The sequence below is a fragment of the Panthera uncia genome (assembly GCF_023721935.1).
Source record: "Panthera uncia isolate 11264 chromosome B3 unlocalized genomic scaffold, Puncia_PCG_1.0 HiC_scaffold_1, whole genome shotgun sequence".
Classification (NCBI taxonomy): domain Eukaryota; kingdom Metazoa; phylum Chordata; class Mammalia; order Carnivora; family Felidae; genus Panthera; species Panthera uncia.
In genome coordinates this window covers 71,290,493-71,420,181 of record NW_026057582.1, presented here as the reverse complement: position 1 = coordinate 71,420,181, position 129,689 = coordinate 71,290,493, and the positions used below count along the sequence as shown (strand labels likewise).

General features: G+C 51.0%; 12 protein-coding genes and 1 long non-coding RNA gene across 25 annotated transcripts in view; 9 read left to right on the top strand and 4 right to left on the bottom strand.

Annotated features, from left to right (window-relative positions):
* Window positions 1-17,595: 17,595 nt before the first annotated feature.
* LOC125909676 (uncharacterized) lies at window positions 17,596-20,527 on the bottom strand. The gene is made up of 3 exons (XR_007453756.1): window positions 20,444-20,527; window positions 20,014-20,136; window positions 17,596-19,573 (listed from the first exon to the last, which is right to left on the bottom strand). It is a non-coding gene; the product is annotated as an uncharacterized LOC125909676 (long non-coding RNA).
* Window positions 20,484-31,220, top strand: LOC125909672 (dehydrogenase/reductase SDR family member 4). The gene is made up of 8 exons (XM_049613069.1): window positions 20,484-20,614; window positions 21,723-21,900; window positions 25,642-25,743; window positions 27,776-27,846; window positions 27,944-27,995; window positions 28,299-28,433; window positions 28,847-28,902; window positions 30,681-31,220. The coding sequence occupies exons 1-8, from the start codon at window positions 20,484-20,486 to the stop codon at window positions 30,793-30,795; spliced, it is 840 nt and encodes a 279-aa protein (XP_049469026.1). The 3' UTR covers window positions 30,796-31,220.
* A 104-nt stretch (window positions 31,221-31,324) lies between these two features.
* On the top strand, window positions 31,325-48,901 carry CARMIL3 (capping protein regulator and myosin 1 linker 3). The gene is made up of 39 exons (XM_049614103.1): window positions 31,325-31,544; window positions 31,901-32,314; window positions 33,572-33,666; window positions 34,006-34,056; window positions 34,159-34,218; window positions 34,295-34,410; window positions 34,626-34,723; window positions 34,964-35,034; window positions 35,133-35,206; window positions 35,428-35,503; window positions 35,587-35,675; window positions 36,149-36,243; window positions 36,472-36,558; window positions 36,772-36,881; window positions 37,018-37,095; window positions 37,640-37,902; window positions 37,997-38,066; window positions 38,543-38,624; window positions 38,742-38,838; window positions 39,001-39,055; window positions 39,136-39,308; window positions 39,557-39,625; window positions 39,839-39,932; window positions 40,019-40,117; window positions 40,537-40,665; window positions 40,840-40,953; window positions 41,387-41,562; window positions 42,338-42,701; window positions 42,991-43,054; window positions 43,196-43,404; window positions 43,790-43,890; window positions 44,543-44,858; window positions 45,223-45,351; window positions 46,011-46,077; window positions 46,181-46,270; window positions 47,776-47,894; window positions 47,978-48,158; window positions 48,317-48,427; window positions 48,544-48,901. Exons 1-39 carry the CDS (start codon window positions 31,325-31,327, stop codon window positions 48,567-48,569), a joined length of 4,932 nt encoding a protein of 1,643 aa, XP_049470060.1. The 3' UTR covers window positions 48,570-48,901.
* Window positions 48,902-52,094: 3,193 nt separating this feature from the next.
* On the top strand, window positions 52,095-57,287 carry CPNE6 (copine 6). Its single transcript, XM_049613062.1, has 16 exons — window positions 52,095-52,288; window positions 52,691-52,870; window positions 53,225-53,299; window positions 53,463-53,537; window positions 53,685-53,768; window positions 53,860-53,949; window positions 54,308-54,412; window positions 54,639-54,725; window positions 54,946-55,005; window positions 55,270-55,403; window positions 55,492-55,546; window positions 55,640-55,691; window positions 56,020-56,153; window positions 56,298-56,534; window positions 56,742-56,916; window positions 57,033-57,287. The coding sequence occupies exons 1-15, from the start codon at window positions 52,121-52,123 to the stop codon at window positions 56,877-56,879; spliced, it is 1,674 nt and encodes a 557-aa protein (XP_049469019.1). The 5' UTR covers window positions 52,095-52,120; the 3' UTR covers window positions 56,880-56,916; window positions 57,033-57,287.
* A 1,262-nt stretch (window positions 57,288-58,549) lies between these two features.
* NRL (neural retina leucine zipper) lies at window positions 58,550-88,736 on the bottom strand. Its single transcript, XM_049613060.1, has 3 exons — window positions 88,655-88,736; window positions 61,267-61,674; window positions 58,550-60,360 (listed from the first exon to the last, which is right to left on the bottom strand). Exons 2-3 carry the CDS (start codon window positions 61,645-61,647, stop codon window positions 60,028-60,030), a joined length of 714 nt encoding a protein of 237 aa, XP_049469017.1. The 5' UTR covers window positions 61,648-61,674; window positions 88,655-88,736; the 3' UTR covers window positions 58,550-60,027.
* On the top strand, window positions 71,183-79,892 carry PCK2 (phosphoenolpyruvate carboxykinase 2, mitochondrial). The gene is made up of 10 exons (XM_049613058.1): window positions 71,183-71,378; window positions 73,405-73,650; window positions 74,106-74,290; window positions 74,378-74,581; window positions 74,961-75,148; window positions 75,456-75,618; window positions 75,866-76,084; window positions 78,500-78,637; window positions 78,918-79,013; window positions 79,253-79,892. The coding sequence occupies exons 1-10, from the start codon at window positions 71,350-71,352 to the stop codon at window positions 79,705-79,707; spliced, it is 1,923 nt and encodes a 640-aa protein (XP_049469015.1). The 5' UTR covers window positions 71,183-71,349; the 3' UTR covers window positions 79,708-79,892.
* On the top strand, window positions 87,654-97,106 carry DCAF11 (DDB1 and CUL4 associated factor 11). 9 transcript variants are annotated; one of them, XM_049613052.1, is made up of 15 exons: window positions 87,654-88,462; window positions 89,349-89,716; window positions 90,602-90,729; window positions 90,993-91,120; window positions 91,396-91,460; window positions 91,765-91,865; window positions 92,095-92,241; window positions 92,455-92,509; window positions 92,876-92,944; window positions 93,275-93,332; window positions 93,431-93,616; window positions 94,053-94,206; window positions 94,610-94,762; window positions 96,044-96,150; window positions 96,246-97,106. In XM_049613052.1, the coding sequence occupies exons 2-15, from the start codon at window positions 89,562-89,564 to the stop codon at window positions 96,378-96,380; spliced, it is 1,641 nt and encodes a 546-aa protein (XP_049469009.1). In that variant the 5' UTR covers window positions 87,654-88,462; window positions 89,349-89,561; the 3' UTR covers window positions 96,381-97,106. The 9 variants fall into 9 exon arrangements, with proteins under 9 accessions (XP_049469009.1, XP_049469011.1, XP_049469005.1 ...); XM_049613054.1 differs by lacking the exon at window positions 87,654-88,462 and adding an exon at window positions 88,752-88,840; XM_049613048.1 differs by lacking the exon at window positions 87,654-88,462 and adding an exon at window positions 88,761-88,866 and having other exon boundaries at window positions 89,510-89,693.
* A 4,595-nt stretch (window positions 97,107-101,701) lies between these two features.
* FITM1 (fat storage inducing transmembrane protein 1) lies at window positions 101,702-102,990 on the top strand. The gene is made up of 2 exons (XM_049613061.1): window positions 101,702-101,982; window positions 102,362-102,990. The coding sequence occupies exons 1-2, from the start codon at window positions 101,717-101,719 to the stop codon at window positions 102,972-102,974; spliced, it is 879 nt and encodes a 292-aa protein (XP_049469018.1). The 5' UTR covers window positions 101,702-101,716; the 3' UTR covers window positions 102,975-102,990.
* A 2,717-nt stretch (window positions 102,991-105,707) lies between these two features.
* On the top strand, window positions 105,708-108,500 carry PSME1 (proteasome activator subunit 1). Its single transcript, XM_049613043.1, has 11 exons — window positions 105,708-105,870; window positions 106,497-106,529; window positions 106,674-106,736; window positions 106,852-106,962; window positions 107,051-107,096; window positions 107,213-107,310; window positions 107,555-107,623; window positions 107,709-107,776; window positions 107,883-107,937; window positions 108,015-108,101; window positions 108,275-108,500. The coding sequence occupies exons 1-11, from the start codon at window positions 105,832-105,834 to the stop codon at window positions 108,353-108,355; spliced, it is 750 nt and encodes a 249-aa protein (XP_049469000.1). The 5' UTR covers window positions 105,708-105,831; the 3' UTR covers window positions 108,356-108,500.
* Window positions 108,501-108,553: 53 nt separating this feature from the next.
* Window positions 108,554-110,755, bottom strand: EMC9 (ER membrane protein complex subunit 9). The gene is made up of 5 exons (XM_049613045.1): window positions 110,276-110,755; window positions 110,057-110,133; window positions 109,074-109,143; window positions 108,890-108,984; window positions 108,554-108,736 (listed from the first exon to the last, which is right to left on the bottom strand). The coding sequence occupies exons 1-5, from the start codon at window positions 110,471-110,473 to the stop codon at window positions 108,556-108,558; spliced, it is 621 nt and encodes a 206-aa protein (XP_049469002.1). The 5' UTR covers window positions 110,474-110,755; the 3' UTR covers window positions 108,554-108,555.
* A 1,048-nt stretch (window positions 110,756-111,803) lies between these two features.
* PSME2 (proteasome activator subunit 2) lies at window positions 111,804-115,593 on the bottom strand. Its single transcript, XM_049613044.1, has 11 exons — window positions 115,422-115,593; window positions 115,079-115,111; window positions 114,601-114,663; window positions 114,278-114,364; window positions 114,143-114,173; window positions 113,963-114,060; window positions 112,838-112,906; window positions 112,614-112,681; window positions 112,397-112,451; window positions 112,013-112,099; window positions 111,804-111,921 (listed from the first exon to the last, which is right to left on the bottom strand). The coding sequence occupies exons 1-11, from the start codon at window positions 115,467-115,469 to the stop codon at window positions 111,841-111,843; spliced, it is 720 nt and encodes a 239-aa protein (XP_049469001.1). The 5' UTR covers window positions 115,470-115,593; the 3' UTR covers window positions 111,804-111,840.
* Window positions 115,593-128,183, top strand: RNF31 (ring finger protein 31). Of its 4 annotated transcripts, XM_049613016.1 has the most exons (22): window positions 115,593-115,652; window positions 116,362-116,775; window positions 116,863-117,009; window positions 117,161-117,316; window positions 117,551-117,619; window positions 117,720-117,795; window positions 118,242-118,419; window positions 119,077-119,479; window positions 119,685-119,975; window positions 120,232-120,480; window positions 120,587-120,772; window positions 120,884-121,090; window positions 123,982-124,155; window positions 124,239-124,337; window positions 124,434-124,523; window positions 125,688-125,802; window positions 125,915-126,033; window positions 126,306-126,419; window positions 126,569-126,626; window positions 127,346-127,442; window positions 127,763-127,931; window positions 128,019-128,183. In XM_049613016.1, exons 2-22 carry the CDS (start codon window positions 116,584-116,586, stop codon window positions 128,160-128,162), a joined length of 3,333 nt encoding a protein of 1,110 aa, XP_049468973.1. In that variant the 5' UTR covers window positions 115,593-115,652; window positions 116,362-116,583; the 3' UTR covers window positions 128,163-128,183. The 4 variants fall into 4 exon arrangements, with proteins under 4 accessions (XP_049468973.1, XP_049468974.1, XP_049468975.1 ...); XM_049613017.1 differs by lacking the exon at window positions 115,593-115,652 and having other exon boundaries at window positions 115,902-116,775; window positions 119,688-119,975; XM_049613018.1 differs by lacking the exon at window positions 115,593-115,652 and having other exon boundaries at window positions 115,902-116,775; window positions 120,283-120,480.
* Window positions 128,184-128,868: 685 nt separating this feature from the next.
* IRF9 (interferon regulatory factor 9) overlaps window positions 128,869-129,689 on the top strand; it is a 4,756-nt gene continuing 3,935 nt past the window's right edge. Inside the window, exons 1-2 of one of the 2 annotated variants that reach the window (XR_007453753.1) lie at window positions 128,869-129,335; window positions 129,615-129,689. The exon at window positions 129,615-129,689 is cut by the window's right edge and continues 106 nt beyond it. Coding sequence is in view for 1 of the 2 variants with exons in the window: in XM_049613029.1 (XP_049468986.1) it covers window positions 129,223-129,335; window positions 129,615-129,689 (188 nt within the window). In the remaining variant the exon portion in view is untranslated. The remainder of the gene's footprint in view (window positions 129,336-129,614) is intronic. The other variant, XM_049613029.1, reaches the window with a different exon arrangement.

Genomic DNA, 129,689 nt, shown 5'->3' with positions numbered 1-129,689 from the left:
TACAATAATTGTACTTTATCAACAAAAAAATGCTTTCTCATACTGTTCTCATTTACATATTTTTGTAATAGATAATGTAAAAGATAAATAGATAATTCAGGTCAGTTCCACCTATTTAGGTTTCTGTGTTTAATGCAGACTTCTGTTAGAAGCAGTCCTCAGAACTAATTGGAAAAAGATGACTGGTTGGGTTTCTAGGACCTTGAAGAGGTCTTTGTGGCATCCCCCATGGAGGGCAGTTTGGCAAGGGTATGAATGAATGGACACATTCTCTCTCACTCTGTCTCTCTCTCTCTCTCCACCCACCCCCATCCTTGGTGATATCTTTCCATATTCACCACGCTATTTTTATGTTACTAGAAAGGGCAATAGTCTTTCCAATTTGCATTCTTTTAAAAGTGATCTTTTCCAGGGGTGCCTGGGTGGCTCAGTCAGTTGAGCATCTGACTTCAGCTCAGGTCATGATCTCACAGTTCGAGAGTTCAACACCCACACCGGCCCCTGCGTTGACAGCTCTGAGCCTGGAGCCTGCGGCCTGCTTCAGAGTCTGTGTTTGCCTCTCTCTCTCTGCCCCTCCCCTGCTCATGCTCTGTCTCTCTCTCTCTCTCAAAAATAACTAAACATTTTTAAAAACATTTTTAAGTGATCTTTTCTTTTTGCATGTTATTGTAGGTGTTTTTTCCTTAGTATGCAAAATGTACATAAGATCCTCCCACTTTGGAGAGAAAACTTGGACTCTTCACTCACTAGTTATATCCCTTGGACAAACCACTCAGCCTCTCAGAGGCTAATTTCTGTCAGCAAAATGAGGGAATAATATTATCTGTCTACCTCATATAGTTGTTGTGAAGGGCAAATGAGAACACGCACGAGTGTGAGAGCTATCTCGTAAATCACAAGTCGCTCTTGAAATGTTGTAAGGACTCTATGAGACCATAGGTTCTTCTCATTTCAAATCTACCTCTTATTGGTTCTGGGGAATATATTACTGCATCTTTAATTATTGATTTAGTCCCTTTTATTTTGTCTACTTATCCGGGAAATCTAACTATGAAGAAATTGCAATGCTGAGCTCTATTCCCCAGAATGGCCCTCCTGAACTGTTTAATTTCTTAGTTTAGTTTCTTGAAATTCTGGATATATCCCTGAAAGTTTTTTAAGTGTTTTTTAAACTGATTTAAGTGCAATTTCTTCTTTGTACAGCTTAAACAACAACCTCAGTTTGTCTTTTGCAATGATCATTACCTTCATTCTTTTTAATTCTGACCTTCTCTCACTTGAGAGGATATCGTTATCCATTTCTTTGAAAAGGGGCTCCAACTGTTTTCTGAATTCTTTGTGTGGTTCCCTGTGGTTGCTCTTTTTCAGGATTAATTAAAACAAAGTTTTTTGTATCTCCTTTCTTCTTTTTTGAGTGATGACACTTTTTCAGGGAGGCCACATTAATTTTTCCAGTTTAATGCATTCTCCCTTAAGTTACCTTAGTGACTGATCTCTGTGGTACTGCTGAAATTTCTTTAGTAAAATTTGTGATTGATTTTAATACAATTTGTGATGAGGAGTTTGGCTGGGTTTCTACTCACTCCACCATCTTCCTGGATAATTTTCCTACAATGTCGGGTCTTTCTGTCCTCTGGTTCGATCTTTCTTTCCAGAAAGAACACAAAGACCAAAGATGGAATTAGAACCAGAAAGCCAAACATTTTCAACAGAAAACTGGAAAATGTCTTTTTGTGCTTTGTTGCTTCTGTCTTAACAGTTCAGGTAGAACCTAAGAAAAGGGGAGCAAGCATGGAATACTGAAAATCTTACCACAAACCCCTTAATAACTCGACGTATTAACTACATTCCTAAAATTTCTGAACCTTCCAGGCATCTTGCAAGCAGCAAAGTCTCTGTTGGTTTCTCCAGCTATAAATGAGGGAGGTGCTAAATTATTTCCAAGGTCTTTTTCCAGCTCTGAATTTCTTCAACATTAAATAATATTTAAGCTGTAGGTTTAGGCATTGATTGATGTGACCAGAATTATCCCCACTTCCTGCTACCTCACCTTCAAAATAGCCACATGTGGGGGCTCGGTCCATTGGGCAACTGACTTCTGCTCAGGTCATGATCTCACGGTTGGTGGGTTCGAGCCCCGTGTCCGACTCTGCGCCGACAGCCTGGAGCCTGCTTCGGATTCTCTGTCTCCCTCTCTCTCTGCTCCTCCTCCACTGGCACTCTGTCTCTGTCTCTTGAAAATAAATAAATGATTAAAAAAAATTCAAAATAGCCACATGTATTTATGAACATGCACAGGAGTGTATACACACACACACACACACACACACACACACTTCCTACTTTGATTTCTTCATTTGTAAATGTTTTAAATCAACTGTTATTAAATGTAAAATGAACCAGCAAAAGGGCCAGTGAGGAAACTGAATAGGAAATTCCTGTCTCTGAATCATGGCAGCTCTGCTACTCCAGATCAGCTCCAACACATGAGGTGCCTAAGTCTAGACCCCACATAGCAGCGCCCCATGGAATATGGGTGAGGTACCAAGTCTCCACCCAGTCTGGACTCTGAGGGGAGGCCCTGTGGCCCTCTAGTGGACACACTGTAGAATTGCAGCCTTCCATGTCTCCAAAAGGGTACAGGAGCCCAACTGAGAAGAAAGCCTCTCAGCCCCATTGACCTGAAACCCTAACCACGCACCTACCTGTGAGGGACAGGCTAGGTCTTTGCCTCAGAAATGGTGACCTGTGTCATTTTGAGGCACGCTATCCCTGTAGCTGCTAGATTTGAGGCTCAAGAAAACTAGGCTGGATTTCAAACTGGGTAATGTTAAACAGCCTACATCTTTACTAGTATTTTGGGTAATCCCTGCAGAAGAACATTTTTTTTAATTCAGGCAATTCAGAATGAACTAGAGCTCTTGTCTATCCTTTGAACTTCAGTTACACTTAGCTTACACTGTCCAAACTTGCGGCTCAAGAAGGCATCTGTAGCAGCTAGTGGCAGAAAAGTGAGGGGTGGGATAGTTTTGACAGGTTGTGAATGGGAGGGTGTGGCTCCCTTAAATATTGATCAGCCAATACTTAATGCATGTCTCTTTGCCTATTCATTCATTTTTTCTATTAAAAATTTTTTTATTTGTTTTTGAGACAGAGAGAGACAGAGCACAAGCAGGGGAGGGGCAGAGAGAGAGGAACACACAGAACCTGAAGCAGGCTCCAGGCCCTGAGCTGTCAGCACAGAGCCTGATACGGGACTCCAACTCACAAACCACAAGATCATGACCTGAACCGAAGTCAGACGCTCAACCAACTGAGCCACCCAGGCACCCATGCCTATTCATTCATGTAAGCAACGAGTATTTGTTACTTCATATTGTGCCAGTCATTGCCTATTTGCTCTCACATCTCTTCCCTGCCCTTCTCCTGCAAATCCTGTTCCCTCTTTACCCTCTCCAATTGCCTTCCAGTTAGAATGGCCCATGGAAGGCAACAGTAACAGGTTGGACATTGGGAAGCAAGAGAAGCCAGGTTATTTTTCCCATCCCTCTGTACCTTGAGTATCATTTTCCTGCAATGGACCCAGCTCCTCACCACACAGCTCCTCCCATCAGGGTCCTTGGCAGTCCTCGCCATGGCACAGCCTCAGTTTCTGATTCTAGTGACACCATCCCTCTCCTGTGCCCTTCGAGTCTTCATGGTAGCAGCAGCTTTCTGCTGGCACTAATACCTGATTATTTCTCCAGCCCATTCAGCTTCTCACCTCTGTCCATTACATGTAATCAACTCCCTGGTTTGTTTTGTTTTGTTTTTTTTTAATGTTTATTTATTTATTTTGAGAGAAAGCAGGGGAGAGGCAGAAAGAGGGGGACAGAGAACCCCAAGCAGGCCCCATGTGGTCAGCACAGAGCCCAACACAGGGCTCAAACTCATGAACTGTGAAATCATGAGCTGAGCCAAAGTGGACTGAGCCACCCAGGCACCCCTCAATTCCATTTTAAGTCCCCTCTTTGAAGTGTCCAGGAGGAATCTGTTGTACTTGGTAATAGGGATACAGCAGGGAACAAGATAGGCTCAGTTCCTGATCTCATGCTGCTCATAGTCTACAGCAGAAAACCAGTTTAAATAAACAATCTTAGTGTAAGTATTTCAAAAGGGAAGTACATAAGAACATACAGCAAAGAGACCTGATCTAAAATAAGGATACATGGGGCGCCTGGGTGGCTCGGTCGGTTAAGCGTCCGACTTCGGCTCAGGTCATGATCTCGCGGTCCGTGAGTTCAAGCCCCGCGTCGGGCTCTCTGCTGACAGCTCAGAGCCTGGAGCCTGTTTCAGATTCTGTGTCTCCCTCTCTCTGACCCTCCCCCATTCATGCTCGCTCTCTCTCTGTCTCAAAAATAAATAAACATTAAAAAAAAAATTTTTTTTTAAATAATAAAATAAAATAAGGATACATTTTGTAGCTCCACACTAGAAACTCTAAGTGAATCTTTCAACGTTTTGTTTTTTTTTTCTTTTATTTATTTTTGGGACAGAGAGAGACAGAGCATGAACGGGGGAGGGGCAGAGAGAGAGGGAGACACAGAATCGGAAACAGGCTCCAGGCTCCGAGCCATCAGCCCAGAGCCTGACGCGGGGCTCGAACTCACGGACCGCGAGATCGTGACCTGGCTGAAGTCGGACGCTTAACCGACTGCGCCACCCAGGCGCCCCTCTAAGTGAATCTTTACACAGAGATGCAGTCCTACAAGCTATGGTTGCAGCATGGCAAGTTTGAATGCTACTTCTCAGCCTCCCCGGATCCAGCCAGGAAGAAAGGGTCTCTAGCCAAAGAGGGGAGCTGGGGGTTTCAAGCAGGAATGCAGTTATTCTCACAGCCTGCAGGGGCCCAAGAAAACTAGGCTCTGCCTGGTCCATTAAGGGTAGAAACCAGAATCTCCAAGGAAAGTATCGTCCCCTGGCAACCTCCAAAACATGGGAGTCAGACGATGTACAGGCCAAGCCTGCATCAGAGAAAATGCTTTCCCAAACATTTAAACTCCAGCATGATAGTATTTCCTAGGCATCCTCCCAACCCAGCCCTGCATGGTGAGAGTGAGGACAGGAGAGCCAGTGGCTCCTGTGCTCTTCTGTACCGACAGGTCCCTATGCTTATCTTGTTGAGCTCAACGCACCCTTACCTTCTCTGTCTACCCCATCAATTCTGACACATTCCAGACTCACTCAATACCTTGACTTCCCTTGCCAAATCAGAAGAGCTCTTGTATATCAGATGGGGCAGACATACTTCCTTCACCTTTGTTATTTAAATCACTGTTTATAAGATCTAAAGTGTGCTTTTTCTTGAAATGGAGGTTTTCTAATTCCACACTACAGAGAAGAGTCATTACTCAAATGTACGGCCATTCCAAGCCACCCTGCCTTGCAGAGCTCCCTGATACAGAAGGAGGGAGAGAGCATGTTTGAGAGTCTTCTCTTTCCAAGCTCACCGCCTAATCTAGGTTCATATTAGACCTTAGTACAGCTAATAACATTATAACTCAACATAATACTACCCACAGGGCTCTGGTCTCACCTTTGAACTCCAATTACTTATGGTCTACATCGTCAAAACTCATGACTCAAGAAGTCATTATGGGTCACTTATGGTAATGGAGTCAGGCCAAGAAAAGGAAGCTCAGGTGTTGCTTGAGACCCTGGTCTCCATGAGAAACCTAAATCCTAATGCCCTAGGGCAACAATTGTATGTAATAAATTAACTTGTATCTCTTTTGCTTCTAGACTGGTACTAGCTATATACCATCCTTGAGAGAACTGAGAAAATAATCCTTCAAATACTATGCTACAGGCCTCGATTCTCTTCTGGAGCCCCTGTTGAGAAAGGCCAGCACAATAGCAGAAGCTGGTTCCAGTAATACTTCTGTCACTCTCTTGAACCTGCCTTGTTCAAAGGACCACACCCAAATGATGACACTCACAGCATTAGCACTAGTCTGGGAGGAATGTTTATTTTAAGAATATGGGTATAAAGACAGAGTGTCAGAACCTGGAAAAGCAACCAAAGAAGCCCCCAAGACGTCCACACCCTGATCTCCTGATGGCCTTTTATTTTCTTTCGGCATGTGTGAGACTTCACAGATGCTCATCAATTTAATAAGGTACGCCTGACCCGTCCAACGAACCAAACTCATTCAATTTTAACAGAAAACAGTAAAAAACATGAGACCTATTTTTGTCCGACCCATTCACCTTCGCAGGGTCCATTTTCTGGAGATCTCTCCATACGAACCCCTACTCCCAGCCACCCCCACAGAGCCTTATGGGAAGGGAGGGGACAAAGACAGGTGGACTGAGGAGCGGGTGGGGCACAGGAGGAAGGCTTGTGTTATGTGCCTAGAGCCTCCAGAGTCCCGCCCCCTGGGGCAGGGGAGAGCTTCCCTGTGGGGAGACTCAATGGAAGGGTAGGAAGAGGTGCAGATAAATAACACTTAGTTTAGCTCTTTTTTTCGGCGGTTGTTTTCTGGATGTTTCATTGACCTGTCCTAGCTCCTCAGTTAGATTGTAAATTCCTTGAGTGCAAGGACTAAGTTCATGCTGTAAATCTTTAATATCCTACAGCATTTAGCACAATGCTTCTCCTGCAGATGCTTAATCAGCATACTGTTGATTAATTAGAATCTGCTTTGGGGAAAAAATTGTGTATCTTTGCAACAATTAGAGTATGAGGTTTATGTGAAAGTACTGTATGAATATTATAAAGCTTAAAATATTTAATACTTGTGCACTATGAGCCAAGGAGCCCCCCACATCCCGCCCCACCATGCATCATAGGAGCCACCCCACCCCACCCTGAATGTCAGACAGAGATAGAACCCCTGAGCTAGGGAGCCTGTCGTCACTACTGGAATTGAGCACAGCTTCCCCTGGAGACAGAGCCCAAAAGCTTCTTTCTCACTTAATTTTCCAGAAACAGTGGTCAAGACAGAAACTGAAGACAAAACTGACCCTCGCCCAACACACCTCCAATTCCACCCCTGCTCAGCTCCCTCGAGCCAAATCTCTCTCTCACCCCACCTGCCATGTGAATGTCCTCTTATGGCTGAATTCTAGAGTCTTACCAACAGTCAGGAACCAGCTTGTACTGCCTGCCCCCAGGTTTTCAGGTCAGCTGGGCAGGGGTCTGATGCTCTTCTATGGTCTGGGAACCTATGAGATCTGACTGCACATTTCAGGCTGGGCCTCTCAGGGTCCTGACCCCTGGTGTGGCTCTCAGACCAATCAGCCAGGAACTTGGATAGTCAACATCTTAGTTCTTTTCTAAAACTTGTGGGGGAATATGATACTGACTCTCACAACTCAAACTCACATGAAATTGATTTAGTCTCAAAAGCCAATGGACTAGGTTTCGGTGGGGAACATTACCTCCCAGTAATGAGAAAAGGTATCATCTATGATCCACACCTCCTACCTGGAATAAGAATTGGAAAGCAATGGAATGAATATGTAATCAGCTGGAAGGGAGTTGGCTGGTACTGAAGGATCCTTCAACCAGACCTTGATGGTGCTAATAAGCACCCACCTCCCACACTGCAGCACACCTTTGCGGTGACCAGAATGGCCACATCTACCAGAAAGCATGGCTCTTCCCTGGGACAATAACCAGAGACCCTATAAATTCTTAACTCATGGCCATCTTCATCCAAAACTTGATAAGCTGAGCTCTCTTTCCTTTTTTCTTAATCATTCCATTGAATTTTCAACACATGTTAGTTCTTTTCTAAATATGGAACCAATCTTATATCATGTACTAACAAATAAAGGTCTTCAATTGACACCATCATGGCAGGGCTCCTGAGGCTTTTCTGGGAAGGTGGGTCTCTTGCCCTTTCTTTGCACTGCCTTCCAGATTTCATGTCTGCTATACTTTGGGAGTTGGTGCTTCCTTCTCTCCACTCATGGCCTCCCTCCACTGGATTCTGGAAGCCACGTCTACCCTGGGATCGCTACTGATAGGACCAGCAGAAACTTGCCTGATCTCTTTGCTAGGTCTCATTGGCTGTTAGTGAGTATTGTGATATGTTATCTTCCCTTCCTTTAACTGCACTGTCTTGGGGGGTAAATGCAGAGCAATTTTGTACACCCCACCTCTCTCCACCAAAGCCAGACTTAGGGCCAGAGCTCTGGGCTGACTATCCCACTGTATGGTCAGGTATACTGTCTGGCTCTGTTACAAGGCAAACTTGGTCTTCCTATTCCTGCTAGCAGAAAATTAACAATCAAACATCATGACCTTTATACCACATTTATCAACCTTAGCAAAGGGAAACCTGGACTTTGAAAGCTGTTCGGCAGGCTTGATGGCCCAAAGAAGTTCAAAGAACAACCTAGTCAATTGTGTCAAAGTTGATGGTGTTCTCTAGACCCATGACTAATACATTTTTATTCAATGTATTTTAAGTCACTGTACTCAAATAGGCAGTAAGACCTGGAAAATTATCTGCAGTTGTGATTGGAGCACCCAGGAAACTTTCCAGTTCAGTGAATTCTACACAAATAGAGACAGTTTAATGTGGTATAGGACAGTGGCTTTCAAGCTTTTTGCCTCCCTCCCCAGTAAGAAATGCAAGTTAAATGGCAACCCAATACACAGACACACAGACACACACACACACACACACACACACACAGACACACACACACACACCTCTATATCACTAAAAGTTTTCTTGGAACAATACTGCCTTGGAGAAAGATACATGTGAAAAAGATTTATTAAGAAATACTTCCAGGGAGGGGTGCCTGGGTGGCTCAGTCGGTTAAGTATCCGACTCTTGATTTCATCTCAGGTCATGATCTCCAGGTCATGATCTCATGTTTATCAGGCTCTGTACTGACAGCGTGGAGCCTGCTTGGGACTCTCTGTCTCCCCCCTCTCTCTGCCCCTCTCCTTCTCATCCTCTCTCCATTTCAAAAACAAATAAATGAACATCAAAAAAAAGAAGAAGAAAAAAAATATTTTCAGGAAAAAGTTAGAGTAAATGAGGAAGTTGGGCTACATAAGGTGCAATATCAAGCCAAGTCACACAGAGGGTAATTTACACTCATTCCCACAGAGGGCTTGGGGGGCACTGTGGGTCACACCTCAAAAGCATCCCAGAGAGAGGACAAGATCTAGAGTATGTGTATCTCATCCCCATCAGTCATTGGTTAAGGGCTGTGGAGGGAGGGAAGGGACACAAATTCTTAGGCCCCTCTGGCTCTCCTGTACCTTCCAATAATATGCTGGCTTTGGGGAATGAGCTCACACTGGAATTCACCTGCTGTGCACAGAAGCAAAGGGATCCCAGGTGATGTGGGCAGAGCTATATTTTCTATTCTAGTTTCTCGTAGGTGTGACTGGTTTTTTATTTGCTGGCTATGGATTTGAATCTCAGTGCAGCCATTTATGATCTGTTATTTAACCTGAGTGAGGCTTTTCCTCATTGCTAAAAGAGAATAATAATAACAATCTTGCTTATCGTGGTGAGAATCAGAATTGACACAGATATTCCTAGCAAATAGTAGGTGCTCAACTTGTAGCTATTATGGTTAATAAACATATCCTCAAAATGATTCAAATAAGTAGTACAAAAATTTATTTATGCTCTTGACTGTATTCAAGACATGCATGCATAAACTCCCAAGTGGTGGAGTATGGGCTCCTTTGCAGAGATACAATAGGCATCGGCACAAATATTCACCACCTCCTCCCTCCAAGTCTTTGTTTTTTTTATTTCCTTTGACTAAAGAAGCTCATTTAAGCTCCGTCTTAAATGTCTTTCATAAAGCTTTTCCAGACCACCCAAACTAAAAATACCTTCTCCCTCCTCTGAACTGCCATGCCATTCTACTTGAAATTATTTGATGGTACTTTTTCCACTTTCTTTTCTCCTCTCTGCAATAGCTATTAAAATCCCGACTTGAGAGCAGATAGACAAATCAATGGAATGAAACAGAATCCAGAAATAGGCTCAAATACATATGGGAATAATAAAGAAATCAAGGCATGGGGGAATATCTCCAACAATGCTGAGATAACTGGCTAACCATTGGGGAAAACTTTTTTCCACAAAGTTAACCTGGACGTCCATCTCACTTCTCATACAAGAGCAAATATCATATGGCCCAAAGATTTAAATTTTTTTACTGATGTTTATTTATTTTTGAGAGAGAGACAGAGACAGAGACAGAGACAGAGTGCGGGCAGGGAAGGGGCAGAGAGTAAGGGAGACACAGAATTTGAAACAGGCTTCAGGCTCTGAGCTGTCACAGCACAGAGCCCAATGCAGGGCTCCAACCCATAAGCTGCAAGATCGTGACCTGAGCTGAAGTCAGACGCTTAACCGACTGAGCCACCCAGGCGCCCCCATATGGCCCAAATACACACACGAGCGTGCACACACACAAATATTGAATGACTACATGAAAACATGAGTGAATTTTTAATACTGTTAGAGTAAGAAAGGCCTTTCTAAGAACGACATAAAACTCAGAAGCCATCAGAGAAAAGATAGAGTTGATTCCATAAAAATTTAAATATCTAAATGACATTAAAAAGACATAAATTCATTAGGGCACCTGGGTGGCTCAGTCGGTTAAGTGTCCAACTTTGGCTCAGAGCATGATGTCAAGGTTCGTGGGTTTGAGCCCCGCATTGGGCTCTGTGCTGACAGCTCAGAGCCAGGAGCCTGCTTTGTATTCTGTGTTTCCCTCTGCCTCTGCCCCTCCCTGCTTGCACCCTCTCTGTCTCTGTCTCTCTCTCTCTCTCTCTCTCTCTCAAAAATAAATAAACATTTTTTTAAAAAGACATAAATTCAAAAGTCAAACTGAGAAAAATATTTGCAACACATCACAGTCAAATGGTTAACTTCCTTTCATAAAGAATTTATAAGAATAAATAAAAAAACAAAGTAAACAACCTAATAAAAGTGGACAAAGGACATGAATAAGCTGTTTATGAAACAAGAAATACAAATACCTGTAAACGCATGAAAATATACTCAATCATCTTAATAAAGAAATGTAAATTTAAAAAAAATTTATTTTCACCCAGACTGGCAAAAATTAAAATGTTTGGTGAAACTATGTGCCATGAGGTTGTGATGAAATGGACACCTGCACAATGAATTGCCCTTTTGGAAGTTTCCCTGAGACCGGAGAAGGGCAAGCTTTTCTGGAGGTCAACTGCCAATTTCTATCAAATGTCAAAGGCACATACCCTTTGCTTTATGACTTAACTATTTACCTGGGCTTAGTACAAGTTCTTCTAGTTATGTGGACAAAGACACTATTGCATCATCAGCTGTATTAGAGAAAAGCCAAAAACAAGTAAAGCAGACATCAATAGGGGACCGACAAATGACAGTTCACCCAGATAATAAAAGAAGGAACAAGAATGAAATAAATCTATACTGCTCACTAGTCAAAGATCTCCAAAATACACCAACAAGTTAAGGAGCATGTGCACACACTCACACACACACTGACACACACAAAAATGAGTGCACATAAAAAATGAACACTGTATAGGATCTTTGCCCTAGTTAGCAGTATTGTATCAATGTCAATGTCCTGGTCTTGATATTGTATTACAGATGTCACTTCTGTAAGGTGTCATCATTGGGGGAAGTTGAAGGAAGTGTACACGGAGACACTGTGTACTACTTTTGAGTCTATAATTGCTTCAAAACAAAAGGTTTAAAAAAAAAACAAACAAGGTGCAGAACGTGTGTAGTGTATGATTCTTGGGGGGGGGGGGGTTATGAAATATCAAAAGGTAAGAACAGTCCCTATGTCCTGACATTCAAAATGAGTGGGTAGAGCACATGTACCCGGAAGGACAAAAACACCCATCCCCTTCACTCCTGAGGGTTTGCTTGAGGTGGAAGGACAATAAATTCTTAAACTACCCCCATTTCCTTTGCAGAGATTAAAAGAAGTACAGTTGTGCTCAAGAATTTGATCTGGCCCAATAAGGAGAAAGCCCTCAGAAGTACACTGCTCTGTCCCTTGGCAAGGCTTGTGACAGGGCTTATTCATGTCATACCATGGGCCTCTCACAGTTCAAAAAGCAGGGCAAAAGGACTGAAACTGCTTTTGCATAATAATGTCCCATGTAATCTCCAGAGGGCAAGCTGGCACCTCTAGGGACACAGTCCTCTTTCTAAATGTAGCTCGGACTGCATTATCCCTAAGAATTGCTGTTGGTTCTTGGAAGCTGTGTGTGTGTGTGTGTGTGTGTGTGTGTGTGTGTGTGTTCAGTTCCTCACAGGAAAATGGAGTATCTCAGGAGAGGCAAGAAAACACACGGAGCTCCAGAACAGGACTTGCACTATTGTACTGGCTTGAGACAGTCAAAGCCCACCCTGCAAGTTTCTACTAATGCCTCCCCCCATCAGAAAAGTCAAACTGGCAGGAATTAATAGCTTCAGGAAACTTGCTTCAGAGTGCCCTGATGCTCTGATTCTAGGGCAAGGACAGATCCTCTGGGAGAACAACTGTTGTTGCATTGGAAAGATTCTGAAGACAATGTAACTATGCTTTCAGCAGCCCTAAAGGCTATCTATCTTTAACCCATTGACCTGTGCCCTCTAGTTTATAGCTTGACTAATTGTAGCTTCTTAGAGATTTCAACAGAAAACTCACTCTAAGGAAATAAGGAACCAGATGTTCTAAGAAGATCAAGTTTGACCACACTAGAAATTAGCCTTCCCTGATGCTAGCCAGTCTGCTTGAGATCATATCAAGAATAATTAACTGCTGTACCATTGCTTGTGGACTCTCACCACTTCCCGGAGCTTTCCCCTTAAAAAAACCCCCCTTTGGAGATGGTCTTTGGACATTAGTCTGCCATCTTCTCAGGTTACCCACTTCCTAAATAAAGCAACCTTTCCTTTCCAACCAACACTTGTCTCTAGAATCTGGGCTTTCAAATGCCAAGCAGCCAAACTTGGGTTTTGGTAACAAAAGAGACTGCCAGTGAGACCTCAGCAAAGCAAACGCCTGGTTGGAGTCAGGAGTCAGAACGGTTGAGTTGGAGTAATACATGTGAAAGGAGAAGGGGAGGAGGAGGAGCTGTTAGACCTCATGCAGATCTGACAGCAATGCCAGCCCAACAGGAAGCTCTAAAGCAAAGATGGCCTGTTAGAGGAGCCCCGTGTTAGGCAGAAATGGGAAGATCTTTTTCTGGTCCCCAGAAATGTCTGGGGCCAGCCTAAGAAGGTGTTAACTGTCAGCTGAAGGCTGACAGCTAATCAAGCTCCCAAGAGCCAGCATGAGTGCTTTCTAGAAAGAGGATCTGAGCTGTTTTCCGCATCTCTGTGTCTGCCACAGGGACTGTCTCTGTGGGAGGAGAGGGGGAAACAACAATTTCGAAAACAGGGCTAGGAATTTGATTGTGCCCATAAGGGACCCAAGAGGAAATCATATTAGGCATCCCTTTTGCAGGATCTGTCCCTTTTTTTATATTGTAATTTGCACTACCCACAATTCCCCAGTGAATTTCTTGGTACAAAGGAATCATGACGAATGAAGGATAAGACATCTGAGGGAGTGCAGCTGTAATGCCCGAGGTTGCGAAACCCCCCACAAGAGACCACCAGAGTCGTAAGTCAAAGCCAAGCGGCAAGGGTCGTTTATTGCAGGTTCGAACCTGGACCTCCGCGCACTCGTTGCCAGTGACGCTAAGAGGCCCCTATCAGGGTTGGTACAGCGTTTTTATAGACAGAGACAATTAGCATAGGGGAGGTTTCAGGTTATGAGGGGCCTGATTGGTTGATTTTAAAGTAAAGACATTTGTTGTTCTCTGATTGGGCGTCCTTTGTCTGTCCTTTGGCGGGAAGGCTTTGTCCATTACTTGTGGCGGGAGAAAAGGGGGAAGGGGGAAGGGGAAGAATGTGTTAAGCAAGCAAGATTACAGAAGCGAGAAAATGCTGGTTAGTAAGTATTTCCGTGATCTTAGGGTATAGCAAACTAAGTCTAGAAAAATTTAACGGTGCTCACGTCGAACAATAGGCAAGACATACAAAATTTTAAATTCATTCTTTACACAGCATTCCCCATCTTGTCCCTGTCCCAAAGCCAGCATCTCAGCACCTACATGGAAACCACAGGAAAGCTATAATCCTGGAGTTCCCAGAAGTGACCAGCTGCAGAGAGCCCTGAAGCCCAGGATAGAACCAACTGCTACTTGCTGATAAGACTGGGGACCACCACCACCACCCGTTGCCAAACACAGCAGCAGAAAGCAATCCTGGGCATGAGGGAAAAACGAAGCCAATGCCTGTCTTACAAGAACCTTTTGCCCACTGCTGCAGAGTCCCTGAAAAGGATCTGTACAGTGACTGCATGAATGAAACTAAAAGGCGTTCATGAACAATTGCCTAAATACAGAACCATCAGGGACAAAACTGAAAAACCAGAAATTGAATAAGCTATACAATAGAGTTATGAGATTCTAGATAAATCAATTATCTCACAAAATTAATAAGCCATTGCATGTATACTTTTTTTTTTAGTTTTTTTCTTTAATGTAAGCTCTACACCCAACATGGGGCTTGAACTTACAACCCTGAAATCAAGAGTCATATGCTCTACCAACTGAACCAGCCAGGTACCCCAAGACATTGCTTTTAAACAGGCACAGACCAAGTCAGTCTCTGGCACAGACAGATACATTCATTGCTTTAGTTTGGGGGTTTTTGTTTTGTTTTACCTTTTAAAAAAAAAAGTAAATTAGTTGCCAACATTCAAAAATCAAACAGTTCATATTAAAATCCAGATTTCTACCTTCTGTTTAAAAAATCCTAAGATCTGGCAACACTGGCTGGCATCTTCAGTGGCAAATATGGACGGAACTGAGTATGCTCAGGTCTGCAAGTCACAGGTCAGGAGTGCTACAGGATTTTTTTACCTCAATACCCGGGATTCATTGTCTCACTGCTTCAAAAAATGAAGAGGTGGACACAAAATAAGCAGTAGGCAAAAGTTTATTAGAGAAATAGATTAGAAAGGAAGAATAGTAGGAAAGCTCTCTTTACAGAGAGGAGACATTCGAAAGCGAATGCCTGAGGACTCCAGGTGAGGGTTCTTGTTTTATAAGGTTCTGGTCGCCCACCGCCCCCCCTTGCCCCCTTGTTCCTTCTCAGGTTCTATCTACCCTTACTGACTGGATAACTCTAGGTGCTGGGTTGGCTCGACTCCATTGTATGAAGGGTGGTCTATGGCCATACAGTTCCTTGTGGGTCATAGGCTTTACTCCTACTTAGTATTAATCAGGTATTTTGTCAAAGCCCTGAGGGGAACATGAGGGGGAGTAAGTGGGACCTGTTACATTCTTAAGAGGAACCTTAAGCCTGAGGGGGTTTGCTGTTCAGACACTCCCAGCATTGTTCCAAAATATGTGTTTTTCCCCACCCAGGGACCTCTATTCCTAGTGTTTCCCTCTCTGCCTACTGAATTCTACCTTTTACTATCACAGCAGGACCCACCAATCTCTATGGGCTCCCAGCCACTGAGGCAAGGGTCTATTGCCATAATTACTGAGTTTTATGCCATCAACCAAGGTTTAAACCATTCTATATACTATGTGCAAGAGGGTAAGACAACAGGTAAACTCACTTTAGAAAAACAAATCCATCAGATCTGGTCAAACCATTTTTAAGGTAATTTGACCTTGGCCATCAATTTAAAACATTTGACCCAGGGTACAAACGCATTTGCACCAAACACAAAAAATATAGACACCCAAGGTTGTATATTATTTGAAATAGCACACGACTGAAAGTGACTTACATGTTCATCAGTAGGAGGCTGGCTAAATAAATTATGGAATATCCACATAATGGAATACTGTACAGCTATTTTTAAAAGGGAGAGAGAGAATAAAGTAGATCTATTGTGTACGACTCAGAACATTTTCTAAGAATGTATTTTAAGAAATGAAAGAAAGGTAGAAAAAGGGAGAAAGGAAAGAAGCAAGCAATTTGAAGGACAGCATATATAGTGTTATTCCATTCATGGGAAACATTTTTAAGGGAAAAATATACGTAACTGCATAGAAACTTCTAGAAGGATACACAAGACCAGGAGCTATATGGGGAGCAGGCAGAAGCATAGGGAAGAGTTGTTTACTTTTCACTTTAAAACCTGTCTCTTTTTAAAATCATGAACATGTGTTATTTTTATAATTTAAAGACTAGATATTTAATGATTAAAACAACAGTGCACTGGTGCTGACAGTAAAATTCCAACTCAGAGGAAATTAATTTCTATGAAATCTGTCATTCCCCAACAAAGTCAGAAAAATGAAGCATAGCTATTCAACATACACAGCAGGTTGGCTTGTCATGACTCACTCTGATTTCACAAATGGAGATAAAAATGCCTACCGTACCAGATTAGAAATGGTCTACAAAACGTATAAAAAGCACCAAACACTTGCCACACTTAGTAAGTGTTCAGTAAAGGTGGTTGTTATCCCACAGCCCTCCCCTGCTGCCCAGTCCTGACTAGTGTCAATGACCAATCGAGGATGATTATTGCAAAATGGAAGATTTAAATTCCATCCCAGGTGGGGGCACCTGGGTGGCTTAGTCTGTTAAGCATCCGACTTCGGCTCAGGTCATAATCTCATGGTTCGTGAGTTTGAGCCCCGCATCGGGCTCTGTGCTGACAGCTCAGAACCTGGAGCCTGCTTTGGATTCTGTGTCTCCTCCTCTCTCTCTCTCTCTGCCCCACCCCCACTTGCACTCTTTCTCTCTCCCAAAAATAAATAAACATTAGAAAATATGTCAAAAAAAATTGCATCCCAAGTGAATGTCAGCCCTCGAGGAAGATCAGAATATACTCCTCAATAATGAAGGCATTTCCTCAGGATCTGTACATGGTATTGATGGGGTTTTGGAGTGACTGGAGATTGGAGCCGCCAGCCAAGAAAGAATTCTTGAGCTGTCTTTGGTATCAAAAAGGTGATTTTATGAAAGCACGGGAACAGGACCCGTGAGCAGAAAGAGCCTCACTGGGGTTGTGAAGAGTGACTGGCTATATACATACTACGGAGTTTGGGGAGGTAAAGGCAAAAGTGAGGTCTCCAGAAGGACTTTCATATGCTAGAGAAGACTCCTGAAATACCACAGGCCTAGCTATTGTCAAGCTAAGGTTGTTTTCCCTCTATCAAGGCATTAACATTATGACTGTAGGGGGTGTCTGGAGAAATGCTGTACCCCATATTGGCCTCAAAGTAATTGTCAATGGGCTGCAGGTTAAAAGGAAATTTAGTTTTATGTGCCATTTCCTTTTGCCTTTGTTCCCCACATCACTACTGGGGCTCCAGGAAACTGAGTCCATATTGATGAGGGAGCATAAGGCAGGCTGAGGGCAGAGTACAAGCTAGCATCCCCCCCTCCCCAGTACCTCCAGGTGGGATATGTGTGACAATTCCTCAGGCACTCCTGGATACCCAAGAACAAAGCAAAGGACAGAAAACAGATGGCTAAACTATTAAGAGTCTCCATCAGTTTACAAATATTTTAGGACAATGACAAAAATAAGGGGGGCAATCTTATCAATAGCCTAAAGTCCACGAACTCCCTACTGTCTTAATATGAAGGCTCTGCCAGAGGGAAAAACAACCTTAGCTTGACAACAGCTAGGCCTCCAGTAATCTGTGAGTCTTTAGCATATGAAAATGTCTTTGGAAACTTCCCTTTGGACTTTACCTCCCCCAAGTTCATAGTATATAACCAGTCATTCTTCACAACCCCAATGCAGCTCTTTCTGCCCACGGGTCCTGTCCCCATGCTTTAATAAAATCACTTTTGTACCAAAGACGTCTTCAAGAATTCTTTGTTGGCCATCAGCTCTGAACCCCCACCATCACCCCAAAGCCCCATCAATAGGTCTTGGAGATTAGCCTATTGATAAGATTGCTTTTTTTCTTATAATTTACTAAGATATTTGTAAGCTGATGGAGACTCCTGTCCTGCATGACTGTGATCTATATCAGTTAACCGTTTGTTTTCTCCTTTCCTTTGTTCTTGGGCAGCCAGGAGTGCCTGAGGAAATGTCATAGGTATCCCACCTGGAGGGGGGGGTGGGTAGCTCTGCTTTGCCCTCAGCTTGCCTTATCCTCCCTCATCAGTACCACCTCCATACCTACAAAAGCAATCCCATTGCCTATTAAAGTTCCCCATTTAAAGAGACTCCTACACACCCATGTTTTTCCCCCAAAGATTTCCTGTCCCCATCTCCAACAAATCAGCTTGATGAAGAGTAGCAGCTAGAGACTCCCACACTCCTTGCCTTCCCTCTACCCTTTTCAGTTCACGGATCCTCTCCCTAATGTCCCTGTGCTCTCCCAAAAGAAATGGTGCCAGAGGCCATATATCAACCCTGCCCAGACAAGGAGGGGTCATGTGATGTTCACCAAGTTTCCTGACCAGAATTCTCTTTTCAAGACCCTTTGCCCTTTGAAGTATGGTCTCCCTCACTCTACCCAACCTCAGCCCCTCTGAGCAAGAGGTGAAGAGAGATCAGATATACCCTGAAGGCCTGTCCCTTTGAATCCAAAGCCCTGAGAACCCTTCTCCAGTCCTACATACCCTCCCCAAAGGCCCACAGGTGGAGAGCACTGGGAAGGGTTCCCACAGTGCATTAGCTCTGAACAGGAGAGGAAGAAGAGGAGTGTCACGCTATCCAGCCTCTGTCATCAATAATTCATGAGGTTCAGACACAGGGGCACCAGTCGGAGAGTCAGTTTTCCCCGGGCATGGGGAAAATTAGACATAAGCTCTCTTATCTCATCAGGATATGCTGAGTACCAAAGCTGAGTACCATAGCTGTAGCTTCTTGGTTGAGGAATATACTATAAATCCAGTGCGTGCCTGATAGATCACTCGCTACCCATACATCCCCTTCTGAATGTTGAAATCCTTTATTAGCTGCTCTGCAGAACTATACATATACTAAGTGAATCTCTAGCAAGCATGAATTCTATTAAACAGCGATCCCCAGAATTTCACAGACGAGGATTCTCTCTCCTCTAACTGTATGGACTGACACAGAGTTGCCAAACTGGTGATTTCACCAGATAACAATACATTTTTCAACTTACCCATCTGCTTTCATCACCTTTTCTTAACATAAAGATGAACACCCCCCCCAAAAAAGGAGCAAAATAAAGAACTATTAAATTAAATAATATTAGCTTTATGAAACTCACTATATTATCTTTATTTGTCTCAATTTGCCTTGAACGAGTGAAAACTTTGCCATGGATCAGCACATCTCAGCCTGGCATTTTGGAGGCCATTGGGTTAAACCAATTCAGACACTAACACTTGGATCTGTTGGGGCCTTTGTACAGCATCCCACAAGCCATCCAGATTTATTAATTCTCCCAGACACCCAGAAGGGAGATCATTTCAGCCTGCTCCGCAGAAGGGTAGGGTGAAGTCTTGGAACAGAATTTACAGCTAGAGAGGACTTTATTCATCATCTCCTCCAGCATCCTCTGTTTACAGATGAAGAGCCTGGCCTGTAGCAACAATAATAATTACTCTATGGTGGCAATAATCACTATGTGTTTAGTAGTTGCCAGTTTTTAAAGTGCTTTTACATTCAATAAATATTTATTGAACTAGGATGGAGGCTAAGACCAGGGGACACGGTGATTATGGAAAATTGAGTACTCCTGAGTTTGTATTTCCACCACTGGCTGGGAGATCCTCTCACCTCTTGCTACCACTTAGGCCCTGTACAATGGGGCAGTCCTCTTACGGTAGAGGGTATGAAAAGTCCTTTCCAGTCAGGATCTTTTTCCCTGCATGCTGGTTACCACAGTGATCAGAGTCAGCCCTCCAGGACTGTCAGCATGGAGGAGACCCTGAGCCAGTGTGAAGTGCCAGACCCAGCCCAGCTACTCCTCCCCATCACATCTGTCTCCCAGGCTCTTCCACCCTCATCTGAGACCCTCACCTGGTGACTCTGCGAGGACCACAGGCTTCACTTCCATGGGCAATCTCAAAGCATTTGCCCTCTTGTGAACTATCACACACGTAGACCCAGACTTTCTTGGAGAAGGAGGTCCATCTTGAAGTTCTGGGAAAGAAAAGCAATCAACTCAAAGCTCTCTCCGCCACCCCGACAAATAATAGGGTCAAGCAGATGGGGGTGGAGAGCGTTGCCAAGGGTGGGGAAGTCTGTGCGGAAGTCTGAACGGGCCCCTGGAGGAAACCCTGGCAGACAGCACTGTTCCACCGCCGCCGAGGACGGCGGGGCGCGGCGGCCGTGCGCCAGCAGGGGGCGCCCGCGGCCACAACCGGCTCCGGGTGTGGAGGGCCCACGCAGAGCAGGACTTGCCGGGCGGGGGGCGGAGAGCGGGGCGGGGAGCCGGGCGGGCAGTCACCTATCCTGAGCGGCGCAGAGCCTTTTAAGGTCCGGAGGCCATGCAGCAGGCGAAGCTGCTGCTGAACTGCTGCGCACCGGCGCGGGAGTCTGTGCGGAAGGCCAGCTCAGGGATGGCACGCCGGGGCCCGCTCGCCAATAAGGTGGCCCTAGTAACGGCCTCCACAGACGGGTGAGTGCCTGGGCCGGAGTCTCTGAGACCCCCACTATCTGGAAACAGGTACTGTCCCTTGACCTTTGCTTCCCGGCCCAAGTCCTCAAGCATCACTCCCGGGAAGAGTCCGACCCCAGAAGAAAAGAACCACGTGGTCGGCCTGCAGCCTGACCGAATCCTCCTGCCTTGACTCCACTTCTGCCAGTCTCCTCCCACTGTTGCCTCTGGCTCAATTGCGCCACCTCAGTACTGCCTGCATAAATCCAGTCTCCCAGTAACTCCGGGCTGCCCCAATCAAACGGCCCCCCCTAGAGTCTGGGAAGACCAAACACCAGAAATCCAAGACAGTCCAGATTTCAAAAATCCGGTCCCTCTGCCTCCATCGACTATGGAAATGTTCCAGACTCCCCATTTGGAACCCTTCACCTAGATGGGACACAAGACCCATGTGTACAGGTTTTTGTTTAGCTCAGTACATTTTGCCCTTGCCCAGCCTGTTTCTCACCCACCGTTCTTGTCTATCCCTGTTTCTCATCCCCACAGGACTTTGCTAGATGCCAGCAAATCTAAAATGCAATGTATGCGAAATGCTAATAGCCAACAATTGCAAAATGTGTAACCCTTACTCCCAGGAGAGTATTGTAAAAAATTTACATTTTTTTACTAGAGACCCACCCTTTCACATACACCCCAAAACATAATTAACAACAGAATTTTAAGATGATGTAGACTAGTAAGGAAGGTATCTGGGGGGCAGGGGCTCTTTCGAATGAGACCCTCTAATCATTGAAGTGGCTGTTGCTACACCCCTAGCTCATTTCTCTCCCTTCAGTCCCTACAGGGCATGGGGACTCTCACTGTGAAGGTGCCTGTGGAAGGTAATGTCAGTGCCTGGGAACGTAGCCTGACAGCCAAAACCATAGGAAAAACAAGTAAATGAGTGCTAAAAACATGTGAAGCATGTCCATCTGTATGGTAATGGCTATGCCATTAGCTCTCCTACAGGTAAGGTAGACACCAGGTCATACAGATGGAGAACTGGAATTCAAGCCCGGGCATTCTGACTCCAGGGCCCATGTCTCAACCATTTCCCCCATACTGGCATTGACTCTCTCTCTGCCCATAGGATTGGCTTTGCCATCGCCAGGCGCCTGGCCCGGGACGGGGCCCACGTGGTGGTCAGCAGCCGGAAGCAGCAGAACGTAGACCGGGCAGTGGCGGCGCTGCAGGGGGAGGGGCTGATCGTGGTGGGCACCGTGTGCCACGTGGGGAAGGCCGAGGACCGGGAGCGACTGGTGGCCACGGTGAGCGGCAAGGGTATGGGCAGAGAGCCAGGAGGTGGCAGAAGGGAGCCAGTCTAAGCTTACTTCCCTGCTTTCCTAGACAACACTGGTGTGATCCAAGCCCGCATTATTAACTAAAACAACCATGCGTTATGCACCAATACACCAGCACATTTTTGTATGCCTTTCTATTATGTCTCTGAGAATCATCCCATCCCAGTCAGAGAATCAAAAACCACTCTAATGTTTCAACTCTGCATCATCCCTTGGGTCCCCCAGAAAACCAGCTGGTCCTGGGTCTCCAGTAGTTTCCAATCTAATTGGGTAGACGAGAAAGGTAAGTACAATCACAAAATAGATGTTCCCACCCTTGGGCTAATAATCAATCCCATGGTCTTTAGTTTATAGATTTGAGTGCCTTCTCTAGGAGGAACCCCACCATGTTTCAACCAGCTACTGTGTGCCATTCACTTTGTTCAGAGCCTTCATGGGTTATCTCTAAACCTGACAACAACCCAAGCAAGGCAAGGACTATTCTCCCTGTTTTGGAACATTCAGAACATTCTGCTCTGAAAGCTGGAGCGACATCCTAAGTTCCCACAGCCAGTTAGGAAGAGCTGTAAGTCAACCCAGACCAGCTAAGCTGACTACAGACCACCAGGCATTTCTCCATTAGCATCGGGTCAGGCCTTTGGTGCACAGTTGGACTTTAGTCTGAGAGAAAGTGTCTAAGGGGTACCTGGGTGGCTCAGTCAGTTGAGCATAAGACTCTTGGTATTGGCTCAGGTCATGATCTCAGGGATCTTGAGTTTGAGCCCCGCCTCAGGCTCCTCGCTGACAGCACAGAGCCTGCTTAGGATTCTCTCACTCTCCCTCCCTCTCTGCCCCTCCCCTGCTCGCATGTGCTCTCTCTCTCAAAATAAATAAATAAACTTGGAAAAAAAGAAAAAGAGTCTAAGCCAGTGTCAGAATTGGTATTTGGCACCAACCTTCCAGCTACCCAAGAAAATAGGAATATCTGGCAAAGGAGGCCACTCTTCTGTCAGGCTCAGGGCACATGCTTTATTCCCTAGAGTAGAAGGGAGAATCTACACTAGATGGAAAGTAAGGGATTGTGTGAACAGATAGGAAGGCTGGAAGAAATAATTTGGTAATCTTAGAAGAGGGATACCTTAAACAATGGTAAACAGTGATATAATAGACCATATAAAGTCATTCCATTTTTAAGGAACCATCTGGCAGATACTCGAATGAGCGTTGGAGAGAGCCAAATGTGTGTCCAAGAAAGTCACCTTTCCTGGAACAGGCTGCTGGACAGTGTCTGAGATTAGGACCTTGATCCCAAGGGTGAAGGGAGCCATCTAGAATCCTGGGCCAATTGCTGACTGGCCATATGAAATGTGCATAGCAATTTAATGTCCAAATCCTGTCAGGGAAACAACCTCTCACCCTGACCAGCTCCACTTAACCAGTCCTACAGCCCTGGCTCAGAAGTGGGGCTTGAGCTAGACCTCGAGGAGGGCGTGAGACTGGATAGATGGAATTGGGACAGGATTTCAAATGACCCCGCAAAATGAGCAGCCAACCAAGGAGGGACTGAAGGGTAGAGGGAGCCCTGTGAATTCACAGCAGAGAGCATAGGCTCAGGAGTGCTGGTGGGAAGGGCAGGCAACAGGGGCCTCCAGTGCTCGCCAAAGGTGCTTGGATGTTCTTGGAGGAAATAAGAAGCCACATGAGGTTTGAGCAAGATGAAAATGGTTACATTTTAAAAAGATAATCTGGCACTGGTAAGAGGATATATTAGAGTAGAAAAGACTCTGAGCCAAGGATGTTAGCAAGGAAGCTGTTTCTGTCATTCAGGTCTGGAGCAGCAGCAGTGGGACCAGAATGGATATGCCCAAGAGACCTCTAGTGGGAACCAACCAAGATTTTTTTTCTTCCTAACCCAGTGTCAAGAAATGGGAAATAGGAAGGATGAGTCAAAAACAACTCTTCGGTGGAGAACAGGATAGGGTACTTGTTAGCAATCAGAGATGGGTTCTGCCTGTTAAGAACTGTTAGCCTGCATTGGGAAAAGCTCCTCCCTTAAGGATGGTTACTATCCAGCAGCTTCTAAATCTGCACAGCGAAGCTTCTCAAAGGTGTGGGGAGCAGAAACTAGATCGGCTACCATCTCCACTTGATGGTATTTTTTCTAAAAAATATATCTATCAGAAAACAGCACCCAACTCGTAATCACTTTGTGTAGTGATCACACAATTTAGAGCAGGCTTAAGAGACACCTGGGTAGTCATAATGCCTTTCTCATTAATCTTCTATGGTTCTCTGTCTGTTTGGGCAAAACCTAGACTTCTCCCCTCTCCAAGCTGCTAGGCTTCCCACCCCCAACATCCCTTTCTAGCTTATTCTGCACTTTGCTCGTCCAAAATCCATAGGCAAAACTTACACAGAGCCAAAGCAGGTGGCTGGGGCCTTGTGCCGGGACACCAAAAGTTACAGAGCACCAGATAGTATTCATACTGATTTTAAAAGCTTAGGTGGTTTTAAATTTTGTTAAATTTACATGTTGACAGCCCAAGCATTCCTTTAGCAGTGTAGAAGCAACTGAGCTTAGCACCTAGTTAGCAAGAATAATTAGTTAAAACGGGAGCTAGCAGATGGTACACATTGTTAATAACACCCCTCTGTGCGCCAAATCATGAAGCACAAAGTTGATTGAGGGCCCGTTTAGTGCTGCTCGCCCAAGGCATCAGAATTGCCCATTCTGGGCAAATGCATCGTCTGGTTTCAGAGTCACGTATTGTTGGCAGATTCTGTTTGGCCACTCATTACTCTGGCACATGCCTTTGCCATCTACTTACAATTTATTAGTGAGGTGAAATGTTCCCTTTCTTGGCTTTCCCTGTTTAAATCTCAGTTTCTGCCTTGAATCTTCCATGCCTGTAAGCCAAAAGTGGGGGGGGGGAGATAAAATGACATCATAACCAAGTGTGAAACCGCTTTAAACCCAAGCTGGTGCCTTCCCCAGCGTGGCTCCTGGGTAGTCCGTTTCATAGAGAGCTCAACTCACTTTCAGAGGACTCTTATGTATTACCTCTGTGGTAGAAGGGATGCTGACCTCAGATCTGCCCCCACTAACTAGCTTTGTGCCCTGAGCAGACCACTTGCCCTCTCCCAAAGTCCCAGGGAGCAGGCCTCCTGTTCTTGGCCAGCCCTCTTATATCATTACTGAGAAATTCACTTCCCTAGACTACAGTTTGTTACCTTCACCATGAGGACACTGGGCTGGGTGGTCTAAAGACCCTTCCAGGGGTGACTTTCTGTTGGCCTATTTAAAACCGTTTCTCCATTCAAGTAGGTGTGGACAGGTTGAGTTTGAGATAACGGTAACTCAGCCAAGGAGAACTGGACAGTAAACTGGAGAAATGGGGCTGGGACTGGGTGTGAAATGAGAAAGCGTCTAGAAATGGATTTTGAGGTGGGACTGAAGAAGCCATGAGCATCGAGGAGCTCCCCAAAGAGAAAGTGTGAAGAGTAAAAGGTCAGCAGCAGCCCTAGAAGTGGGGGCAGGAAGAAAGAAACTAGATAACCTGAAACATTTAGCGGCAGAGCTTAGGATAGCTTGGGAGAGAAATGTTTCATGAAAAAGAGACATCATTTTGACATCATTTCATTCCTAAGAAGGAATTCTTCATCAACATTGATAAGTGCACCTCCCTTACTGACCTGCAGTCCTAATTCAGACCTTACTCCTCCTTCTAGGCTGTGAACCTCCATGGGGGCATTGACATCCTAGTCTCCAATGCCGCCGTCAACCCTTTCTTTGGAAACATAATGGACGCCACCGAGGAGATGTGGGACAAGGTGAGAGGGGATTAAAGGAGCAGGGGACAGGCCTCAGAAAACGGCCAGAACAAACTCAGTCTGCTTTTAGAATTCATTTGTCAAGTTCACTGTAAATGTGAGGAATCCTTGTGATTTGCACACACCTGGAGTGCACCTGGTAAAGGGCAAGTGGGGGGTGGCTTCTTCTATCCTTGCCCTTCTTTCATTTCTGCTTCTCCCCAGTTTTGTTCTTCCATTTGCTCCTTGCTAGCCTTCTTGTGATTCATTCCCCAGCTCTCTCCCCCCACATGCTTATCCAGGCTCTTCCTGGTTTATTTCCAGCAGAGACATGGCAACTATATGCCAATAGCTAATACACCTAAACTTATCCACACCCCATCCCCTTTCCAGCTTCTAAAAAAGAACTATTTCTCATTAGCTGGAAAATGTTAATAGCTGCTAGTTAAGTGAAATATCAATTCTGGTGAAATGACCTAAGTTACCGCTTTATAACTTATAATCTTGGCAAAAGACCTGTGCCCTTTTCTTCTTAACTGCAGTGTCAAGAAAATCTGAGATCCAGATGTCTAAATTCAAGTGTGGAATATTGGTTTTAATGTGAGCGTGTATAATTATATTTGTGATATATTTCACACACTACAGTTTTTAATTATAAAGCCTTAATTAAAATATTTGTCTTTGTTTACTAAGGTTAATATTCACACATGATTTGGAAATGCTAAATTTTTTATGATCTCCCATGGTTTTGCTTTTTACTCTGATGTCATCAATAATTTCTCAACACTGAAGTTTAAGGATACTAAAATATTATAGTTTGTTTATCAGTGTTTCACAGACATAAAGACCAAAGTGCCAAATGCTCTTCAGTGACTCAGTTCCTGATTGATATTCTTTAAAGTAGAGAAACATCTTTCATGAGCAGTCTGAATAAAGACCACATGAAAATAAGTTTTAAACCAAGTAATTTTTCTTTTTAATTTGCATTTTTTAAAATGTCACAGTACATCAAATATAAATTCAGTGGTTGATCCTTGATTAAACTCTGGATTTTTTAAATAAGGACATTTGGGGAGACAACTGGGGAAATTTTATTATGGACAGCGTATTAGGTAAAATCATTATTACAAATGTTAAATTTCTTGGTGTGATAATGGATGGTAGTGTGTAAGAATGTCCTTATTCTTTGGGAAAAAATGCTAAAGTTTTTACTGATAGAGCATTGTGATGACTATAACTCATCTTCAGTGGTTCAGGGGGAAAAAACTATATAGATACACAGATAGGACAAATCGGGCAAAATGTGAACAATTGGTGAATCTAAAGTGTACCTTCTGGATATTCATTGTTTTTCTATTTCAACTTTTCTGTAAGGTTAAAATTTTCAAAATAAGAAGTCAGCATGGGGGCACGGGAGGGGAATATCCCAGCAGTGCCTAGAACTACATAAATGAGGGTTATGCATTTGTCTCAAATTATGGATGCAGGGTTTTGACTGTAGCTTGTGCTCCAGCTCCTGCAAAAGTGCCCCCGTCATGATCCCACTTTCCAATAAATATCCAGCCAGACAGTCCATCCTGGAGGGCCAAAAACATCTCACTCCTTAAGCTCAGAAGCCAGGGAAATGCTAAAACAATCCCGAGTGCCCAAGGTCAGGCCACATTTTCCCTGAGCAGCATGGCCCACTCTGGGGCAGGTCCAGTAAGCCAACCCAATTCTGAGTTCTCCCTAGTTGGAAGGAACACAGAAAATCCAGCTCAAGTCCAAAGCAGCCCTGTTAATATAGGTCAAATCATACTTGGCTGGTTAGGAGACAAGAAGAACCAGGTTCCTTTCCTTCTCACCCGAACCTAATGCATCATTCTCTAGCTGAATAAGCCGGTGAGAGGTGCTTTTCCCCAGGCCTTGGCCTCTGTACTTGTATGGTCCAAGTAAACCATCTGAGATCTGCACCAGGCCCAACAAACATCCCAGGAACCCTGCTATATGTCCTCCTCGCCCTGCCTTCTCCAGCTCTTCCCTCATGCTCTTTCTCCTTCTCTCTCTGTTTCAGATTCTGAACATTAACGTGAAGGCCACAGCCCTCATGACAAAGGCAGTGGTGCCAGAGATGGAGAAACGAGGGTACAGACAGTGAGAGGGAGCGTGGATGTGATGGACCTCATATGGGCTGAGGGCCAGGGTTCTCATTGGGAAGAGGTTCATTCTCTTCTTTTTCCAGAGGCGGCTCAGTGGTGATTGTGGCCTCCATAGCAGCCTACACCCCATTTCCTGTAAGATCCCCCCTTCTTTGCTACTTCCATCCCTCCCAGTCCTGCATTTTTCCACTCCCCCAGTGATCCTGATTAGTGTGTGTCCCCTTTTGGAGTCACACCACCAAGCCCCCTCCCACAAAATAGATGCCTTGCCCCCACAAATCCTGACCTAGGGGCGGGTTAGCCACAAGACAGTTTTCTAGCTGGGGACCCTCCCTTATAGGAGATGCCCTATTATCTACTGCCCTTGGTCCTGTCTTACTATAAGAACCAAGAATGAACTGTAAACAAAGACACTAATGCATTGTCTCCTTTCCCCAGGGCCTGGGCCCCTACAATGTTAGTAAAACAGCCTTGCTAGGCCTCACCAAGAACCTGGCCAAAGAGCTGGTCCAAAGGAACATCAGGGTGAACTGCCTGGCACCAGGACTCATCAAGACTAGCTTCAGCCGTGTGGTGAGGACCCCTGGGACCCCTAGGGGCATCTTCCCAGATGGGGAAGCCCAGTACCTTCCGCCCTGATCCCTGCACTTTTTTTGACATTCCTCCCCGCCCCCCATACCAGCCACTGGTCCAGATCAGACCCCACATGCGCTTTTCTTGAGGTGTGCACTAGAGACAGGAATTCAGCCTCTGCTCATGCGGTTTCTTTTTTCCTTAAGTGGATGAGAACTGGGGACACCCAGCAACAGCCTCACTAGCACCTGAAAAGAATGGAACAGAGGAGGGAAACAACTGGGAACTGAGGAGGACTAAGAAGTAAAAGGGTGTCCTCTCCAGCCTTCCTCTCAGCTGACATAAGGGTGGCACTTTCTCCTCTCCCTGTCCTCCTCTTCTGCCACATAAAGAGATGTCCCTTTTTCCTGCAGTTGTGGATGGACAAGGAAAGGGAGGAGAGCATAAAAGAAACCATGCAGATAACAAGGTAAGACTGTCACAGGGGAGGGTTAGGAAGGACAAAGACAAAAGTTCCAGTCCCTCACACAGCCCACAGCTTGCTGTCTTTTGGTCCCACAGAAAATATGAGCGTGCCCTCTTCGGTGGCACACACAGACTTCCCAAGTCCATGAACACTGTGTCACTATGGTGGCATGTGCTAGGGATCCACCTGCATTGCAAAAACCAAACACAGGCATCTGGGTTTCAGCAGAGCATCATTCTGAGAAAAACCCTGACTCCTCTCTCCACCTGGGTGTTGCCTCCATCTCTGGGCATCCCTAGCACCCAGGGACCAAGACCAAGACCAAAACCCTGCTTTTTTAGTTCCCCTTGAATAAAAAGCCATGTTTCCAGAGCTCAGGTTGATGATCCTACAATCCAAATAAAAGGAATGAAGAGCTTTACTAAGTCCCAAAACTCCCCTTGCTAAGAAAACTCGCCTCTTCCCCATAGGGCTAGCCAAACTGTTCAGGTATCTTTGTCTGGTTCCTTTTCCTCTAACTTCCCTGCCTCTCTCCAGCTTGTGGCTTCTGGAAACTCTCTTCTCTTTAGCTTCTCCATCTTGTTCTCTCAAGAACACATGCCAGCAAGGCCTACTCTTTGCTGGTCCAAACATTCCAGATCCCCTCAGGTGCGCCCAAAGCTGTTCTGATGTCAGGCATGAGCTGCACACCTACTTCACAACTCACTAACAAGTCAGGGCATTGTCATCCTGGAGCCTCAGTGAATGTCTACACCCACGCTTCTTGATCTTGGATGTGCGTTAGAATCAGCTGGGCACTTGTGAAACTACAAATGCTCAGGCTCCACTCCCAGAGATTCTTTTTTAATTGGTCCAATATAGGACCTAGGCTTTTTTTTTTTTTTTCCCTTCGCGAGGTGAGAGGCCAGGGCGGGGAGGAAGTTAAGCCTCCAAGATGATTATAGTGTGCAGCTATGATGGAGAACCACTAATCCAGGCCTTCTAAGTTTGAGGTACCTACTCCACCCCCACCTCTAGAGCATTCTTTGGTTAGGTTACAGTGTTCCCTAACTATGCAATCACTGATACAAACACCGAGAATTAGCACATTCTCACAAAATGAACCTGACTTTAAGGGACAAAAACAGATTCCTGAAAAAGTTGTCTGTGAATTGAAGCAATATAAATGGAATCATTTTTTTTTTTTTACATTTTTTTTTTTTTTTTGGGGGGACAGAGAGAGACAGAGCATGAACGGGGGAGGGGCAGAGAGAGAGGGAGACACAGAATCGGAAACAGGCTCCAGGCTCCGAGCCATCAGCCCAGAGCCTGACGCGGGGCTCGAACTCACGGACCGCAAGATCGTGACCTGGCTGAAGTCGGACGCTTAACCGACTGCGCCACCCAGGCGCCCCTAAATGGAATCATTTTAAACAAACCATTTACTGTCTTACAGACTACCTGACACTTGAATAGTATACACACGTGTGAAACAAAATAGCTGCTCACCAGATTATCTGTATGACTTTGGATTGTGGTGTCCTGATTCTCTAAAACACAAAGTGTCTCTGTATTATTTGAATATAATGTGTGGTGGTTTTTACAGCGTGCAGTATTTAGGCAGTGTTTATTATGACAGCTTATCTTCATGGTAACCCTTTTTGATTGACAAGAAGCTTATACACTGGTCCTGATAAATCATCTGATACTTTTTGAATAAGCACATTCATGCCCTGAGGGCCAGGTCAGGGGGTCTGGCCTGTTTGATATTTACTCCATTCCTTGTTTCTCTTATTCCTCAGGATAGGCAAACCAGATGAGTGTGCAGGCATCGTGTCTTTCCTGTGCTCTGAAGACGCCAGCTACATCACTGGGGAAACAGTGGTAGTGGGTGGAGGGACCCCATCCCGTCTCTGAGGACCTGGAGAGAACTCACCAGGGCAGAGATTGGGCTCTAACTCCTGAGTACTGTTCCAGCACTTATCAGTCTTTCCCACCTCTGCCTAATATACTGCTCACCTTACACCCTACCTCACCCCCAAAATCAATTCTGCCCTCTGAAAAGATCCAGCCTTCCTTCTGGTCAAGGTGTGGTCTTATGAGGATTCACCCTGTTGCTATAGCTTTAGATAAAGACTTCCCCTGAGAACATAGGGCAGGCCTGCTGAGAAAGCTGAGTCTACCTTGGCAAAAACTAATATTTTTTTCCTGGGCATGGGGGAATTTGAGGGAGATGGGATTAAAGGAACCCGGGTGGAGAAAGCAGTTGGAAAATCAACAACTTGCAAAGGGAGGTGCAAATAAAATGCAGATGACTGTATTGCTTTGAGTAGGTGTGTTCATTTGTCATTGCAGGGTACATAGATGTGGTAGCCAAGCAGAGATTGAGTGAGCTACAACCCTGGATCCCCTTAATCCTCCTCCCTGTCTCCAGGACCTAAGCGTGATGCTCAGGGGTGGATGTGTCTACAGAACTGCCAGCTGGAAGGAGGTGGCACGGGAACTCCCGGGTGATACTCTCGGCCTCACACCCGTGGGGATGGTGCCAAAGACGCTGCAGGGATCCCCGAGGCTGGGCAAGCTGGAGGAAGGACGAACACCCCCAGATCTAGCCAGGACCTCTCCTGGCATCGCCCTCAGCCCTGAGTTTCCTCGCCAGTCAGCAAGTAGGAGCTGGACGCTTCCCAAGCAGTAGGGCAAAAGGGAGGGGCATTGCAAGGATGACCCGGGGAAGGGTACCCAGGCCCACAAACAAAAGAAATGGGTTCTGCTCACGGTGCCCGAGGAGTGGGTGGCACGGAAAGTGGACGCTAGTCCCGCCCGGGAGATGGCCCAGGCTCCAGGCGACACGCACAGGGCGTCGCACGCGGGAGCCGGCGGGAGGGGTGGGCGCGAGCGCGCGCGGGGTCTCACGCGGAAGAGAGGCGCGGCGCGCATGCTCAATCCCACACCTCACCGGGCGGGGCGGGAGACCCGGGCTCCTAGGCGGGGGGAGGAGCGCTCGCGCAGCCGCCCCTGACAGGAGCGGGCTCGGCGGCTGCTGCAGCGCTCAGCGCCGGGGCCCTGCCGGAGCCGGGTCTAGCATGTGCCGCGGCTCCCCGGCGGCGGCGGCTCCTCTGCAGCAACGGCAGCAGCAGCGGCCGCCATGGCCAAGCCCAGCGCGGAGCTCACCCGCGAGCTGCAAGGTACGAGGCTGCGGTGGTCTCCGGGACGCCCCGTCCGGGAGCATCCCAGACCCAGTGCGTTCCTCCCCGCGGTACACCCCAGCCCCGCTGCCTCCTGCCCTCCCCGCGCCCCATGCATTCCGGCTCCAGGGCGGTCCCCTGCCCCTGCATCCTAGCTAGGGGCATCGCTGTCCCCCGAGCATCCTCCGCTGCCCGCCTCGCCTCACCCTGTCAGGACCTTCCAGTCCCAGAGCCGCCCGTCCCGATCATCGGTGACAGGTGCAGTCCCCTGGCGCTCCGTGGGGCTGACTCTCATTGATCCTAGCCCATCCCTCGGCGAGACGTCCAGTCTCCCCTCCAGAGAGTCCCCGTTTCCCCGCCGGGCGGGGCCCGGTCCGCCCCGCCGGGCCATGGGAGCTGCCCCTGGTCCTGACCGCCTCTTGGCTCAGCACCCTCCCTCCTCCCGGCCCCGCCCCGGAACTGGCCCTGAAAGCCCCTCTGGCAGCCTGGCAGCTCCCAGGCCAGTGGGGCAAAGAAGGGAGTCAGGGAAGAGGGCCCGGATTGGAGCTACGACCAAGAGCAGTGTCTCTGCAGCTCGCCTCCCACAGCCCTCGTCTTAGCCTGCCCCTTCTCCCTACTCACACTCACACCTCAAGGTCTCTCCTGTTTGCATGGTTCTCAGACTCAGCCCAAACCAAGGCCTGACACCACACCCCCCACCCAGCACTACCACAACCCTCACTGGCCCCCCGCCCCAGGCAGGAGCACAGCCTAGCCCACGCAGAGATCAGGACGCTCAAGGATACTCAGAGGCATGCTGCACCATGGCAATTTCCCATACCTACACACACACATAAATACAATCATCAGATATGTGTACACACATCTTTACAGAAAATGCACCCCCACCACACACACACACATACACATATACACACTGGGATATCCGGATGGGTTCTGCTAGGAAGTGGGTATTGGGCTCATTTAAACACTAACTCTTTCTCACCCCCCACTTCCCACCCCCACCCCCACACCAAGGCTGTCTTTCACAACTACAAGCACAGCATACTCATTCACCTATCCAGTCCTACCAATGCCACACACGGGCTCCCTGGCATCTTCAGAAGGCGTGCACACATGCATAGTAAAAGGCAGACACTCACACCCAGACCACCTAGAATATAGTCAGAGGGACACCCCCACGCCCCCACACACTGACTCACTATGTATATGTCAATGGCTGCTGGAGTGCATGGGTTGGAAAAATCCTTCACACCCTCAGAAGTGTAAGACACACCCTCCCACAGACAGTGTCACTCAGCAACTGTCCCCTGACTCAGGGACATCAGGAGCCAGAGTTTTCTCCACACCCCCCTCCCTCTCTAATAGGAAGAGAAAAGCCACCCAAGAAGGAAAGCTCTCTCTGTGCTTATTTCTCCTCTCATCTGACCCCACCCCTGGAAAGCCCTGGGGAGGTAGGGGTGGCCAGGGTAAGGGGAGCTCTGAGCAGGCCCCCCACCCACCTGCAGACAGCATCAGGAGGTGCTTAAGCCAAGGGGCTGTGCTCCAACAACATCGGGTGAAGCTGGAGACGAAGCCCAAGAAGTTTGAGGATCGAGTTCTGGTGAGGGTACTGGGCTTCGGCGAGTGGGGGGAGGGGGAGCAGCTGAGGGAGTGTCATCAAGGGCAGCTGGGCTGCTGAGAGCAAGGAGCCTGGGAGGCAGGGGAGACTGGGGGTAGGGGTGGGGGGAGAGCTGAGGAGACCAAGCCTGGGGAAGGGGCAGGCTAGACTGAGTGGATGTCCAGGAGCCCAGGGTGGGGCATGAGAGAGAAGGAGGATACTGGGAGCAGAGGGCCACTGCTGACAGGGGTTGCACACAGGCTGAGGGGGGTGAAGGAGGGCAGGTGGCCTAGGGCCCAGGAGCGGCCATTTGCTGCTGATGTTCTTTTCCTCTCTCTGAAGGCCCTGACCTCCTGGCGCCTCCACCTCTTCCCCCTTAAAGTCCCAGCCAAGGTGAGTTGGGCTGAGGAGCAGAAGTACACCTGGCATACTCCCTCCGGAGCCAGGCAGCCAGGCTCTTACCTTAAGATGAGCACCCCCATGCCCCTCCCACAGGTGGAGAGCTCCTTCAATGTCCTAGAAATCCGCGCCTTCAATACGCTCAGTCAGAACCAGGTGAGGACCCCAACTTGGGCCCTACTATTGGGTCAGCAGGAGGATGGACTTGGTCCTGATGCTCCCTTTCCTCTAGATCCTAGTGGAGACAGAGCGTGGCCTGGTGAGCATGCGGCTCCCATCGGCTGAGAGTGTGGACCAGGTGACACGACATGTGAGCTCTGCCCTCTCCAAGGTCTGCCCTGGCCCTGGGTGAGTGGCAAAGGAGGAGTCTCTCAAAGGGTTACACAACAAGGAGACTTCTTCCTCCTTCCCTCCTTCCCCTGGACCTGGGCTCCTGGAACACTGAGGGCAAGAGCCCTTATGTCCCCACTGCTGCTTCTTCCTAGGGTCCCAGAAGCTATAACAGGGGAAGAATGGAGAGTTTCTTTACACCCCTCTCTGAGATAGATTTGGTCATTTTCCAGGTGTCTAATCCGTCGTGGAAATGCTGACACCCCAGAAGGGCCCCGAGACACGTCCCCTAACTCTGAGACTTCCACATCGACCACTCACAGTGTCTGTGGTGAGCAGGGGCAAACTTGGCGGAAGTGGGGCCTAAACTACCCTGCCCTTGTCCAGAGTCCTTTGTGCATGGGGCTGTGTCTGCCCTGAGGACTCCATAGCTCCTAGACCTCAGAGGTTCATGGTATAGCAGGAACCCAGGACATGGGCCACATAAAATGACCTTGACCTTTCCTTGAACTCTAAGCCTATTCTCCACACCCTTACTCCTCATGGAACTAGCTCACATCCTGCCCCACAGGTGGCTTCTCCGAGACCTATGCTGCCCTGTGTGACTACAACGGACTGCACTGCCGTGAGGAGGTGCAATGGGTACGTTGGGCAGGGACCCAGCAGGTGGGCAGGTGGGACCCAGAGGGAGGGGGCGGGGGAGGAGGGGAGCAGGTGTGAGCCAGTTCCACCTCTCCAAGGATGTGGACACCATCTATCATGCCGAGGATAACCGGGAGTTCAATCTTTTGGATTTCAGCCACTTGGAAAGCCGGTAAGCAGATGGAGCAGAGACTCAATCCCCCCATTCCAGCCTCAGCCTCCAGGCTCCCTCTTCTGATCCTACCTACAGCCCCAACTCTATCTCCCCAACCCCACCCCCCTTTGCCTTCTACCCATCTAGACTTTCCCCAGTCCATCACCCCATCCTTAAACTCTTCTTTCCTGTCCCAACCACCGGCTCACCACTTTCCTGGCCCTTCAATCTCCCCACAGAGACTTGGCCCTAATGGTGGCAGCCCTGGCCTACAACCAGTGGTTCACCAAACTCTACTGCAAGGATCTGCGGCTGGTAGGGACTACGAGGGGTGGGAGGAGGGGCTGGAGAGTAGTGCCCTCTCTGGCTCCTGGTCACAAAACCTCCTCTGTCCTCAGGGCTCTGAAGTGTTAGAACAGGTGCTACATACCCTGAGCAAGTCGGGGAGCCTCGAAGAGCTGGTGCTGGACAATGCCGGGCTTAAGACGTGAGGCCAGCCTCCTCCCTGGGCAGTGGTGCCCCAGTGATGTAGCCTTAGGGTCCCAGAACGTCAGAGCATGATACGGGTCCCCAAGCTATCTCCTCCAGCTCTTTACTTTACAGAAAAAAAGACTAAGGCCCAACAAGGGCACAAAGCAGGTCATTGGTCAAGCTGGGACTCAGACCTAAGTCTCCTGGCCCTCCAGCTCCATGGCCTCTCCCAGTATGCTCCATGCCCTATCCTCTTCCATCAACTACCCAATGGGGTGGACTGCTCTAATCTCAAGGACCCAAAGCTAGGCTTTGTTTCGGCACAACTTCCCAGGTACTTCATAGTGATGACAAGCTCCCTGGCAGGCCCCAAGCCCATCCCCACCTATGGAGGCCTCTGACCTTTGCAGCCCCAACCAGGCAGGCAGGTGGAGGAAGAGGGGAAGTCCGGGGCTGGGACAAACAAATCCTTCCTCCCCTTCCCTGAAGGGACTTTGTCCAGAAGCTGGCCGGGGTGTTTGGGGAGAACGGGAGCTGTGTGCTGCATGCCCTCACTCTGTCCCACAACCCCATCGAGGACAAGGGTGAGCCCCAGCCCTGAATCCTACCCCCACCACAATATAGACCCCTGCCCTAGCCCAGAGCCCAACCTGGGGCCGAACAGGGACTCTCCAGCCTGATGCCAGCCCTTGCCCCAATACTGCTGTCCTTGACCCCAGGCCTGTACCCTCTTCAAGCCCCCACTCTGACTCTGCACCACCTATGCCCACTGCCCAGCCTCTCACTGGGCCCATTTCTCTGTCTACTCCCAGGTTTCCTCAGTCTGAGTCAGCAGCTCCTCTGCTTCCCCACTGGCCTCACCAAACTGTGCCTGGCCAAGACTGCCATTTCCCCTCGAGGTACTTGCACCAGGACCCCTGACCTCTGACCTATAACCTCCTCCAGCACCCTCTGGATCCTCGAGTCCCAGAGGTGTACCTACCCATTCACACAGCATCCTGGGGATCTGAGGAAGGGAAAGGAGACACACTTGGGGGCTGGGGGGAAGAGTTGTGTGGAAGGGGAAGAGGTGGGGATGGGGGCCAACCCAGCCCAGTGCCCGCTGTGCTCAGGGCTCCAGGCACTGGGCCAGACCTTCGGGGCCAACCCAGCCTTTGCCAGCTCCCTTCGATACCTGGACCTGAGCAAGAACCCTGGGCTGCTCGCCACAGATGAGGCCAATGTGAGTCCGTGGAACCTAGCTCAAGCCCCACAGAAGCACACTCAGGTTTCAGGACCAGGGAGTCTCTGCCCTATAGCTTGGGGGTGGTGGGGCTCTATCACCTCTTCCCTGGCAGCCCCTCTGTCCTTGTTCCCAGGCCCTCTACAGTTTCCTGGCCCAGCCTAATGCTCTGGTGCACCTGGACCTGGCAGGAACCGACTGCGCCATTGACTTGGTGAGGGGTCGGTGATGGGAGAACCAGCCTGAAGTGATTTAGGGAGGCCAGGGTGGCCCCTGTCTCATCGCCCCTGCCTTGAGTGGACAGAGCTGGAAGGATGACTCCAAGTTCAGCTGAATTATAAAGCAAAGCCCACAGCTCACACCTGTGGGGCACGCTATACCGGTCACTGCCCAAGGTTGTGCTGGCTGTCCCTAAAAGCCAGCCCTCCCTCCATTCCCCAGCTGTGCTCCTGGCTGAATCCACCAAGAGGAAAGGATTCTTCCCCTGACTTGAACAAGGCACCTTATGAGCCCCTAATGGCTCGCTCTGGCTTTACACATTCACTGCCTGTGAGCCTCTCCGCCACCCCCGGGGGTCAAGCAGGGAGTAGACCCACTTTCCACAGAGTGGAAACTGAGGCATTAAGAGGTGAAGTGGGCATTCATAGAAGGAATCACACTGACTGCCAAGGGTGAAGAGCCAGGACTTTGATGGGGAGGGAGGAATCCTTGCCAGCCCCTCCCAGCCCATGTGAGACCCACCATGTCTTTCCCCACAGCTTCTGGGAGCCCTGCTCCATGGCTGCTGCTCCCACCTAACCTACCTCAACCTGGCGCGCAACAGCTGCTCCCACAGGTGGGAGCACAAAGGGCACAAGGAGGGATGGGGTGAGCCATGGGCATCCCCCTCCCTTGCTGACCCCGGGAGTCTCTGCAGGAAGGGCCGAGAGGCCCCGCCGGCCTTCAAGCAGTTCTTCAGCAGCGCCTACACACTGAGCCACGTCAACCTGTCGGCCACGAGGCTGCCCCTGGAGGCCCTCAGGTCGGGTGGGTGCAGGGTTGGGGGGCGTCCAAGAGGGAACCATGAGAGAAGAGGGTGAGGGGTAGAGGTGGGCCTGCTGACCTTCCTCCCACAGGGCACTGCTCCAGGGCCTCTCCCTCAACAGTCACCTCAGTGATCTGCACCTGGACCTCAGCAGCTGTGAGGTGAGCCCTTGGTCACCTAACGCCCACTGCCGGTCCCCCACCCAGTCGCCTCACTGTTCATTTCTCCAATCTTCATCAAACCCTGGCTCCATATTACCTCTCTGCTGCACCTCTGTGACCCCCAGACCCGACCAAACCTCCACTTTCCCTTCTCAGTGTGTCATCTGTGTCCCTCTTTTCCAGAGGTCATTTTCAGTCTCCAGTATGCCCCCTGAAAGCTTTGGGGTGGGAGATACCAGACTTTCCCACCAGAGGGCAGGAGCGAGCTATCTCCGGAGCAGCAGTCTGGAGATATTTCTAGCTAAAGGGAGGAAGGGAGAGAGCCCTAGGAAAGGATCTGGTGGAGAAGGGGCCTCCTGATTTTGCACCTGAGACCTAGCATGGCCATGAGTCCTGGTGTGACTACTCTAATCTCTAAGCATTAAAGGTGTCCCCACCCCTGCCTTCCCCACCCCACCCTCACCGTGTCCCTGCAGCTCCGCTCAGCAGGAGCCCAGGCTTTGCAGGAGCAGCTGGGGGCTGTCACCTGTGTGGGCAGCCTGGATCTGTCAGACAATGGTAAGTAGGGACACTTCCGTTCCTGGGGACCAATGGGGCCAGGGGCCTGGAGCACGGCCCCCTCACCCCCTGCCACCCTCAGGCCTCAAAGCCAGACCTCTCCCATCTATTGGCCAGGGTTCGACTCGGACCTCCTGACACTGGTGCCCGCACTTGGCAAGAACAAGTCCCTCAAGCACCTGTTCCTGGGCAAGAACTTCAATGTCAAGGCCAAGTGAGGTCCCCTCCCCATACCCACAGACCTCACTCCATCATCCACCTATCCTTTTGGCTCACTGTGTTACCTCTGGCCCCTCCCTGCTCAAATCACCTCCTGCTCCTCCAGTAGCATGACCCCAACCCCTCCCCTCCTGCTCTGAGCCCTGACTCCCCACAGGACCCTGGAGGAGATCCTCCACAAGCTGGTGCAACTGATCCAAGAAGAGGACTGTGTGAGTGACTGGGCTTGGGAAGGGATCCACAGTGGCAGGGGCTGCGGGGACTGGGCTCAACCCCACTCTTGCCCACATAGTCCCTGCAGTCACTGTCAGTGGCGGACTCAAGGCTGAAGCTCCGCACCAGCATCCTCATCAATGCCCTGGGCAGCAACACCTGCCTGGCTAAGGTGGATCTGAGTGGCAATGGCATGGAGGACATCGGGGCCAAGATGCTGTCTAAGGCCCTGCAGATAAACTCCTCCCTCAGGTACGGTGCACACCTCTATCTCTGACCTGGAGTCCCAGTATGCCCCCTCCACACACACGCGCGCGCGCGCGCCCTGCTTGCTGTGTTGCTCTGTAGCCCAGCTTCCAGAACACCTTCAGGCCCAGAACCATCTTGGAGTCAGCCTCATTACCCAGGAAAGGAGGGAGGACTCCAGAAGGGGGTGTGTGCCTACCCCTAAAAAGGACCCAGAGGGAGGGGTAACCAGCTACTGTTCACTGTCTCCCTAGAACCATCCTATGGGATCGAAACAACACATCTGCCCTGGGCTTTCTGGACATTGCAAGGGCCCTGGAGAGGTGAGTGGACCAGAGCTCTGCCCTGACCCCAGCCCCAGCCTCCCTGGGCCTGGACCAAGCCTGCTACATTAGCCCCACCCTGGTTCACTCAACTTGTTTGCAGAGATATGTTAGGAAAGGCCCGGGTGACGGAAATGGTTAGCAAGGAGAGTATGGAGAGCAAGGGCCTCTCCCCACCTTTCCCTAACCCAGCTGTGTCACTGTGCCTTACAGCAACCACACACTGCGCTTCATGTCCTTCCCCGTGAGTGACATCTCCCAAGCCTACCGCAGCGCCCCGGAGCGCACCGAGGATGTCTGGCAGAAGGTAGAGGCCTCGGCAGGGTGGAACAGCAAGGGGCAGGGGCCAGCCCACATCCCAGGCCCTGACCCCTCCCACCCCATCGTCTCCAGATCCAGTGGTGCTTGGTGAGGAACAATCACTCCCAGACATGCCCTCAGGAGCAGGCCTTCAGGCTGCAGCAGGGCCTGGTGACCAGCAGCGCCGAGCAAGTAAACGTTTCCCTCTGGGACACGTGGGGCATGCATGGGGCACACAGGGTTCAGGTGTGATGTGATAGAGGGTGCACACGCGAGGGTGGGGGCATGAAAGAGGCATTTTGTGGTGTCCACAACTGGACTGAATGCATGGGAGAGCAAAAGACGGGACGTTCAGAGTATGGCTTAAACATGAGAGAACGTGTGGGGGGCCCCAGACCAGGAGTCCCTGGGACCACAGGAACTCCCCTGAATATTCATGGGCATCCCAAGAAGAGAGAACAGGCCATCCAGAGACACCACTACTACCCCATCAGTGCCAGCACCAGGAGCACTGCCCAAGGGGACCCAGAAATGGGGTGCCTGGGGTCCCACCTGGGAAGATGAGGGTACAAGGATCCCCCCCGCTGACACTTCTGCCGGCTGTGCTCCAGATGCTGCAGCGGCTGTGTGGCCGGGTGCAGGAGGAGGTTCGGGCCCTGAGGCTGTGCCCCCTGGAGCCTGTGCAGGATGAGCTGCTTTATGCTCGGGACCTGATCAAGGACGCCAAAAACTCACGGGCGGTGAGCCCTCCGCAGCCCCACCCTCCTTCGCAGTCCGAGAGCCCAGGAAGGCCAGCCACACTACCCCAGGAGTATCCGCGCCCTGACCCATGCATCTGTCCTCCCAGCCCAGGGCCCCCAGGACCTGGTCAGGCCCGATTCTGACCTTCTGATGATAACCCTTTCCTTTTGCAGCTGTTTCCCAGCCTCTATGAGCTGGGCCATGTGCTGGCCAATGACGGGCCTGTACGGCAGAGGCTGGAGTCAGTTGCCAGTGAGGTGTCCAAGGCTGTGGACAAGGAACTGCAGGCAAGTCCTGAGGGAAGAAGCCCAGTGTTGACCAAGGCTCAAAGCTGAGGGCTGAGGTCAGCATGAGGAAATTCCTGGGGACAGGAAGGAAAGGCAGAGTTGAAGCCATCCACACTCCCAATGTTTCTGGCTTTGCTAGAAAACAGGGCTTGGATTTTTTCTGCTAGCTTCCACGTTGACCCCTGAACTCTGACCTCTCCCCTGTCCATATGGCAGGATGGAAGGAACACTTACCAGGATGTGGGGAAGCCTGAATGTCCCAGGCTCTGCTGGTAACCAGCCCCAGAACGTTGGTGGGCCCCTCAGTCTCACCATGGGGGGCTGGAATAGACAGGCTAGAGTCTCTTCCAGTGTGGTGCCAGCCCTGACCCTGCGCCCCCCCCCCCCCCCCCCCCCCCCCCCCGGGCTCTGGCCTCCCCTCCTCCCATACTAGGTGATCCTGGAGTCGATGGTCAGCCTTACGCAGGAGTTATGTCCTGTGGCCATGCGAGTGGCTGAGGGGCACAACAAGATGCTGAGCAATGTGGCTGAGCGCGTCACTGTGCCCCGGAACTTCATCCGAGGGGCGCTGCTGGAGCAGGCAGGACAGGACATTCAGAACAAGCTGGAGTGAGAAGTGGAGGGGGTTGGCACTGGGAAGGGGCTGGATTTGTCCCAGAGCACTTAGGAACCTGGGGCCCAGCTACAGCAATGAATAATGAATGGCATAATCTCCATTACAAGGGATAAATCTTTAACTAACTGCAACCTTGCTATTTAGGGTCTAACTGGTCTTTGCCCTAGAAATCTAAGTGCTGAGCCTGGGTTTAGGAGCCTGGCAGTGCACATGTAGGTGTACACACACTCAGCCACACACATCCACCAAGAATGGCCTCCCAGAAACAAAGCACAGTCTCCTCGGAGGCATGGACAAAATCGATGTGAGTAGGGGTGCCTGGACTATGCTCTGCCCTCACTCAGTTCTCGTGTTCCCCTCCAGCGCTCTCTCATCCTAGGTGCCACTGCTCACCAAAGCAAAGGAATATTATCACTCATATCCATGAAGTGGCCAGCTCAAGAAGAGCCAGTTTCTGGGCTTCCAGCAGAGACCAGCAGGGTTCACTCAGCACCCCAATTTACCCAGCTCTGTTCCACTGGAACTCCAGGAGACTGGCCCAGAGCCCCTTTGCTCTTTCTCCTCAATTCCTCTTGCCCACTCTCCCGATCTACACACACCTATGCGGGGTGTCAGTGGGTGGGACAGAGCATGCCTTTATGGAGACACAAGGGAGACCTAAGGTGCCTCCATGGATGTCCAGGCCAGCTGCCCACTCCCTTAGGCACCTGGGGAAAGGCTTAGGGGCCAGGGAGCAGGATGACTGAGTAGTCCCACCTGTGCCCACAGTGAAGTAAAGCTCTCAGTCGTCACCTACTTGACCAACTCCATAGTGGATGAGATCCTGCAGGAGCTGTACCACTCCCACAAGAGCCTGGTAAGGCTTCTGAACCCCAGCCAGGCTCAGGCACACTCTCCACCCCACATCATCCCATCTCCCCCAACCAACCATCCCCCAAAGCCCCGGAAGGTGAGCAGCTTCCTTGGGAACCTGTTCACATCTGTCCTTCCCCAGGCCCGGCACCTGGCCCAGCTAAAGACACTATCAGATCCACCATCGGGGCCAGGCCAAGGGCAGGATCCGTCCTCCCGGGGCCGAGGCCGGAACCATGACCATGAGGAGACCACAGATGATGAACTTGGGACCAACATCGTGAGTGCCCCAACCCCCACTCCCCACCTTAAACTAGGTCCTGACCCTGAACCTGCAAAACACTGTCCCCTTCCATTTCTCTGGACTCCACTTTCTCCTGACACTGGGCCTGGTCTCATCCACCAGCCCCAATCCAGCCCAGCTTCTTCCCTTGTCCCAGTACCTCAGCCACCCAAAGAAAGTGAGGCAGGAGGGGCTCTAAAGAGAAGGCTTTATGAGGAATAAGAGGCTTCAGATGAGGCTCCTGGGACTTGCAACTTGGCTCCACCATTGGTTTCCATTTCTGCAGGACACCATGGCCATCAAAAAGCAGAAACGCTGCCGCAAGATCCGGCCAGTGTCCGCCTTCATTAGTGAGTCCCCAGCCTCAATTCTAATGTCCTCCAGGTCCCTACACCCTTCCCAGGCTCTGGTCCCTTTCTTTTTAATTGTCTTTCCAGCCTGCTTTCTCCCTGTGCCTCTTGCTACTCCCTCTAATGCTGCTGTGCCCACAGGTGGGAGCCCTCAGGACATGGAAAGCCAGCTGGGGAGCCTGGGGATCCCGCCTGGCTGGTTCTCAGGACTCGGAAGCAGCCAGCCCACAGGCGGTGGCTCCTGGGAGGGTCTATCCGAGCTGCCCACTCATGGCTATAAACTAAGGCATCAAACACAAGGCAGGCCTCGGCCCCCCAGGACCACACCTCCAGGACCTGGTCGGCCCAGTGTGAGTCCATAAGTCCTTGCAAAAGGACCAATACCACTTAGCAATGCCAGAGCCAGGGGTTCTAGCCTTAGGACCAAAATGCCAGAGACATCAGCCTTGGGGGATCAGGCAGGGGCCCAGGCAGGCCACTGAAAAGAGGATGGGATTAGCCAGTTTTCCCAGATAGGAAATCTGTCTGCCAGTCAGTGGCAGTTCCCATTTGGGTGAGGGATACAGCCAAGAGCCACCATGCCTAGGAAATGCCCAGGCAGACTAAAGTCTAAATTTTCATGGGGCCAACAAGAGGCAAGTCCAAGTCCAAAGGGGAAGGCCCTGAGTGAATGGAGAGAGTAGGGAGGACTTCCTGTTCCAGATGAGATACCCTACAGGACTTTCCTCCCAGCAGGTGCCAATAACTGGGACACGACAGGAGAATGGGATGGCCACCCGCCTGGATGAGGGGCTGGAGGATTTTTTCAGCCGAAGGGTCATGGATGAAAGCTCCAGGTGTGGCACCTAGGCACAGTCCCATTTTCTGCAGGCCCAGAGGCCCTGAAGGGCTCCTTCCCAGCAGTCATGGAGGTCTCTCCAATGGCAGTGTCCCAAAGCCAGTCTCTCTGAAACATTTCCCCCACGTTCTCATCCTTCCCCACTCAGCCCTTAACTCCCGTGTTCTCTGACTTTCCTCAGGACAGCTGGGAAGCATGGGGCCAGGGTGAACCACCACAGTGGGATGGTGGGAGGGATGGGGTCGCAACAGGCCCTGGGATGGGATGACAGTGGTAAGAGCCCTGGAGGGTATATTCTCTGTCACAGTCTTGCAGACTCCCCAGCACCTGTCCAGAAGAAACGGAGTCACTGGGAGAAGCTGAGAGAAGGATGGGGGGATGGGGGTGCCTGGGAGGAAGGAGTTGCTGGGGAGACAGAGGGAAGGAGACTGCTGGAGGATGACGGAGAAGGTGAGGAAGCTTTGTCTCCTGAGACCTAAGTGGAAAGGGTTACAGGGCAGCAGGAGAGACTGGATGAAAGGAAAGTTGGAGGCTTATTAGACCCAGGGCTAGACTAACACTAGCACCAGCCTGCGCCCTGAGTGACCTCCACATCTGGCATTTTGCATCTGCCTGCGACTTTGTCAGTAACTCACCCCAACTCTGCTCAGCTACCCCCGGACTCTGCGGACCCTGCGGCCAGGCCTCTCAGAGCCGCCGCTGCCTCCACTCCAGAAGAAGAGACGCAGAGGCCTGTTTCACTTTCGCCGGCCCCGGAGCTTCAAGGGGGATAGGGGGCCAGGGTCCCCCACCACTGGGCTCCTCCTCCCTCCGCCCCCACCCCCACCCCCAACTCAGGAGAGCCCCCCAAGCCCAGATCCCCCCAGCCTTGGCAATAATTCCTCCCCCTGTTGGAGCCCAGAGGAGGAGAGCGGCCCCCTCCCTGGATTTGGGGGGAGCCGGGGGCCTTCCTTCCGCAGGAAGATGGTAAGTGAGGTGAGGTGCTGTATCCTCCCCGGTTGCTGTTCCGCACATAGCCCACCCACTTACCCTGTCCCAGGCAGTTAATGGGAAAATGACAGGACTCGAGGTTCTGAGGAACTTTGGTCTTCCCAATGGCCCCACTCCTTGAGTGATCTAAGCCTGGTGACCCAGAGCATGCTGGGAGTGCTGCATGCAAAGAAGGACAGAGGAAGGACTCCTCAGAGGAGGGGTGAAAGGTCAGAGGGTTGCGGCAGGGCAGTCCCAGGGCTGGGGTCTCAGAGGGGTAGGGGCCCTCTCTCACTCCCTTGCAGCCTATGGAGCCCCTTCTCCATCAGGAACTGCTTATAAACCCACGGCCTTGTTCCAGGGCACTGAGGGGGCGGAGCCAGGGGAGGGGGGCCTGGCCCCTGGGACAGCACAGCAGCCAAGGGTCCATGGTGTTGCCCTTCCTGGGTTGGGAAGAGCCAAGGGTTGGAGCTTCGACGGGAAACGAGAGGTGAGGGGAGCCCAGGCACCCAAGTGTTTCTATGGATCCCTGTCTGCCTCCCTTCTGTGCCCTGTCCCTGCTCGGGCCAGTGGAGAGAGTGATTCTGTGGTGTTAGAAGGTGTTAGCTGCAAGTCTGCTCATTCCACACACTCACCTGCCGTGAAAGGCTGAGGAGGTCATTTAGCCTCCCGGAGCCTCTACCTCCCTGGAAAATGGGCAGTTGTAAAAATACTTACCTCTAGAGTTCTGTTTCTGAAAGTTTGGTGACTAGATTACCATCTTTATGACTGATTTTTCCCTTCCCCACATACCACCTGGATTATTATTCACATATTTTTATTTAAATCAACTCACCCTTTTAACTTAGCCTGGTCCTAAGCATTATCATTTTTTAAATCATGGACTTATTGTAATAGTCATGTTTTTTTTTTTTCTACCACACATAAAATAAACACATAACTGCTAAAATAACAACATGCTCATTCGTGTAAGCCGTTTCTTACACCCCCTAGGGTGGTAGGGGTGTGACTTTTGGGGGATAAGTGTCCAAGTGTCCAGGGACTAATGCCATGAGAATGGCATGAGATGCTAGAGCAGAAGCCCCTTGTTAACTGCAGTCTCCATGTAGAGGGGACTTTTCTTATGACCTGACTCAGCTATCCTTTCAGGGTACAGGCCCAGACCTGGAGGGCAGTGTCCAGGCTTGGCAGAAACGGCGCTCTTCAGACGATGCAGGTGAGACAGTCCCCCTCACTTCCTTCCCTTGACCCCTCTCTCAGGGGCCCCTTCTAATTCGCCTTTCCCCTTCTCCCTTTCTCATCTCCTCCCTGCACCCCAGGGCCGGGAGCCTGGAAGCCCCCACCACCACCCCAAAGCACCAAGCCAAGCTTCAGCGCCATGCGCCGAGCAGAGGCCACGTGGCACATAGGTATGGAACGCCTCTTCTCAGGTAGCAGCACTGAAGGCCCAGGGTGTGTCCAAAGAACCAGAAGCCACAGCCCCCATGTTGGGGAATTTACAGCCAAGGTGGGGCAGTCAGGAAGTCACCACAGTAAAAATGTTTTGAGGATATTTACAAAGCCTCATCCAAAGGAAAGGAACAACCCAATGCAAAGAAAGATCTTACAGAACAAAAGTGGCTTTGCCAGGATTAGCAGAAAGGAAGAACACTTTGTGGATGGTTCCAGGGAATTCCGTAGAGCAGGGGCCACCTTTGGCCACCGTCAGCAGAGTGGCACCTCTATAAAGAAGGTCTCTCTCTGCACCTCAGCTGGGAAAGAGGGTGAGTAAGTACCAGCCATGCCAGACCCACCTCGAACATTCCAGTCTCCTCCAAAAGTAGCTCGCCAAGCCATCCACAGTTCACTCAGAAATGTGCCACAAGAAAAGGGCAAGAGCCATGCCTTGGGGGTCAGAAACCCTGGGTGTTGGTCCCGGTTCAACCACCACCAGCAGTGTTGACCTTAAGCAAGTCATTTACCTTCTGGCTTCAGAACTCTGGAGGAGTAAATGAATTGTGGTAGGATGCTTTCTTTCTGCTGGGATCAGAGCACTTAAGGAGCCTCTAAAGGAAAGCTGGTCAGCTCGGCATCAACTCACTTGCCCACAGGCCTGGAACACAACACTCCGACAACACTGACATGGACAAATCTCCCCATAGAGGCAGACACTTACTCACCTGCCCCCTCCCATCCCAAGGCTGGGGCACAAGGGCATGGTGCAGAGTCCGTGCCCCTGGCCAATCCTCCAAGGCCATCCCAACACTGAAGGCATCTTTGCTGATCATCCCATCCCACTCACAGACTAGTTAAAACACCTAAAGCGAGGCTCCATCCTTCATTTAGGAAAGCACAATAGTCAGATGCTCCACTGGGCACACACCTACCACCAGCACCCTCCAGGTCCCTCTTACTCACACCTCACAGATACACACACAGACAACACCTTCCAGGTAGTGCACCCTCAGGCTCAGATTGCATGAAGCCACAGAGGCAGCGGTGGGAGGGTGCCAGGGCATCTCTCCCCAAGGCTCTCACCATCTAAATCAGACTGGCAGAGTCCTGGGAATGCCAGGCTGCAGCCTTGGCAGGGCCTCGGGGCACTGCGGCCTTGGATGGGCAGCCATGCCTGTGGACCCAGCAGTCCCTGTACCCTGGCTCTGCCCCAGCAGGCATGGGCTCAAGCCCTGCCCTTCAAGAGGAACAGCCACACCAGGGCCCCCTCCAAAGGTGATGGGCTCAGGACAATCCTGGAGACCATACCAAGGAGACAGAAACACTTAGAGCAGAAGGGGACATCCAGGGCAGAGGCAGAGGAGCAAATGGGCTTGGAGGGGAGAAGTCCTGGCCTCCAGGGCTTCATAAGGAAGAAGGTCAGGGAGAGCTATGCAAGAATGCCATTTCCTACAGCTTCTCCTCTCTTCCCATCCCCCAGCTGAGGAGAGTGCCCCCAACCACAGCTGCCAGAGCCCCAGCCCAGCCTCTCAGGACGGGGAGGAGGAAAAGGAGGGGGCCCAATTCCCAGAGAGGACCGTTCCCACTAGGAATGCCAAGGTGAGGGCCGGCAAGGCGGAGGGGAAGGGCCCTTGGATGAGGCGAAGGGACTAATTGACCCAGTCTTTTCCTTCTTTTGCCAGCTGCAGGACCCCCCTTTAGCTTCACGGCCCCCCAAGCCAGTGGCTGTGCCCCGGGGCCGCCGGCCCCCCCAGGAGCCAGGGGGCAGGGAGGAGGCTGAGGCTGGGGGTGCAGTCCTAGGAATGAACAAACCCCGGCTGAGGCTGGGCTCACAGCAGGATCAAGAGGAGACCGAGGTCCAAGGTCTACCACCTGGCTCGGGGCGGGGTGCTTGGGGCGCCTCTGGGACCTCATTGCCCACCTCAGGACCCCTCCCGGGCTTGGAATGAGTCACAGCTTGGATGAGCACCCAGCCTATGAGCCCTACTCGTGTGCCAGGCCCACCTTGACTGTCATTTCAGGGCCCCCAGATCCAGGCCGCCGGACTGCCCCCCTGAAGCCCAAGAGGACGCGGCGGGCACAGTCCTGTGACAAGCTGGAGCCTGACAGAAGGCAGCCCCCTGACCCCACAGGTGCCAGCGGGGTGGGCAAAAGGGCAGTCCCCCTCTGCCAGATACGGTATAGCCCACACCGAGAGGCTGGCTCTCCCTGCCTAGGAAACAGGACTCCCTGGATTTGTCCCCAGCAGGAACCAGTGAGCCAGGAACAGACTGACAGCCGCTACAGCACCCTGCCCAGCCCTCCTCTCAACATGTGCCTCACAAGGACTCAGACCCCCACCCACCCCCCACACCTCCAGGCCCCTCTGCCAGCCCATCCCCCAGGGGCAGGATGGCAGGATGAGGCCTGGGGACAGGAGGTGGGGGACAGGATGGGAGAGAGCAACCTGGAGAGAGGGAGGCAGAGCTTGGGGCAGGGCCGTCTCCTCTCCTGGAAGGGCAGATCTGTCCCTCTATCCCCAGGGACTCTCTCCCTCCTTGTATAGAATTAAAAAAAACAAAATCACTGCCTGCTTTGTCTCTGCTGTCTTCCCCATTCACTGCCACCACCCCCCACCATCTGCTCCCCCTCAGTGCTCAGCCACAGTGGGGAAAAGTAGGGAATACTCCACAGGGATGAGAATGGAGCTCTGACAGGAGAGAGATGGGCCCAAGACGTGCTAAGTGGGAGGGGACTGAAAAGTCCCTAAGTGTGGGGTGGGGGAGTGTATGTGCAGGATCTGGGCCTAGCTGGCTGAAGGAGAGACCAAAATGACACAAATTAGCACCAGTGTGTGTCCAGCTCTGGGGCATGCGGTGGGATTGGAAGGTCCCGGTGTTCAAGAGAAGGTTGGGGGGCAGCGTGCTGTGTGGTGTGTGTGCAAGTTTCCGCACAGGCAGGCTCACTAATGGCGGAATTAAATGATGTTGCATTATCTTAGGGGTACCACCAATAGTCAGAATCTCAACGGTAGAGTGGCCCGAGGGAACAGAAGTGTCCACAGTGAGGGACGATTAAATCAATTGTTTCCCATTGGTGTACTAACAAATAATTACCTCAGCATTCGAGGCTCCATACAGGAACCTCTTCCTCTGTGAAGCCCTTCCGATTGCCTTCTCCTGACTCATCAAAATTAAACCCTCCCTCTCTGTGACCCATTGCATCCTGAATAAGTCTGGAACATTGCACCTGTCACATTTCATTGTGTATTTGTGTATTAGCTCATCATCTCTCTGTCTGTGGGTCTGTCTGTTCTTTCTACATGCACCTCCCCTAGGGGCAGGACCTATGTCTCAATCACCTGTGCCGGGTGATTGCCTGTTCAGCCCCAGCCCCTGGCACGCAGATGTTCAACAAATGGCCGTTAACTTAGAGCGGCTTAGAGAATGGAGGGTCAAGATGTTCTGGTGAACCCTCTCGTGTACTCATCCCAGGTCACCATGTACCCAAATGTCCTCATGTGTGGATGCAGCTCCCCAGGGAATTGCCTAGTTTCCTGGGTGTCACTGGGGAACGACTAACGTCTTGTTTCCTCAAGATCTGTGTGTGACATGGCCCCTCCCACAAGGATGTGACCACACGGGTTGAATCTTGGGGGGGTGAGGGGTGAATTGTGAGCGCCAGAAGATGCTTCGGGAATCAGTCCTTTAGCGCATGTCCCTAGTGGCAGCCCTGCCTCAGGATGGGAGACTGTGTGTGTCCTTAAGCAATTGTGTGCATCTCCATGTGTGTCCCTGTTGAAAAGCAGCGAGGGAACTGGACCTCATTCTCAGCTATGAGATTTAGCGTGGTACAGGGTGGTTTTTAAGGAGCACGTGAAGATCTCCATTCTGTTGTATTTGGGTTGGTGTGAATGAGTGTATGTGTGTGTGACAAGTATAGCCCAGTGTTCTTTTATGAGTTACTGTGAATATCCTTCACAAGCGCGATGTGGAGAGTGCTGAGACTGGGTGTGTTTCCTTCTGTGTATCCGTAGGGCTGTAACTGTCGTGGTGTCACAGTGAGTTTATGGTGCTGGCGCCTGTGTGTGTCAGGATATGTGTGAGCCCACGAGCCGTGGGTGCGTGTGTCTCCATCGTCTCCTGGTGTGAATGTGTGTGCGTGCACACACTGCCACAATGTGTGCATGGGTGTGGTGTGAAGGGGAAGATGTGTGTCACTGTGTCTGTGGGGGTCCTGCCTCTGAGCCACCCCCGGCCCGCCCTCCTCCCCCGGCTCTGTGGCTCCCTCCCAGGCAGTGGCCCTGCCCCTCCCCTCTTCTCCCTCCCAACCGGTCTGTGCGGGGGGGAGCTGGTGCTGCGGCCCCCCCCCCCCTCCCCATCCAGGCCCCATAAATAGCAGCAGAGCCGGAGCCGGAGCCGGCGCCAGCGGCTGGAGAAGCAAGGGAGTCAGGGCCAGGGCCAGAGAGCCGGAGAAAGGAGCCCCCGACTAGAGCCCAGGTGAGCCTCCCCTTCCTCCCTAGCCCAGCCCCAGCCTGGCCCAGCCTGGCCCAGTCTCCGTAACAACATCTCCCCCCAGCCCCCAGAGAGGTCTCCAGTCCTGCCCGATCCCCTCACCACCACATGCACCTGCCCATCTCAGGGGCCCTGCGAGAACTGGGAGACTTGTGGCAGGAAGGCAGAGACCCCCACCCGCCCACCCAGACCCTCCCTCACATATCCAGAAAGGCACGCAGTATGGGGAGGGGGGGAACCCAGCCAGAGAAGGGTCCCGGTTCTGAGGGAGGTACGGGAACTGGCACACCCTCCTGGATACAGACACACGACTAGGGCACAGACACACAGGGTGGGGGCATTCAGACACACCAACGCACACTCGCTTGGGGGAAGCACGACATGGGATCAGACAGCCTCACCCTGAGATGTGGACAGACACAGATAGATGGACTGACCAGCCGTGAACTTGGGCCAGCATACCCCTGCCTGCTGCTGCCCGAGGCTTGATACCACTGCTGGGGGAGGGTGGCGTGCGTGCATCCCACGGGCAGCATGGAGGGGGCTGTGGCTCCCCAAAAATCCTGTCGCTAAGAGACAGTGCCAGTGCTGCCAAGAAGTGTGAGAACAGGGGAGGTGGGGAGGGAAGCGGGAGTTGTCATAGTGGGAGCCCCTGCCAGGAACCTGGAGGAGCTCTCAGCGGGGATGGGGCTCTGTCTCTAACTCCCCAAGCCCACCACCCCTCCCTTGCCATAAGTCACACAGGAGATGAGTAGGGGGAGGTGGATAAGGACAGCCCCGCAGGGCATCTTACAACCTGCCTCCTCCTGCCCACTGCAGACTCCATTCTTGCGGCCCATCCCCTTCAGACTTCCAGGGGCTCCTCCACCGATGTCCCCACCCCCTTGCCCTAGTTCAGCTCCCTCGTGCCAAGACTGAGTGCAGTGCTGGCTCAAACATCAGTCGGGAAATAGCAGAAGGTGCTGAGGTAGCAGAAAGCATGGATCAATCGATGGCCTAGGAGCCAAGACTGCCAGGAACCCCCCATACCCTCAGCCCTCTCCAACCCCATCCATGCATAGTAGGTCAGCAGGGGTGACAGAGGCATAGGGCTGTGCAAGAGTGGGAAGCTCAGGTCCTCCGCCCTCCTTGTCCACAGCTCCAGCCAAGGAAGCTAAGCTGAGGGCAGGGGTGGGGGTGGGTAGGGGGGAAGCAGGAGATCCATAAGATCCCAGGGCCTCAGGAAGCAGGACAAGGTGGGGCATGGGGCCCAGGTTCCCAGAAGACAGACCCCTCCCCTGGCAGATGTTCCCTTTCCAGTGTCCAGGCCATCTGCTCTGTCCCCACAGTGACATGTCGGACCCTGAGATGGGATGGGTGCCTGAGCCCCCAGCCATGACGCTGGGGGCCTCGCGGGTGGAGCTGCGGGTGTCCTGCCATGGCCTCTTGGACCGAGACACACTCACCAAGCCCCACCCCTGCGTGCTGCTCAAGCTCTACTCTGATGAGCAGTGGGTGGAGGTGAGAATGGGCTGGGTCTTATCTGAACTAACCTCCTAGCCTGGGAAGGAGGAGGGGCTGGGAAGGGGCAAGGAAAGCCTCACAGGAGAATGTGAGGACTCTGAGGGGCCTATTCTAGGCTGTAGGGGTAACCTTGGAGACACAAACCATTTTAGAGCCACAGAGTCCTATAGGGTCCTGGGATCGGCCCAGGCTGTGGCACAGCTCCCAAAGGCCTTATCAGAGCCTCAAAGGACTGACGGTCCAGTGGGCTGGCAGCAGCCTGAGCTCTGGGGTCAGCCTAACAAGGGAAGAACTAGTCACTGGGGATACAGGAGCCTGAGGAAACCTGGCATGAGCAGGGTGGTCCAGGGCAGGGAAAAGTAGCCTGTGTTCCCAGAGGGCCCTTGCCCCCTGCCGCAGGTGGAGCACACAGAGGTGCTACGCTCCTGCTCCAGCCCTGTCTTCTCTCGGGTGCTGGCCCTCGAGTACTTTTTTGAGGAGAAGCAGCCCCTGCAGTTCCACGTGTTTGACGCTGAGGATGGAGCCACTAGCCCCCGCAATGACACCTTCCTCGGCTCTACAGAATGCACCTTGGGCCAGGTTTGCCTTCTCATCCACCCTACCCCCTTCAGCTTCTGCCTCTGAAAGCCAAAATAACAGAGAATAAGCTCTGGAGCTAGTTCAGTCTGGGCTTGGACCCCATTCCACCATTCACTGGCTGTGCAGCCTTGGGCAAGATGTTTAACCTCTCTGAGTCTTAGTTTCCTCATCTAAACAATGGGGGTCATATGCCTACCTCTTAATGTTGCTGTGGAAATTACATCCAACCCTAGCCCAAGTATAGCCCCTGTGAGCACTCTAAGGATATTTTTACCCTGTCCCTTGTTCCCTGGCCAAAGCGGGGGGGGGGGGGGGGCGGGTCACAGCTGGATCTCCCTCTACCTTCATCTCCAGATTGTGTCACAAACCAAGGTCACTAAGCCATTGCTGCTGAAGAATGGGAAGACTGCGGGCAAGTCCACCATCACGGTAGGCAAGGTCACCTATACTGACCCTTGGGCACAGCATTCAATGCCCCTGCATGGACATCCATGGTGACATCATGCCCAGGACTGGCTTCCACCTAAGGGAAAGGGCATAAGGTGCCCTTTGTGTGGTAGGGGGGAATCCTGCACTTGTTTCCCCTTTGCAGATTGTGGCTGAGGAGGTATCTGGCACCAATGACTATGTACAACTCACCTTCAGAGCCCACAAGCTGGACAACAAGGTTGGAAACCCAGGGTCCAGGCCCCCATCTTCCCTGTTAGAGAGCCAAGGCCCCCACTCAAGATAAATCAGTGCTGCTCCCTACTTCAGTGTTAGCTGCCTCCCCTTGCAGACCTCATCAGGCCCATGGGTCCTTTCCTCTGTTCAGGATCTGTTCAGCAAATCTGACCCTTTCATGGAGATCTATAAGACCAATGGGGACCAGAGTGACCAGCTCGTCTGGAGGACGGAGGTTGGTGCCTGGAGCAGTGGGGAAGGAGGGAGGAAGAGCAGAGCAGGGAAACCTAGAGAGGAGGTGACCAGCTCTCGGGTGCCTCTCCAAGGTGGTGAAGAACAACCTGAATCCCAGCTGGGAGCCATTCCGCCTGTCCCTGCACTCCCTATGCAGCTGTGATGTCCACCGGCCTCTCAAGGTGAGGCCCCCCCGCCAAGCAAGGGCAGCCTATTGGAGCATCTAGCCTCTGTCTGAGACATTCCTCCTGAGCGTGTCAAGCCCCTTCCCCTCCCTCATGTGATAAGCCCTTCCCACTGTGGGGTAAAGACCCAGTCACAGTTCAGTTTTCCTACAATGTGTGCCTTTTATCAAGGCCAAAGTCCCTGCCAGATTGAGCCAAAGAATAAAGTTCAGCAGGTAGCCTCTTTAGGCAGCTTAAGGACATCTGTTTGGGCCTAGGGACTATTAGCCCCCTACCTCTCTAAGTCCATCCCCTGCCCCCAGGAACCCCTGCAAAGCAACCCTGACCCTCTCACCTCCCCTCCTTGCCTTCTCAGTTCCTGGTGTATGACTATGACTCGAGCGGGAAGCATGACTTCATCGGCGAGTTCACCAGCACATTCCAGGAGATGCAGGAAGGAACGGCAAACCCTGGGCAGGAGGTGCCACAAAGACCCCAGCTCCCAGAATCCCACCCAGATCCCTGGGAGAATTCTAAGGGTGCTGAAGAGCCCATTACATGCAATAGGACGAGGGGGTGGAAAGTTCCCAGGCTCGGTCTAAGGACTGAGCCATGGGGGTCTTGCTCTGGGAGGCTCTTCTGGAAGGGAGACCAGGGGTTGCCTGATGGAATTGTGACTGTAGACTTGTGGGGTGTGTGGGATCTAGATGCAGTGGGACTGTATCAACCCCAAGTACCGGGACAAGAAGAAGAACTACAAGAGCTCGGGGACCGTGGTACTGGCCCAGTGCACGGTAAATTCCGGTGCCTGCCTCAAGCTGGCTGCTCAGATTCAATCCTTTTTTCAAAGACCAGTGTCTCCTCCTCTGGGAACTGAGAAGGCTTGCCCTATCCCACTGGGAACTTCAACCTCAAACACTTTTGTCCCTTCCACTTTCCCCACAGAAGCCCGCCCCCCTCAGCTCCCTCCTCAAAGGACCATCCTGCTACTTTACCTCTTCCCTCTCCTGCTAGGTGGAGAAGGTGCACACCTTCCTGGATTATATCATGGGCGGCTGCCAGATCAGCTTCACGGTAAAGACCCAGGGGACGGGGGACACAGGCAAGAGGAAGGGGCTAAGCACATCATGAACAGAAGGAGCCCCAAATCCCCACTGCCCCTGCTGGGGCCGCTCATGAGCCTTAGCATTGTCATCCTGTACTCCTCACCCCACTCCATGATGAAGCTACCTGTGGGCTTGACTGGACTTACCTGGGTCCTCCCCTACAGACCTTAGCTCTGGGCTAGCCTCTGTTAGCTCTCATAGATGCACTGAGACCCTTTTCCACCTCCACTAGGTGGCCATCGACTTCACGGCCTCCAACGGGGACCCAAGGAGCAGTCAGTCCCTACACTGCCTCAGCCCCCGCCAGCCCAACCACTACCTGCAAGCCCTGCGTGCAGTGGGAGGCATCTGCCAAGACTATGACAGGTAGGAGGCGCGGGGAGGTAGGGGAGGGGGGTGGTGGGCACAGAGGCCTTGCCCAATGCCCCCCCCCCCCGGCTTTTCTTCTTGCCAGTGATAAACGGTTTCCAGCATTTGGCTTTGGGGCTCGGATCCCCCCCAACTTCGAGGTAGGCTGGGTTTGAGAGGAAGGGAGGATTTGGTGGGAGAGTCAGAAAGGAAGGAAAGGACATCTTCTCGCTGCCCTCACCTTACCCTCACAGGTGTCCCATGACTTTGCTATCAACTTTGACCCGGAAAACCCTGAATGTGAAGGTAAAGAGGGGAGATTTTCACCAGCCCCGCCTCCCCCCATACACTGTACGCAGTTGATACACCCCATGCAGGGGGATAGATTCCATCCTCATGGGCCAGCCCCCTGCCCTTTGGCCCACTCAGCTCCTGTCTTCATTTGGGACTCCCAGCTCCTGACCCAGCATCTGCCCACCCTCCTCTCCCAGAGCCTGGACCATCCAACTCTCCTGCTTAGTGAGGAACTTAAGGGGCCAGGCAGTCCTGAGATAGGGAAGCACCTCCTTGGTTGGAAGGGGTGTCAAGAAGGGCTCCCTGCTAATCTCTGCTGGCCTCACCTCCTGGCCAACAGAGATCTCGGGGGTCATCGCCTCCTACCGACGGTGCCTACCCCAGATCCAGCTCTATGGCCCCACCAACGTGGCCCCCATCATCAACCGCGTGGCGGAGCCAGCTCAGCGAGAGCAGAGCACCGGCCAAGCCACGGTGAGGAGACGAAGCAGGCAACCAGGCACTGCCCCACTGGGTGTCCTCTGGTGGGCCTGGGGCCAGGGCTAGGGCCGGGCTTGGGGTGGGTGCCAAAGCCCTTACACACAGAGCCTACCCTTCCTCCCTTCTGTCTGCTTTCAGAAGTACTCGGTGCTGCTGGTGCTCACCGACGGCGTGGTGAGTGACATGGCCGAGACACGCACAGCTATCGTGCGCGCCTCCCGCCTGCCCATGTCCATCATCATCGTGGGTGTGGGCAATGCGGACTTCTCAGACATGCGGCTGCTGGATGGCGACGACGGTACCTTGCGCTGCCCCCGAGGGGTGCCCGCGGCCCGCGACATCGTCCAGTTCGTGCCCTTCCGGGACTTCAAGGATGTGAGTGCCTGGTGCCCCCCACTGGCCAAAGGACTCCCCAGCTCCTCAGGCCCTCCAATCTGACCAGCCTCTCCCAAACCGGGTTGAAGGCTTGTGAGGGAGGCTGGATGGAGCCCATCTGGCCACCCCGAAGCCCCGCTCCCTTGCCTGGCCTCTCCCCCCACAATCTTCGCCCCCCCCCAACAACGTCCCCGCCCCTACTCCCAGGCCGCACCCTCTGCGCTTGCTAAGTGTGTCCTGGCTGAGGTGCCCAGGCAGGTGGTGGAGTACTACGCCAGCCAGGGCATCAGCCCAGGGGCTCCCAGGCCTTGCACACCGGCCACGACCCCCAGCCCTAGCCCGTGACTGCCTCCTACCGGACCAACACTCCCTCAGCCTCTCAGTGAGTCCTGGGGGCCCAAAGGGGTGGACAGGGGTGCAAGGTGGTGTTTGGTGGAGCCCATCTGGGCTCAATGTTGTGTAGAGGAAGGTGCTTATGACTATCCCCCCCTGCCCCAGGTGCCTGTCCTGACCCTTGTGATTCGAGTGACCAGTGCCTCTCCCTCTTGGACCGGCTGTGCCCCCTAGGTCCTGGAAGTGTGTGGTGAGCCCTGCTCTATCTGTCCAGGCCCCATACCCCTCAGCCTTGTGACTTTCTTCAGTGATCCTGACTTTCTGGCCATTAATAAAGGGAACCACTCCTAGCACCTCAGCCTCTATCCATCATGTCTCAGATGCCCAACACCCACCCAACCATACACGCCATTAAGAAATGAGGACCAGCACCTTTCAAAATCTGAGCCAGAGCTCCCCAGCAGCTTGGTATCTCAGCAGTTTCACCCCAACTGTGTGCCAGTGGGATCTGATGAGCCCTTACCCTCACCTCCCAACCCCAGGGGGCCCAGCACCATGAAGGTTAATTACCAGAGATGGGGGGGTGGGTAATAAGGGGCTGCCAAAGGGGCAGGTTGATGCCCTCTTACAGCTGCCTCCAGAGAAGCCCAGCTGAGTCCCCCATGAGCTGAACTCCAGCCCCCACACAGCTGTGGGGCGGGCCGAGAAGGGGTGTTGGGCGGGGACTGAAGGAGGGCAGCAGGTCTGTTAATGAATTATGAATATAAAGGGAGCATCTAAGGTCTGTGCAGCCTGGTTTTCCTGGGTGTGCGAATGTGTGTGCTCATGCACTGCACATCCCTGCCTGTCCATGAGTGTGGTCTTAATGTAATGGTTCAGGAAGTCAGGCTGGGTACTCTTAATAACATTAACAACAGCAGTAAAACGTTATTGTTTGGCATGTGCTAAACTTTGTGCTACGTGCTTTAAATGTACCCACTCTCACAAATCAAGTGACATTCCATTTAAATTCACCCATCATCAAAGAACTGGTGGGCCTGGAACTTGAGCCCAAACCCATCTGTGCCCACACTCTTAATCACTAGTGTGCAGCTTCTGTGAGGTGTATCCATGTGAGCCTCATCTTGAGATTCAGGTGTATGCATATGTGGGCTGATTGTGTGTATGGGGGTAGGTGCCTGTGAATGGCATTTCTACCCATGTGTGTGCTGTGCAGGAACCCAGCCAGTTAAGGAAGGTGTGCAAGAGCGGTGTTGGGTCTGGACTGCAGCTCCAGAGAGCAGGCGAGGACACAGGTGATATCCAGAGCAAGAGAAGAAGAGATGGGACCCTGGAGGGACCCTCCCTGCCCCAGCCTCTTTCTTCAATGATGCATGTGGAAGGAGATGAAGGAGGAGAGGCTCTGTGAGCCACTCAGATAGAGGAGCCAGAGCCAGAGAGGGTGGCCGGTGGCCAGTGGTAGAGAAGGAGAGGAGAAGAGAAAGAAATCCTGGGGGAGATGGAGGAGATGCCTCCCATTGCAGGCTCCTGAGTGGAAGAGGGATGAGCTGGGCTAGAGGAGGGGGAGGAGAGAACAAGAACTGTGATGGGAAGAGACAGCTGGGGAGGGGGTGGATAGAGGGGGCAGAAAGGAAGAGAGACATATGGGAGCCTCTTCCCCACCCTTGACTGCTTCTCCCTATTTATTATGTCCCTTAGAGGACCTACGACAGTGGCTGGTGAGGTAGCTGCTCCCAGCTCAATGCCTCTGCTCTGCCCAGAGCCCCCGCCTACTCTCTCTGTAGGCAGATGAACCAAAGGGCTGGGTAACCATGGCAACTGTGGGACCTCAGGATAGCCATAGGCAGGCCTGGCCCAGTCACTGATGCTCCTCGGCTTCTATGCAGTGGTGGTGGGAGGAGGAGGCTCCATCTGGCCCAATCCTCACGCTTCCACCCCATTTTCATTGGGCCTCCAGAACTGAGACACAGTGCGCGCACGTGTGTGTGTGCACGCACACACACACACACACACACACACACACAGGAACCAGGAGCCAGGCTAAAGAATGAACACTTCTTAAATTTCAAGAACGTTTAGCCAATAGTGTAAAGTTCTGCCTGAACTTCAAGTTTAATTCACAAAAACCACACTCTTTCAGCATCTTGTCATGCTGGGCAAAGGCTCACCTCAGCCCTCAGCAAGGCAGGAGGTAGCAAGGGTACCCTATGCAGGTCTGGAGGCCAAGGCAGCTTGAAGAGAGCAGCAGAGGAGCAGCGCATGGGCTCATCCACCGCCTAGGCTGCAATCAGGAAGCAGGAGCAGGACAGGAAGTCCCTTTGGTGAGGTTGTCTTGGGGGGTTCTTGGGAAGACTCTTGGGGCTCCTACACCAAGGAGATGCCAGAACTGGAAAGGTGTCAGAAGTCATCCAATCCAGGATTAGATGAGGTAACCAAAACCCAGGGAGCAAGTGATTTTCTCAAGGTGACAGAGGTATCCTGTGGCAGAGCTGGGCCTAGCACCCAGGTCTCCAGACTCCTGCCCAGAATTCTCTCCCAGTCGGCACCAACCACCCCTACAGTTCCTCAGGCCTTTGCTGTTCTGGGCCCTGGAGGCCACTGGGTTGGATAGGATGAAAGCCTCATGGATAGAGTTCCTAGTCTGTCTTGTTGGTGATTGAAATCTTGAAAAATGCAGTAGTCTTAAAATGGGGTGTTTACAAGCCTCAGAATGAAAATACTGCTTCATTGCTAATTACCACCTTAATGCACTACAGGTTGAAAACCTTGAATTAAAATCTAAACTGGGGGGGAAGTCACACCACTCCCTCTCCTCCCATTCACTGTCACCCAGCTATCATCCGCGCCTCTTCTTACCCGCCCCCCACAACAGTCCGGGCACCGGCTCCTCCAGATCTCAGTGTCCTGGTCAAGTGGGGCGGAACAGGAGGTGGAGGGCTGTGTATGCTGCCTGCCTGCGAAGACCTCTCTCCCAGAAAATGACCAGCCTCTAACGTCGGAGCATGCCTTGAGGGTCCAGGAAGTTCGGGCATATTTATGTAGTCATACAACAGAGTGTCTGGCACCAGAAGGCGCTAGTAACCATCTAGTGAATGGCAAAGTGGCCTTCTAGGTGGTGTCCCCCACCCACCTACTACACCACTCGGCGGCCCCTAGCAACTCAGAGGAAGAAGTGGGCGTGGTCCCCGGCCCCGGGGCCGCTCGAGGTCAGCCGGTCACAGCGAGCCTTGTAGAGGTCGCGCTCCCTGGCCAGGCGGGCCACCTCGGCCCGCAGCGCGTCCAGCTGGGCGGCCAGGCGGGCGCGCTCAGCCTCTAGCCCCCGCCGCTGCTGCAGCCGCTTGGAGCGGCAGGCCTGCGCGTAACCGCGGTTTTTCAGCGTGCGGCGCCTCTGCTTCAGCCGCAGCGCCTCGTCGCGCCCGCAGCCCCGCAGCTGCCGGTTTAGCTCCCGCACAGACATCGACACCAGCGCCGCGTCCGAAAACCGCTCCGCCAGCTGCAGAGGGAGAGGGCAGAGAGCGGGTCAGCGCCGGGTCCCTCCCCGCTCCACACTTAGGTCGCGAGCCGGACTACCCCGCCCTCGGGAAGGCTCCGCCCCCGGCCCCCACCTTTACCCGATGCTCGCCCTTCCTCAGAATCTACCCCGCCGTGCAGACCCCGCCCCAGATCCCAACAAGCCCCTCCTCCCCGAGGGGCGCGCTCCCCCTTTGGGTCCGCCCCACACTGCAGGCCCCGTCTCCCACGGTCAGGCTAGCGGGTCGCGCGCCTGAAATCCGCGCCGCTGCAGCGAGGTCCTTAGCGTCCTGCTCCAGGCTCACCGGGTGTCCAGCGGACACCGCCCAGACGGAACCCGCCCCGCCAATGCACCTCGCTCCCCTCTCCTGAAGGCCGCAACCCTGTGACCCTCAACGGATTTGGATTACATCCTAATGCCCTCAACACCCCCGTCTGTGTCTATAATTAATAGGATGAGTCCCAATCCTTCCTGAGAAGGTTGGGGGCTGGGGAAGCACGATGTCTTGAAAAGGCCAACCTCATTCCCGTGCCCGCTGTCTCAACTCCACTCAATTCCAAGCGCAACTCTTTCCCTGGTTTCCACAGACGGAGTATATTTGCCTCCCGTAATCAACGGCTCTCCTTTAATTCTCAACTCTCCCCTTTTGGTCCACTTTTAATCTTTTCTCCCTCTTCCTCCTGGTTTAGACTACTCATTTCTCTCCATTTGGGGAAAAGGGAGGGGGCAGAAGATAGTTTTCTCTCTCTGATTTTTTTCAAGGGCCCTTGTCTTCTCCTGCCCTCTGTCTCTTGTCCAATCCATAACCCTCTCCAGGAATTCTCCTTCCTCTCTTGGGCTGTCCTCCCTCACCCTGCCTCCCCTCAAACCAACTCACTGATCACTCACCTGGGCATGCTGGGCTCCTGTCTCCTCCAGGCTTCCTGGGTAGTAGCTGTGGGGCCCCTCAACAGGGACTGGCCCCTGACCCTGCAGCAGCTCAACAGCCTCTTCAGGACTCAGGCCCAGTGCCTCCCCAGCCCCCAGCTGCTGCTGCAAGGTGGCCAGCCAGTACAGCTCCTCCAGGCCTGGCCGGGGGGCCTCAGTGGCCCCCACCATGCCTGGATCACTGAAGGTGGGTGAAGGAGGCACTGAGCTGTAGGGTGTGGAGCCCAGTGAGGCTGTTGGGGGGCCAGATCGCCCCTCAGAGGGTTCCCGCTTTACCTCAAATTTCATCAAGTCAAAGTCATTAACGTATTCCATAGCCAGGGGGCTGGGAGGCAGTGCCATTCTGGGGCTGGATTGGGAGGGGTGCACCTGCAAAAAAAGAAGAGAGATTTGGAGCACCTGGAGGCTGCCTGCCAGCCTCCTTATGGGAACCTCCTTCTTCCAAAGTCCAAGTGTTCTGGAGAGCCACAGTTCTGGAAAGCAGGGGCGATGGTACAACCCTGTTCCCTAAATAGTCACCTCTGGACTGAGGCAACTTTTCAGGTTGGCAGGGGCTCCAGCAAGCAGCTTAAAGGCCTGATTGAAGAAGATGAAAGCATGGAGTCTGGCCCCACTGTTGCCTCTGGGAGCTTTGAAAAACAAGAGGAATATGGCAGTACTCCCAACTCTAGTGCTGGGACAGACTGAGAGGCTCTGTCATCTCAAGAGACATCATTCCATTTCCAAGCAATCAAAAATTTTTGCTTAATTAACTGTAACAGAGTAGGTGTCTATTTTAGGACAATGGGAAGGTATGTATGAGGTGAATTTTAATATATAAGGATAACGTTGTTATATCTCTCTCTCAGAACACCTAGGCCAATGCCTTGCACTAGAAGATCCTCAATGCACATCTATTCTGTGGGTTAATCAATCAATTAATCCCTTTCACTGGAGCATGAGACTTTCCAAGGGAAAAAGAAAGGTCCTAGGGTCAGTTCTAGCAAGATCAGGACTGAGTGGTGACCATCTTTCCCCAAGCCAATCTCTCCAAAGAGAACCAACCAAGATTGGTTTTCCTCCTTCTATTCAGAACCTGCTATGTTGTATGAACTTGGACGGATCACCTGACCCCAGTTTCCCCTTCTGTTCAATAAAGGCAATTAGACCTTCACATTTCCCAAAGAGTGTTCCAGGAAACACCAAGTGTGAGAAATACCCAAGAAGAAGTCGATGCTCAGATAAATTTGAGAAAGGCTACCTCCTATCCCCACATTTTGCAGATTCACAAAGCACAGCAACATATTAATCTATGAAGTCCTTCAGTAAACCATCTGTTCAACCTCAACCCAGAGCATCCCAAACTTATGTCACCCAGGAGCTCTCCTCCCTGTTATCATGCAGAGTGTGTGCTCACCTGAGGAACCTCAGGCTAGATGACCTCAGGAATCCTTCCTGAGCCAGAAGTCTCACACTCTAGCCCAGCTTCCAGTTCCAATAGCCCCACTGCCAGCCCCTGAAGGGGCAAGGCAGGGAGTGCTTATCCCCAGTGCTTGGTATCTGGTCCCATCTTGATACCCCAAGCCTACGTAGCTCTCTCTCTAGACATCTCATACCCCCAGGTTCTGCCCAGAGAGGTGAGAGGAAGGACAAGTCCTTGTGTCTTCCTGTCCCAGGGAAGGGTTGTTGCCCTATCTACTGAACCCCTCACCCTTGAGAGGACAGGGGTGGTAGGAACAAAGACACAGATTGAAGGAATGATCCTTGGCAGGGAGGCTATGGTGAAACAGTGAGAGAGGTGTCCAGAGAGAACTGAATGAAGAGATAAGTGAGGAGGGCTATTTATCTTTCTGATGTGATAGCAGTAAGGGACATAAAGCCAGCCAGGGTGGGAGTGGGGCAGGGGAAAGAAGTGTGAGGATTCTTGACAACAGACAGCAGAGAGCAGACAGCAGGTGACAGAGGCGGAGGCTATAGGTGAGAGGCCTGGCATCCAGGTAGGCCCCAAATATACTCACTTGGGGGACGGTAAAGATGATGTGGTCAGTGTTAGAGCCAGGCAGGCACAATTTCCTCAGAGACTGGAGACCCCATTGATCAGGGCCTGGTGCCTCTGTGCTCAGAACAAGGCGCTGTGGGCACTGAGCCCACAGGGCACTCTTAAAGGGCCAGCTCTCTGAGGTCATCTGTGGTCCTCAGCCCTGCAGCCAATGAGGTAAGGGGATCATTTGCATATCTCATTGGCCTGGGGGGTTGAGGGGGGAATGAGAAGAGGGAAGATGATGAGTATGCCTGTTCTCAAGGAAGGAAAGGGGGCATTTTCCCCAATAAAGTTCCTCATTGATGGTCCATCTCACAGGTGCTCAGTTCCCTGGTACAGAGAGCTGCATTGGCCCAGTCAGCCACCCTCATGTGAATACCACCCGCAGCCCTCAGTGATTGAGAACCCGGGACTGGAAAAGAGGCCCAGAGAAGCTCCCGGCGCCCTCAACCTCCAATGCTCTACAGTGCCTTGGCAGTTGTTTTGGGGAATACAAACGGTCTGAACCCACTTTCACCTAGCCAGTTGGGTCAGTGGTTCTGCTTTCAGGAATCTTCACATTTCTGGCCCCCTGCCTCACTCCCACTGTGACTGGCCACACACTCCTCACAGCTATCCTATTAGAAGGACAGGCAACTGTCCCCACGGTGAATCGCTAGGACTTGGCTACCCAATCCGCAGCCTCTCCCACTCTTGATGACCAGTCCCAGGACAGGCAGGCCAGAGGGAAGGAGCAGGAGAAGGGAGAGTGGGGATCTCTGCTCCTTCTTTCCGGGCCACCTCGGGACACTGAAATCTAATCACCACCAATCCATCTGACTTCTGTAACTGCCCTCACACGCCCTCTGCTTCCTCTAGCCTTTTCCCTGCGTGTGTCTCCGTCCCTCTCTCTTCCTCTCTCACTCATCCTGGTTCCCAGATGGCTAGGGGGTGACCTACATTTTCAGCCTAATCCCCTAACACCTCTTAGAGCTCTTATCCCTGAGTAGAAGTTGGAACAGGGATACTAGGAATTAGCTAAGGAGGTGTTTAAACCTGTCTGAAGCTGTTTAAAACAAGGTGTGTACTAGAATAGAACTTTATTCCCTACCTGGTGAGGATACCCAAATGTTCCTGTGGGGTTCACAAGTCCTCTGTCCCAAGTCAGAGATCTGGGTGTCCATCAGCCCTAAAGATCATCAGTTATAAAAATTAACACGGTCCCAGTCTTAGGTGTTGGGTGAAAAGCTGATAGGTTCAGGTGGCCTAAAACAATGGTTCTCAAAGTCTGGGCCCCAACCAGCAGCATTACCTGGGAACTTGCTAGAAATGCATATTCTCTGGCCTCACCTCAAACCTACTGAATCAGAAACTCTGGGCTTGGGACTCCCCCACCCTCAAAAATCTGTGTGTTAATAAGCCTTTAGGCAACTTTGATGAACACTGAAGTTTGAGAACCACTGGTCTACAGAATACCTACAGTCAATTCAGCTTCCCTGTGTGTGTGCATGGTCTCTCCCATCATGCTCTGTACGCACATATAAGAAGATCTAGATCAGATGACATCATTCTTTTCCCACATGTGTTCTGCATTTCGTGGAGCAGAGACCACGGTCGTTATTCAAGTAGTAAGGCTTCTCAGTGTGATTGCCTGGATCCAGTTGTGTTTGCAGAAGAACAGAGCCTAGGAACAAGGCCACTTAATGGGAATGGGGATCATAGAGACCAGGGAATCTTGCGTACATGTCCATGGAATGTGGCTTTGAGGCACATAGCCAGGAAAGAGACCCCAGAACTTCCTGTGCTGCAGAAAGAATAGGAAGTGTTGAGTGCAGCCCCTTTCTCATGCCTGGTCTGGCCAGACACTTGCCCCCGAGCAGCTGTCAGGTCTGTGCTGATCTTCTTGTTTACTGGAAGGCTCAAAGGAAAGGTTTGGGGGAGGGGGTGGCTAAGCTGCTAACGGGCTAAAAGAGTCAGACTAAACAAGCTCAGGCAAGCTGAGCCGCTCAGGGCTCAGACCAGGTGCCACTGACTAGGGAAAGGAGTCCGGGAAGTGAGGGCTAGGCCAGAGGAAATGGGCAAGGGCACAGAGACGAGAGGATGCGGCAGCCAGTGGGGACCCAAGAGGTAGTTAATGGGCCCCCTTGGTGGGGGTGGAACCAGGGCCTGGGAGATGCATATTGAGACTGACTGGCTCGAGGACATCTGGGGACCGGGAAATGAGAGCGAAAAGATGAAGGCAGGTGGACTTCAGAAATGACAGAACAAAGGGAGGCAAGAAGGCTTAGCTGAGGGGGCAGTAGGTATAGACCTGGGATGGAAGGCAGAACAAGTCGGTGGCTCCCCACAGATTTGTACAAAAGGAGTTGGAGGGATGTAGGCACATGGAAGAGGTGGGCAAAGGGCCATGACAAACTAAAAGAGAAAGGAGGTCTTCTGGAGAGCACCAAGAAGGGAGTAGGGGTAAAAAGAGAGGTGGTAGGAACAAGGGACCAGAAGAACAAAAGCAGTAGAAGGAAGGGATAGAGGAAAGTAAGACTGGGGCCCAAGAATTAGAAACAGATGCAGAGGAACAGACAGATAGATGGTCAGGCCATAGAGGAAACACAGCGGGCTGTGGGATGTTGGACAATGGGGGAGAAGGGCCAGGCAGATAAAGGGCCGGGAGAATGGGGATACAAAATGAGAGGGAAGGGAGGAGACGGAGTCAGTAATTCAGGGTGCCATCACTATCTCCTCTGTCCTGCACTCCCATATTTGTCCCATATTTGGAGCCCATAATTCCCTGTAAGCCCTAGAAGTTCTGGCCTTTGGTGTCCAGATCTTCGGTAATGGATCCAAATCTTCAAACCTCTTCCTGGCCTGCCTGGTATGTTCATTTGACAAGTGTTTATTAAGCACCAGGCACTGTGCTAGGCTTTAGCGATACCTCGGTACATCAGACTGACACCAGCCCTGCCTTTGTGGAGCATACAGACTGATGAAACAGAGAAGCATCAATTTATTGCCCTTAGGCCCAGGCAAGAGTAGCCCCTGCCCTAAGCCCTGTGCTTTTGGAAGACTCCATTCTGGCTCTCCTCTGGCTGTGTCCCACCCCATGGGGTGAGCAGTTCAGGCCTCCTCTGCCCACACCCAACCCCATTCTGGACCACACTCCAGATACCCAGGAATTCCCTGTCCAAAGGGCTCCAAGCCCACTTCTAGGCCCACATGGACCTCTACCCCAGGTAGGCCCTTCCGGAAGTGGACCACACTACAGTACACACATCCCTAGACCCAAAAGCCGGCTAAGGGTGACTATTTATAGGAGGTCATGGACAGAATTGGGATGTGTAGACAGGGAGGTCCATAGGTATGCACGTGAGGCCCCTCACAGGACAAGACAGTGTCAGGGGTGGGAAGAGAAGAGGGCCCAAAGGCCAGTGGCCCAGTGCATCCTCTCCCCATACCACCCACCACATTCTGCTGCAGAATCCCAAGGACTCCAAATAAAATCCAAATCTGAATTCAATTTTGAACCAAATTCCAGGCCATCATGTACATATTATCAAGGGAGAAGAATAGAACATATTTTATTTAATAGTTTGTTAGCATGAGTTCTACATTTTAAATATTTAAAACACAAGGTTTGTGACCCTCTGTTTGTACTCTTGCCCCAGGCCCCACATATGTTAGGCAGGAGCCTATGTGAAAATAAACTATTATAACTGAGGTGAGTCCTATGAAGGAGAAGGGCAGGCACTATGAAATTGTATTTCATGAAGACCTAATCTAATGAGGGGCAGCATTGCGGGGACAGCTTGCCTAAGGAAGACACATTAAACTGAGACCAGCCAGGTGAGTAAGAAGTGACCATGTGCAGGGGGTATGGAGAAGGTGGGGATTCCAAGCTGCAAGAACAATATATGTAAAGGCTCAGGCAGGAAGGAGACATGAGTACAAAACAAACAGACAAAAAGACCAATATAGCCAGAGAGTAGAAGAAGCCAAGGAAGTGGGAAGAATGGTGGTAGGTGACAGTGGCAATGTCAGCAGGGGCCAGATCCAGCACAGCCTCATGGTCCAAGGTTAGGATTTGGTCTTTATTCGAAGAACAGTGAGAAGTTACTAAAGAATTTTTGGCAGGGCCATGATGAGACCAGATTTTGTTTGGAAAGATCACTTTGGATCTAGAAGGCAAAATGGAATCAGAGTGGGATTAGGGGGCTAATGCAGTATCCACGTTGAGTTTGGGGGATATCTTAAGCTGGAAACAAACTCTGAGATGGAAACCTGTATACAGGTGGTTCACCAAGGAGGATTTTCAAAAGGAGTGAGAGGGCACCTGGGTGGCGCAGTCGGTTAAGCGTCCAACTTCAGCCAGGTCACGATCTCGCGGTCCGTGAGTTCGAGTCCCGCGTCAGGCTCTGGGCTGATGGCTCGGAGCCTGGAGCCTGTTTCCGATTCTGTGTCTCCCTCTCTCTCTGCCCCTCCCCCGTTCATGCTCTGTCTCTCTCTGTCCCAAAAATAAATTAAAAACGTTGAAAATAAAAAATTAAAAAAAAAAAAAAAAACAAAAGGAGTGAGAAAAGCAGGACTGGGCAGGAGGAAAAGTGGAAATACACTGCATTAGAACAGAGACTTCAGCCGATCCCACAGGAGCTCTGGAGCTCAGATGCACCAAATTGAGGAAAGGGGATCAGGCTTTGTACCCTTGCGTCAATCAGTCACTGGATACACACTGCCCCAGGAAAGGGGTATTGTGTTTGGTGACACCACTCCCTTCAGCCACAGGTAGGTCTCAGGGAAGTATTCAGCTGTGAGCCATTAGCAGCCACCACTCCGAGGCTGGGACAATGAAAACCTGGATCCTGAAGCAGGGATCTAGGCAACACACCATAGCATCCACTACAGGAGCTCGGGAAGGTGTCCAAGGGCCAGACCCAGAGGGCCTTGGGAAGAAAATGCAGACCAGGTCAAGGCTGGTCACACCCTGCCCCCTGGTGGTGTGCTTCGAACACTGGGCCAGCTGGTAGACCTGGGAGGCTGGGCGGAGGGCCAGGGAACTGAATAAAAGTGTAGCAAATAAATGAATAAAGGGAATCGAGACTACAAGGAAATCCTCATGGGAGCCCCTTAAGCTAAGAAAGGACACAATGGGGGAGAAGTGTTCAGAAACATGAGACTTGTTTATTCTTCTTTCAAACAGCATTTATTAGCTGACCAAATAAGGCCAAATTAAGATAAAATAACAACAAGACTAAAATTTGGGCCCTCCTTTCAAGGAGCTAACACTTAAGTGAGGATTATAAAGATACAAAAACAACTATAATAAAGTGTGATAAGTTCAAAAATATAGGTATGTAGGGGCGCCTGAGAGGCTCAGTCAATTGAGCATCCAACTTTGGCTCAGCTCATGATCTCATGGTTCATGGGTTCAAGCCCGATACGGGCTCTGTGCTGACAGCTCAGAGCCTGGAGCCTGCTTCAGACTCTGTGTCTCCCTCTCTCTCTGCCCCTCCCCCACTCGTCCTCTGTCTCCCAAAAATAAATAAAAACATTTATATATATATATATATATATATATATATATATATATATATGTACACAGTATAAAACCAACACGGATGAGATAGATGTTAATTCTAAGAATCAAACGGACTTCACAAAGGAGGTGATGTTTAATTTAAGTCTGAAGAGCAGAAAAGGTTCATAGAAGTGCTCTGGAAACTGCAGTTTGGTGTATAGGAGAGAAGGTGGCAGGGATAAAGGTTGGATAAATAGGAGTCAGATTATAAAGGACATCAGTTGCCATGTGGTAGGGAGCCTTGAGGGATTTTAAGTCTGAGTGATATGATCTCATTTTCTTTTAATGATAAATCAAGGGAACAGTATAGGATTGGAGGGGGGGAAATAACTTAGTAATTAGAGTCAGAAAGGTTTGGATTCAGATTTCATTTCTCCTGCTGACCAGCTATATAACTTTGAGCAAATGACTTAACCTCTCTAAGCCTCAGTGTCCACATCTGTAAAATAGGATGGTTGTGAATCTGAATGAAATAATGCATGTAAAGCTGCTGGCACAGAGCCCAGCCTAGTGTCCACACAATAAAAATTACCCCTCTCTCTCTTAACTCATCAAAGTGAACTTCTGTGCAGAGTTGGAGGGTAGCTTGGTGGGAGGGAGAAGGAGTGGCATTTGGAATGGTGGCAGCCCAAGAGGTGGCTTGGAAGATATCACTTGAAGCCAGGTGAGAGGTAAGTCCTGAACTAAGGCAGTGGCCATGGGGATATACACAGATTTGAGAGCTAATTATGAAGTACAAATCCAAAGGTCCTAGCATCTGATTGGCTATGGAAGAGAAGAAAGGAATAGCCTAGACTGATTCAGGTTCCTCTGGAGCAGCTGCCTAGATGCTGGTGCTATTCACTGAGATAGGGAACCATGAGAGCAGGTACAGCATTAGGGAAGAGATGATGACCTTCAGTAGATCCATGCTGCGACCAGCATGCACACCTTTAGGCCCAAAGGGTTGCCAAAGAGGCAGTTGTCTGAAGTGGAATAGGTGTGGACAGAGTTTGAATGTAGGAACTGGAGGAAAGAATCCAAACACATACACATAAGGTTGAGTCCAGGATGGAGCCTGGGTGGAAGAGATAGAGAGCCAATAGCAAGCCCAAGGCTTGAGGCCAGCTCTCCTTTTCCCACTATGTTTTAGCACAGAACTTTGAGAAACCTGAGAATCAGCATTGTTTCTGTTGCAAATGGCAGAAATCCACTTAAAATTAGCTTGAGCGAGAGAAGAAATTAAGAAATTTGTTGAGTCCTATAATAAAAATCAGGAATCTGTAGCTCTCCATCCCTCTGCTGCTTCCTTTGGGCTGGCTTTCATTGAGGGCAGGTTCCTGCTTTGCAGTGCCGAGCTGATACCCTGCAGCTCTATGCTTATATCCCACCAGCTCAGCAAATCCAGCAGAAAGAGCTCATTTTGAAAGTCTACAGAAAAAGCTCCAGAGAGGGATCTCATGCCCATCCCTAAACATTCCCAATTGCTGTGGCCAAAGTGAGGAAGACACAAATTGGTCAAACTGAGAGCCTACCCACAGGAGACCTATATGATTGCCTCCATGGACTGAGGAGGTAGTTCCGTAAAGGAACATCAGGGTGATATTACCAGAAAGGGGGAGTGGATGCTGGGCAGGTGCCTACTACAGGCATGTTGAGTCTCGGGTACTATGGCATTTGGGGTGGTACCCAATGGTATCAAGTTGAAGAGAGATGTCTGGATGGAGACATAACTTGACAAATTACCTGAGGACTTTATGGTGGTGGTTGGGTGGGACAGACTAGTTCTTCAGGGGAATGTGGAAAGAATAGCCAGGGCAGAGGCCCAAATTAGAGACTCTGGGGTAGAGAGACGCCATCATTTTATGGGAAGGCAGAAGAGAACCCTCATCAGGGGGAGAAGAAACAGGTATTTAGGAGGTGGGGACCAAGAAAACGTTAGCTTTGGGACCCTGGAAAACAGAAAAACATGGGTCTTACGGTGTCCAGTCCCCAGGAGAAGAGAAAAGACAATGCCCAACCCTCGGTTTCTGGACTCCCAGCCTCCGTGGGCCCTCGCCCCGGCTTCCCCCCTCGTTCCTAGCTTGTTTGCCACCCCGTTGTCTCCCAGTCGCTATCTCTCGGTAGCAAGAGTCCTCAAAGTTACATCATGTGCAGGGGGCGAGGCGGAGCGGGGGGCGGAGCCTCGCGGAGGCGGGGAGCCGAGTAGGGGGCCCAGCTGTCCAATGAGAGAGATGGGTGTGGGGGCTAGGATGCTGGGGGAGGGGAGGCGTCTGGTCCGGCCGGGGCCTGGTGCCCTGGGGGAGCGGCTGTGTGGCTAGGGCATAGAGAGGGTCGCGCGGGCCCAGCGAGGTTCCGCCCCTGCGCCCTCCCGCCCGCCTCCTTTTTAAGCGCCTCCCGCCCAGCCTTCGCTCCCGCTCGCTTAGCAGCGCACCCTCTTTCCCCGCCTATCTCCCCGGCTCCGCTCGGTTCTCGTGGCCACCCCGCAGCCCCAGGTGCCATGGCTGCTGTGTACCGCCCCGGCCTGCGGTGAGTGAGCCCTAGCCCGGGGCCGACCCGCACCTTCCGCCGCGCTCGCCCCCTCGGGGCTGCCAATGGCGCTCTCCTGCCCGCCAGCCTCCGCCGGCTTTCTCAGCCGAGGAGGAGGCGGGCCCGGGGCGAATGTGTCTCCATCCCCAACCTCTCTGGCCCGTGTCTCGCGGGAGATCTGGGGCGGCCGCCGCCGCTCCGAGTCTCTCCGCTTCCGTCCCCTCCTCCCCCGTCCCTGCTTTGCTGATCTCTGACCGCGCCGTCTCGATCTGCCACTCACAACTTCCTCCCCTCCTCGCTCGCCCCCACAGAGCCCTGTCTCCTCGTCTTCTCCTTTTCTTTAAGATGTAACTCTTGTGCCCCAGTTGCGATTAGAAGCGCGGTAGGACCCTGGGGTCAAGGGTGCATGAACCCCTGGGGGATTGAGCTCAGAACTCCCCAAAGAAGGCAGAAGGTAAACCTCCATTTCCGACCTCCCGCGAACTGGAACCTGGAGGGAAGCCTGGCGCAGCCAAGGGACCTGCGGCCAGGGGAAAGAGGGAAACAAGGTGGAGGAGGGGGACAAGTTGCCTTCAATTCTAATAGGTTGGCTTCGCCTCTGTCTGGGACGGAAGCTCCTAGGCCCTGCTCCCTTTTCACAGCTTCCTGTCGTTCCTCTGTGGCCTCCCTTCTCCCCAGCATGTGTCCCAAAGTCTGAGCTAACCCCCAAGTCTCTCCCACAGCTGGTTCCTCTTGGCCAGCCCATGTGGGTGGCCTCTGGAGCAGAGGAAAAGGAGAGGGTCCCACTGGTGGAGAGTCAGAGAGGATCACCAGAGACTTCCTGAGCCAGGCCCCCTGCGGGGAGAGGGTCTGTCTTTCAAATTAATGCCAGGTCCCAGGAGTCCTCTTCCTCTGCCCCTGAGGCCACACTGGGTTTGAATCCTGCCAGCCCAGGTCCACTCTAGCCAGGTTCCAACTCCCATATCCATGGTCTGAGCTGTCTCCCTTCCCCAGGCTTACAGCCTAAGTTTAACTGAGCTTTCTGCAGTCTGATGTTACCACCTACCACCAACACCCAAAACTCTCTAGGCATTTGACCTCTAAGGGGAGGAACAGGGGCATGCAGTCTGATGTGTGGAGCAGTTTCTGGTGGGCGAGGCCCTGGCATCAGAGAAGGGCAACTTCCCTCTCTTGGCCTTTGCTCTCTCTGGGTCACTCCACCCTGGGTCCGGGCCAATCAGAGCAGACCCTGCTTCTCCCTCTCCCAGGGGTGTGAAGGGACAGAGAACAGGGACCCTGCCCTCATGGGAATGGGCATGTACCCCAGCCATTGACATTCCCCAACAGTCAGCCTTCCACCCAGCTCAAAGATACCTACCCAATAGTAATATCTTATGCAACCCTTGTTGGCCCAGGTGGGCAGCCCTAGCTCTGATGCCTGGAACCCCAATACCCAGTTACCAACTCTCTGTGCAAGAGCCCTAATCTGGAAACCTGGGACTGTACCATCTCAAAGACTGGGTCCTTTGCTGAGGCTTTCACAGTCTTATACACACCAGAAGAAAAAAGTAAAAGCAGCTGCTTTTTTAACTTATAAAAACTATACTTAAGAATGGAAAGAACAGGGATGAGGGCTTTAACTACCAGACCCATGAAGCTGTCACCAGGGCACAGTTTATCGACACTGGGTCATAGGGCACCTCCTCATTTCCAACCTTGACCAGACAGAGTTAAACGTGGGCATGGGTTAAGACTGCAATAACCTCAGCATGCCGACATATACCCTCCACGCCACCAGGCATGTGCCTTTATGCTCCTTTGGCAATATTTGTCCCTTGCTGACAAGAAAACACCCTCACTGAGACTCATGGAGGCCACAAGGTACACGTGGCCTGAACCCGTCCCACACACCTACTCTCACCTGCTCTTCAAGGTGCCTGCACCAAGACCTGTTTTAGCATGCTCCATGGCAGCCCAAGCTTTCTGTCCCCTTGACTTGCCCATCTTCCATGAGAACACCCAGCCCATTACCTATTTCTTGTCGCAGGCTTAGCTGGCCTGGGCTGAGCCCCTGGGGCTGGTCATCATGGCGCAGCATCCAGACCCTACGAGTACTCAGTGGAGATCTGAGCCAGCTGCCCGCTGGAGTTCGAGACTTTGTGGAGCGCAGTGCCCGCCTGTGCCAACCAGAGGGCATCCACATCTGTGATGGCACCGAGGCTGAGAACACTGCCACACTGGCCCTGCTGGAAAAGCAGGGACTTATCCGAAAGCTCCCCAAGTACAACAACTGGTAAGCCCTGAGCCCCGTGACCCATGGGATGGGAACAGCTTATTGGACAGAGGCCACGTTGGGTTTACCAAGACAAACATCAAATTTAACTAGACCATCCCAATGGAATGAGCAAGAATGGGAGCTCTGGGGGAAACAGAATTAGGAATTAGTGGGATTGGTCTATATTTTTTATGTTAAGGAAAGAAGCTAATACAAATAAAAACCTTTGCTTTTTTTTTTTTCCCCTCTTCCAAGTTCAGAGTTTTTGCCGAGGGCAGAGGCCTTTAGAAGGCTGGGCCAAAGGAACTACCCCTTAGATGGGACAAAATCTGGAGCAAGCAACTGAGGTGCAAATGGATGGGCAAAAATAAGACCCACAAAAGACATAGAGTCAAAGTTGGACTTGAAAGATTGGGTCTGGGGATGAGGGAGATCATCTGGCCACGTCTTCCTGATAATCCTTTCTCCCCCAGCTGGCTGGCCCGCACAGACCCCAAGGATGTGGCACGAGTAGAGAGCAAGACAGTGATTGTAACTCCTTCTCAACGGGACACAGTGCCCCTCCCGGCTGGTGGGGCCCGTGGGCAGCTAGGCAACTGGATGTCCCCAGCTGAGTTCCAGCAAGCTGTGGATGAGAGGTTTCCAGGCTGCATGCAGGGTAACCGGGGCAGGGACACAGAAGCAGGGGCACTGAAGATATTAACAGGTTAGAACCCTTCATCCTGGTGGTATTTTTCCTCCATAGGCCGAACCATGTATGTGCTTCCATTCAGCATGGGTCCCGTGGGCTCCCCACTGTCCCGAATCGGAGTGCAGCTCACTGATTCGGCCTACGTGGTGGCAAGCATGCGCATCATGACCCGGCTGGGGACGCCTGTGCTTCAGGCCCTGGGAGATGGCAACTTTGTCAAGTGTCTGCACTCTGTGGGCCAGCCCCTGACTGGGCAAGGTGAGCGCCTACCCTGCCTAGGGGAGGCCACAGAGACCTGCTTGCATTCAGAGGAAACCCTCAATCCTACCCATCTGAATTAGTGAAACACCTCATTCCCAAAATCTAAAGCAGCAGTCTGGGCTGGGGCAATGCTGTGTTGGCAGAGCAATTTGCACAAGATTGAAAAAAGTCACTTATCCATGTCATGTCCCAGAACAGGGACGTAGGAGCTGATAGATACTGGGGGTGTGGGGGGGTGGTAAGCTACTCATTGGCACCACCACCGCTCCTCAGTGTCTCTCCTGCCAATCCCAATACCCTCCAGCTCCTAATGCCCCAGTTCCTCATGCCCCTACCAACAGCCGGCCCCATGACCCCATAACCCCATTGTCCCCAGGGGAGCCGGTGAGCCATTGGCCATGCAACCCAGAGAAAACCCTGATTGGCCACGTGCCTGACCAGAGAGAGATCGTCTCCTTCGGCAGCGGCTATGGCGGCAACTCCTTGCTGGGCAAGAAGTGCTTTGCCCTTCGCATCGCCTCTCGGCTGGCCCGGGATGAGGGCTGGCTGGCGGAGCACATGCTGGTGAGGGCCTGGTGAGGACCTAGGCAGCTGCAGGGAGCAGGGCAGGAGTGGGGCCTGGCTGGTCAGCCTCACCTCCCCACCGCCAGGTGCCGGGCCGGTTGGGAGGGACTCTGCCCAAATGACCAAAGCTTTGGCCCCAGGCTGCTGACCATTGAGGGGGCTTCAACTTGCTGCCACACCAGCCCTGTGGCAAGGTGGTGCACCTGTTTAGGCAATAATTATTTGTCCTCCCTGTTAACCCCTAGCTGTCCTTTCTGTGCAGACCATAACTGACCTCCTCTTTGTTCCCTCCCTCCTCGACACGCAGATCCTGGGTATCACCAACCCCGCAGGAAAGAAGCGCTATGTGGCAGCCGCCTTCCCCAGCGCCTGCGGCAAGACTAACCTGGCCATGATGCGGCCAGCACTGCCAGGCTGGAAAGTGGAGTGTGTGGGGGATGACATTGCCTGGATGAGGTTTGACAGTGACGGTGAGAGGCCCATGGATCATACTCAGTTCTGGCTCATACCAGAGCATAGGAGTCTCCCCTTCACTGCTCATGGTGGACCCTGCCCTATACCTCCTGGCAGTCTACCCACCCTAGAGACAGAAGGGCTTTCTCCATAAGATCTGGGGGCCAGCTCAGGGCAAGAGGGAACAGAATAGGACCTTCCATGGACGCACCTCTCAACTCTTACTGGTTGATCCTTCCTTTCCTTCACTTCTGCTCCTGACAGGTCGACTCCGGGCCATCAACCCTGAGAATGGCTTCTTCGGCGTGGCCCCTGGCACCTCTGCCACCACTAATCCCAATGCCATGGCCACAATCCAGAGTAACACTCTTTTCACCAATGTGGCTGAGACCAGTGATGGTGGAGTGTACTGGGAGGGCATTGACCAGCCTCTTCTACCTGGTGTCACTGTGACCTCCTGGCTGGGAAAACCCTGGAAACCTGGTATGTATGATGGGGGAGTCGTGATACAGCCCCTAGGGCTCAGCACCTTGATGATGTAAAAGGCTTCTCCACAACCTGTGGCTGTCCTCCAGGACCTCTGGGAGTCACAGGAAATTATAAATATTCCCGGTTTCTAACCCCAGGTGAGATCTCAGGTCAAGTCCCAACTCCAGGTATTGGCTTTGGGACCTGGCTAAGCTGCTTACCCTCATGAACTTCAATTGCCCCATCAGCTAAATGGAGGCAGTTACCAAAGTACCTATCTTGGCTGTTGGAGAGTTAAATTAAATAATGCATGCAGGAGTGCCATTGGTTAAGCGTCCGTGTCTTGATTTCGGCTCAGGTCATGATCTCACAGATCGTGAGTTTGAGCCCCTACTTGGGATTCTCTCTCCTCCCTCTCTCTCTGCCCCTTTCCCCCTCAAACTAAATAAATAAACTTTAAGAAATAATAATGCATGCAAAGTGTTCAGCATAGTGCTGAATACATAGCAAATTTCCGATAAAAGTAAGCTGGAGCTTTTTTTTAAGTTTATTTGAGAGAGAGAGAGAGAGAGAACAAGTGGGGAAGCACTGAAGCACAGACCCCAAAGCAGGGCTCGAACTCACAAACCCTGAGATCATGACCTGAGCTGAAATCAAGAGTCAGACACTTAACTGAACCACCCAGGTGCTCTTGGAATTTTTTTAAAAAGGAAAGGGAAGGACTGTTTTGAAAATTTTTACACAAGGACTTGGGCTCAAAGCATAGTCCACAAAGTTTGACCCATTAGGGAGGAGGAAGCCTGCCCCTCCCCCTGCCACTTGGCTCCCACCATCCCTTGTATAATAATTATTGTCTAAAGGTCAGCGTTGTTACCCTCACCCTTCTCTATCCCTCTAACACGCACACCCAAATCCTTCCAGGCGAAATCAGACCAGCTCTTTAGCCTCTTCTAACAGCTAGTTTCTCAACCCTGTCATCGCCCCTGGTGCCTAGCAGCCCTGCCCCTCCCCCAACCCTGCACTCTGGACCTTCTGCAGTTAGCCCAGAGACCTAAGAATGGAAGCAAAGAAGGGCATGCTGGGGAGGGTGGCCTTGTGGTCACTGAAGCCTACATTCACGTCTTCCGGACTGACCAAGCATTCTCCCTCCTTATCTAATCACCCCTTGCTTTCTCCACCACCATCATTAAGCCCTCCTTGGCCTTCCCACCCAACTGAGAAACCCAAGAAACTTTCATACTTCCCCGCAGGCTAGTTCCCCAACCCTTTCATCATCTCTAGATTTACAGGTATAACTAGGGCATGTTGTGCCCAGCTGCTATTCCCAGAATAATACCCTGTGCCAGGGTCCTAAATTGGGGGCTGCTGGAAGTGCAAGAGGCTCTTATATGCAAGTGGAAGCAGGCGCTGGGCAGGGGCGGGGGGCGCGGCAGGGAGAGATGGGCTGGCTGTACAACTCCCTTGCCCCCCTTCCCAGGTCTAACCAGCAACCTCCAGCAGAGAAGCTACTGTGTCCATTTAGGACCCCCTGGTGGTGCTTTATACACATGCCACTGACTTGGTCCCATTCTCTCCCTAGGGACCAAATGTCCTATGCTCCTCAGGTTTCACCTGCCCAGGTTATATGTGAGGTCTTCAAGACATATTGTTCCCTCTGGGTCTAAGGAGACCCAGGGAAATCACCAAAATTCTTCTAGCTTCAAAATCAATTGCTGTTTACATTTTGAAAGCTCAGAAGACCCCATCTTCCTCTATTTGCTGATGGAAAGTCAATTGTCTGAAGTACTCATTGACAGCCTCAGTTTTTGCTTTAGGTTTGAATGTTTGTTTAAATAATAATCCCACAGTGGGGCGCCTGGGTGGTTCAGCTGGTTGGGTGACCAACTTCAGCTCAGGTCATGATCTCACAGTTCGTGGGTTTGAACCTCGCATCAGGCTCTGTGCTGACAGCTCAGAGCCTGGAGCCTGCTTCAGAGTCTGTGTCTCCCCCTCTCTCTGCCCCTCCCCTGCTCACGCTCTGTGTCTCTGTCTCTCAATAATAAATAAACATTAAAAAAATTTTTTTTAATCCCATATATAAATCATTTCTGGGATAAAATTTCTGCGAAAACCTTATGCCAAGATCTAAGCCCATTCTCTTGAGCACTGGACAATGCCAAGTAGCTACAGCTTGGCATAGACAGTAGTGTCCTGCTAAACCCCAATTCCTTGCCCATTCTTTCTCACATAGCACAGCTGGTAGCACCATTATGGATAAATAACCTGATCTTTTGGGAAAGATGTCCTGGCTCCCTTCTCCCTGCTCCTTACCACACAAGGTTGCAGGGAGTTGACGCAAACAGAAATTTTGCAAGAGTGCATGCAAATATATGTGTGTGTTGGGGGTGGAAAAGCCCTTGGAACTGAAAGTATTTGTATTTCCCCTGCCAGGAGACAAGGAGCCCTGTGCACATCCCAACTCTCGCTTTTGTGCCCCGGCTCGCCAGTGCCCCATCATGGACCCAGACTGGGAGGCCCCTGAGGGTGTCCCCATTGATGCCATCATCTTTGGAGGCCGCAGACCCAAAGGTAAGCATTGTGTGGGCTCCATGCCTTCTTGGTAAAAGGTCTGTTTCTATCTCAGGGCCCACCTCCCTCTTATACTTAAAGCTCAGCCTAGATTGCCAACTGTAGCTGTCTATCTCTAGAGCTGTCCCCTGGAGAATGCAAAATATGGGGAGGCATGGGGTTTGAAAATGGGAAAGCAGAGATACTAGGAGAGAGAGACCAGGAATCAAGATCACCAGGAGGGATGTGGTGAGGGCCCACAGACAAAAGCTGCCTGTGACCCTGTTCAATGGTGTTCTAGGAGTACCCTTGGTATATGAGGCCTTCAACTGGCGCCACGGGGTGTTTGTAGGCAGTGCTATGCGCTCTGAGTCCACTGCTGCGGCTGAACACAAAGGTGAGTGCCATCCCTATACACCCACATGGCTGCTTCTCTCCCTTTCTGAGCCAGACCTTTCTCCCTTCCTCCTGCCTGCCCTTTCCACGGGTCTCTTTTCCCAATCCCTTCTCTTCACCCCACTCTGAGGATCTTCTGGAGCCACCAACATTTCCCAACTTCCTCCAGCTGGATGCAGGGTGCCCTTCTCTTCTCCAGTTAGGAGGAAGATTCCTTACCCATCCTGCTCCCCTCCCCAGGGAAGGTCATCATGCACGACCCATTTGCCATGCGGCCCTTTTTTGGCTACAACTTTGGGCGCTACCTAGAACACTGGCTGAGCATGGAGGAGCGCAAGGGGGCCCGGCTACCCCGCATCTTCCACGTCAACTGGTTCCGGCGGGATGAGGCGGGCCACTTCCTGTGGCCAGGCTTTGGAGAGAATGCTCGGGTGCTAGACTGGATCTGCCGGCGGCTAGAGGGGGAGGACAGTGCCCGAGAGACGCCCATCGGGCTGGTGCCAAAGGAAAGTGCCTTGGATCTCAGTGGTCTGGGAGCCATAGATACCACACAGCTATTCTCACTCCCCAAGGACTTCTGGGAACAGGAGGTGCGTGACATTCGGAGCTACCTGACAGAGCAAGTCAATCAGGATCTGCCCAAGGAGGTGTTGGCTGAACTGGAGGCCCTGGAGGGACGTGTGCGCAGAATGTGACCTGAGGCTCCAGGCTAGTAGGAGAACACAGCACCCCCCCATCTGTCCTGGCCGCCATCTAGGGATAGGAGAGCCACCAGGCTTGCAGAAAGTATGAGCAATTGGATAGAACTAACATCTGGGTGCCATGAGACCAGGCCACAGGCCTTCTCCAACATGCTAATAATAAGAGATGCTCATTTACTTTACACAACTTTTGTGCTGTTTCGTTCCTGCCTGTCTTCACAGGCTTCTCTCTAACACCAATTTCATAGACTTCTTGCAGCTCTCCAAGCAGCCAGCACCCTGGTGCAGCCTGGCCTGGCGCAGCCCGGTGATTTCCAGGACCTCTCTCACAGGCAGCGCTACCACTGGGCCATATAAGTGGGAATTTCTGGGAGAAGGCGCATCTGCTGTGTGTCCCCAGTTCTTAAAAAGACAGGGCCCTCTACCAGCTACTCCATATAGCCTCCAGGCCTTAAATTTCTGACCTCCCACTTGGAGACCAGAAGCCTCTATAGTCCCATCCCCAGTGAAGCAGTTCCATTGTCAGTCATCAAACCTGTTCTTCTTCCTGCTTGACCTGACACTGGGACTCCAAAGCATTCATGAAAGCTCATTCAATATTAAGAGAGCTAACACTTATAGTACCTTCTGTGTGCCAGGTACTGTTCTGAGCACGTTACAAAACAACCCTTTGAAGCAAGTACCACATTACAGATGAAGAAACAAAGGCATACAGAGGTCAAGTAATTGCCCAAGCCCACACAGCAAACAGGAGAACCAAGGATAAACAATAACCGCATAGACATCTCTCATAGCAGCATAGACTGGAGAACTATAAGGATTTTAGATGTCCCCTACTCCATGCTTCTCAGACTTAAAAGTGCATATGAATCACCTGGGGATCTTGATAAAATGCTCATTCAGCAGGTCTGGAGTGGCCAGGAGATTATTTTTCTTACACGCTCCTAATTGATGTTGATGCTGCTGGTCCAGGGACCATAGTTTAAGTAGCAAGGCCTTGGCCTAAATCCTCAGAAATCAGCTTTATAGGAAGACCACAAAGGGAGCGATGATCCTCCATAAATCAGGGGCGCTGGCTGAGGGATAACTTCACCTCTGATCTGAATCAGGCTGAGGGCATGTATAAACAGACTGGTAGGATGGAAGTCCACACCCAGAAAATGAGAATAAACTCCAACAAATAAAATGGAGTTTCTGGGAATTGCTGCAAAAGAAAAAACTGGAGGAGGAAACACCAAGTGTTTCATAGAGAACAGCCAATAACCAGCTATCATGTGTAAGCAGAGAAGCAGCTAAGGTCAGAGTGGATCACGTGTTAATGTATAGTTAGTAATGGAGTCTATTACACTTAAAAATATACAGCCAAATCTTCAGCTTCATCAATGGCATGCGATACCTGAGAAAATGATCAGAGGCGGTACAACAGAGATGTTAGGCACACGGTAGAGTCAGGTGCCTCTGGGTTTCTTCATCTCTAAAACCGGGATGTGCCTGCACCTCGGTGTTGTTAGAAGGATTAAAGGTCAGTGGAGCCAGCACTCAGAACTGTTCCTGGCATGGAGTAACCACTGACTGTATGTTAGCTGCTCTCACCTTTCCACTCTATATTGATTAGAGTGTGCCCTGTAAGCCTATGTCATATATTGCTGATGCTACAGTTTAAGAGGAGAGTGAGCAATGTAAATAAAATTTAGAGGAGAAAGAAAATTGGTTTGGAAATAAGTCCCTCCATGAAAGAGGCAGGGAACTGGGGTTCCAGAGCCCTCCAGGTATCTAAATGCCCAGTGATTTAAAGGTATTAGCCTTAAAAATTATTTTGACAATTAGAATAAAATTAGGCTACATGCCCTGCAGAGAAATGATAAAATGTAGTTAACACACTTTTAATTTTTTTTTAAGTTTATTTTGAGAGAGGGAGAGACGGGCAGAGAGAAAGGGAGAGAGAATCCCAAGCCAGCTCCACACTAAGCACAGAGACCAATGCCAGGGCTCCATCTCACTGAACTGTGAGGTTACGACCTGAGCCAAAATCAAGAGTTCGACGCTTAACCGACTGAGCCACTAAGGTGTCCCTAACACATTTTAGTTAATCTTTTTATTTTACTTTAAGTTTTTTATTTATTTAAGTAATGTCTACAGCCACCATGGCGCTTGAATTCACAACCCCAAGATCGAGTCGCATGCTCTTATGACTGAGCCAGCCAGGCATCCCTCATCTTTTTATTTTATGTTAAAACACAGATACAGAAAACCATGAAAAACAAAGATATAGCTTAATAAACTAACAGAAAGTGAACACTTGTAAACCATCATCCAGAGAAAAAAAACAGAACTTTGCAGACACCCAAAGCCCAGCCACCCCATCCCTACATTCTTCACCTTCATCATAGCCCCTCCTTCCTGGCATAGATGGATATTGTGATGCATGATAATTATGTCCTTTAAGTTTATTTTTGTAGTTTTATCACCCAAGTGTGGATCTGTAGACATTATGGTTCAGCTTTGCCCATTTTTAAGAATTTCATATGCCTTTTAAGTCTCAATCTATAAGTTCCCCCTCCATTCCTTTCTTTTCCCTTAATTTAATCATTGAAGCATCCAGACCTAGATGCTTAATGCCTAGATTCATTAATTTACCAGGAATTTCAAGACAGCTATATTCAAACTGTCATAATTGTTGGAAGTTTTACAAAAGGACACTCCCTTTATATTCTATTTCATTACCTCCAGGTATAGTTTATAGAGAAGCAACAAAGTAACGGATTCTTTTCCTTTATTTACCATCTCCAAAATGATTTAATTTTCTATCATTCTGCAAAAGGGCAAACAATTAGTTACTTACACACACACATACACCATTATGAACTCATGGATTTAAACATACTTAATGTTTATGAAGTTACCCTTTTATTTATTTTTTTTAAGCTTTATTTATTTTTGAGGGAGAGAGAGAGAGAGAAAGAGCGTGAGCGGGGGAGGAACAGAGTGAGAGGGAGACACAGAATTTGAAGCAGGCTCCAGGCTCTGAGCTGTCAGCACAGAGCCCGACACAGGGCTCAAACTCATGAACCGCAAGATCATGACCTGAGCCAAAAGTGGACACTTAACCGACTGAGCCACCCAGACGCCCCAATGAAGTTACCCTTTTAGTGCTCAAATTATCCCATCTTTGGCCATGAGAACTTGGCTCCTGAGTCCTTTTTTTTTTTTTAAGTTTATTTATTTTTGAGAGAGAGCAAGTGGGGGATGGGCAGAGAGAAGAGGCCAACACAGGGCTCAAATCCATGAACCGTGAAATCATGACCTGAGCCAAAATCAAGAGTTGGACGCTTAACCGACCAAGCCACTGAGTCCTTTTGACATTACCCTGATAGTGTTTGCTGGCTTCTTGCTATCTGGTAAGATAAGCTGTTCCGTGTTTGTCTCGTACATTTTCTGCCCCAGACCTGGAATCAGCCATTTCTTTAAGCTCTGGTGGCTTTCCATGGGAAATGGCATTTTAAGATCTACTACTGGATTGGTCATTGTTTCTAGACCTTTTCAACAGATATAGTAAGATAAAACACTTCATGAGTTCATACTGATAGTTCCTATTCAAATTCCTGGCTAAAGAAAGGGTTTTTAGCTTCTGTATCACATCTGTACCTCCTCTCTGGCACACAAAAATTTCTGATTCTCAAGGTCACAGGACATGAGAGTATTAGAAATCCCATAGTTACTCAATTGCTTTTTGGTCAACAGAATTTAAATCCTAGGTAAATTAACGTACTTCCCCTTTCCTTCTACACAGAATGCTACAAGAAGATAATGTAATCAGTCGCTTCGGAAGACAACTTTCCCTTGTGTAGCCCAGAGCTGTACACGTGTCCGAGAAACTCTGCAGTTGCCAGCCTGCAAGGTGGGGTGGGGGAGAGGAAGGCCAGGATTAGCCAGAAAAGAAAAATCTGCTCCCCCTCTCTCCTCTCTAGCCCAGCCTGCCCTCTAGTGGGGATGCTAATGAACAGGAAATAGCACAAGGCAGGTCCCAAAGAAAGTCAATTAGCTGACATTTACTTAGCAATCACTAGAACAAGTCCTAAAATGGGTGCTGAAGGTAGAAAAGTTCTCTGTGGCATTAAGCGGCTTCAAGTGTGGCTGGGAAAACACGAAGCTGCCCAATGAAAAGCACTTCACAAAATGTCACCAAGCAACATACCAAATTTCAAAATCATGAGAGGGAAGGCCAATAGTTTCTCAAAATGACTTAATTATGAAATGGTATATTTCTTTCAATGGAACACATAGTATATCCTAAGACATAAATGTCCATATACATTTAAAAAGTATTATAAGGGGCACCTGGATGGCTCAGTCAGTTGAGCCTCCAACTCTTTGATTTTGGTTCAGGTCATGATCACAGGGTCATAGGGTAGAGCCTTGAGTCCAGCTCCCACTGAGCGTGGTGCCTGCCTAAGATTCTCTCTTTCCCTCTGCCCCTCTCCCCCACTCGCACGCTCTCTCTAAAATAAAAAATAAAAGTATTATAAGTCACAAGTAACAATTACATTCAAAAGCTTAATACTTACATACAAAAATCAATCAGTTGGGGCACCTGGGTGGCTCAGTTGGTTATGGTTTTGGCTCAGGTCATGATCTCACGGTTTGTGAAGTCCAGCCTTCCAGCCGTGTCAAGGTCTGTGCTGACAGCACCAAGTCTTCTCGAGATTCTGTCTCCCTCTCTCTGCCCCTCCCCCACTCAGGCGCCCGCACGAGCTCTCTCTCTCTCCAAATAAACTAAAAAAAATCTATCAATGGATCCAGAGATAAAATCCTATATCCTTTAGTATTTGACTTAATTTTTTTAACGTTTGTTTATTTTTGAGAGAGAGAGCACGAGCGGGGGAGGGGCAGAGAGAGGGGGAGACACAGAATTTGAAGCAGGCTCCAGGCTCTGAGCTGTCAGTACAGAGCCAGATGCAGGGCTCGAACTCAGGAACTGTGGCATCATGATCTGAGCCAAAGTCGGACACTTAACTGACTGAGCCACCCAGGCGCCCCTTGACTTTTTTAAAGATTTATTTATTTTATTTATGTAATCTCTACACCCAATGTGGGGTTTGAACTCACAACCCCAAGATCAAGACTCACATGCTCTTCTGACTGAGCCAGCCAGGCACCTCTGACTTAATGTTAAGACTCAGTTTGGCCACAGAATCTCAGATTTTTTTAAATGTTTATTTATTAAAAATTTTCTTTTTATATTGTTTATTTATCTTCAAGACAGAGCGAGAGACAGAGCTCTAGCAGGGGAGGGGCAGAGAGGGAGGGAGACACAGAATCTGAAGCAGGCTCCATGCTCCGAGCTGTCAGCACAGAGCCCAACGTGGGGCTCGAACTCAAGAACCGCGAGATTATGACCTGAGCTGAAGTTGGATGCTCAACTGACTGAGCCACTCAGGCGCCCCTATTTATTTTTGAGAGAGAAAGAAAGCACAGGGGAGGGGCAGAGAGAAAAGGAGATAGAGGATCCAAAGCAGGCTCTGTGCTGACAGCAGAGCCCAATGAAGAGCTCAAACTCGGGAGCCACAAGGTCATGACCTGACCTGAAGTCAGCCACTTAACCAACTGAGCCACCCAGGCACCCCTCAAATTTTGTTTTTAATATTTAACATGACTTTTAATGTTTTGTTCAATAATGTACAAGTTCTGTATTAAAAAAATTTTTTAATGTTTATTTTTGAGAGAGAGACAAAGTGCCCCACAGTTAGGTTTTTTTAAAAGATGGTATTCCAAGGCACCTGGGTGGCTCAGTTGGTGAAGCATCAACTTTGACTCCGATAATGACCTCTGAGTCCATGGGTTCCAGCCCTGATTTGGGCTCTGTGCTGATAGCTCAGGGCCTGGAACCTGCTTTGGATTCTTTGTCTCCCTCTCTCTCTGCCCCTCCCTCCCTCTAAAAAATAAACATTAAAAAAAAAAAAAAAAAAAACCACAAACCTGGGGCACCTGGGTGGCTCGAGCATCTGACTTTGGCTCAGGTCATGATCTCATGGTTGGTGGGTTCGAGCCCCACATCATCAGCCTGTCAGCACAGAGCCCACTTTTGGATCCTCTGTCCTCCTTTCTCTGCCCCTCCCCACTTGCACTTTGCCAAAAAAAAAAAAAAAAAATTAAAAAAACACTTAACCATATAACTTGGACAATTTCCCATAGCAAAAAAAAAAAAAAAAAAGACTACATCATTTTAATGACTACCTGATATTTCTGTGTCTACCACATGGAGCATAATTTGCTTAACCAATATACTCCCATATTACAGTATATTTAGAATATTTTGTTTCCAGTGTTTTACTATTATCATTAATTGATGTGTTGAACATATCCTTTTTTAAATTAATTTATTTTTGAGAGAGAGCAAGCAAAGAGGGGAGGAGCAGAGAGAGGGAGAGAGAGAATCCCAAGCAGGGTCCATGTCAGCACAGAGCCCAAAGTGGGGGGCCGAAATCAAGAGTACAGACTCAGAGCGCCTGGGTGGCTCAGTTCGTTAAGCATCTGGCTTCGGCTCAGGTCATGATCTCACAGTTTGTGGGTTTGAGCCCTGCATGGGGCTCTGTGCTGGTTCTGTGTCTCCTGCTCTCTCTGCCCCTCCCCTGCTCATGCTCTGTCTCTGTCTTTCAAAAGTAAATAAATGTTTAAAAAAATTTTTTAAAAGAGTACGGACTCTTTTTTTTTTAATGTTTATTTTTGAGAGAGACAGAGTGTGAGCAGGGGAGGGGCAGAGAGAGACAGAATCAGAAGAAGGCTCCGGGCTCTGAACTGTCAGCACAGAGCCAGATGCAAGGCTCAAACCCACGGATGGGAGATCATGACCTGAGCCAGAAGTCCTTTGCTTAACCAACTGAGCCACCCAAGTGCCCCAAGAGTATGGACTTAACTGATTGAGCCACCCAGGCGGCCCAAACATAAATCTTTTTTTTTTTTTTTTAATTTTTTTTTTCAACGTTTTTTATTTATTTTTTTTGGGGGGACAGAGAGAGACAGAGCATGAACGGGGGAGGGGCAGAGAGAGAGGGAGACACAGAATCGGAAACAGGCTCCAGGCTCCGAGCCATCAGCCCAGAGCCTGACGCGGGGCTCGAACTCACGGACCGCGAGATCATGACCTGAGCCGAAGTCGGAGGCTTAACCGACTGCGCCACCCAGGCGCCCCCCCAAACATAAATCTTAAGGCTAGATTTAGCATATAGGTCCCAGCTAGATTCCTGTAAGTGGTTCCATTGGGTCAGGAGGAAGGGAGTCTACAAAGTTTCCCCCAGGTAAGAAATTCTCCTGGGAAGGTGCAAAGGTGGAAACAGCACAGAATTTATGGGCATATTGCTTGGCAGAAGTTACAGTAAAAAGGCCGATAAAAAAATAAGACAACCAGATTTGGAAGTTTGTATCTGAAACAATAAACAAAAGTGAACCACTTGTAGGTTCTTTAGAACTAAATGCTATCAGAGAAAAACACTTCCAGCAGATCAAATAGGAGAGGCATGAAGTAATGAAATTTTGATTTTGGGTGGTGACGGTGAAAACAACTTCAACTAATCTTTAAGACTTGAAGAACTGTATTAAAAGGGCAAACAGAAGTAATGAAATTTTGATTTTGGGTGGTGACGGTGAAAACAACTTCAACTAATCTTTAAGACTTGAAGAACTGTATTAAAAGGGCAAACAGAAAATAAATTCTTCTTTTAATGATTTCAGATTTTCCAGGCTGGACAGCCCAGAAACCACAGAATCCTAAGGTCTCAATAAACGTTACAGGGAAACTGTTAGTAAGCTACCTGACAATGAGAGATGGGGGACCGGCAGAATCTACTACATAATTAGTACAGCCCACAGCAAAATGAAAGTGCGAGGTGCTTGTTCAAAAAGCAGGCATTTCAGTCGGCGAGAGCAGACCATTAAACCATGAGTAGGGTCCAGTACAGAACGCACGCCAGTTAAGATGCCGGCTCTAGCGACCAGAAACGATAAGCTTGCACCTAGCGGTCTAGAGACCTAGAGGCGTCCTCGGGTCTGACCACACCCATTCTTGACCTCAGGGGCCCAGGGAGAGTTAACAACACTTATAAAAGAGCGCGGACTAGAGGCGCTGAAGTGCAGCTTGGACCCCGGACCTTTGCACTTGGAGCGGCGAGGTCACTCGACTTCCAGCCTGGGAGAAGATCCCGAGACGTAGCACGTCCTGGCCTTGGACTCAGCCGCTTACTCATAAACCCCGAGGAAGGGTAGGAGGCGGCGCTCGTGCACTCGCTGGACTCCCAGAGTGGAGGAGGCACGCCGGAGACCGAGGGTCTAGGGAAGGTCTGCAAATCCCGGAGAGCCGTGAGGCTTCCAAGGGGAACAGACGGAACCGGAAAGGTCCCTAGAAACCCACGGGTGTGTCAGGGAGCGTCTGCAAAGACCGCGAAGGGAAGCCAGGAGTCATCTGAAAAGTTGCCAAAGCAACTAAAGGGTGGTCTAGAAAGAGTAGTCCCCACAAAACAAGGCTTCCGGAAGCTAAACCCGGAAGCGAGGATGTGGAGGCCTAGATCCCCTTGTGTGACGTGATCACATCCCAAAGGCACCGGTCACCCCTTAGGGCTGGGCTGACTGAAGCTACCGCCAGCAAAATAAGGCTGGAGCCGGGTCGGGAGGAAGGCGAAAGGGAGGCCCTTAGAGATCGTCTGAAAATTGCGAAGGCAAAAGAATTTTAGGGACCGACGGCAAATGGTATCCCTCGGTAAGACACCTCTAGGTAGCGAACCACCAATTTATTGCAAGCCCCGCCCCTCACCCATCAAGCCTAGTTCCGTTGTCTCCGAATCAGGAAGTAGCCGGTTCCCCACTACTCCTCCCAAGGAAGAGCGAACGCCCCACCTCGGTCGCGCGCTTTTCCTCCCCTCCCACCCTTCACGCACTTTCTCCCGCCCACCTGTCAATCACTGTGCTCAGCTGTCCAGTTGGCGGGCCAAGGGGGCGGGGCCGTCAGGGGCAACGCGTGACGTCTGCAGTCCTCCGGCCGGGAAGCCAGGAGATGCATGACGAAGGAGGCGCGTGACGGAGGAGCAGTTGGCCAACGCTGCGGCCGCAGTCGGTGTAAACAAGGCCTCGCGCCGCTGTGGGTCCTGCGACCGCTCCCGGCTGGTGGGTGGTTTCGCGCGCGGCAGTAACCGCCGGCTTCAGTGGGAGGGGCTTCTCGGCTTCTCCCTGCCTCCCCCACTTGGCGTACACACCCCCAGCACACCACGTGGGCGTGAGGCGAGGAAGGAAGGGGTGTTAGGCTGAATTCTAACTTCATTGGTTGTCGCTGCTGCCGGCTTTCGCAAAGAAGCGCTCTGATTGGTCGGTAAGGGGGGCGTCGGGGGTCTCAGAGCCTTAAGGCTTCTGATTGGTTACATGAGATAAGCTAATGAGGCGCTTTCTTCCGCGAGGGGTTTTGATTGGTCGGCCAGAGAGGTTACCTGGGAATTCACCCACCTACTCCCCCCAGGGACTTTGATAGGTGAGTTTGAGGCAGAAAACTGAGAAATTCCTCTTCAAAGGATTCTCATTGATGAGCTAGGGTAGCTCCTTAGACTTCACTCTCTGATTTTTTTTTTTTTTTTTTTTTTTTTTTTGCTTCACAGGATTGGGGAAGGTTTGTGGTCCTGAAGCCTTGGGAGTTGTCACAGGCTAAAGAGAAGGGATCTCAGTCCCTAGGAAGGGTCGCCCTCCTAGAGATAGCTACCGCTCTATCTCAGGAGACACTGGTGTTTCTAGAGCAGGCTTTGCTTTCATCAAACCCAAGGAGGTGACACGAGGAGTCCCTGCACAGGACCTAATGATGCTGTGATCAGAAGATGGGATCACGGAACAGCAGTAGCGCAGGAACTGGGTCCGGAGACCCCTCTGAGGGCTTGCCCCGAAGAGGGGCTAGCCTGCGTCGGAGTGAGGAAGAGGAAGAGGAGGATGAAGATGTGGATCTGGCCCAGGTACTGGCCTATCTCCTCCGCAGGTAACTTACCCTCTGATGTGTCCCCACCAGGGACCACCACAGTCCCTTGATCCCAACTCCAGGCAGTGAAGTTAAAGAGGATAGGGAATGGGATTAGCCCAGACCAGCTGTTCTGTTTGAGCTTCCCTTCTGGACATTCATGGCACTCATCTCAATACACAACAAGAGTAGTTCTTAATTAGGGAGGGTCACGAAGACAAACTCACTTCTGTGTTTGAGGGAACTGTTCAGGGGAGCCTCTCTAGCTGTTTCTACACAAATGTAAGCTGTTTTCCAAGTAAGTAAAAAATAAAATGAAAATGGGGCCCTGATGGAAAAGGAGTGATGTGAGGGGTAAAGAGAAGAGCTGGGGAGGTGGGTGTTCAACTTCTGTGAAGTTATTGACATGTGATATGAGGCCATGTGGACTTACTTGAAAAACAAGTTTAAATTAACCTAACTCTAACCCTGTTCTTGAGGAAAGAATGCTTTGAGGAAATTGACCACCAGCACTTAACCAAAAAGGTTTGCCACTGGCTTTGTTTTTTAGCTGTAGCTCCTTGGGAAGAAGACAAGCCTGGGGATCCCTTTAGTTCTATTCTGGACTCCTCAGGCAAGAGGCTCAGAAGGAAATGCTCTTAGAACTTTTAGCTCTCTAGGAAGTCAGTTTAGTAGGTTTGTCAACATCCACGGAGTGTTGCAGTTCTCCGCTCCTGCTGTAAGCATGAAGATTCATTTCCTACAGTATCTTATAGGAGACTGAAAATTACAGCCAAGGTCTAGTCAGCCTCAAACTTCAAAACAGGGACAGTGTAGGGTTTGAGTAGTAGGTGGATAGCCATTGACTCTGAATTTGGTTGGTTTGGGGAAGGGATCCTCCCTTTTATCATGGGCATCTCTCCATAGAGGCCAAGTGAGGTTGGTGCAGGGAGGAGGTGCAGCAAATTTACAACTCATCCAGGCCCTCTCAGACTCGGAGGAAGAGCATGACAGTGCCTGGGATGGCCGTCTTGGGGACCGATACAACCCACCTGGTAAGAGGAAAGGCAGACTGAGACCCTAACATTGGAAGACTTTCATTAGAAAATCCTTTTTCTTTTCTTTTTCTTTTCTTTTTTCTTTTTTTTTTTTTTCTTTTTTTTTTTTGTAAGAACATATGTTAAACTGAAATAAGATGAGATAACTCAGGGAATGAGGGAGCCTTCACAGCTGTAGTATATTCGGCCACATTGAGTGGGCTGGAGCACAGTTCTGCGGCTGCAAAACCTAGGATGAAACTTCTCCTTGATACTCACAGTGGACGCAACTCCTGACACCCGGGAGCTGGAATGCAATGAGATCAAGACACAAGTGGAATTGGCCACAGGGCGGCTGGGGCTTAGACGGGCAGCCCGGGAGCACAGCTTTCCTCAAATGCTGCACCAGGTAGGCCTCTCAACCTCTACCCAGCCTGGCAGCAGGCCTCCTGAGGAAGCCAGAAGCTCTGTCTGCCCCAGAGAAGAGGGAAATAAACTTTCCAAGGACGCCTCAAGTGCTGGAGCTGGAGACTTCTTAGCCAGTCTACATCGGAGTTTGGTGGGACACACTAGTGTGTGTGGTGTCTATTTCTGTAGCGAGAGCAATCTCTGGAGGAGGGGGCTTGGTGTGGCTGCAGTGGCCCTCTGTTTGTGCTAGCAATATTCCCCAATCCCTTCCTTTAGAGAGAACGGGGCCTCTGCCACCGGGGAAGCTTCTCCCTTGGAGAACGGTCTCGAATGATGTCTCAGTGAGTATGGGGCTTGGTGGAGAGACTCTAAGGGCCAGATAGGTTTTATCCCCTAAACTTTGAAGGGACAGGTATAAAAGGATGGTCAGGGATATTAAAGTTAAATGGGGTCAAAGTTTGAGAGTAAACAAACTGGAAAAGCGTAGGAACTGAGAAGATAAATGAATGTAAGAACAGGGATTATACCCCAGGCCAAAAGGGAAGTTCGCCCTCATACTCACACCCAGCTCTGTTAGGATTCTGCTAACCGGGATAATCTTCATCCTCAGCTTCCTTTACCTTCACTTTCCCTCTCCCTCCCCAGCTTCTTGCCCAACGATCTGGGTTTCACTGATACCTACTCTCAGAAAGCTTTCTGCGGCATCTACAGCAAAGATGGTCAGATCTTCATGTCTGCTTGCCAAGGTACCAGTCCCTGGTCCTACGAACTACCCTGAAACAAGGAATATACCCCCTGACTGAGGCTAGAAAGCCCCAGACTGAGGGAACGCTGACCCTGGGTTAGGATGCTTAGCCAGAACACATTCCCCATGATCAAGGGAAGATTCCACAGATGTACAGAGAAGGAGAGGTCAGATCTAGAGAGGATGCGAGAAGAGGGTTTCCTAATTCTGCCTGATCCCCACTTACCCAGACCAGACAATCCGACTGTATGACTGCCGGTATGGCCGCTTTCATAAATTCAAGAGCATCAAGGCCCGGGATGTAGGCTGGAGCGTACTGGACGTGGCCTTCACCCCTGATGGGAACCACTTCCTATATTCCAGCTGGTCTGATTACAGTGAGTATGCCCCAGACTTCTACTGGCTCTCCAGCCCAGGACCTGAGGTCTCCCGAATGCCCACGTCCATTGTGCCAGGACTTTATCCCTTCTCCTGGGAGGATCACTCCCAGGGTCTGACATCCTTGCCCTTTGTTCCATCTCCTGCCCAGCTTCACTTCCACCCTCCTTCCCCCAGCTCTGAAAGATTCTTGTCTCTCTTGCCTTTCTTAGTTCATATCTGCAACATCTACGGGGAGGGAGACACACACACTGCCCTGGATCTAAGGTACTGGCTTCCCTCCTTGGGCAGACTCATCAGAAACTTCTCAAGAGGAAGGCTCTCCAGGAGCAAACCTCCTGAACTGGAACTCCTGCTTAGAGGGAGAAAGTACACTGGTTGCAAGTGTCTCTGTGCGGATTCCTGGGAGGGAAGCGCCCATCCTTTTCAGCCAGAGGAGCAGGGTAAACCAGATGGTTGCGGGATTATTTCCGCGTCCTCACTGAGGTGATCCACATTCTGGCACGCATTAGCCGGACTTCCTTTTCCCCTTAGAAGTGTGCCTTACAATCCTCATCAGATTCTGTGCAGATCAACAAAGGCTGAGGGGAGTCCACTTAACCCAGTTCCTTCTATGCTCTATGCTCTTTTTAGGCCAGATGAGCGTCGCTTTGCTGTCTTTTCCATCGCTGTCTCCTCAGATGGACGGGAAGTGTTAGGAGGGTGAGTATTTGTAGGGGATGCACTCCTCAATTAATGAGGTAGGAGTTCTCCCAGAGACTGTACTGGACCCCACTGTGGAGAACAACCAGCCCTTCTCCAAGGTCAGGGTTTACGAGTTGCTTCACCTCTTGCTCACTGTTTCCCCAGCATGAGATGGGATGTCTCAAACCTGCTTGCAAAAACACAGCTAACTTTTTTCCCACCTCCTGTGTAAGAAGAGACCAGGGCTTGCCCCTCAGCAGGACTTTGCAACAAGGACTCTCTAGAGCATACACAGCATAAGTCCTCTCAGTTCTGGCTCCAGGACCCTCTTTATCCCTTCCCTTTCAGGGCCAATGATGGCTGCCTATACGTCTTTGATCGAGAACAGAACCGGCGCACCCTTCAGGTAATGTCCTTGAAACTTAGAGCCTCTGCTTCCTGGTCTTTGGCCTATTAGAAGACCTAGAAAGAGGTCCTAGGTGTTCTGGCTTCCTTCTTCGCTAGATTGAGTCCCATGAGGATGATGTGAATGCAGTGGCCTTTGCTGACATAAGCTCCCAAATCCTGTTCTCTGGGGGTGATGATGCCATCTGCAAAGTGTGGGATCGACGCACCATGCGGGAGGATGACCCTAAGCCCGTGGGTGCACTGGCTGGACATCAGGACGGCATCACCTTCATTGACAGCAAGGTGGGCAGGGAAGCAGAACCGCACAGCCAGGTTACAGTTGTCGAAGTGGACTGGCATGGAAACTCACCAAGCTCCTTATTAGCTAAGGTTTGCAAGAGCTGGAGTTTAGGGAAGGGACTTAAGCCAAGAAACATGAGCTCCATCTGTATTCACCAGTCCTCAAGGAGCAGGGCAGGGCTTTCTGTGGAAGGAAAGAAGACAATTAATCCAGGATAGAATAGGAGGCCCAGCCAGTCCCTGGGCAAAGAAGGGGAAACCTAGCCACGGGGTCAGGTCTGTGGTAGAATACCAATGGTGAGCTCACCTGGATGAAGAAAGAGGCAAGCTAAGTCAAAGGACTGACATTCTTCCCCCTCACCTGGAGAAGCAGAGCTGGACTGACAGACCCCGATATTTGCAAACTCTGATACCTTGTTCCCCATCTGGGGATTCACAGGGTGATGCCCGGTATCTCATCTCCAACTCCAAAGACCAGACCATCAAGCTCTGGGATATCCGACGCTTTTCTAGTCGGGAAGGTATGGAAGCCTCACGGCAGGCTGCCACACAGCAAAACTGGGACTACCGCTGGCAGCAGGTACCCAAAAAAGGTGAGAGCGGTAGGTAGAACCTGAGATCTGGAGAATAAAGAGTCAGGGGTGGTAGTTAAAATAATTAACCCCTGGTAAAGCCTGGCATGGGCACAGTGGATGTGACCGTAGCCTGGGTCCCTCCCCCCAACTCCCTCTTGCTAGGCGTGAAGTCTTTGCTGAACTCTGGGGAGAGTTGGGGTTCCCGGGGCTGGGGCTCACTCAGAAACAACCAATACAAAAAGTATTTCAGTATCTTCACAACCAGCATGCTGAGCCATATTGGTGAACGTTAGGTGGGGAAGGAGCCACCAGTCGGAGACTGGAAAGGCAGTCATCTGTAAGCATCAGTCTTTGCTGAGGACTGATGATACAGGAGAATCCAGACTCCCTAACCTAGGGCTCTCCATGCATCCCTACCCAGCCTGGCGGAAACTGAAACTCCCAGGAGACAGCTCCTTGATGACCTACCGGGGCCATGGGGTGCTGCATACCCTTATCCGTTGCCGATTCTCCCCCACCCATAGCACCGGCCAGCAGTTCATCTATAGTGGCTGCTCTACTGGCAAAGTTGTCGGTAAGGATTGTGTCAGAAGAGGGGGCCTTGGGAAAGGCAGGAATATTTCTCTGGCATTGCGCCTGTTACCGGTAACCACCTTAAATGTCTTAATGGTGACTATAAGTGAGATTTAATTCAGTTTGGAGCAGGTTAGGCTTAGGGAAGTAGAAAACATTGTATTCACTAGCACTTTTTTTTTTTTTTTTTTTAAGAGAGAGTTCAAGTGTGGAAGGGGCAGAGGGAGAGGGAGAAAGAGAATCTCCAGCAGGCTCCACGCCCAGCGTGAGCCAGACGCAGGCTCAATCCCATGACCCTGGAATCATGACGTGAGCCGAAATCAAAAGTCAGATGCTTAACCGACTGAGCCACCCAGACACCCTAACGTGTTAAATTAAGAAAAGGAACATAGGGGCACCTGGGTGGCTCAGTCACTTAAGCATCTGACTTTCGATTTCGGCTCAGGTCATGATCTCCTGGTTCGTGAGTTCGAGCCCCACGTCAGGGTCCGTGCTGACAGCTCGGAGCCTCGAGCCTGCTTCAGCTTCTGTGTCTCCCTCTCTCTCTACCCCTGCCCACTCACCTTCTGTTTCTCTCTCTCTCAAAATAAATAAACATTAAAAGAAGGAACATAGGCTTCTATTTAGTAAATATAATAATAGATTGCCAAAAATATACTTAGTTCTATTTTTTTAGCCTGTCAAGGAAAGAAAGAGATTGCAGATGAAAAGCCGGGGCAGGGGGGCGGAAATGGAGGGCAGGGACAAATAGGACGACACAAGAAGACAAGCTCATAGTAAAGGACATGCAGTCATTAAAGCAGAAAGTGTGCAGAAAGACACAAATACATGTACAGCTATGAGGAGCCTAAGACAGTGCCATACCTAGGGAGGCACTCAGGGGCCCACTCAGAAAGGAAGATGCACCCCTGTCCAGAAGACTCCAGAAGGCTCAGGTGTCTGTGCAGATAGCCCATTGTTCACTTTTGTTGTGCCTTCCATATCTTATGGGTTTCATAGAAAATTGTTGTAAAGAGCTTTAAAGCCACATTACATTTTCTTAACTTTTGACCCTGTTAAGTTTAGGTAAGGGCCAGGGAGAGGTATCCAAGCTCTGCCAGACCACACACTCAAGCCGAGGTAGGGAAAAGAAAGAGAAATTACATCATCCTCTGGTGTGGGCTTTGCTCCCTGCAAAAGTGGGGAAATTGCCCTAGAGGTAAGCAGTACAGTTCAGGAACTGTGAGGGGTATTTAGAAGGTACTCTGGCAGCCCCGTCTCCACTCTGACCTTCCCTGGACAGTGTACGATCTCCTCAGTGGCCACATCGTGAAGAAGCTGACCAACCACAAGGCCTGCGTGCGTGACGTCAGCTGGCACCCCTTTGAGGAAAAGATTGTCAGCAGTTCGGTGAGGTGGCAGGGGTTGGGGGGCCAGTGCATGTCTGGGACTTGGACCTAGGCAGGGCAGCACCCCCTGACTACTTGCCACCTTCTGCCCTGCAGTGGGATGGGAACCTGCGTCTCTGGCAGTACCGCCAGGCCGAGTACTTCCAGGACGACATGCCAGAATCTGAGGAGCCCCTCAGCGCCCCTGCCCCAGTGCCCCACCCCTCTGCAGCCTTTTCCTCACCCCAGTAGACCTGATCTCCAGCCCCATACACCGGTGAGCCTCTTACAAGCTCTCTGCCTCCTCCCTTCCGGGAGATCTGTGGGGGAATCCCTGGCATTGGATGGGGAGGAGCACAAGCCCAGGCTTTGGGGCCCTAGCTGAGCCCTAGAAGGGCCTCCCCAAGGGGCAGAGTAACTCTGTCTCCTCATGTGCTCACACCCAGTGGCTTGGGTGTCTATCTCTGGCCAGGGTTTGGCAGGACTGCCATTATCTGGGGTGTGGCCTTTGTCAGCAGGAGAACTGTCCTGAGTGTTTTTAATCATGTTTGGATGTTAAGTGTTAGCTCCTAGAATAGATGCCCGGGGCCAGGTCTGAACTGAGCTGTCAGCCAGACCCTTCCCTGGCCTTCATGTTGAGGATTAGACTGGCCAATCCGAGGGCCAGGCATCCTGGCCCTTCTTCCAGAGGTCCTGAAGGCTAGAGCTCTAGCCGTTTAGGGGAGGGTGGGATGAGTAAGGCATATCATTAGCACCCTCCTGGGTGGGAATTAGATCTTCTCTCTCTATGTCTGGGTCTTTGGGGTGGGACAGGTTGTGGTGTGAGAGGCTCCATGTGGCCCCACACAGGGCAGGCCCTCCCTTCCCAGACTTCCATCATGCTGGAGGCCAGCAGCTTCAAGGAGGGATGTTGAAGTAGGACTCCTTCGTCCTCTGACTGGCTTTGGCTCCCTCAATAAATTCTCTGTGGGAACCTGGCTCAGTGTCTGTCTCTGTCTCATTCTTTTTCCTGTCTAAGGCCTTTTATCCTCTCACTTCAAGAAAGTAGTATCCACAAAGCCTTCAGATATGCTTCTCTGTAGGAGAAAACACCCCTTTGATGCCCCCAAGATGAAGAGAAATGCCAAAATCATTTGTTAACTGTGCTCTGCAACAGGCAACTCCCTCACTGAACTCAGAAACTTCCAGCAAGTAGAAATTGAGATAGCAGGAAGTAAGTGCATTTTAGATTAGAACCTGGAACACCCACATCAGCTTTGTTCTGGGGCTGGCCTTGGAGCTGGTCCGGTCTATGAGAAGTAGCTCAGAGCCAGAGAGGACTGGATGGGCACTGATGCCAGGCCCCATCTGGGTGCTTCACACCGAGGACCTCATCCACCCTCACAGCCACCCTTTGTACAGGTGAGGAAATGGCAATGTGAAGAGGTCAGGCAACATGCCCCAGATATAATAGATTGCCAAAAATATCTTTGGGGTGGGACAGAGCAAACCCATGGTTTATGATCAGAAGGAGAGTTGGTTAGGGTCCACACCCAGCTCTGATCTACCTTTCTTTGTGATATTTCATTATCCCTAATGCAATTTGCAAACCAGCACACACACCTCCAAGTGTTCTCAAAGACACAGCAAGGGGTAAAAGGGATTCGTCTTTCACAGCAAAACAGGTAGTTATAAAAGAGTAGATTCTCCAGCTGCTCGGCCCACATGTGATCTCTTTCCTCTGACTGATCTGCCTAATGTGAAACTATCATGCCTGTCTCCCTTCCTACTGGCCCTCCTCATTCCCCTTCTGTCACTGCACCCCAGAGATGCCACCCATCTCACGCAGAACCTGTATTACCTCCAGAGCGCCAAAACTTAGAAGCAAATTACAATTTTTAATATCCTCAAAGTCTCCTTTAATCAAGGCCTCAAGGACCATCTATTCTTCTTATCAAGAGATGAATTTCCAGGGCGCCTGGGTGGCTCAGTCAGTTAAGCATCTGACTTCGGCTCAGGTCATGATCTCATGGTTCATGGGTTCCAGCCCTGTGTCAGGCTCTGTGCTGACAGCTCAGAGCCTGGAACCTGCTTCAGATTCTGTGTCTCCCTCTCTCTCTGCCACTCTCCTACTTGTGCTCCATCCACCTCTCTCTCTCTCTCCCTCTCTCTCTCTCTTTCTCAAAAATAAACATTAAAAATGTGTTAAGAAAAAAAGATGAATTTCCAATACAATTTTAACTTATTAATTATCAGAAATATGTGAAATCTGACGATTGGATAAAGAAGAGGTATACATAAATATACAATGGAATATTACTTGGAATATTACTTTCAGAAAGAATGAAATCTTGTAATGATGTGGATGGAGGTAGAGTGTATTATGCTAAGTGAAATAAATTGGTCAGAGAAAGACAAATACATGATTTCACTCATACGTGGAATTTAAGAAACAAAACAGATGAACATAGGAGAAGGGGTGGGGAGAGAAGAGAGGGAAACCACAAGAGGCTCTTAATGATAGAGAACAAACTATGGATTGATGGAGGTGGGTGGGGGATGGGCTAGATGGGTAATGGGTACTAAGGAGGGTACTTGTTGGGATGAGGACTGGGTGTTGCATGGAAGTGATGAATCACCAAATTCTCCGGAAACCAATATTGCACTGTATGTTAACTAACTAAAAAAAAAATTTTTAACCAAAGTTTAAATTAAAAAAAAACCAAAGCTACAAAAAAAAGTGAAATCTTTGCTGTACTAATTATACATTTTATATTACTAACAATTATTATGAAAACTTTATCCAGAAGAAAAACGTTTTAATTTCAGGGCCTTATGAACACAAGAAATATTTAAAAATTAACTTTCAGGGCACCTGGGTGGCTCAGTCGATTAAGTGTCTCGATTTCGGCTCAAGTCATGATCTCATGGTTCATGGGATTGAGCCCCACGTCGGGCTCTGCATTGGCAGCACAGAGGCTGCTTGGGACTCTCTCTCTCTCTCAAAATAACTTCAAAAAAATTAAAATTAAGTTTCAAGTTACAGACTTTTTTTGGCAGAGACATGTGATCAATAAAAGACTTTCAGAGGGCGCCTGGATGACTGAGTCGGTTGAGCATCTGACTTTGGCTCAGGTCATGATCTCACAGCTCGTGAGTTCGAGCCCTGTGTCCGGCTCTGTGCTGACAGCTCGGAGCCTGGAGCCTGTTTCGGATTCTGTGTCTCCCTCTCTCTCAATGTGAAACTATCTCACATTCTGTCTCTCTCTCTCTCTCAAAAATAAACATAAAAAAATTAATAAAAAATAAAGAACTTTCAGGCACAAAAACATTAGGATAAATTCTGTAGGGGAAGTCTAATAGAAATATGATTTCTGACTATTAAGATCTTGTCACTTGTTTTTTAAGTGGATAATGGTAAGATATATAGTCACTGTAGGGTTTAGATTCCATTGGGTATATTTAAAAGAGTGATCTATAGAAAATGCGTTGGAAATTATGTTCTGTGCAACTATTTAAAATTACAATGAGGGGCGCCTGGGTGGCTCAGTCGGTTAAGCGTCCGACTTCGGCTCAGGTCATGATCTCACGGTCCATGAGTTTGAGCCCCGCGTCGGGCTCTGTGCTGACAGCTTAGAGCCTGGAGCCTGCTTCAGATTCTGTGTCTCCCTCTCTCTCTGACCCTCCCCTGTTCATGCTCTGTCTCTCTCTGTCTCAAAAATAAATAAAACATAAAAAAATTTTTTTTTAATTACAATGAAAATTTTTTGTCAACTTAAAAATGTGTGAGAGGTTCTATAGGTCTTCATGTTGGGTCCATAAACAGGAACTATGTCGAGGTATGGCTTTAGGATCTGAAAGGAATCAGATTGATTAGTCAATGTTGGTCAGTTTATGAATGAGGGCACGGAGGACCAAGGAAGATTAGTTGATTTTCCCAAAGTCACACAGTTCAGAACCCAGGGGTACTTGCTTGCTCATTCTTTTCACTACTTCATGGGCCTCCACTGTGCTCTGAAAACCCACCACAGTTTTGTGGAATGAGGAAGGCAGACAAAAAAAGTATCCCAGAACAGTTACTGAATAAGAGGGATGTCCCTTGGTTAGGTTGCTCTCCTCCTTGTGGTTCTAGCCCCAGGGGTCAGGCTGGGAGGCCAGTGTGGGGCTTAGGACCCAGGGTAACTGGCAGGTGGACACAACCTAAGGTTTTGATGGACTCCAAGCTGGGGATTTTTGTAGGGTCTCCACTCCCACCCCCATCACATGGTACTAAGCCTAATCTTTGGGGTTCTGAAAGTCCAACCGGGGCTGCCACCATCTCTCATACAGTACGCCTTTCATCAGACACTTCGATTTCATGTGTTGGCCATCATAATAAACACCAAGGAATGGGGGGTGCCTGGGTGGCTCAGTCCATCAAGTGCCAGACTCTTGGTTTTGGCTCAGGTCATGACCTCTCAGCTTCATGGGTCTGAGCCCTGCATCCAGCTCTGCACTGGCAGTGCAGAAACTGCATGGGCTTCTCCCTCTCCTCTCTGCCCCTCCCCCACTCATGCTGTCTCTCTCTCTCTCTCTCTCTCAAAATAAATAAACTTCAAGATTCTCTCTCCCTCTGCCCCTCTCCCCCCGCTCAGTCTCAGTAAAATTTAAAAAAAAAAAAAAAATCTGGGTCTGTTTCATCAGTGGGATCTAGCTCCTCTCCTGAATCAGGATGCATGAGATGTCTGTGCACAGCACGGTGTCCAACTCAGGCAGAGGAGGCACATCAGCAGGGGTATCCACTTAGGTGCACTGTGACCTGAGGGGCTTGACCCAGCCCCAGCCCCTGTCTGGTGTGAGGAGCTCTGAGGGGCTAGTTTGGCCCTACATAAACCATGGTGGTTATGCAATGCACCAGACATCAGATCTAACGTGAGACCATTCTTTGTGGGGTTTTTTTTGTTTGTTTTTTAGTTAAAAAAAAAAAAAAAGTTATCATCTTGAGAGAGAGAGAGAGAGATCATGCAAGCTAAGCGAGAGCTAGATGGAGGGCTTGATCCCACAACCCTGGGATCATGACTGAGCCACAATCAGGAGTCAGATGCTCAACCAACTGAGCCACCGGTGGGGTGCCCCCAGACACAGATATTTTTAATGATTTCCAAGATTTAGTTAATCTGAATCTTCATGACCCCTGATTTCCCTGTGGAGCAAACAAAGTAAATTTGGGGTGGGGTGGGGGTGACTGGCTGATCAAACAAAGACAGGCAGACCCAGGCAGACTGTGGACAAAGACAACACTGAACAGTAGACCTTACCCTCCAACAAGAACTAGAACAGGGTTGGAGCTGGGGACACAAACCTAGAGAGTCAAGGGGACACAGGGCTAACAGGAAAGGACACAGGCCACTGTCAGGACACACATCTAAGGCTAGGACCCTGCTGACGTGGCAGCCCTCCGCCCTGGCCCCTTGCTGCCCCCCGCCCCTCTCCCCCGCCTGCCAGCTGCCAACAGGGCTCTGCCCTGTGTCTGCCACACCTGTCACTGCCTGTCCTTGTCCAGGGGGGGCCCCATCAGCCCCTCCTCAGCTGCCCAGCAGAGCAAGCAGTTAGTGGGGAGGGGAGGGAACATGGAGCGGGGGCCGGTGGTGGGGGCAGGGCTGGGGGCCGGGGCCCGAATCCGGGCACTGCTGGGCTGCCTGGTCAAGGTGCTGCTCTGGGTGGCCTCTGCCTTGCTGTACTTTGGAAGTGAACAGGCTGCCCGGCTCCTGGGCAGCCCCTGCTTACGGCGCCTCTACCATGCCTGGTTGGCAGCAGTGGTCATCTTTGGGCCCCTTCTGCAGTTCCATGTCAACCCTCGGACTATCTTCGCCAGCCACGGCAACTTCTTCAACATGTGAGTCCACTTGAGGCTGTAGGCGCCGGCTCCCTGTGCTCTGAGATCCCAGCTCCCTCCTCCAGGCTTCTGTCCTCCTGCCAGTCTGGACACTAAAAATAGGCTAGGAGGTTGAGGAGAAATTGGGAGGAGGGGGAGGGGAACAGAGTTGTGGGGTACAGGGGAAATCAGGAGCAGGGCTGAAGAGGAAATATGGGTCCTAGAAGGCTGAATGGGCCTCTAAGGAGATGGCAAAGTTTAAGTGAATGGGGGTGGGTAGGGGGAGGAAATGGAACCAGAGATGATATGCAGGACTGGGAACAGCAGTGATGGGAACACAGACGGGGTGGGAGATGGGGCTTGAGGGGTCCCAATAGCCTCCCTTCTCCTGTGCCCACAGAAAGTTTGTGAATTCGGCATGGGGCTGGACGTGCACCTTCCTGGGGGGCTTCGTGTTGCTGGTGGTGTTCCTGGCTACCCGGCGCGTGGCGGTGACTGCCCGGCACCTGAGCCGGCTGGTGGTGGGGGCCGCAGTGTGGCGGGGGGCCGGCAGGGCCTTCCTGCTCATCGAGGACCTGACTGGTTCCTGCTTCGAGCCTCTGCCCCAGGGCCTGCTGCTGCACGAGCTTCCCGACCGCCGCAGCTGCCTGGCAGCCGGCCACCAGTGGCGGGGCTACACGGTCTCCTCCCACACCTTCCTGCTCACCTTCTGCTGTCTGCTCATGGCTGAGGAAGCCGCTGTGTTCGCCAAGTACCTGGCCCATGGGCTGCCAGCCGGGGCGCCCCTACGCCTAGTCTTCCTGCTCAACGTGCTGCTGCTGGGCCTCTGGAACTTCTTGCTGCTCTGTACCGTCATCTATTTCCACCAGTATACTCACAAGGTGGTGGGTGCTGCAGTGGGGACCTTTGCCTGGTACCTCACCTATGGCAGCTGGTATCATCAGCCCTGGTCTCCAGGGAGCCCGGGCCACGGGCTCTTCCCTCGGCCCCACTCCAGCCGCAAGCATAACTGAAAGAAATAAAGGCAAATCAGGCCTAAGTCTGGCTCTTCTCATCATTTGGTTGGGAGGACTCAGAAACGGTGAGAAGGATAAGAAAAGAATCAGGCAGTCTCGCGTTCCTCAACCATTTCTTGCTGTTATGGACTTTGAATATCCTTCCTTATGCTTGATCTCCATCCCTCCTGCTGTCCTTTTAGTCTCCCAGTCCTTGCAGACTTCAAGCTACATGGAGGGTTTTGCTGTCAAGGAATGGTGATGTTAGAGCAGGTAAAAGTGCCCTTAGGTATGGGCAGCACTCCTGCTGGGCAGGTGCTTCATCTCTAGCCTGGCTGATTTGTTTTTCCTGCCTCCTGCACTGAATCCCACCCTCCGCCTTCCTCAGGGGCCTGTCTATCTGGGCACATTTATTTAACAGGTATTTATTGAGCCAAGCAGAGTTCCATGCCTTATGAATGAGACAAGGTTTCTGGAGGACCTGGGTGGCTTGGTCAGTTAAGCATCCTACTTGACTTCAGCTCGGGTCATGATCTCACAGTTCGTGAGATGGAGCCCTGAGTCGGGCTCTGCACTGACAACACAGAGCCTGCTTGGGATTCTCTCTCTCTCCCTCTCTCTGTCCCTCCCCTGCTCGCATTCTCTCTCTCTCAAAATAAATAGACATTTAAAAATAATAATTATAAATCAAAAGCAAAAAAAAAAAAAAAAAGACAAGGTTTCTGCTCTTTGGAGGCTTATGGGTTAATGGGGGAGGCAGATGATAAACTCACAAATAATGGCAAATGCTTCTATTGTGCTTACAATGTGCCAGGCACAGTTCTAAGTGTTTCTAAGTTCTTCATATAAATTAAGACATTTAGCCCTCATAACAACACCAACACTATCAGGTAGGTTTGGTGGTATTCCTATTGTACAGTTGTGAAAACTGAGATACAGAGGTTAAGTAACTTGTTCACAGCTAGTAAATATCAAAGTCAGGATTATAAACCCACATGATGTGGGTCCATTGTCTGTGCTCTAAATTGAGGACCAGCAACTACAGCCCTCCTGTGGCCAGTTTTTGTATGGCCTGAGAGTTAAGAAAAGTTTTTACATTAAAAAAAATTTGTATTTAGTTTATTTTTGAGAGAGAGAGATTGAACACAAGCGAGGAAGGGGTGGGGATAGAGGAGACACAGAATCCAAAGCAGGCTCCAGGCTCTGAGCTGTCAGCACAGAGCCCGATGCAGGGCTCAAACTCACAAACCCTGAGATATGATCTGAGCTGAAGTCTGATGCTTAACCAGCTGAGCCACCCAGGCGCCCAGATTTTTAAGTTTTTAATGATTGAAAAAAAGAATATTCCATGATATGAGAAAATTACACAGAATTCAAAGTCCATTGTCCATAGATAGTTTTATTGGAACCTAGACATACTAATTCATTTAGGTATTCATTCATTCATACCTCCTGCAATGGCAGAGTCGTTACTACAGACACCATTGACCCACAAAGCCTAAATTATTTACTATCTGGCTTTTTACAGAAAAAGTTTGCCAACTCCTGGTCTAAACCACACTATCCGTGGAGCACCTGGGTGGCTGAGTCAGTTAAACATCCAACTTCGACTCAGGTCATGATCTCACCGTTGGTCGGTTAGAGTCCTGTGTCAGGCTCTGTGCTGACAGCTCAGAGCCTGAGCCTGCTTCAGATTCTGTGCCTCCCTCTCTCTCTGCCCCTCCCCTGCTTGCTCTCTTTCTCTCTCTCTCTTTCAAAAATAAACATTAAAAAAAATCTCTTAAACCACCACTATCCTCAAAAAAATAAATAAACTGGCTAATATCAGAGAGCTAAGTGCTATGAATGTACTAAAACAGGCTGGTTTGTAATAAAGACTTACTGGAGAGAGTTCCCTCTGGAGAGGGGACATTTCAACTGAGAACCTAAGGCAAGTAAAGGGTGTGTCAAGCAAAGGGATTATAGTAAGGGCAAAGGCCCTGAGGTAGGAATGAACACCAGACAGATTTAAGCAACAATGGAAGGCCCAGGTATTTGCAAGTGTAATGAAAGGGGAAAGCAGTGCAAAGTGAAGTTGAAAAACAGGTGACTGGCAGGCCAGGCAAGCCTTATGAGCCAGGAAAGCCCTTTAGATTTCATTCTAAGGTCAACAGGAAGCTGAGAAAGGGCTTTAAGCCAAGAGAGGGGTCTCATGCCACTGCTGTGCGGAGAGTATCGAGGGGTGTAGTCCACAACGGCCAGGAGAGAGTTGACCGGGGCCTGGGTTGGAGTGGTGACAGTGTCTTATGTCACCGCATGGGCCAGCAGATGCCCATGGAGCCAGGGCTATGTAGGGAGGCCAGAAAAGACGAAAGAGCGCCAGATAAGGCTTATCATGGTCCCAGCAGAGCAGGAGCAGAAGAGAACCAGCGGAACGCGGAGACAGGGAGATGGGAGGCGGGCACTGGCCTTGGCCGGCCTATGGGCTCCGGGAGGCGGGGAGGCGGGCCCGCGGTACGTGGGGACGCGAGGAGTTGAAAAAAAGCGGGGGGCGGGGCGGTGGCAGTAGGCTTCGAGTCCAAAGGCGGGAAGCTAGGCGGCGGGGTGGGAGTGGCTGAGCGTCGGGGGGCAGAGTTACGAGGTGGAGGCGGGCTGGCGCTGGTCGCCCCGCGGAGGTGGCGGTGGCAGTGCTCCTCTCGGCCTCCAGGGGGAGCCCCGCCGCGGCTGCAGCCCTCCCCCGCTCCACCCTCTCCTCTCCCCGTCTGGCCCCGCCCCCTCCAGTACCTCCACTCCCCGATACAGAGGAAGGCAGTGGTGGGGGCGAGCGTTTGCTTTCGCTTTTCCTTCCCTGTGCGCGCTCCGCTTCTCGTGCGGCGTTAGGCCCCCCGCCCCGGCAATGGCCACACTCAGGGTCCAGCCTGAAGCCCAAGCCAAGGTGAGCGCTGCGGGTTTGAGGAAGGGCCCATTAGGGAGGCGTGGCTCTGAAAGGCTGCAGGCGTCCATGACCCACCCCCCAACCCCCGTCGCGAGTCCAGTCGAGGTCGAATGGAGCCCACGCGAGCCTCTGTGCCAGGAGCACCTGTGCCGGAGGGAGACAGGCGAGGTCCACCTGCCGGGATAAGCTAGGCGGCTGAGGTTCAGTGGGGTGCGGTGAAGTGGAGAGCTGGCGTGGAGGGGAAGTCCGCTGGCGCGGGCTTGGGGCCACACACAGACAGGATGCCGGAGCTGCCCTGCCACCTCATGACCTTTCCCACCGGAGGGCCCCGGGCCCACTCCACAGAGCATGCCGTCCCTGTGCCAGTCGCAGAGGCTCTTAGACCCCTCCTTGTACAGCCCAGGAGACCTGGGCTCTGAGTCTGAGGGATCTGTTCTCACTTGGACCACCTGCCATTCACGGCCAGGAATGTTCTCATCCGCCGCATCCAGCCCCAAGGGAATCCACTTCACCCTCCCCAACCCAACCCCCTTCCCCATGTCAGGCCCTATACAACCCTAAGGGAACGGTCCTCAAATGAACTGGCTGTAAAGCCAGGTGTGTGAAGGGCTGCCTGTGTCCCACAGGTGGATGTGTTCCGTGAAGACCTGTGTACCAAGGTAGGTAACCTGGCCCATCAGCACCCCACCCCTACCTAACTCCCACCACTCAGCCCTTCCTTGCTGGGCAGTGTCAACGCTGCTTCACTGCCAGAAGAACATTTTATTCTGACCTCCATCTTCCCCCACCCCCACTTCATACAGACAGAAAACCTGCTGGGGAGCTACTTCCCCAAGAAGATTTCTGAGTTGGATGCATTTTTAAAGGTACTGGGGGCAGCAGGAAGCTAGAGAGTAAGGATCAAGGGGAGAGTCTGGGGGGCCATCAGAGTGAGGTGAGAGGGATGCCCTTGCCTCCAGCCCTCCTCCCACCCTGCACCAGGAGCCAGCTCTCAATGAAGCCAACCTGAGCAATCTGAAGGCCCCATTGGACATCCCAGTGCCTGATCCAGTCAAGGAGAAAGAGAAAGAGGAGCGGAAGAAGCAGCAGGAGGCAAGCCAGGAAGAGCTGGGAGGAGGGACCCAACCATGGGGAAAATCAGCCTTAGGCCTGACTCCCAAGAGCCCCTATCTCCCTGCAGAAGGAAGACAAAGATGGAAAGAAGAAAGAGGAAGATGAAGACAAAGGTACCACTATGAAGGGACTTGAGTCTCACATCCCAGGAACTCCTCTGTAGGGATTCCTCTTTTCCTGCTCCTCACACAGTTCCAGCCTGGTGACTGACCCATTGCCCACTGCGTAGGTCCTCCCTGTGGCCCAGTGAACTGCAATGAGAAGATCGTGGTCCTCCTTCAGCGTCTAAAGCCTGAGATCAAGGATGTCATTGAGCAGCTCAACCTGGTGAGCCCTCCCACTCCCACCCCCAGGCTTCAGATCTAACCCTTTGTCCTCTTTGGTCTGGGCCAGGTAGCACTTGGCACCTGCCAAGTCTTAGCAGGAGAGGGCACAGCAAGTGAAGCCAGAATTGTAGGCCTTGGGGCTCAGGACAGACTTGGCATGCCTTCCCTCGCCATGGGCAGGGAAGCAAAGGACAGAGAGTTAGGTTGGGAGCTGATGTGGCTTTGATACCATTTCCTCCTTCCAGGTCACCACCTGGTTACAGCTTCAGATACCTCGAATTGAAGATGGGAACAATTTTGGAGTGGCTGTACAGGTGAAAGCACTACCCCGCTCCTCTGCCCTCCTTACTGCTTCAGTCCGCACTGTTTTCCACTTTTCCCTTTGCATTCTTTCCCCAGGAGAAGGTGTTTGAGCTGATGACTGCCCTTCACACGAAGCTGGAAGGCTTCCACACGCAAATCTCCAAGTGAGTGACTGCCCATTTGCACCTGCATGCATACCCTGCCTTTTCCTTGGACAGAGGCTTGGGCTCCCTCTCTTCCTTCTGTTCCCAACCCTTCTGCTTCCTACAGGTATTTCTCTGAGCGGGGCGATGCTGTGACCAAAGCAGCCAAGCAGCCCCATGTGGTAGGTGAGGCCCAAGTCAGGGTGCATGGTGGGGGAAGGACACATCTGAAGTCAGACCTGATCCAAATCTCCCACAGGGTGACTATCGACAGCTGGTGCATGAGCTGGATGAGGCAGAGTACCGGGACATCAGGTTGATGGTCATGGAGATCCGCAATGCTTATGTGAGGAAGCAAGGGCAGGGGTGGGCAGAGGCAGCTTTCCCAGGCCACCTACTCCCTGACCCTACAGGCTGGGGGTGAAGGGTGACAGAGCTTAGCCTCTCCACAAGACTAGAAATGGGGTATAGGAGCCACCAGGGGCCTATGGCTACCCTCACTCCTCTCTGGCCCTGTAGGCTGTGTTATATGACATCATCCTGAAGAACTTCGAGAAGCTCAAGAAGCCGAGGGGAGAAACAAAAGGAATGATTTATTGAGAGCCTCTTCTCATCCTGTAATGGGTCCAGCAGAGACCTTCCTATCTTTTACACAGGACTCCAGACTTTCCGCACCTTCAGCCTGTTGAGGTTTCTCCCTCCCCTGCCTCCCAGGCCCAATAAATAGTCATACCATTGCCCTTCAGCCCAAGTATCTTTATTGGATCCTGACCCTTTCCCTCCCACCTCCCAGCCCTGACTCAGGTATTTCCATTGGTGGGACCAACCCATTGGGTGATTTGGGTGTTGAGCTGTTGGTTGGTCCAGTCCTGCCGGATGTCGTCAAGGTGGCAGTCAAAGTCCACAAGGTGCTGGTGGGCCCGGCCCTCCAATAGTGCTCCCACCATCTGCCGTGACTCTTCCCAGTCCCTCCACATCACTCTGAAATAATAACCCCCAAACTCAGTAGGCAGTGGGGCCAGATACTTGGCAGAGGTTAGGGTCTAGAGAAGGACCCTTGGGGCAAGATGAAGGACAAAGGAGGCCCAGGAGCTGTGAGTTTCCAAAAAGAGGTGGTGGGAGTGGGGCACTCACAAGTTCTTGTCCTTGGGGACCCAGCGGAGACCATGGTTTTCCAGGACGATGACTGGGGGCACATGAGGCTGAGGCACCAGTTTCTGATTATCCAACTGTATGGACAAGGAATGCCTGGTGAGGGTTTCAAGGACCCCACTTCCTATTTTCTCACCAAGTCCCCACCCTGAAACCCAAGCCTCACCATAATAAGTACTGCATCAGGGAAGAATTCTGCAATCCGCCCAGCGATTTTCAAGGCCAAGGGCCCAGGGCTGTGTAGAGGGAAGATCAGAGGAGTGAGGAGGTGACTAGAGATAGACCCTGTCCATCTGAGCTGGGCCTCACAGGTCTCCTAGATGAAGACACAGTGGTGGGCTTTCCCTGTAACTGGTCTGAGGGGTCAGGCCTGCTTGAAGCTTCATACACGACTGCTTAATGCTTGGGTGCTGTGGAAAACAGGTGCTCAGACTGCTGGTCAAGGTGAAAATCAAAGGTGGTCTTTTGGTAGGGTAATTTGGCATAACCACCCAGATTTAAGCAGTATACTATACATATGCTGACCCAGAAATTCCACTTAAGAGAATTTACTGTAATAATTGGACAGTGTGTGTTAACAAAAAAATGGAAACAACCTCAATGTTTAAAGGCATGAAATAAATCATGGTATATCCATCCATACTCCTACTATATAGCTGCCAGGCTAAGGTAAATCTTTAGAGATGGAAAGATGGCAGATATTTACTAAGTGAGGAGGGAAAAGCAAATCACAAAACTGTATAATTTGATCCAGATAGGGGATTCATATGTAAGTATATAACTTTTTCTATATATAAGGAAATTTCTTCCCCCCCCCCCCACCCCCCCGAAGTTGCTGGTTGGGCTTCCTCTATGTTCTGCCAGCGCTTGGCGAGGGGGGAGGGGGGACGACGACACCTCAGTTAAAGCCAGGTGTCAGCTTGTTACTTACACACAACTATCCCCCCGAACCCCCACTACAGCTCCTCCAGGGATCGCCTTCATATTTCTTTATATGCCTTCACTCCAGTACTCAGCCTAGTGCCTGGTGTATATAGTACCTGCTCCTAAGCATTCGACGAAGGACAGATGGGAGGAAAGACCAAGAAGGGTTCTCTTGATCCCTCATCCCATAACCCTTAGCCTTCTGCCTCGGGCTACTCCACTCACCTCTGATCGTCCAGAGCTGCATTGGCATGGTAGTACCCAGCCACTACCAGACCGGCCTGCGCGCCCCACACATCCACCTGCCGTGGGAAAGGGGCCATCAGAAACCCAATCGTGCCGCCCGCCCTGTAGGTGCGCACTGCTGCCCAGAGACCGGGGATGGGCTTGGGCTAGGGGTGTTAGGGGGTTTCCCGGTGGTCAGTGGGAGTCCAGCGACGGCACCTGGTTGAGGGCGACCTCCAGCATGACGGACAGGGCTAGGTGGCTGTGGAACAGGGGCACACAGTCGGTGAGACACAGGCATTCTCCCGACCGCGGCGCGGGCGCCAGCAAGAGCCCGTTGACGGCGGCGTGCGGGTACCGGGCGGCGTGGAGACACATCTTCACGTAGGCCCGAGCCGAAATCTCCACCTCCCCCATGGCGAGCGGGGTCCCAGCTCTCGTCCGCGAAGCTCCCTCCAGTGCCCCGGAGCCTTCCTTGTCCCTTCTCTCTGCCCCCTCACTTAGATTCGGCCGTGACGCTGACTCGGCTCGAAGGCAGCCAGCCGGCTCTGGGGGACTTGGGTCCCAGCGCCCGGTCCCCACCTGGCCTGGGGCGCAGGCGGTGGGAATTGCACGCTGCAAAGCCGAGCTCCGCCTCCGCCCGCCCGCATCGGGAGGCCGCAGATCCCCGCCAGTCTGGGGGCTCAGAGCCTGCTGCAGAGAGCAGTACCAGCTTCTGGAGTCCCGCCCACGTGGTGCCCTTTGATAGGCTTAGAGGTTCTCATTTTGCCCAATCATCGGCCGCGTCCACACTTTGCCCCACCTTGGTCGCCCGAGCACTGGAAAGAACCCACACCTGAAAACTGAAGAGACCTGCTCGCTCACTGATTGGTTAGGCTACTCGACTTCGGCCCAGAATTGCAGGATGGCTGGGTGTGATACCTGTGCATCTTCCCCTACAGACCCCGCGAAGCCACATGGGGTGGAGCGCGCGCCCAGCGTCGGGTGTCTCCGAGCACTGGATCTCCGAACGTGGGCACGAAGCGGACTGCCTTGCTCCTACTATGGAATGAGTGGATTTGTACTCTAGACCAGCTCCTTCACCAAAGACCCGTGTTACCTTTGCCACTACAGGATATATGGCCCTTGGTTTCCTTAATGTATTCTCTGCAGAAATAAAGACGGCAATTGGCTGAAGGAAGGGGGAAAGAGAACAAAAAGGAAAATTTACCGACCCATCCTTCCCTTAATGAATGTCCTGCAGTATAATTTTCTTCAACATAATGCCTTGGGAGCATTTTTCTCCCTGTCATCTCTTGAGGAGTCCCACCATTCACCCCTAATTCTCCCAGTGAAACTCACCCCCTCTTCAGGCTTGCTCTGAGCTAATGACAAGTGTTGTTCCTTCCTTCCTTCATTCTCTGATTTCAGCCACGGAGCTTTCTACTTGTCTGTTCAAAGCCTGATTATTCCTATAAGGGGCCTTCGCAAAAGCCATTTCTTCCAGTAAGCACTCATGAGCCCCCTAGATGGAAATAATCTTGTGAAATCCCCAAATACGGGCTATCTGTGTAGCTGTCATGACATGTCACAATTTCCACTCTGTTCTTTAGGATGACTTCTTAAGAACAGGATGGGCTTCCCATTCATCTTTGCCATTATGGCATCCCCTCTCTTTCCCACCACCACATTCACATCCAGTGGCTGCAAAGGTGGCACTCAATAAATGCTTTTTGAATGAATGACACACACCAGAGATAATCCACACAAAGCATAGATCATTTATTTCCCTTCTGGCCCTGGGCTCAGTACATAGATGGCTTCTCTTCACCCTTTGGGTTGATAATTTTCTCTAGGTTGCTGCTGATGATATGATAAAGCTCAGCCTGGAAGAAGGTCAGAAGGGTGGCAGTCAGGTTCTTGGCCTTTCCCCTATCCCCCTCAACCATCTCCCCTAGGGGCTTACTCCACACTCACGTAGAAGGCCCTCAGGTCCAGCACCATGGCCCTGAGCTCCCCGTAGGCTGCCTCATCTCGCTCATGTACCAGGGCCCGGTAATCCATCTGGGATGTGGGAGGCAAAGCTGAGTCAGCCCCATGGGAGATTGGGACATTAATCTGGTTTCCCCATATAGGGAATAGGTAACTTGAGGATGAGTCCCTTCTCAGCACCAAGAAATGGAATCCCACAGGATCAAGCAGAGAAAAGGGTCAAGGTTTTGAAGCCAAATCAGTTTTTCTAGCCAATTCTCTTGGTTTAATATTCTCTACATTGGGAAGATCAGAAAACAGACAAGGAAGACCTCTATCCCCTCTTCCTTGCCCCACCTCAGCTAAAAGACTGGTGGACTATCCACTCACTACATGAGTCTCCTTAGAGGCCTTGGCCACAGCATCCCCGCGTTCTGAGAAGTACCTGTCAAAAGCAAGGGGATAATGACAAGAATGGGTAATGAGAGAGAGATATACCCTCAGAACCTTCCCAAAGCCCTCTATCATCCTGATGGAACCGCCCAGCTTTGGCAATCCCAAAGAAATGTTCCTTTAGCCCCTCTTCTGGCCCTCCAGCTGCCCTCACTTGGAAATGGTTGTTTGGAAGGCTTCCACTTTAGTCTTGACTGCATTCACCCTCTCCAGCACCTTCTCCTATGGTAACAAAAGAGATGGGAGGCAAGAAAAACACTTCATTTCCTCTGTCCTTCACTCACTATCTTCCTCCTCCTCCTAGTTCATGTCTAGCTCCTATCCCTCACTCCCCAAGTCTCTCCCTGCTCTCAATGTCCTCACACACAGTTTTCTTACCTGGATTGCCACCCCAAAGTCATTTCCATCCTCAATCTTGGGGATCAGGTGCTGGATCCATGTGATCACCTATATTAATGATCATGTAGGAATCATTCAACAAACTTACTGGGTTCTTACTTTTACCGCCACTTCCTAATAACAGCTATATTTAATTGAACCCTTATTATATGCCAGCCACTGTGATATATATATATATATATATATATATATATACATATATATATATACACACACACATACATATATATAATTTAATCCTCACAGCAGTCTTAGGATGCCTGGGTGGTTCAGTTAAGCATCCGACTTCAGCTCAGGTCATGATCTCACAGTTGGTGAGTCCGGGCCCTTTATTGGGCTCTCTGCTGTCACAGTGGAGCCTGCTTCAGATCCCCTCTCCCCTTCTCTCTCTGCCCCTCCCCCACTCTCTCTATATCTCAAAAATAAATAAACATTAAAAAATCTTCAGGGGTGCCTGGGTGGCTCAGTCAGTTGAGCGTCCAACTTCGGCTCAGGTCACCATCTCACAGTTCATGGGTTCAAGCCTTGCGTCGGACTCTGTGTTGACAGCTTGGAGGCTGTTTGGGATTCTTTGTCTCCTCTCTCTCTGCCCTTCCCCCACCCATGCTGTGTCTCTCTCATTCCCTCCCCAAAATAAATAAACATTAAAAAGTTAAAAAAAAATCTTCACAGCAGTCTTCCAAAATATTCTTATTGTACCTGCTTAGCCGATGAAAAAGCTACGTTGCAAAATGTCCAAGGAACTTATTTAAGGTAACCAGCTAGGTAAGTGATAGAGTCAGGCTTTGAACCCAAGCAGTCTCCCTCGAGGACCCAAGCCCCCACCTCACTATGGCATAGGACCTGCATGGTGTACCTGGTACAGAGGTGGGTTCTGACACTATGGAGGTGGATACAGCACAGTCTCTGATTACAGAGACACCACTGTGGTATCAGAGGTCTAGCAGAATGAGAACACAAAGTATCTAACCCCAAGGCACAGGGGAAGTTTCCTATTTCAGCAAGAGGAAGGTTGAAGGACTGGTTGAGGGACTTGTATCTCTGAAGACTAGGGTCTAGCCTGGCTTGTCTTCCCTTTCTCTTTCCCCCAGTTCCCAGGCTTACCAGAATGCATTTTTCTTTGAGAGTCCACACTTCTGGCTTAACCAGGGCAAGTAGGGCGAGAACCTTCTCATTTCCAGGGAGAAAGCCACACTTAGGGGCTGTGAAAAAGAGGGCAGGCCCCTTCTCATCCAACAGTCAATGTGCCATTTCCTCTTCCCTAGCCACCCCTTCCTCTCTTACCTTCTTTCTTCTCCTGCTTATCTGTTTCCATCTAAGATAAAAAGGGGGACAGCAGCTTTAGAAATGTCTTGGAGGTTGCAGGGTTATCCTCCCCACCTGGATTATAGTTTGACCCCTGCACACTGAGTGCCTCACCTCATCATCCTTGGGTGGGGGGTCTGGGATGGGGATGTCTAGTGGGGCCCGGAGAGAGGTCAGGTCAGCCACATTGAGGGAGTCCTCCTGCACAGAGCTCAGCGTCAGCAGCTGCCCAGCCTCTTCCCCTCATTCTGAGTCACAATCTTCCCTCCACACAGCCCACCCACCTACTGTCTAGGCTCAGGCCTCACCCCATCCTACCATTTCCAGTCTACTACTCATAACTGCTCTCTGCAGGCTGAGCCCAGTTGTTTGCTGGAGGGGTTGGGTGGAGAGGAGAGAGGCCTTGGGATGGAGTAAGAAGGGCCCACACTACTCACTTGCAAGAGTTGATTCAGGTATATGATTTTCTGTGGTAAGAATCTGTAGAGGAATTCCTCTGCCTGTGGGTTACATTGCGAGGGTGGGGAATCTCAGAAGATGCTCAAGAGATGTCTGAGAAGTAGGACTGGAAGGGCCCTTGTAAATCATTGACTCCAATAATTACAAATAAGGAAACTGAAGCCATAAGAAGTGAAGGGACTTGCCCAAGCTGGGAAGTGGCAGAACCAAGGTTAGGGCTTTGGGACCACAGCTTTTCCCTTTTACACCCAAAGAGGGGAGAGGAAGTGGCAGAAGTGGAGAGAATATTAAGAGGGGTCAAATTAAAGGGGGAGATGAATAATTAGCCTTAGGTAAAGGTTTGAGAAGGGAAGGAAGGAGGGCCCAGGGTGGGTCTGGGGGTCAGTCTGAGAGGTTGCGGCCCTCAAGTACTGGTCTAAGATTCCGAGTCAAACCGCTTGAATCTAGAAGACTTACCTCCTGAAAAAGATTTTGCCTGAAGATATCCACCTGCACAGAGAGCAGTACCCGGATGTTGGTTAAGGGTCTCAGTTGTCAAGAGTAAGATCCCACCCACAAAGGGATGCCCTCCAACTTGGCTCAGGCCTTTCCTACCACAAGCCAGATTTCCCTGGAAGCTCATGCTCAGTGCAGAGACTGGTCAGAGGACAGAAATCTGGGAATCCCCCGGCAGAAGTGAAAGCACTAAGAAAAGGTTGGGGGAGTTCTCTGGCACGGCCTTGGTCCCCTGGAGCACCCAGACTGGCCTCCAGCCAGGAGGGCTCCCAGACCCTTTCCTGGCTTCCCGATCCCCCATTACCTGTTTGCGGGCTTCCCCGCTCAGGCGTACCCCACAAGGCTTGGCCATGCTGCTCCAGTTGCAAGATCTCCGGTCTCCCGGCTCTCTGCCCGGCCTTTCGCTTTCACTCCGCACGTCCAGGCCCGCCCCCCTCGGCCCCGCCCCTTTCCTTCTTTTCCCCCTCCCTCTGGCAGTCTGCAAACTGTAGGGAGTCCCTCAGTCATTCTCAGCCTGCTGCGACTAGTAAAGGCGGTACGGACTCGGTCACAAGCCCAGGGGCTGTCCGAGGGAGGGGTTGGTATAAAAGTGGGACCGCGGAGACAGTACCGGGGCTGTCCCTCGGAGAAGGGGAGGGGCTTGCAGGGAAGGGCAAGGGCGGTCCGGGGAAAATCCAGGGTTGAGGTGGGATGGGTAGGAGAGTGGGGAAAGGGGGTGTTCAGTGGTGGGGCTCCCTCTAGAAGGCTCAACTGCAAGGAGGGCCCAGAGAGGGATCAGGATGGGAGAAGTGGGAGGGCGGGCCTGGGGCTGAAAAGGGATAGCAGGATATGGAAGGGAGCAGTCTCGGGGGATTCCTCCGGGAGGATTCCCTGCCTTGAAGGGCGGCTGGAGAAAGGGCAGGACTCGCTTGAGTGGGGCCCAGACCGGCCAGAGTGGAGTCCCTACAGAGTGGGGCTTTCCTGGTGGGGACCAGAGCAAAGCCGACTGGTCTAAATAGAGAAGGCTTTGAGGGAAATAAGGTAACCCCTCGCCTAGGGCTACCCGGAAAGGGGCGGAACCAGCCTAGAGGAAGGCGGGGAGGGGCGCTAGTTTGGAATTTAAGGCCGAGATGCTCTGGGGGCGGAGTCAGGGACCATTTGCCCTTTTCATTGGCTGGGACCTGACTTCCCTCCTGCCCACGCCCCCTGATTTCCTGACCCCAGCCTGTCCTAAACTTAAACCCCTCCCCTTCCCCTGAAACCAGGTTGCAATCCCGCCCTCTTTGCTAGTACTTCCTGTTCCCGACTAACACTGGCGCGGGGCCCGGGGCAGAAGAGTGACCGTGGCCTGAGTGACCTGGGGTGGCTTCGTCGACCTAGTCAGGCCACGAAGCCCGACACCGGGCGGGAGGGGCAGCGCTCAGGCAGCGCACAGCCTGCGCCAGGTCCTGGCGGGCGGCGGGGCTGGGGCTGACTCCTGTCTCAGGATGCCGGGGGAGGAGGAGGAGAGGGCCTTCCTGGCGGCCCGCGAGGAGCTGGCGAGCGCCCTGAGGAAGGATTCCGGGCAGGTGTTTTCCCTGGAGCAACTCCAGCCGCTACTGGTCACGTCTTTACCGCCAGCAGCCCGTTACCTGCAGCTGGACGCCGCACGCCTGGTCCGCTGCAATGCTCATGGGGAGGTGAGGCCCGGCCCCCGCTCGGGAGGGGGACGTAGGACTTGAGGCCTGGGCGGGGCTCACAGCTCTCCGCTCTCTGACTGCTCCCAGCCCCGAAACTACCTCAACACCCTGTCCACGGCCCTGAACATCCTGGAGAAATACGGCCGCAACCTCCTCAGCCCTCAGCGGCCCCGGTACTGGCGCGGGGTCAAGTTTAATAACCCTGTCTTTCGCAGTACGGTGGATGCTGTTCAGGTGAAGCCCCTGGGCCCCTTATGGGAGAAAGGGACTTGGCCTGGGCTGGGGGGTTGGTAAGAAAGGGCCTGAGGCTGTGCTTAATGGGGAGGGCTCCAGCCCTAGTGGGAAGGGGGCCTGCCTGGTGGTGACTGGTTTGAATGTGTGGTAGGGGGGCCGGGATGTTCTGCGATTATACGGCTACACTGAGGAGCAGCCAGATGGGTTGAGTTTCCCTGAGGGGCAGAAGGAGCCAGACGAGCATCAAGTTGCTACAGTCACACTGGAAGTACTGCTGCTTCGGACAGAGCTCAGCCTGTTGTTACAGGTGAGATGTTGAGGTGTCTCTAGTCCTGAGGACTTAAACACCAGGCCTGGGGAGCCCAGCCTAACTCCATAAGCAGTCTTGCAGACCCTCATGCTGGTGAACCATGGGCATAGTCCACATAGCAACCTGGAAACTCCCCATACTCTTCTTCCTGTGGATGTTGGGAGACCAGGGCTTTGAGGGAGGACCTTGTCCTAGGTCTCTAGGTGGGAACTCTTCTTACCTTGTTTGCAGAATACTCACCCAAGACAACAAGCACTGCAGCAGCTGCTGGAAGAAAAGGTTGATGATGATGTAAAAAAGGTAGGGATGGGGCTCTTAAGACCTGATGAACAAAGGGGATAGGGGTTGTGGGACTGTGTGTCCCCAAACTCTTGCCCATTCCCTGCCCTTTATTTCTCAGATACTGAAGCTCTCCGAGTTTGCCCCCTTGCTGAGAGAGATTGCTCCTGGCCCCCTCAACACGCCCTTTGCCCCAGGTATTATTCATCCTGTAATGGGAGGTGGGGGGCAGTTTCTAGTAGACCATATTGATGGAAATTTGGGGCCCTCCTCTGTTTATCCTTTTTGCCTTTTTTTTTTTTTTTTTTTTTTTTTTGAGACAGAGACAGAGCATGAACAGGGGAGGGTCAGAGAGAGGGAGACACAGAATCCGAAACAGGCTCCAGGCTCTGAGCTGTCAGCACAGAGCCCTACGCGGCTCGAACTCACGGACCACGAGATCATGACCTGAGCCGAAGTCGGCCGCTTAACCGACTGAGCCACCCAGGCGCCCCTATCCTTTTTGCCTTTAAAAAGAGATTAAAATTTTTTCCTTGGGTCTGGATATGTTGAATAGTAGTCTGTAATTTGTTCCCTTCAGCAAATTCAGATTAACTTGGTCTCTTTCAAAAGGATGTTCAGTTTTTCCTCTCCTGTTCTCCAGGCTCCACTCCTGGTCCCTGCTTCCTTTGTGGCTCTGCTCCAGGCACACTGCACTGTTCAACCTGTAAACAGGCCTTGTGCCCGGCTTGTGATCGTCTATTCCATGGACACCCATCCCGTGCCCATCACCTCCGCCAGACCCTGCCTGGGGCCCCACAGACCACCTGCCTGACCCCCAAGTAAGAGATCTTCTCTTCTGAGTGGGAATGAAGTTAAGAGAACTTAGAATTACTTATGTACTATGTGTCAGTTTCTCTGCTAAAAGCTGCTTCATAGAATGCAGTTAGTTACTGCTTTGCAAGAGATCACAGACATATGAAGCAAGTAGCAGTCACAGCCAGATGTTGTGCAAATAGGTAGGAAGAGGAGGAACCTAGCCTAAAGGATCAGCTCAATCAGTAGGATTTTAAGCACCTAGTGTGGGTCAGGCCCTATGTTAGGGGGATAGCTATCAAAAGATATGAACTTTAAGATACCATTTTTTTAAGTTTATTTATTTTGAGAGAGCACAAACAGGTGAGGGACAGAGAGAGAGAGGGAGAGAAAGAGAGAATCTCAAGCAGGCTCCATGCTGTCAACACAGAGCCCAACACGGTGCTCAAACTCACGGACTGAGCCAAAATCAAGAGTCCGAGGCTCAACCAACTGAGCCACCCAGGTGCCCCTAAGATATAATTAAATGTTGAATAGTCTATGGGTATGGACCATTCCAGACAGAGAACAACATGCACAAAGGACAGGGCTTGTATTGTCACACAGAGAATGAGGGATGCCTGGGAATAAGGGACCCAGGCACCAGGGCCCCTCAGCAGACCATCTCTGCTTTTTCGTTACAGCTTACCTGCCTCAGCATCACCACGGCCTCAGTCAGCCTCCTTGCTGGCCCTGGGAGATAGCTCTCTCGTGCTTCCCCTGAAAGCTTCCTCTGATCCTGCAAATGCCCGTCTGCCCTGGCACTGTGCTGCCTGTGCCATGCTAAATGAATCTTGGGCAGTGCTCTGTGTGGCCTGTGATCGGCCCCGAGGCTGTAAGGGGTTGGGGCTGACAATGGAGGGTTCCCAAGGAGCTGAGGGCCTAGAATCTGAACTTGCACGGGGTCGGTGGGCCTGCCAAAGCTGCACCTTTGAGAATGAGGCAGCAGCTGTGCTCTGTGCCATATGTGAGCGACCTCGGCTGGCTCAGCCTCCTAGCTTGGTGGTGGATTCTCGGGATACTGGCATTTGCCTGCAGCCCCTTCAGGTAACCTGTTCCTGGCCTTCCCAGCCGTCCCCGTTCTTTATTTGCACCTGTTACCACAGGCCATTCTCGACCTCTTCATCTCCTGTTTTCCTTCAGTTCTTCTGAATCTTCCGCCCTCCCCGCCCCCCCCCCCCCCAAACCTGTCTGTATTTCCATTTTGAGCCTCAGCCAGCTTTCAGTTGGATAATTCTTTTTGCCTTCCCAGCAGGGGGATACTTTGCTCTCCTCTGCCCAGAGTCCAGTCTGGTACTGTATCCACTGTACCTTCTGCAACTCTGGCCCTGGCTGGGTGTGTGCTATGTGCAATCGAACCAGCAGCCCCATCCCAGTACCGCACGCCCCCCAGCCCCAGGCCAGCTCTTTGGAAGAGCAACTCCCTGAGCCAGGGCCTCCACGACGCCTCAGTGCCCCCCTGCCCAGTTCCTGTGGGGACCCTGAGAAGCAGCGTCAAGACAAGATGCGTGAGGAAGGTCTCCAACTAGTGATCAAGATCCGGGTGAGAATTTGGGCCTGGGATGAGGTAGGGTTGAACTAATGGGGGAAAGGAGGGGCTGCAGTTGATTAATACAAGTTCTTGTAAACCTAGTCATTAGCAGCAGCTGCGTCTTATTGAACACCGCCTACATGCTGTGCGGTGCTCACGTGATCCATATGTCTGAGCTCAACCACTGTCAGGATTTTGGTTTGGGCTGAGGGTGGGTGGAAGGTGCCCTTCCTGATGGGCCATCTGTCTGGGTGGGACTGTGCCTTAGGAAGGGGAAGCTGCAGGTGCCTGTCCAGAGGAGGTTTTCTCGGCTCTACAGTACTCAGGCACTGAGGTGCCCCTGCAGTGGTTGCGCTCAGAGCTGCCCTACGTGCTGGAGATGGTGGCCGAGCTGGCTGCACAGCAGGACCCGGGCCTGGGTGCCTTTTCCTGTCAGGAAGCCCGGAAAGCCTGGTTGGATCGTCATGGCAATCTTGATGAAGCTGTGGAAGAGTGTGTGAGGGCCCGGCGCAGGAAGGTACCGGCTGTACTGACAGGGCAGGCAGGGTTGTGGGTCTCAGAGCCTCTCACACTCTTGCTTGCCATTTCCCTCTTCACTCCTTCTCTCTACCCCCAATTTTCAGGTGCAGGAGCTCCGGTCCCTGGGCTTTGGGCCTGAAGAGGGGTCTCTTCAAGCATTGTTCCAACATGGTGGTGATGTGGCACGGGCCCTGACTGAGCTACAGCGCCAGCGCCTAGAGCCCTTCCATCAGCGTCTCTGGGACAAGGGCCCTGATCCCACCCCTTCCTGGGATGGGCCAGACAAGCAGGTGCTGGGAGGAGGTGAAGAATCCACTTAGAGGAGCCAGGGAAAGGCCGAGGGGTAGGACTCCTGGGGCCTGACAGCCACTTCTTCCCTCTCCACCTAAATCACCTTGCAGAGTCTGGTCAGACGGCTTTTGGCAGTCTATGCGCTCCCCAGCTGGGGTCGGGCAGAACTGGCACTGTCACTGCTGCAGGAGACACCCAGGAACTATGAGCTGGGCGATGTGGTGGAAGCTGTGAGGCACAGCCAGGACCGGGCCTTCCTGCGCCGCTTGCTGGCCCAGGAGTGTGCTGTGTGTGGCTGGACCCTGCCTCGAAACCGGGTAAGCCTCTTTCCTCTGGTATGGCCTTAGAATGACTCTTCCCTTTGGGCCCTGCTCCACTTCTCTTGTCTCCCTTGTCTCTTGTCCTGTCTTTTGCTCTGCAGTTGCCCATGTGCTCCCAGCACTTTCTAGGAAGGGGAGGGCAGGAATAGGCTACCTCCCCGCCACACTTTTTTTTTTTTTTTTTTTTTTTTACCGTTCCACTATAGGAAGTTTCATACGTAGAATAGTATATTTCCTCTCCATGCCCACCCCCCCTGCCCCCATGTATCATTACTAAGATTCTGCAATTATCAGTGTATGGCCAGTCTTTATTCCACTTACACAGAAGATTATTTTGAAACAACTCTTACAGTCTATTTATAAATACTTCAGTATATATTTCTGGAAGGTAAAAGTCTTTGAAAACATACCCACAAATACCATTGGCACACCAAAAAAAATTACCAATAATTTTTTAAATTACCAATTTATTTATGCTGGCTGTGTGTGTTTTTTGTTATCTTTTTACTCTTTATTTTTTCTTTCTTAAAAAAAAATTGTTTTTAAAGTTTACTAATGAATCTTGAGAGAAAGGCAGGGGGTGCCAAGAGAGGAGAGAGAGAATCCCATTGTCAGTGCAGAGCCTGATGCAGGGTGAAGTCAAGGGTGATGAGCTGAAGTCAAGAGTTGGATACTTTGGGGCACCTGGGTGGCTCAGTCGGTTAAGCATCTGACTTTGGCTCAGGTCATGATCTCACAGTTCATGAGTTTGAGCCGCGCATCGGGCTCTGTGCTGACAGCTCAGAGCCTGGAGCCTGCTTCAGATTCTGTGTCTCCCTCTCTCTGACCCTCCCCCGTTCATGCTCTGTCTCTGTCTCAAAAATAAATAAACTATAAATAAATAAAATTAAAAATTAAGAAAAAAAAAAGAGTTGGATACTTAACCAAATGAGCCACCCAGGCACCCCTTTACTCTTTATTTTAAAATAATTGTAGAGGTGCCTGGGCTGGCTCAGTTGGTTAGGCGTCCGACTTTGGCTCAGGTCATGATCTTGTGGTTGGTGTGTATCAGGTTGGTGGGTGCTGACAGCTCGGAGCCTGGAGCCTACTTCGAATCTGTGTCTCCCTCTCTCTCTGCCCCTCCCCTGCTCGTGCTCTGTCTCTCTCGGAAATAAACATTAAAAGCAATAATAATAAAATAAAATAATTGTAGATTCACAGGAAGTTGTAAAAATAGTAGAGTCCTGTTGTGTGTGTTTTAATGATTTATTTTTAAATTTATATCCAAGGTAGCATATAGCGCAACAATGATTTCAGGAGTAGATTCCTTAAGGCCCCTTACCCATTTAGCCCATCCCCCCTCCCACAACCCCTCCAGCAACCCTCAATTTGTTCTCCATATTTAAGAGTCTCTTATGTTTTGTCCCTTTCCCTGTTTTTATATTATTTTTGCTTCCCTTCCCTTATGTTCATCTGTTCTGTATCTTAAAGTCCTCATATGAGTGAAGTCATATGATATTTGTCTTTCTCTTTCTCTAATTTCACTTAGCATAATGCCCTCTAGTTCCCTCCAATAGTTGCAAATGGCAAGATTTCATTCTTTTTGATTCCTGAGTAATACTCCATTGTATATATATACATCTTCTTTATCCATTCATTCATTGACGGACATCTGGGCTCTTTCCATACCTTGGCTGTTGTTGATGGTGCTGCTATAAACATTGGAGTGCATGTGCCCCTTTGAAACAGCATACCTGTATCCCTTGGATAAATACCTAGTAGTGCAATTGCTGGGTCATAGGGTAGTTCTATTTTTAATTTTTTGAGGAAACTTCATACTGTTTTCCAGAGTGGCTGCACCAGTCTGCATTCCCACCAGCAGTGCAAAGAGATCCTCTTTCTCTGCATCCCCTCTAACATCTGTTGTTGCCTGAGTTGTTAATGTTAGCCATTCTGGTAGGTTGAGGTGGTATCTTATTGTGGTTTTGATTTGTATTTCTCTGATGATGAGTGATATTGAGCATTTTTTCATGTGTTGGTTGGCCATCTGGATGTCTTTGGAGAAGTGTCTATTCATGTCTTTTGCCCATTTCTTCACCAAGTGTTGAGTTTGATAAGTTCTTTATAGATTTTGGATACTAACCCTTTATCTGAATTGTCATTTGCAAATATCTTCTCCCATTCCATCAGTTGCCTTTTAGTTTTGCTGATTGTTTCCTTCACTGTGCAAAAACTTTTCATTTTGATGAGGTCCCAATAGTTCATTATTTCCCAAGTCCTGTGTGTTCTTTACCCACCTTCCCCCAATGATGACATCTTATATAATTATACAATATATATAAATATAAATATATAATCTTATATAATTATTGTACTGTATCAAGACCAGGAAATAAACATTGGCACAATGTTAGCAAATTGCAGATCTTGTTCATTTTTCACATGGATGTGTGAGTGTGGCTCTGCAGTTTTATTCCACTTACAGGTTCATGTAACCACTGAGACACAGATTGTTCCATCACCACAAAGGAACTCCCTCATACAACCTCTTTATAGTTGTAACTTTCTTCCCTTTCTCCTATCACCTGACAATATCTAGCCTGTTCTCCATCTGTATGGTTTTGTCAGTTCAGAAATGTTATTTGTTTGTTTCCTTTTAATTGAATGTGAATGCCTTTGGAGGTCAGTCTTCCGTTTACTTTAGGCCTCACCGTTGTCTCTTTTCTTCCAACTAATGACAGTCTTTAGACATTTGGATTGCCTGCCAGGCACTTGTTGGCGTTAAGGGTTGCTACCTTGCCCGGTTGTTAATTAGACCCTGGTTTCTCAGTGGACACCTGGCTAATGCCTCTTCCCCAGGCTGGTGGCTATGGCTTCAGACCCCCTCCTCTCCCTGCCTCACCCTATAGATGCAGGCCCTGACTTCCTGTGAGTGCACCATCTGTCCTGACTGCTTCCGCCAGCACTTTACCATCGCCTTGAAGGAGAAGCACATCACAGACATGGTGTGCCCTGCCTGTGGCCGCCCTGACCTCACCGATGACACACAGTTGCTCAGCTACTTCTCTACCCTTGACATTCAGGTACTTCAGTCCCTAGGACTTGGGGTGCCCTGGGCTTTGAACAGGTACCCTGCCCATCCACCACTTCTGCATCCTGTCCTCAGCTTCGGGAGAGCCTGGAGCCAGATGCCTATGCACTATTTCACAAGAAGCTGACTGAGGGTGTGCTGATGCGAGACCCTAAGTTCTTGTGGTGTGCCCAAGTAAGTGGCCTACCCAGGGCAGCTGACTGGAGGGATGGAGGAGGGATGGAGGTGCCAGGTCAGGCCTGAGATAGCTTTATGTTCTTGTACCCACAGTGCTCCTTTGGCTTCATATATGAACGAGAGCAGCTGGAGGCGACATGTCCCCAGTGTCACCAGACCTTCTGTGTGCGCTGTAAGCGCCAGGTGAGGCACATTCATCCTTTCAGAAATAACTTGGTAAAGCTGCTAGCAGGTCCTCTGTCAGACTTGGGATGTGCTGAAGCACAGAACAGACATGAACTCCGGGCTCAAAGAGCTTACAGACTCCAGGAAAGGAGGGAGGGAGGCTGAGGAGGAGGGGCAGTGAAAGAAAGGTAAGGTAAAGGAGGAAGGAAGGGAGAGAGCATAAGTACACGTGGCATTAAATTCTACAAAGAAAACACAGGAATCTGAGATTAGGAATAACAGAATGGACCTACTTAGGATGGAGAGGTCAGACAAGTCTTCTCTCAAATGGTTTAATTTAAGCTCAGGCCTGAAAGTTAAGAAGAAGCCAATTATGCAAAGGATATTCAGGACAAAAAGAGCAACACATGGAAAGGCCAAAGTCAGAAAAAGTGGTGTGCGGTTGGAGCCCCAAGATCAAGGGTGAGAGTGGTGGGTGGTCAGAGAGGAGCTAGCTGCCAGATCCGGAGAGGCCATGGGGCCAAGTGAGGAAGGTATTTGCCTTTTATTCTAAGACTAAGCTAGGGGTGATACTCTTTCATTTACCTGTTAAAAAGTTTAATATCTGAAAAAAGTTTAATATTTGCTCACTTTGGCAGCACATATTCTAAAAAGTTTAATGTTTGATACCGAAAAGTTCTATTACAAAACACGTTAATAAAATGAACACCTGAGACCCCACCACTAGATCTCAAGACTAGAACACTCCAAAAAAACCCCAAACAAACCACACACACAACTAGAACACTCCCAGTACTGCTGAAGCTGCCTGCCTTATACTCTGAAAGACATTTTGGCTGCAGGGTGGAGCATGCACCATAGGGGAGCAGGAATGGAGGAATAGAGACCACTAATTGAGGCAACACCTGACCTGGCCTGGAGTAGAATGGCCAGAGGAGGGATGAAGAAAAAGGGGACAGGGTTGAGATAGGCCTGGGTGGTGGGAATAAGACCTGCCGGTGAACATGTGCTGGTACGAGGAGGCCATAGAACCAAGGCTGGCCCCTCAGTTTGAGATTGAAGCAAATGGTGAATGGCAGTGCCATAAACGAAGCCAGGGACCTCTAGATCTGAGAGGAGGGGTGGCCCTTAAGAAGGGCCCGGGGTGGGGTTTTCACGTGAAGCTTGCTTTCCCTCCTGCAGTGGGAGGAGCAGCACCGAGGCCGGAGCTGTGAGGATTTCCAGAACTGGAAACGCACCAATGACCCAGAGTACCAGGCCCAGGGCCTGGCCATGTATCTTCAGGAGAACGGCATTGGTAAGGTCCTGTTAGGCCTGTGTGCCCACTCATAAGTCACTGCCAGTGGCTCTCTTCCTGAGGACCTTGCGGAGCAGTGACAGCCCCAGCCCTGACCTGCTGTCCCTTACAGATTGCCCCAAGTGCAAGTTCTCGTATGCTCTGGCCCGAGGAGGCTGCATGCACTTTCACTGCACCCAGTGCCGCCACCAGTTCTGCAGTGGCTGCTACAATGCCTTTTACGCCAAGAATGTGAGCCCAGAGAATGGGGGTGGAAGGGATAGAAGGGTGGGAGGCTGCTACTGGGTGTGAGGGGCAAAGACATTGAGGAGACGCCTAGGGGAAGAGAAGAGGAAGCCAATGGGGTGTAAAGCACCTCTCTCTGTCCCCTCTCCCCTTTCACTTGCTCCAGACCCTCCAATGTCTCCATCTTCCCCCATCCCTACACCCCTCATGCAGGGGTTCTGAGAAGCCAGGACCCCAACAGTCTCCAACTTCCTCTCTCCCATCTGGGTTTCCGCCAGAAATGTCCAGACCCTAACTGCAGGGTGAAAAAGTCCCTACATGGCCACCACCCACGAGACTGCCTCTTCTACCTGCGGGACTGGACTGCTCTCCGGCTCCAGAAGCTGCTACAGGTCAGGGGTGGCCAGCCTGGCTGGGTTTGTGAGTTGCCCAGGGTAGGAGGCAGGGCTCAGGGTGGCAAGAAAGGAAAGGTTCTGTGCTGGGAAATTCAGTGGGCTGGCGTCAAGGGGATCCTAATGCCCATCCGTCTGCCCCTCCTCAGGACAATAATGTCATGTTCAACACAGAGCCCCCAGCAGGAGCCCGGGCAGTTCCTGGTGGTGAGTGTCAGGACAAGCCTTGGAGAAGGGGTGAGGGTGGGCTGGGCTTCCACTGTATGGTGGGTAAAGGGGACAGTTGGGTCTGTGGTCAGAGTCCATCCTGTGCTTACTTGTGTGCTTCTTAGCGAGTTAACCTCTCTGGACCTTGTTTCTTCCTCTGTGACATGGGAGTAATATCTCCTTTGCAGCTAAGCTATTTTACCTGAGGGCCTAGCAGTTGATATTAATTTTCTTCTCCCATTCCCAAAGGATGATGATTCATTAGTTAACTCAAGCAGTATTTAATGAGACTTGATAGTTGCACTGTTTTAGGTTCCATGAGGGTGACAGAAAGATGTTACATATGGTTCTAACCTACCCCACCTCTTATTTCCATAAAGTAAGACCTTCACAGACTAAGTTAACTGGGCAAGAGCTAAATTGCAACCAGAAGAGTTGTCCCAAGAGAGTATGTGATAATAAAAAAAGAGAGTATGTGATTATGGACCAAAAGCAAGCCTAGATAAAAGCAGGGCCAGCAAGGCCCCTGCTTCTGTTATCAGGCTTGGTCTGTTGCGATGGTATCTCTAAGTGCATCCCTCCCCACCACTACCACTGTTAAAGCAGTCCCCTCCCTGGAGGCTGCCTCCCATGCCTCCATTGATACCCCAGTTCTCCCGGGGCTTTGTGGTCAGTGACCTCCTCCCAACAAAAGGGTCCCTTCCTTCCCTTACCCTTAGGTGGCTGCCGAGTGATGGAGCAGAAGGAGGTTCCTAATGGGTTCCGGGATGAAGCCTGTGGCAAGGAGACTCCAGCTGGCCATGCTGGCCTCTGCCAGTGAGTATCAGCAGGAGCATAGTGTTGGGCGGGGCGGTGGGGGCGGGACGTGCAGGAGGGCTGAGGATACGCATGGGTAGTAAAGGAGGTCTCTGGGAGTAGTAGGTCCTGCAGGGAAAGTGAGGGAAGGGCTCTCTGGGCAAGGGCATGGCTAGGTAATAGCAGGCAGTGTGCACAGGGGGACAGTGCCTACAAGTGCAACTGGCAAGAGTTGTCAGTCTTGTTCGTCTGAGTATGCCAATGCCCAGCAAGGTGTTGGGTACACTCAGTTAATACTAGCCAAATGGAAGAACAAATATTCCACCCTGTCATCTCCCCAGGGCACACTACAAAGAGTATCTTGTGAGTCTCATCAATGCCCACTCACTGGACCCAGCCACCCTGTATGAGGTGGAGGAGCTGGAGACGGCTGCTGAGCGCTACCTGCATGTGCGCCCTCAGCCAGCAGCTGGGGAAGATGCCCCTGCCTACCACGCCCGCCTGTTACAGGTAAGGCTTCCCTCCAGCCTCGCCTCTGACCCCACACTCTAGAAAGAAGTCCCCTGTCCAGCTTGTGTCTGAGTTTTAAACTTCCAGTATCATCTCTCTCCTTCTGCAGAAGCTGATGGAAGAAGTGCCCTTGGGACAAAGTATCCCTCGCAGGAGGAAGTAGCTGAGGGCAAGGATCCTCATGAGGGTCTCATGGCCCAGCCTCCTCAGGAACAGCTCCAGCACCAATAAAGAGGCATCTCCTTGCCCAGGCTTCTTGGTGGTCCTTCTTCCTGGCCCCACCATCTGGGGCACCAGGGAAAGAGGGGGGTGAACACAGCTTTGCCGAAAGGGTCACCTGCAGCCTACCGTCTGACCATTCTTGGACTCAGGGCTAGGAAGGAATTGACACCATGGATGGCCAAGGAGCCCCTCTCCCCAGCCAGCCCCTTGGCCTGGGCATTCTCCTCCCCTGCCTCCTTTGTTCTTTCATGGAATTCAGTTGATATTTGAGGTCACCTAATAGACACCAAGCAGGCACGATGGGGGAACACAGATGCACCGGTGGTACAGGGCTAGCCAGAGGCCTCAGGCCAGACTCCAGGACACTGGCCTCCCTGAGAAGCAGCAGTGTTAACAGAGATCAAAGAGCATCTAAGGGAGGAGGGGACTGAGCCTGAGCGGGAAGGGGGCCCTCTTGTGTCCGACAGCGGGATTCCAACAGTGAGGTTCTCAGATGCTGCTTCCCCCTGGAGGCAAGCCGTTGCCCTGCAGCTCAGGCCACGTGATTTCTGAGAAAAGGCCCTTCCTGGAGGAGAACTGAAACTTAGGGTGGGGACTGTAGAAAGGGGCGGAGAGATCAGGAAGCTGCCTAGACGGCTGCCGAGCTGAGGTCAGCTGGGTCCTGGGACAGCCAGCAAGCCGCTCAGGTAAGATCAGCGGACATCCGGATGTCAGCGTGGGTCTAGAGCTAGAGGGCCCGGCCGGATTGGAGGTGGGGGGGCGGGGGCTCCTGGGGCCCCTCTGCCAAACAGGAATATACAGACCGCCTGTGAGCCAGGACATAGGGGGTTTGGCCTGAGTGAGAGAGTGACTGGGGACCACTGTCCCCAGCCCTATAGGCAAAGAACAGGAGGTCCCTGCTGTGGGTTGTTCAGGGAAGTCAGCCCCGGCTCCACCTGACCCTGTTTGTTTTCTTGCTTTCTGGCCCTGCCCACTTCCGCTGGAGCTCTGCCCCACCTACCCCAGAGGCAAGAGGAGGGGACAGATGGGGGTCAAAGGATAGGTTGTGGGGGTGGTGGGTGAGGTATCTATGAAGCATCTTGCAAACAGATACTGCCTTCGCAGATGCTTGGGGCAGAGACCGGGCCTCTCCCCAGGAACCACACCAAGGGAGTTATCTTCCAGACAACAGATTCCTGAAAAGTCAGTTTTAAGACTGTTTTAAGACAGTTTTAAGACCAGCGCCTAGGGTTTCCTTCCAGTTGTCGGAGCTTGGGATGTTAGGGTGTGTTTTTTGGTTACTAGTGATGGCAGAAAGAAACGGTTTGGCCTCAGGGAATTGTGAGAAATGTCCACAGGCAAAAGGTGGATGGGGTCTCTGGGGGCCCTTGCCAGAATCCAACCCCAGTGGTCAGGATCTCTGCAGATGTTCCCTCCTGAAATATCAGTTCCACTGATGCTGCCTGCTGCTCTTGTCCCCAGGATGGCATCGGGCCGGGCACGCTGCACCCGAAAGCTGCGGAACTGGGTGGTGGAGCAAGTGGAGAGCGGGCAGTT

Bases quoted from the DNA above. Each gene is read 5' to 3' on its own strand.
- LOC125909672 (XM_049613069.1), top strand. From the start codon at position 20,484: ATGCAGCAGGCGAAGCTGCTGCTGAACTGCTGCGCACCGGCGCGGGAG. The intron at 20,615-21,722 runs GTGAGTGCCTGG...CTCTGCCCATAG, and splicing joins GTAACGGCCTCCACAGACGG to GATTGGCTTTGCCATCGCCA. The intron at 25,744-27,775 runs GTGAGAGGGGAT...TCTCTGTTTCAG, and splicing joins CCGAGGAGATGTGGGACAAG to ATTCTGAACATTAACGTGAA.
- CARMIL3 (XM_049614103.1), top strand. From the start codon at position 31,325: ATGCTCAGGGGTGGATGTGTCTACAGAACTGCCAGCTGGAAGGAGGTG. The intron at 37,096-37,639 runs GTGAGGGGTCGG...CTTTCCCCACAG, and splicing joins CCGACTGCGCCATTGACTTG to CTTCTGGGAGCCCTGCTCCA. The intron at 46,271-47,775 runs GTATGGAACGCC...CCCATCCCCCAG, and splicing joins AGAGGCCACGTGGCACATAG to CTGAGGAGAGTGCCCCCAAC.
- CPNE6 (XM_049613062.1), top strand. From the start codon at position 52,121: ATGTCGGACCCTGAGATGGGATGGGTGCCTGAGCCCCCAGCCATGACG. The intron at 53,300-53,462 runs GTAGGCAAGGTC...TCCCCTTTGCAG, and splicing joins CGGGCAAGTCCACCATCACG to ATTGTGGCTGAGGAGGTATC. The intron at 56,535-56,741 runs GTGAGTGCCTGG...CCCTACTCCCAG, and splicing joins CCTTCCGGGACTTCAAGGAT to GCCGCACCCTCTGCGCTTGC.
- NRL (XM_049613060.1), bottom strand. From the start codon at position 61,647: ATGGCACTGCCTCCCAGCCCCCTGGCTATGGAATACGTTAATGACTTT. The intron at 60,361-61,266 runs GTGAGTGATCAG...CTCCCTCTGCAG, and splicing joins CAGGAGCCCAGCATGCCCAG to CTGGCGGAGCGGTTTTCGGA.
- PCK2 (XM_049613058.1), top strand. From the start codon at position 71,350: ATGGCTGCTGTGTACCGCCCCGGCCTGCG. The intron at 73,651-74,105 runs GTAAGCCCTGAG...TTTCTCCCCCAG, and splicing joins CTCCCCAAGTACAACAACTG to CTGGCTGGCCCGCACAGACC. The intron at 75,149-75,455 runs GTGAGGGCCTGG...CTCGACACGCAG, and splicing joins GGCTGGCGGAGCACATGCTG to ATCCTGGGTATCACCAACCC.
- DCAF11 (XM_049613048.1), top strand. From the start codon at position 88,761: ATGACGAAGGAGGCGCGTGACGGAGGAGCAGTTGGCCAACGCTGCGGC. The intron at 91,866-92,094 runs GTACCAGTCCCT...CCACTTACCCAG, and splicing joins CTTCATGTCTGCTTGCCAAG to ACCAGACAATCCGACTGTAT. The intron at 92,510-92,875 runs GTACTGGCTTCC...TGCTCTTTTTAG, and splicing joins CACACTGCCCTGGATCTAAG to GCCAGATGAGCGTCGCTTTG.
- FITM1 (XM_049613061.1), top strand. From the start codon at position 101,717: ATGGAGCGGGGGCCGGTGGTGGGGGCAGGGCTGGGGGCCGGGGCCCGA. The intron at 101,983-102,361 runs GTGAGTCCACTT...CTGTGCCCACAG, and splicing joins CACGGCAACTTCTTCAACAT to AAAGTTTGTGAATTCGGCAT.
- PSME1 (XM_049613043.1), top strand. From the start codon at position 105,832: ATGGCCACACTCAGGGTCCAGCCTGAAGCCCAAGCCAAG. The intron at 107,938-108,014 runs GTAGGTGAGGCC...AATCTCCCACAG, and splicing joins CAGCCAAGCAGCCCCATGTG to GGTGACTATCGACAGCTGGT. The intron at 108,102-108,274 runs GTGAGGAAGCAA...CTGGCCCTGTAG, and splicing joins TGGAGATCCGCAATGCTTAT to GCTGTGTTATATGACATCAT.
- EMC9 (XM_049613045.1), bottom strand. From the start codon at position 110,473: ATGGGGGAGGTGGAGATTTCGGCTCGGGCCTACGTGAAGATGTGTCTC. The intron at 110,134-110,275 runs GTGCCGTCGCTG...TTCCCACGGCAG, and splicing joins TGGAGGTCGCCCTCAACCAG to GTGGATGTGTGGGGCGCGCA. The intron at 108,985-109,073 runs GTGAGGCTTGGG...TTGTCCATACAG, and splicing joins CTGATGCAGTACTTATTATG to TTGGATAATCAGAAACTGGT.
- PSME2 (XM_049613044.1), bottom strand. From the start codon at position 115,469: ATGGCCAAGCCTTGTGGGGTACGCCTGAGCGGGGAAGCCCGCAAACAG. The intron at 112,452-112,613 runs GTGAGGGCAGCT...TGCTTTTGACAG, and splicing joins TTCCAAACAACCATTTCCAA to GTACTTCTCAGAACGCGGGG. The intron at 111,922-112,012 runs GTGAGTGTGGAG...ACCTTCTTCCAG, and splicing joins TGGACCTGAGGGCCTTCTAC to GCTGAGCTTTATCATATCAT.
- RNF31 (XM_049613016.1), top strand. From the start codon at position 116,584: ATGCCGGGGGAGGAGGAGGAGAGGGCCTTCCTGGCGGCCCGCGAGGAG. The intron at 117,796-118,241 runs GTATTATTCATC...CCTGTTCTCCAG, and splicing joins CAACACGCCCTTTGCCCCAG to GCTCCACTCCTGGTCCCTGC. The intron at 126,627-127,345 runs GTGAGTGTCAGG...CCTTACCCTTAG, and splicing joins AGCCCGGGCAGTTCCTGGTG to GTGGCTGCCGAGTGATGGAG.